Genomic DNA, 144,179 nt, shown 5'->3' on the forward strand with positions numbered 1-144,179 from the left:
ATATGGTAGGGGAATAAAGAACAAGGGTACATAACATAAAACTTGAATATATATAGTGAATATTACATGCATCACAATTGTATTGAAGCACACCAAAGTACAACTTGATCTAACTAGAAAACTTTAATATCATTGCACTTTCTGCAATGGTCATTCCGAAATGTTTGTAATGTTCTTTCAGATATTTTACAAATAAAGTATATTTTTGAAACAACAATAAAAATTCGAGCAGGCAATTCAGAAGTAAAATGGGAAACAAAACTGGAACTCTCTTATCCCCCCCCCCCCCCCTCAAAAAGCTTATTAGAGCTTTTGTGACAGGTTTAAATATCTTTTCTGTGGAGAGACAAAGAGAGTTAACAAGACATTAACTCCATAGCCGGATTTTCCTTGCCCTCTGTGGCGTGCTTCATGGTGGCAGGAGGTGGCGTGCTACTGACTGGTGGTGGGATCTTATGGTCCAGCTGTTGTCAATGGGGTTTTCCATTGAATGCACCCCTCGCTGCTGGAAAACCTGCGGCACTGATGCGCTCTCGGTGGGACCGTATGATCCTGCTGCATAAACGGCAGCAAGCACAGATGCTGCCAGGCCTGTTGAGTTTTTCTAGCATTTTCTATGTTTATTCCAAATTTCCAGCATTCACAATATTATGTTTTTATTTTTTTATTTTTTATCAGGTAACAGTTGAGGAAATAGATCAGCTAGGATTTAATTGAATGAGTCAGGCTCAGGGACTGAGTAGTAAACTCTGTTCCTAATTTTGGCCAAGAAAGTGTAAGAACTTCCTGTTCTTCTTCAAATAGCATTGTAGCATCTTTTATACTCATCCCAACACAGCTTTAATTTGATGCCACACCTGAAATACAACAATGCAACACTCACTCAAGTGCTACACTGAACTATTAGGTATATTTGCTTGAGTCTTGAACTGGGGCTTGAATCCATAATCTTCTGTCTGATAAAATGGGTATTATATGCATAACATATTTCCAACCCACCAGGTGAATTGACAGGACGAAATGAGAAAATGACCTCATATAGAATTTGCAGGGTGGCACGGTGGTTAGCACTGCTACCTCACAGCGTCAGGGACCCAGGTTTGATTCCTGGCTTGGGTCACTGTCGGTACGGAGTCTGCACATTCTCCCCATGTCTGCGTGGGTTTCCTCTGGGTGCTCCAGTTTCCTTCCACAGTCCGAAAGACATGCTAGTTAGGTGCATTGGCCATGCTAAATTCTGCCTCAGTGTACCCGAACAAATGCCAGTGTGGCGACTCGGGGATTTTCATAGTAACATCATTGCAGTGTTAATGTAAGCCTTACTTGTGATTAATAAATAAACTTTAAAACTTAAACTTTATTAATAATGAGGCTTCCTTTTTACAGTATACCTATATTACATGTTTTACTAATTAACTTATTTTGTATTTTAATTATGTAAAAACTAGTGTGTTAAATGGAGGATGTGAGGTTTAGTTGAAATAATTTAAGTGGATGATAATAATGCAGTTTTAGCACAACTTGTGGAAAAATAATTAAAGTATGCATCAAATTATTTTCCCCCATGTTCCTGCCTCTTGTTACCCAGTAACAGACTGAGTAGAGAACTCATAACAGCAGCACATGAACTATGGAAATACATGTCTTCTGGAATCTGAAGAGAGTTAATATAAGGAATAATGTGGAAAATGTTAATGGGCCATTGAATTCTCATTCACACAAATTTCCTATTTGTTTTCTCTAAGACTTTTCATACAAGTTAAGTAAAGAAGACAGCACTCAACCATCATTCCATAGAATCCAATGGCTGTCCCATCATAACATTAAGCTGCCCTTTGAATGATTGCTGAGTTTTTGGCTCCATTACCCTAGCCAGAGTCCATTCCAGATATTAGGCACTCTGTATGAATCTGATATCTAGCCTGAACATGCCTTTTACCAGTTGATACTAATGACCCCTTTTGCCACAGTCACTGTCCAACTTGGCAAAACATCCTCAAGATTCAATATTTTAATTCCATTCAGTATCACTTATCTCAGTCACCTTTATAGATGTTTCCAATAATAAAGGACTTTGATGCTTGCAATCAGTCTTGGTGTCATTAATTAGGAGAATGTTAAAATAGCTATGGACTCCTCCAACCTTCAGGTACCGTGCCCTAAAGGGGCATTGGCAACCATGAGCTTATATTGGATTGGCCCATGATTATGCTTGGTAAAGTACTGCAATGATTTTCTATTGCCTTCTGCAGTATGGCTGACCAGGAAGCTCTCCCACACTTACTGCCTGCCATATTGGAAAGATTACGGGCTGCTAATCAACCTATTTCAGCTTCTAAAAGAAGATAGGAAGAGTTTCTTTCAATATATAAAAGGTAAGAGAGGCAAAAATAGCCATCAGACCACTGGAAAATGAGGCTGGAGAAGTAATAATAGGAAACCAAGTAATGACAGAGGAACTGAATAGTTACTTTGCATCAGTCTTCATGGTGGAAGACACCAGTGGGATGCCAGAGCTCCAGGAGAGTCAGGGGGCACAAGTGAGTGTAGTGGTCATCACTAAGGAGAAGGTTCTGGGGAAACTGAAAGGTCTGAAGGTGGATAAATCACCTGGACCGGATGGACTACACCCCAGGGTTCTAAAAGAGATAGCTGAGGAAATTGTGGAGGCATTGGTAGTGATCTTTCAGCAATCACTGGAGGCAGGGAGGGTACCAGAGGACTTGAAAGTAGTGAATGTAACACCGCTGTTTAAGAAGGGAGAGAGGCAGCAGACGGGAAATTATAGGCCAGTTAGCCTGACTTTGGTCATTGGCAAGATTTTAGAGATGATGTGGAGATGCCGGCGTTGGACTGGGGTAAACACAGTAAGAAGTTTAACAACACCAGGTTAAAGTCCAACAGGTTTATTTGGTAGCAAAAGCCACACAAGCTTTCGGAGCTGCAAGCCCCTTCTTCAGGTGAGTGGGAATTCTGTTCACAAACAGAGCATATAAAGACACAAACTCAATTTACATGAATAATGGTTGGAATGCGAATACTTACAACTAATCAAGTCTTTAAGAAACAAAACAACGTGAGTGGAGAGAGCATCAAGACAGGCTAAAAAGATGTGTATTGTCTCCAGACAAGACAGCCAGTGAAACTCTGTGGGGGTTACAAATAGTGTGACATGAACCCAATATCCCGGTTGAGGCCGTCCTCGTGTGTGCGGAACTTGGCTATCAGTTTCTGCTCAGCGACTCTGCGCCGTCGTATGTCGCGAAGGCCGCCTTGGAGAACGCTTACCCGAATATCAGAGGCCGAATGCCCGTGACCGCTGAAGTGCAAGAAAAAAAAACGCTGCAAGAAAGGATGTCCCGAGGCATGGTACATTGGGGAAACTATGCAGACGCTGCGACAACGGATGAATGAACACCGCTCGACAATCACCAGGCAAGACTGTTCTCTTCCTGTTGGGGAGCACTTCAGCGGTCACGGGCATTCGGCCTCTGATATTCAGGTAAGCGTTCTCCAAGGCGGCCTTCGCGACACACGACGGCGCAGAGTCGCTGAGCAGAAACTGATAGCCAAGTTCCGCACACACGAGGACGGCCTCAACCGGGATATTGGGTTCATGTCACACTATTTGTAACCCCCACAGAGTTTCACTGGCTGTCTTGTCTGGAGACAATACACATCTTTTTAGCCTGTCTTGATGCTCTCTCCACTCACGTTGTTTTGTTTCTTAAAGACTTGATTAGTTGTAAGTATTCGCATTCCAACCATTATTCATGTAAATTGAGTTTGTGTCTTTATATGCTCTGTTTGTGAACAGAATTCCCACTCACCTGAAGAAGGGGCTTGCAGCTCCGAAAGCTTGTGTGGCTTTTGCTACCAAATAAACCTGTTGGACTTTAACCTGGTGTTGTTAAACTTCTTACAAGATTTTAGAGTCCATGATTAAAGATGAAATCGCAGAGTACTTGGAGACTGTTAAATAAGCTAAGTGCCCATGGTGTTAAGGGTAAGATCCTGGCATGGATAGAGGATTGATTGATTGGCAGAAGACAGAGAGTGGGTATAAAGGGGTCTTTTTCAGGATGGCAGCCGGTGACTAGTGGTGTGCTTCAGGGGTCAGTGCTGGGACCACAACTTTTCACAATATACATTAATGATTTGGAGGAAGGAACTGAAGGTACCATTGCTAAGTTTGCAGATGATACAAAGATATCATAGAATCATAGAAACCCTACAGTGCAGAAGGAGGCCATTCGGCCCATCGAGTCTGCACCGACCACAATCCCACCCAGGCCCTACCCCCACATATTTTACCCGCTAATCCCTCTAACCTACGCATCCCAGGACTCTAAGGGGCAATTTTTTAACCTGGCCAATCAACCTAACCCGCACATCTTTGGACTGTGGGAGGAAACCGGAGCACCCGGAGGAAACCCACGCAGACACGAGGAGAATGTGCAAACTCCACACAGACAGTGACCCGAGCCGGGAATCGAACCCGGGACCCTGGAGCTGTGAAGCAGCAGTGCTAACCACTGTGCTACCGTGCCGCCCTGTAGAGGGACAGGTGGTATTGAGGAAGCAGGGGGGTTGCAGAAGGACTTGGATAGGTTAGGAGCGTGGGCAAAGAAGTGGCAGATGGAATACAATGTGGAGAAGTGTGAGGTTATGCACCTTGGAAGGAGGAATGGAGGCATAGACTATTTTCTAAATGGGAAAATGCTTAGGAAATCAGAAACACAAAGGGACTTGGGAGTCATTGTTCAAGATTCTCTTAAGGGTAACGTGCAGGTTCAGTCGGCAGTTCAGAAGGCAAATGCAATGTTAGCATTCATGTCAAGAGGGCTAGAATACAAGAGCAGGGATGTACTTCTGGGGCTGTATAAGGCTCTGGTCAGACCCCATTTGGAGTATAGTGAGCAGTTTTGGACGCCATATCTAAGGAAGGATGTGCTGGCCTTGGAAAGGGTCCAGAGGAGATTCACAAGAATGATCCCTGGAATGAAGAGCCTGTCGTATGAGGAATGGTTGAGGACTCTGGGTCTATACTCATTGGAGTTTAGAAGGATGAAGGGGGATCTTATTGAAACTTACAGGATACTGCGAGGCCTGGATAGAGTGGATGTGGAGAGGATGTTTCCACTAGTAGGAAAAACTAGAACCAGAGGGCACAACCTCAGGCTAAAGGGACGATCCTTTAAAACAGTGACGAGGAGGAATGTCTTCAGCCAGAGAGTGGTGAATATGTGGAACTCTTTGTTGCAGAAGGCTGAAGAGGCCAGGTCATTGAGTGTCTTTAAGACGGAGACAGATAGGTTCTTGATTAATAAGAGGATCAGGAGTTATGGGGAAAAGGCAGGAGAATGGGGATGAGAAAAAAATCAGCCATGATTGATAGGTGGAGCAGACTCAATGGGCCGGGTGGCCTAATTCTCCTCCTATGAATTATGGTCTTATGATCTTTTGTTTTACAGGTTCAAATTTTTTAAAAGTCTAATTAGGAGAGTTTTATTTTTTTATTAGATGACCTCCCATTGCATTATACGCAGAGAACCAAAAGCAAGCGTAGTTCAGGTGAAGCATGGTTAGATGGCAGGCGATAATTGGATCTGTGTACAGACGTTAATTCAATCCTCATTTTATAGCCATACACTATGATCTTTTTCTCATATATCTTTTATAAGCCATAAATGATATATTTTTCACCGAGACTGTCAACATAAGTGTGTCATGTTACAATGACACATTGGTGGTGTTGTAATACCTCCAGTGGTAGGAGGGAGTAATTGCAGTATGACAAGTTTACATAGGCATAAGTATGGGCACTGGAACTTACTATGGAACAAAATAACATGAGGTGCATTCAGAAGAAGACTTCCAGTACAAAATAGACGAATGGGAAGTTCAAAAGTGATATGAATGGGGAAGAGTATTAGATTTTAAGTACAAAAATCCAGTTTGCGGACTTCATTACTGGGCTGTGAGCCGTCCTTGTGTGACTTTTGCTACCAAATAAACCTGTTGGACTTTAACCTGGTGTTGTTAAACTTCTTACTGTGTTTACCCCAGTCCAACGCCGGCATCTCCACATCATGAGCCGTCCTGAGATCAGGAATGGCGTTCTATAAATGCAAGTCTTTCTTTCTCTCATTCCACAGATTGGACAATATAAATACCAAAAAGAAATCCAAATTTTCCATCCAGATTTCCCCATGAGGAACAGTTACAAAATACCATACTGGTTTGTGCAAATGTGCAGCCCATTTATTAAATCATTAAAAACAAGCCAAGCAGTTTTATGCAGATTTTTCTATTATATCAATTTTTAAAATACCTTCCATCTTTGTCTGGTGTGTTCCTCAGATTGGTCAATGAAAACCACATGGAGTTGACAGTGGATGAAAGGACACAGGCTAGGGGTCTTTAATTTGGGGGCCTGTGCTTTATGTGAGATCACTACCCGCTGGCAGCACCCAATCACTGAGTCAGTTTTAAAATCTCCACTGTAACCCCCCCTAGTTCAGACGGATGCCTCCTAAACATTGTTTCCTTTACCGCTCTGACTGCGTTGCAGTTCTTCAAGACATGGGCAGCATGGTGGCACAGTGGTTAGCACTGCTGCCTCACAGTGCCAGAGACCCGGGTTCAATTCCCGACTTGGGTCTCTGTCTGTGCGGAGTCTGCACATTCGCCCGGTGTCTGCGTGGGTTTCCTCCAGGTATTCCGGTTTCCTCCCACAGTCCAAAGATGTGCAGGTTAGGTTGATTGGCCATGCTAAGTTGACCCTAGTGTCAGGGAGATTAGCAGGGTATATATGTGGGGTTACGGGGATAGGGCCTGGGTGGGATTGTGTCGGTGCAGACCCGATGGGCTGAATGGCCTCCTTCTTCACTGTAGAGATTCTATGATTCTACAAGTCGCTTGTGGTCACTGAGAACAGATGTGGAACATGTAGCGACTCAATGTCCGATTCAGACATATGAAGGAGGCAATACAGTGATACACTCCCCTGTTTCTGATGCTATCACCTGGCTTAATTACTTAATTGTTGAATTAAGCTTGTTGATCTACCTTTTTATCAGTTATAAAAAAGAGGGAGAAACAAGAAGGAGAAGGAAGCCAGAATGAAGTGGTGCTGGACAAGTCACTGCAGAGATTGACCAAGCTGAAATGGCCTAACTGCAAGCACCAGCCCAATATCGGCTTGGATTCGCAAGGTAACTCATGCCGAAAAACTTCTGCAGGCAAAACACAGCTGGACTGTTTGTTTGATCCTGTTTTAAAACATATCCATACACCTGTTAGCCGTGGATCAATGGGTGACATTCTTGCCTCTGAATCAGAAAGTTGTGAGTTTAAGTCCTACTCAAAATGCCTGAGCAAAATCCAAACTGGCCCCCCAGTGAAGTAGTAAGAGAGTATAGCATGATGGAGGTGTTCTGATACAAAGTGCATGCACATTTAAGGAGGCACATCTTAAACTACTGTCAATTATTACCACATTGACAGAGTATAGAACATAGAACATAGAACAGTACAGCACAGAACAGGCCCTTCGGCCCACGATGTTGTGCCGAGCTTTATCTGAAACCAAGATCAAGCTATCCCACTCCCTATCATCCTGGTGTGCTCCATGTGCCTATCCAATAACCGCTTAAATGTTCCTAAAGTGTCTGACTCCACTATCACTGCAGGCAGTCCATTCCACACCCCAACCACTCTCTGCGTAAAGAACCTACCTCTGATATCCTTCCTATATCTCCCACCACGAACCCTATAGTTATGCCCCCTTGTAATAGCTCCATCCACCCGAGGAAATAGCCTTTGAACGTTCACTCTATCTATCCCCTTCATCATTTTATAAACCTCTATTAAGTCTCCCCTCAGCCTCCTCCGCTCCAGAGAGAACAGCCCTAGCTCCCTCAACCTTTCCTCATAAGACCTACCCTCCAAACCAGGCAGCATCCTGGTAAATCTCCTCTGCACTCTTTCCAGCGCTTCCACATCCTTCTTATAGTGAGGTGACCAGAACTGCACACAATATTCCAAATGTGGTCTCACCAAGGTCCTGTACAGTTGCAGCATAATCCCACGGCTCTTAAACTCCAACCCCCTGTTAATAAAAGCTAACACACTATAGGCCTTCTTCACAGCTCTATCCACTTGAGTGGCAACCTTTAGAGAACTGTGGATATGGACCCCAAGATCTCTCTGTTCCTCCACAGTCTTCAGAACCCTACCTTTGACCCTGTAATCCACATTTAAATTAGTCCTACCAAAATGAATCACCTCACATTTATCAGGGTTAAACTCCATTTGCCATTTTTCAGCCCAGCTTTGCATCCTATCTATGTCTCTTTGCAGCCTACAAAAGCCCTCCACCTCATCCACTACTCCACCAATCTTGGTGTCATCAGCAAATTTACTGATCCACCCTTCAGCCCCCTCCTCTAAGTCATTAATAAAAATCACAAAGAGCAGAGGACCAAGCACTGATCCCTGTGGCACTCAGCTAGCAACCTGCCTCCAGTCCGAAAATTTTCCATCCACCACCACCCTCTGTCTTCGATCAGATAGCCAGTTACCTATCCAATCTGCCAACTTTCCCTCTATCCCACACCTCCTTACTTTCATCATAAGCCGACCATGGGGGACCTTATCAAACGCCTTACTAAAATCCATGTATATGACATCAACTGCCCTACCTTCATCAACACACTTAGTTACCTCCTCAAAAAATTCAATCAAATTTGTGAGGCACGACTTGCCCTTCACGAATCCGTGCTGACTATCCCAGATTAATCCGCATCTTTCTAAATGGTCGTAAATCCCATCCCTAAGGGCCTTTTCCATCAATTTACCAACCACCGAAGTAAGACTAACCGGTCTATAATTACCAGGGTAATTTCTATTCCCTTTCTTAAACAGAGATATATTATTCCTATCTCTTGTAAAGCAGTTGGCAGGCAGCAGGGTAGAGATCAAATTAACTATACTTAGCTCCCTTTACGTTCAAATAAAGAGCCACCTGGATTGCCAGAATCTTCGGAGCAGCACAAGAGATTGTCTCCAACAACAAATATTGGACTAAGGTGATGTGGGAAATGGGGAGTCAACCATACCACTTCATCACCACATTACCGCAAATCCAATGGAATGGCATTATTGATGGTTCAAACTGTAAAATCTGTAATTATGAAGTACCATCAAACAAGACATGATCTATATGTGGCTACGTTGCTTAGTGCAACAGTCCTCTTGTGCAGAATTGCTATTCAATAGATAAGTGCAGACAAACCTCCCCAGTCACCACTTACTGATACTCCCAGGAGTACGTAATGCTATACACAAAAAACAATGAAGATGAAAGATGCCCACAACTGGCATGTGGGTAACGAACGACCCAACCTGAACATTGGACAGATAGTTTGAGTGCAGCAGCCAACTGGTGGTACCTGGGATCCATATTCCCAGAATCAAGATTGTCTCAAATACAGACACCAAAGAAATAGGAAGAGGAGTTGGCTCTTTGGTCTATAAAGCCTACTCCGCCTTTCAACAAGATCATGTCTGATCTGATTGTGGCCTTAACTCTGTTTTCCTGCTGTCCCTCATAACACTTGAGGGACTATTGATCAAAAATCTGTTTAACTCAGCCTTGAATATATTCAATGACTCAACTACCACTGCTGTCTGTGGAAGTCAATTACAAAGACTGAGGGCTTTCTGAGAGTAGAAACTCTTAATTTTTGTCTTAAATGGGTGACTCCTTATTTTAAATTGTGCCCTCTAGTTCTAGATTCCTCCATGAGAGGAAATAATATAGTCATTAATATCAATTGTATGTAATTGAGGCCCCAGCACTTTGCCCTGAGGCACTGTGCTAGGTACAGATTGGGAACTCTTTGGGGGCAATTCTCCAATCCAGGAGAATCGCGTGTGGGCTGATTCATGGGATTCGTGCATGCGTTCCTGATATGCGCGCATCTCCGAGTGCCAGATATCCGGCGCGGTCGGGACCACGCTGGAAACCAGCGGGAACAACAGATAAGTTATTTTATTCTTATTTTAATGTTATTTAAATGTCATTATCGAAGTCTCTGAGCCTGATAGCATCTTCCACCCCGCCAGTACAATTTCATTTCAACAGGGTTCAGACTAGCTCCCCACTTCCGGAGAACTAGCGGAAGACCCCCCTGGAGTGAAGGGGGAGGCAATCGGGGGCCCTCCAGGGGGTCGGGTGGGAGGGGAGTGCCTGTTGGGCATGGGCACCCTGACAGTGCCAGCCTGTGCCCCCTGGCACTGCCCCAAGGGCAAAGTGCCCATGCCCAGGTGGCACCTTGGCACTGCCCACCAGGCATAAGCAGTACCAAGTAGGTGGGGACTAGGGTGGGACCTAGGGAGCGGGGCTTGAGACGATCGGTGGGGTGTGGGGTCCAGCTGCCACTCTTCCATTGGGATCGTTCGGGGATGGAGGGAGGCCAGCGATTGGGGGGGGAGGTGTCTGCCGAGGGGTGTCTACCTCCCGTGGGGGTTGGTTCTGCCAGGGTGGGGGGGGGGGGGGGTGGGGAATCATCACTGCTGGGGTGGGGGGCGGGCTGAAGATTGGGGCGCTCCTGGATGGGGGGTGGTGTCGGGGCTGGCGTGGGAATGCTTGTGGGGGCCACGATCGGGCTGTGGGGAGGGGCAGGACTGTGAGGATCCCGGGCTGGCCAGCGATCAAGCTGGCTAGCAAAGTGAGACTGACAGTTCGGGGCCACTGCGCATGTGCAGAGTTCCGGAACTGTCAGCCTCCAGCGTGAATAGGCCCCCCCCCCCAAGCTTTTAATGATATTCACGATTGTGACCTCTGCATTGCACAGAGTGTGGGAGATTCTTGTCTGAAGTTGCACTGAAAAATCAATCATGATTTACCCCAGTTTTCCCACGAATTCAGCACTTAGAACGTTTTTGGAAGAATCATCCCCTTTGTTTCCTGTTAGTTAGCCAGTCCTCCATCCATGCTGACCCCCAACACAGCGATATGACAACACAGACACCAAATCAGAACCATGCCACAACCAGAAATGCCAAGCAGTCCCATTTTGTCTAGAACATGGTCTAAGATGCAACACCTCCAAAGCATTCCTTTTTTAACAATGATGGTCATTGGTTTTCAAAATGAGCTAAGGAGCAGACAAACAAAGTTCAACACTAAACCACAGTCTCCATCCCCACCAAATACATAAGTAAACAAATATAAACTGTGCAAAACAGAAAAAAAAAACAATTTAAACTAACAACTGACAGTAATTAACTCTTTAAAGAAAGGGATAAAAGGCTGTCATCTACAATGGATCCTCTTATGGTACATGTAATCTTCTTCATATAAAGAAAAGACATTGGCCGCGATCGTGCCTCTTTACCTCGCTGGCCGATGGATAGGGCGAGTCAGTAAGATTGCGAAAGAGCCGAGAAATTGGGTTCGTACCCGATTTCCCACCTCGTGCGATCTTATCGGCACCAGATATCCGGCAAGATCAGCCTTAAAGCGTACAAGGCTGAGTGTAATATTTAAATTCTATTTAAAATAGATTTTAAATAATACAAGTGAGCCCGGGATGCAATCGTCCGGGCTCACTTGCCTCTGTGGCCTCTTCGGTGAAGGTCCTCACCAGTGAGGATCATGTATTGTTCCCATCAACTGGGACCAGATAGAATGGCCTCACTGGTAGGACTGGAGGCCATTGAGGACCCCAGGAGGATGGGGCAGAGGGGAGGGTTGCCACTTGGGCACTGCCAGCCTGGTCCACCAGACACCGGGCAGTGTCAAGGCAGCGGGGTCTGAGGGGGCAGGGCCACCTGGCTGGGGGGGCAGATCAGAGCATGCTGATCGGGGTGGGGGGGATCGCTGCTGCTCTGCAACCAGTGATCAGCTGGTCTGTGCGCAGGGCAGGTGGTTTCAGCCGCGGAGGCCCACTGCATCTTGGGGGGGTGGGGTGGGTGGGTGGGGGGGGGGGGGGGGGTGTGGGGTGGCGGGTGGTGAGGCGGCAATTGGCCGCAGAGCTGGCTCTTAGATCTCCGTGTTTACAGAACACAGAAATCTGCTATCTGCCGGCTTTCCGGCGAGCTAGGCCTTGCTCCACCCCCTCCCTCTGCTGGCCAGAAACAAGTTTGGCTTAATTTTTTTGATGTGGAGATGCCGGCGTTGGACTGGGGTAAACACAGTAAGAAGTTTAACAACACCTACCAAATAAACCTGTTGGACTTTAACCTGGTGTTGTTAAACTTCTTACTTAATTTTTTTAACAGAGTTAGGTAAGATTCGATTTTTATTTCACCCAAAAAAAGCATGATTCTCTCCCGTTTTCATGCTCGTTTGGCACTTAGAATGTTCTTGGTAAGATCGCCCCCATCAACACCAGGACAAAGCAGTGGGTGGCTTGAGGGACCTTCAGGTTAACAGAATCCGTCTGGGGACTATTAATGAAGTGAATGCAATGACTTCTGCCTTAATCTTTGTGAGACTAGCCAGTTCAGATGGAATTCCAAATATAGCTATCAAAGGACAAGGTTGTAAGACAAAGTCAAGAACTTTGGAGAGAGGGTCAAAGAAGGATAACCAAAAACCAGCCAGTTTCGAACATGACCTGAACATGTGAGTAAATCATAGAATAGAATCCATAGAATCTCTACAGTGCAGAAGGAGACCATTTGGCCCATTGAGTCTGCACTGACTCTCTGAAAGAACATCTTACCCAGGCCCACCAGGCAATGACTCCAATAATGTGTTTAGAGGTAGTTGAGGAAGGGATGAGCAATGAAAGCAAACAAAACTACAGGCTTGAAAATAATTGTAAAGACTAGATTGAGGCAAGTTAAAGATAAGCTTGCTGGAAGTGGCAAAAGTCCCATCAACAAACAGATCAGTAAACCATTCAAGTCCCCGCTCCCTTCACAAGGCAAACTTCAAGTGAAGCTTGATAGGCAGGAATAAGTGGTTGTTACAAATAGGGCCTAGTGAAGGAGAGGTAAGTTTAAAATGTTGACAAAAGTGCTTCCATATTTTTAAAGTAGAAATCACAACGGGGTTTGATGTGTATTTCGGAGATTAGGATATTGGGGCACAGATAAAGGCAGAAAGAGAGGATGAGCAGCAGGAATGCCCTTCCATAAGACAACAGTTTATTCTTGGATCGTGACATCATATTAAAATCTATTGAATGTTGGCTGCCCATTAATAGTTCAGTAGGATAGGTAGAGCTAGTCCACCATCCTACTTCCCTCTTTGAAGTATCACTCTACGGGCTCTAGGAGTCCTGCCTGCCTGATAAATGTTGATATCGGCTTGTTTATCGTGACACAAAATGATTTTGGTAAAAAGATAGGGAGACACTGAAAAAGAAACAAGAACCTGAGCAGAATGTTCATTTTTATAGATTGAATCCTTCCAGCTAAGGGAAGAGGCAACATATCCCAGCGCTGTAAATCCACTTTAATTTTGGTGACCAGGTTTGTAAAGTTTGTTTTGTGACGAGCCCCCCGGAGACTAGGTTATGTTCACACCCAAGTAGCGAAAATCAGCAATAGGTATACAAAACGGGAAAGCTTCTGGGGGAATCTGCTAGGTGTTGGGTTGATTGGAAACACTCACTTGTTGCTTTTCAATTTATATCAGAGAATGAGCCAAAGGTGCAGAAAATATACATTATGTTGTCAATTCCAGTAATAGGGTCAGTAATATATAATAGGTCATCAGCAGATAAGGATACATGGTGCTCCTCACTAGCTCAGTGAATATCCTTTAGCAGTATTGATGTCTTTAAGGCTATGGACGGGGATTCTATCTCCAGGGCAAAGGGGAGTGTGACAAAGGGCTTCCTGTCAGGTTCCTCTGGATGAAGGGAAGTTCCTTGAGTGTAGAGAGTTAGTGTGCACACTTGTGGTAAGGGATGTATAGGGAAGGCAAATCCACTGAATACATTTTGAACCAAACCCAAATTTACTCAACATTGTAAACAAATAATCCCAATTACCTGGTCAAAAGCCCTCTCCGCATCCAGAGAGCCAACAATTTCAGGCTCAGTTGAGGCAGTTGGAAAAGTATAATGTATAATGTTGTTGTGAGAAAAATCCACTAGTAGTCAGACTTCGAGATTCAGAAAATACGATTTATTTAACGGAGCTCCGTGGAGACAAGGCACATGTCTGTAGCAAACCTTCTCTCGGTAAAATGTCGGGAGCGGTCCATCTTTATACTTTTTACACAATGGATGGACCGGTGATTTGAACATTATCACATTGTTTTAGGCAGGTACAAACAGATATAGACATTTAACATAGTATTGTTCTTATGAATGGGTACATTTCCTTATGTCTGTATCTATCAGTGGTTGGTTTCGGCTCATACAGGTGTTAATTGGTTTCCTCGCATTCATATTTTCCGCTCTTCCTATGGCTAATCTATTCCCTTTGTTTCAGGTTTTCCTTATCTTAAAAGATATCTCGACCCTTGGCTTGGCTTCCTGAGGTGTTTGTTTACTATGAGTCACTGTCTGTGATTTAGAAATGGCTTGTCTGTTAGGTTTTGATTTAAAGTGATTTCTGATAAGTGGGAGCCGGTGTCTGCTTTTTTGGCTCCTTTCCCAGTTAACTCTTTATGTGCCAGGCAGCCATTTTGAAGTGTGCTTTCCTTATATTTTCCCCTTACAATGTTAAGAAGAAAATGAAGAATTGGCACCCCTTCACAAAGCCAGATTGATCATCAGATATTATACCAGGAAGACAAGGCTCCAAATGGCACGCCAATACCCTAGCCATAACTTTACATCAGTGTTTAACAGAGAGATAGGCCGATATGAGCCACATTCCACAGGGTCTCTGTCCTTTTTGAGTATAAGTGTGATGGAAGTCTGGGTCAGTGATGGGGCAGAGAACCTTGGGACAATGAGTCATTAAACATTTCTAATAATAAGGGAGCAGGTTGAGGAAGGAACCTTTTATAGAATTCAATAGGAAAGCCTGGGGTCTGGCCACTTTGCATTGACTCAACGCAGTTTGTTATCTCATCCAGACATAAATGATCATCCAAGCCTCTGTTCACAGGAGTATCCATGGATGGAATATCCAAATTATTTAGAAAGTCAGCCATTGCTATGCTATCCAATGGGGGTTCTGATTTATAAAGGTTACAGTAAAAAGAAGCGAAGGTCGAATTAATATCAGAGGGGTTTAAAAAAGGTTCCAAAAGAAATCCGGGAAATTATAGGCCAGTAAGTTTGACGTCGGTGGTGGGCAAGTTATTGGAAGGTGTGATAAGGGATAGGATCTACAAATATTTGGATAGACAGGGACTTATTAGGGAGAGTCAACATGGCTTTGTGCGTGGTAGGTCATGTTTGACCAATCTATTAGAGTTTTTCGAGGAGGTTACCAGGAAAGTGGATGAAGGGAAGGCGGTGGATGTGGTCTACCTGGATTTCAGCAAGGCCATTGACAAGGTCCCTCATGGGAGGTTAGTTAGGAAGGTTCAGTCGCTGGGTATACACGGGGAGGTAGTAAATTGGATTAGACACTGGCTCAATGGAAGAAGCCAGAGAGTGGTTGTGGAGGATTGCTTCTCTGAGTGGAGGCCTGTGACTAGTGGTGTGCCGCAGGGATCGGTGTTGGGTCCATTGTTGTTTGTCATCTATATCAATGATCTGGATGATAATGTGGTAAATTGGATCAGCAAATTTGCTGATGATACAAAGATTGGAGGTGTAGCGGACAGTGAGGAAGGTTTTCAAAGCTTGCAGAGGGATTTGGACCAACTAGAAAAATGGGCTGAAAAATGGCAAATGGAATTTAACGCAGACAAGTGTGAGATATTGCACTTTGGAAGGACAAACCAAAGTAGAACGTACAGGGTAAGTGGTGGGACTCTGAAGAGTGCAGTTGAACAGAGGGATCTGGGAATACAGGTACAGAATTCCCTAAAAGTGACGTCACAGGTGGATAGGGTCGTAAAGAGTGCCTTTGGTACCTTGGCCTTTATAAATCGGAGTATCGAGTATAAAAGTTGGAATGTTATGGTAAGGTTATATAAGACATTGGTAAGGCCGAATTTAGAGTATTGTGTACAGTTTTGGTCACCTAGTTACAGGAAGGATATAAATAAGATTGAAAGAGTGCAGAGAAGGTTCACAAGGATGTTGCCGGGACTTGAGAAGCTGAGTTACAGAGAGATTGAATAGGTTGGGACTTTATTCCCTGGAGCGTAGAAGATTGAGGGGAGATTTGATAGAGGTGTATAAGATTTTGATGGGTATAGATGGAGTGAATGCAAGCAGGCTTTTTCCACTGAGGCTAGGGGAGAAAAAAACCAGAGGGCATGGGTTAAGGGTGAAAGGAGAAAAGTTTAAAGGGAATTTTAGGGGGGGCTTCTTCATGCAGAGAGTGGTGGGAGTGTGGAATGAGCTGCCGGATAAAGTGGTAAATGTGGGGTCACTTTTAACATTTAAGAAAAACTTGGACGGGTTCATGGATGAGAGAGGTGTGGAGGGATACGGTCCAAGTGCAGGTCAGTGGGACTAGGCAAGGAATGGTTCGGCACAGACAAGAAGGGCCAAAGGGCCTGTTTCTGAGCTGTAATTTTCTATGGTTCTATGGGTCAATAGTAAGATTGTGGGAGGAGTCGTAAGCTTGGGAGATAAACCGAGAAGCAGACTGACGCCCAGGTGGGTGGGCCAGAGGCGGCCCTCTTTATCCCCATATTCATAAAACATCCCCCTGGACCATTGTATCAATGCTCAGCTTTATTTGTGGAAGGTAAGTCAAATTAAGTCTGAAGTTTTAGCCTGTCTGCAGATAACACAGGAATGGGGATGATGGAATATTGACAGTCTATTTATAAAATTGAGTCCACAAATTCTTGTTTTAATTTTCTTTGTTTGGTAATATATATATTGTATGAAATTATGTTCCCCCAGAGGACTGTATTGAGAATCCCATAAATGCAGGAAGGATGTTTCCAATGGTTGGAGTGTCCAGAACCAAGGGTCACAATCTGAGGATAGACTGATTTGGTGGTGTGATCAGATTTATTCATTTTAATAACAACATCTATACTGGTGGATATAGATTTACAAAAATCTTTGTCAGACAATAAGAACAAAGAACAAAGAAAATTACAGCATAGGAACAGGCCCTTCAAGCCTGCACCGACCATGCTGCCTGACTTAACTAAAACCCCCTACGCTTCCGGGGACCATATCCCTCTATTCCCATTTCATTCATGTACTTGTCAAGACACCCCTTAAAAGTCACTACCGTATCCTCTTCCACTACCTCCCCCGGCAACGAGTTCCAGACACCCACCACTCTCTGTGTAAAAAATCTGCCTCGTACATCTCTTTTAAAACTTGCCCCTCGCACCTTCAACCTATGCCCCCTAGTAATTGACTCTTCCACCCTGGGAAAAAGCTTCTGACTATCCACTCTGTCCATGCCTCTCATAATCTTGTAGACTTCTATCAGGTCTCCCCTCAACCTCCGTCGCTCCAGTGAGAAGAAACCAAGTTTCTCCAACCTCTCCTCATAGCTAATGCCCTCCATACCAGGCAACATCCTGGTAAATCTTTTCTGTACCCTCTCCAAAGCCTCCACATCCTTCTGGTAGTGTGGCGACCAGAATTGAACACTATATTCCAAGTGCAGCCTCACTAAGGTTCTATAAAGCGTCAACATGACTTGCCAATTTTTAAACTCAGTACTCCGGCCGATGAAGGCAAGCATGCCTTATGCCTTCTTGACTACCTTCTCCACCTGCATTGCCACTTTCAGTGACCTGTGTACCTGTACACCCAGATCCCTTTGCCTATCAATACTCCTAAGGGTTCTTTCATTTACTGTATATTTCCTATCTGTATTAGACCTTCCAAAATGCATTACCTCACATTTGTCCGGATTAAACTCCATCTGCCATCTCTCCGCCCACGTCTCCAACTGATCTATATCCTGCTGTATCCTCTGATGGTCCTCATCGCTATCCGCAAATCCACCAACCTTTGTGTCGTCCGCAAACTTACCAATCAATCCAGTTACATTTTCCTCCAAATCATTTATATATATTGCAAACAGCAAAGGTTCCAGCACTGATCCCTGAGGAACACTTGTCACATCCCTCCATTCAGAAACGCACCCTTCCACTGCTACCCTCTGTCTTCTTTGACCAAGCCAGTTTTGTATCCACCTTGCCAGCTCACCTCTGATCCCATGCGACTTCACCTTCTGCACCAATCTGCCATGAGGGACCTTGTCAAAGGCCTTACTGAAGTCCATGTAGACAACATCCACTGCCCTACCCTCATCAATCATCTTCGTCACTTCCTCGAAAAACTCGATCAAGTTCATGAGACATGACCTCCCCTTCACAAAACCATGTTGCCTGTCACTAATACGTCCACTTATTTCCAAGTGGGAATAAATCTTGTCTCGAAGAATCCTCTCCAATAATTTCCCTACCACTGATGTAAAGCTCATCGGCCTGTAATTACCTGGATTATTCTTGCTACCCTTCTTAAATAAAGGAACAACATTGGCTATTCTCCAATCCTCTGGGACCTCCCCTATAGCCAGTGAGGATACAAAGATTTCTCTCAAGGCCCCAGCAATTTCCTCTCTTGCCTCTCTCAGTATTCTGGAGTATATCCCATCAGGCCCTGGAGAATAAGGTTCTGTTAAATCTCCATGGTAATCCACCTTTAGCTTTGGGTAAAAGAGCCAGGTCGAGGGAGTGGGCCACATGGTCTGATATAACAATGGCAGAATACTCAGCTGTTTTAACTGTGTGGAGAAGAACTCTAAGAAAAAGCAATCAAAGCATGAGTAAGCATGGTGGACATGAGAAAGGTTGGAAACACCAAGAGTCAACATAGCCCATTTGAGTGATAAATGTGGAGAGAGCCTTGGGCACACCGGAAAGGGTGAGAGTCTTTGGATTTGAGCGGTCCAGTCCTGGATCTATGACACAGTTTAGATCCCCTCCAAATATATATTGAAACATAGAAATTGGACCAGGAGGAGGCCATTTAGCCCCTCAAGCCTGCTCCGCCAATCATAGAATATAGAACGGTACAGCACAGAACATGGCTGATCATCCATGCCTTCCCACATATCCTTTGACCCTCTCGCCTCAAGGGCTATATCTAACTGCTTCTTGATAACATACAATGTTTTGGCCCCAACTACTTTCTGTGGTACTGAATTCCATAGGTTGACTACTCTCTGGGTGAAGACATTTCTCCTCATCTCTGTTCTGAACAGTCCAGCCTGTATCCTCAGACTGTGACCCCTCATTCTGGACAATCCTACCATCGGAATATCCTTCTTGCATCTACCCTGTCTAGTCCTGTTGGAATTTTATAGGTTTCTATGAGATCTCCCCTCATTCTTATGAACTCCGGCGAATACAATCCTAACTGACTTAATCTCTCCTCATACGTCAGTCCCGCCATCCTAATCGAATAACCTTCCCCGCACTCCCTCTAGAGCAAGAACATCATTCCTCAGGTAAGGAGACCAAAACTGCACCCAATATTCTAGTTGTGGCCCCACCAGGCCCTATATAATTGAATCTCGACATCCCTGCTCCTGTACTCGAAACCTCTCACTATGAAGGGCAAAATAACATTTGCCTTTTTTACTGCCTGCTGGACCTGCATGTTCACCTTCATGAGGACACCCAGGTCTCATTGCACATTTCCCTCTCCTAATTTATGGCCATTCAGATAGTAATCTGCCTTCTTGTTTTTGCTACCGAAGTGGATCACCTCACATTTATCCAAATTGTACTACGTTAACATGAGCACAAAGGTGTGTCTCCTGAATGAATGCAGGACCAGTGTTACGGTTCCTGAGATGTGAAAATACTTTGGAAATTTTTACTGGGCCATTCAATCCCCTGACATTCCATATAACTGGAGAGCCCCATGCCACCCTGGCTGACTGAGTGTGTTATACTTGCAGGAAGAGTTTACAAATAGAACAATAAAATGAATGGAAAAGAAAACAAGGTCGAGAAGATCCGTTACACAATGAGAATGGCCAAGTACAAGAAAGTTCTTGGTTACTGTCACTAAAAAAAACCCTAACCCCCGCCACCCCACCCCAATCTCCAAACTAATCACCAAACTCCCAAACCACTAGAACAAAAACCAAACAGTGTGGTAAAAAACTTTTAACTAACTAAAACTGTAAATCAAATCCTAAACTTGCCATTATAAACAAGATGAGCAGCAGATATTTCCTCTTACACAGCACCCATTGATAGAACAATCTTGGTGGTGGGGCATGTCCCTGACATATAAATTACCATGTGTCATAGGCCACTGAAAAGTTGCATGGTAAAAGCTCTAATTCATTCAAACAATCCAACGTGACCTTAGTTTTGAACCTCTTAAGTGGCCAATACAGGCTTCCAAGCACGTAATAACCCAAAACACAACCCCAAAAACCTATCAACCTCATGGATAGCTCAGTAATTAACTAGGTTATGTCTAACATTTCAGCTTAATTCAGGGTAGCCAAATGTCTTGACCTCAACTGAAAGAATCAACCAAGATGTTCTCACAGGAACGGGGATACACAGCATTGAATTGCTATGAAAATATAAATCCTAAAAGTCCAATGCTGTCATTCCCCAGAGCCAGAGGATGGTCCGAGATGAGAAACTGGTCCACAGATCCACATTCAACAGGTCCATTTTTAGTGACCTCGAGTGTAAACAACAATGGCCAGGTAGTGAAAGGCATCATTTCCAGTCATTACTCCCATAAAACCTCCCGAGGTGTCAAACAGTTACCCAATCAGGAATGCATCGCTGTAGGAAAGATCCGTCTTGCCTGATGTGTCAAAGAAGTGCTCTTCTCCATTGAGTGTAATGCAGAGATGGGCAGGGTGAATCAGCTCCTTGTACAGCGTGGATTTGATGTTGTTAAATGCCACTCACCTCCTTGCCAGATCTGCACTGATTGGGTGGCTTTGGTAAGACATTGTGCTGTTCCTTTGCCACCTGTGATGATCATGTGCCATTGAGATATTTCATGTTTGGGGGAATGTTTAAAAGTTCTGCTTTATTCTGCAGGCAGCTAGTGTGACTGGAAAACATTTAGCACAAGAGTTGTAAAAGTAAGTTAATTACTCATTTAGCCAGGAGTTTATTACTTTGAGTAGAGTTAATGGACTTTTGTGAACATAAATTCCCCTAGTATTCCTGACTAGAGGGATTGTTAGGGTCATCTGATGATGTGGTTTTAACTGCAGAGCTGGGTCTGCAGAGAGAAAGAAGCTTTTGCAGTTTAGAATTACAGTTCTAGCTGGGAGTTTGCTGAAGACAGAGATCTACAAACTGCTCAAGGGCAGTCCCAACCAGTTGGATGAGAGTGGAGAGATGTTGGAGAAGATTGGTGTGGTCCAATCAAGTCAAAGGAGTGTAGACAGTTTGAGAAGGAGACAGAGGGATAAATTGCCATGGTCACAGTCACATAGGATTTCAATTGTGACTTGGATAAGGGCTATTTAAGTGCTGTGATAGAGCAGAAACCTGATTAGAGGAGCTTAAACCTAAGGAACTTGCTGGAAAGATGGGCGCAGATTTGAAAGGTGGCAGCATGTTCAAGGACTTTGGAGTGGGAAAGTAAATTTGGAAATGTGGCAGTAATTTGCAAGGACAGAGATACCAGTGTTTTTTTTGAAGAATAGGACGATGAAGGTAAATTTGAAAAGGACAGGGATAGTAACCAAGAGTGGAAACTGTTAACAATATGAGCTAACATGGGGACTGGGGAAGAAAGCTGGGAGAGAATAGGATCAATAAATATTTTTGTGCCATTTACAAAATGGAAAGCTTCTGTTTTGTTTTGAATATATTAAAAGTTACTGGGGCCACACTACCCAAATAATGGTGAGAGTTTTATTTTACTTCAGAGGTGACTAGTTGCTGTTTCCTTCTAACTTAAATTTGTTATGATCCCTGTAGAGACCAATAATTTTTAAAAGAAAGTAATCCCTAAGCCAAAAGGGAAAGAAACTGCTTAAAGTTTAACGTTAAGTTTGTTTATTAGTGTCACAAGTAAGCTTATATTAACACTGCAATGAAGTTAGTGAAAATCCACTAGTTGCCACACTCCGGCGCCTGTTCAGATACGCAGGGAGAATTTAGCATGGCTAATGCACCTAACCAATGTATGTCTTCGGACTGTGGGAGGAAACTGGAGCACCCAGAGGAAACCCACACAGGGAGAATGTGCAGACTCCACACAGACAGTTACCCGAGGACAGAATTGAACCCAGGTCCCTAATGCTGTGAGGCAGCAGTGCTAACCACTGTGCCACCATGCCGTTGCATGGTGGCACAGTGATGGATTGATGGACAAGACATCATTTTGAAAATCTTTTACTGTAACACACCACCTAAAACCAGCATAATTCAAACATTAATTAACAGGCAGAGGTTTTTTTAAGTAAATTTCACTTTTAATAGAACAGAGAAACACCTTACAAGCACTCACATTATTTTCCATGCAAGTGTGGCAGCACATGCAACCTTTCTAACTTGGCCTCCGCAATGGAGGATCTCTCACGTACCACCTAATCCAATATGGCCCTCGAGTAGCATTCACTAGCAACTGTATTCCATCTAAAGTCCCTGGATATGGTTAACACTGACAAGATATACATCTACGAACCCTATCTCACTCAGGTCACAACAGTGCTGATGGCACATAATCCCCAGTGACTCTTTTCTCTGAATCCTTTAAACAGTCTGTTGGGCTATGGCTCAGCAATAGGTCTTGTCCCATCCACAATCCCTTGCCTTTCCTGTTCTTATCTCTCTGCTCTTTCCAAATATATAGCACACCAACAACACAGTCTCTGTTCTATTCTCAGGGACCTGCTTCAACACCAAAGTATGTTTGAAAACTGTCAAACAGAACTCTGTTTCATTTGGAGAGAATCTTGTTTTTTTCCCTCACCAAACCTCTGTGTTCTGAAATGTCTCTTACAAAGACAGGCTGAAAAAATACCAGAACTGTTGCAATTAGCTTTCTATTTACCCTTTGCTTCTTGACTGTTCATCCTGATGGCAACCTCATGTCACGTGGTTGTTTCTTGGAACCTAATGATGCCATAATCAGGAAACCAATTAACCTTTTAGAAGACTCCCCAGCCCACTTTGATCTTAAAGTGACATGGCACAAAAGAAAATAAAGGTTTCCCCCCTCACATGAGTCATCATAAATTGGTCAGTTATTTAATTAATTGGTTAAGATTAAATGTTATATCTAACTATATTGGGTTATTTATTTCGCAGGTGTTTACAGGCAGGTCAAAGCCAGTCAATTTATAATTAGATAGTATTTTGTTTAATTTTGTCACTATGTGATATTAGATTCAAATGTCATCTTCTGGTTACATGTTAAAACTGGTTAAAGTGCATTAGTGAAATGGGCTTGGATTCTTTGTAGTGCTATTTCCTAGACTGGGAATGTCTTCAAAGTTCACTTGCTCTCCTTCCGCAAAGAAATTCAGCCGATATGAACTGGACAGTTCAGAGAGAAGGGGCTCAGGTTACCAGAGCTCTGAATCTAAGGAGTACAACTTGAGACAAAGTTCCATGATGCCTGGGCTCACAGCAAGACTGGATTTACAACATTCTTTGTTTTAACAGCAAGAGACAGTTGAAGAAGGGCTGGAGAGAATGCTGATGAACCTTGTGTTCAAAATCATAGTTGTGAGTCTAATTTTCTGTATTCTGTGACCTTATTGATTTTGTAAATAAACACAGTCTGCCCAATCTCTGTTCTGTGCGGTGATTTTTCCCATCTGTGCAAAAAATATGGAAGTGGTACACCTAACCCAGTAGCAGTGGTGTAATTGGATTAATTGTTAGCCTCTGCACGGAGAGGGACGCAATCTGTTCATTGAAAACATTACCAGGCTGCTGAACAAGAAAAAGAGTACAGAGCAAAACCTGGAACTGTTACTATTCACAATCTGCATCTTGATACATATGCAGGTGTGAGCCAGATACTAATTTATTCAAGTAGGCTTAGGTGATATTTGCAAGGATAACACTCAATTGGTGTATAAATATTAAATAATCTGCCATTATCTGTTAGTTTTACAGGAAACAGAGATAGGAGTTGGTCATTCAGCCTCTCCGGATTGTTCTACTGTTCCACTTTTTATAATTTATTCATGCAATGTATCACTGGCATGGCCAGCATTTATTGCCCATTTCTAATTGCCTTTGAAAGGTGGTGGTGAACAGCCTTCTTGAGCTAACTGTGAAAGTCCATGGTAGTCAGATCACTACCTCACCTTGATTTGTCTGTCATTGCCCCCTAACCCCGGTATCCTTTCTTAACAAAACACTATCACTGCTGCCTCACAGCGTCAGGGACCTGGGTTCGATTCCCGGCTTGGGTCACTGTGTGGAATTTGTACATTCTCCCTGCGCCTGCGTGGGTTTCCTCCCACACTCTGAAAGACGTGCTGGTCAGGTGCATTGACCTGAACAGGCACCAAACTGTGGCAACTAGGGGATTTTCACACTAACTTCATTGCAGTGTTAACGTAAGTCTTACTTGTGACACTAATAAATAAACCTTATCAATCTCAGTTTTGAAAATGTCAGTTAATCTAACATCTGAGAGTTTCGGATTCTTACTATTCTTTGTGAAAAAATGCTTTTACTCTTAACTGCGTTTAGTGTAATTTTAAAATTATGTTCCCTTGAGATTATGCCATCCTTCTAAGCTGCCTCAAACTCTTCTTTGATCTTTGTTTTCACCCTATCTAACTATATTCTGCACCCTCTCCTTTCCAACTCCCCTATGCACTCTATGAACGGTATGCTTTGTCAGTACAGCATGCAAGAAACAATACTTTTCACTGTTTCCCAATATATGTGACAAAAATAAATCAAATCACCCAACAAGATAATTTCTCTGCCGCTGAAACTACAGCTCAAAATACTTGCTGTGCAGCCCTCTGTTGTATCACAGTGTGTGGTCCCTTTAAATGATTGCCCCATTGCAGTACAATGATACTCTGAATAAGGCATTGCGCGTGCGCCAGGAAGCCCCGCCCCCAACTCCCGTTGCTCTCGCGAGAGCGGTGCGGCGCGTGGCCGGTTGTTCGTTCCTGACAGGAAAAGGGGGCGGGAGAGCAGGTTCGGGTCTGGGCCTCCGGGAGAGACACCCGCACCGCCGCCTGGGCCTCCGGGAGAGACACCCGCACCGCCGCCTGGGCCTCCGGGAGAGACACCCGCACCGCCGCCTGGGCCTCCGGGAGAGACACCCGCATCGCCGCCTGGGCCTCCGGGAGAGACACCCGCACCGCCGCCTGGGCCTCCGGGAGACACACTCGCACCGCCGCCTGGGCCTCTGGGACTGGGAGAGACACCGCCGCCAGCATGAGCATCCTGCAGAAAATCTCCGAGATTGAGGCTGAGGTGAGGCTGGCGAAGAGTCAGTGAGTGACGAGGCTGTCCGCGTGCGGCCTCGCCCGGGAACCACCGTCACGGCGGAGAGGGGCTGGAGGAGCCGATAGCTCGTCGCCGTCCCCCCATCCTCCCCCCCCCCCATCCCGATCAATCTTTGCTGACAGCTGTAATCTATCGGTTTAGAATCCTTTAAAATCCATCTTTTTTTTTTGCATCGTCTCCAGCGCTATTTGTAGATAGAGCAGCGTATTGGTAACCATAGAATATGGATTTAAGATAATTGGCTGAGTGGAGTGGAGGCATTTCTATATGCAGCAAATTAAGATCTGGAATGCACTATCTGAAAGGGCAGTTTATTCAATAAATCTTTCAAAAGGGAATTGGGTAATTACATTAATAGACAATTTTACATTCTTAGGGAATAGAGCAGAAGAATGGGATTAATGGATATCACTTTCTTGGAGCCGAAATGATGGGCTTCCTTTGGTGTTGCAGGATATTACAATAACCCCATGTTGGAAAATGAAATAATTGAAGTCTAAATTACAAATGTTAATATTTTGGATGTCATGAATTCTCAGTGTTCCTGGATGTTGGAACATTATTGTGATTTCAGATGTGGATGTGTTCTCCAGTGTCTCATCACAATGATCTCCACCAGCTCTCTTGATACAGACAAACAAATGTCAATTTTCTTTGTTGAAAATACCCTTCCGGTTTGAGTGGAGGACAGTTTAGGGTCAGCTGTATTTCCATTGAACCGGGCCATACCTCACCTATGGAAAATCTTGTCATGTCACATTGCTGGTCTCGGCAAACACTATTACTTGCAGCATTACTGATCTGAGTGGGGCGTTCTTTCCAAATTTAATTTAATGTTTTGATTTAATAGGGGATGTGGCAGAAAAGGCTTCACTAGAGAGGCTTGATTAAACTTGGCTAAATAATCCAACAAACAAGGCACCTCATAGGCTACTCTACTTCATAAGCCCGCCCGTTCTTCTGTTAGTGACACTTGTAAATAACACATTGGTTAAAATGGGCTGTTCTTTGCAAGAGCAAATAACAAGATACCTTGTGTGAACATTTTGGGTACAGTATGTTACAATCCTTGTAAAGTCTGATATCTTGAAATGGGATTTGAATTTCCAGTGATCAACTCAATGGATCATGCAATGTGATTTCATATTTTAAGACTTTTACTATAAAAAAACAAACAAAATAAACAGTGATTAAACTTAGTAGAAAATCACTAACCTCTTGAAAGCAAACAATGTTTTCGCCTCAACTGTTTTCTGTGGCAGTGAATTCCACAGGCACACCACTCTCCAGGTGAAGAAATATCTCCTCATCTCAGTCCTAAATGGTTAACCCTGTATCCTTACGTTGTGACCCCCTAATTCTGGACTCCTCCGACATTGAGCTCATCCTTCCTTCATTTACCCTGTCCAGTCCTGTTAGAATTTTATAGGTTTCTTTGAGATCCCCCATCATTCTTCTAAGCTCCAGCAAATATAATCCTAACCAACTCAATCTCTCCTTATACATCAGTCCTGCCATCCCAGGAATCAGTCTGGTAAACTTTTGCTGCACTCCCATTATAGCAAGAACATCCTTCCTCAGATAAGGAGACCAAACTGCACACGGTATTCCAGGTGTGGTCTCACCAAGGCCCTGTATAATTGCAGCAAGACATCCCTATTCCTGTACTCTAACCCTTTTGTTATGAAGGCCAACATACCACTTGCCACCTTTACTGTCTGCTGCACCTGCATGCTTACCTTCAGTAACTGGTGTATGAGGACACCCAGATCTCGTTGTACATTCCTCTCTCTCAATCTATAAACATCAAATAATTATCTGCCTTCCTATTTTTGCTATTATCCACATTATACAGCATCTGCCATGCATTTGCCCATTCACTGAACTTGTCCCAATCACACTTAAAAGTTAAAAGTTTATTTATTAGGCACAAGTAAGGCTTACATTAACACTGCAATTAAGTTACTGTGACATTCCCCTAGTCGCCACACTCCGGCGCCTGTTTGGGTCAATGCACCTAGCCAGCACATCTTTCAGACTGTGGGAGGAAACCGGAGCACCCGGAGGAAACCACGCAGACACGGGGAGAACATGCAGACTCCGCACAGACAGTGACCCAAGCTGGGAATCAAACCCGGGTCCCTGGCGTTGTGAGGCAGCAGTGCTAGCCACTGTGCCACCGTGCTGCCCTAAAGGATCTCTGCATCGTCCTCAGCTCACCCTTCCACCCAGCTTTGTGTCATCTACAAATTTGGAAGTATTACATTTAGTTCCCTTATCTAAATCATTAATATATAATGTGAACAGCTGGGGTTCTATCACTGATTCCTGCAGTACCCCACTAGTCACTGTCTGCCACTTGGAAAAAGACCCATTTATTCCTACTCTTTGTTTCCTGTCTGCCAACTAATTTTTATCCGTCTCAATACATTGCCCTCATTAATGCTTTAATTTTACATGCAAATCTCGTGTGGGACCTTGTTGAAAGCCTTCTGAAAGTTCAAATAAACCACATCCATTTGTTTCCCCCATTAGATCTACTGGTTACATCCTCAAAGAATTCTAGTAGATTTGTCTAGCATAGTTTCCCTTTCATAATCCATGCTGACTCTGTCCAACCCTGCCATTGTTTTCCAAATGTTCTGCTATTAAATCTTTTATCATGGACTCTAGCATTTTCCCCACATCAGGCTGACTGGTCTCTAATTCCCTGTTTTCTTTCTGCTTCCCTTTTTAAATCTCGGTATCCACCCTGTCAAGCCCCTTCAGGATCTTTATTTCAATGCAATCCCCTCATTTTTCTAAGCTCCAATGGGTACAGGTCCAAGCTGCTCAGCTTCTCATAAAATAACCATTCCAAGAATCAGCTGTGTGAACCTTCTGTGAACTGCTTTTAATGCAGTTATATCTTGAGACCAAAACTGTACACGGTATTCCAAATGTGGTCTCGCTAAGGTCTTGTACAGCTGTAGCAACACTTCCCCACTTTTGTACTTAATTTCCCTTGCAATGCGCCCAACATTCCTTCACTTGCTGTACCTGCATGCAAACTTGTTGTGATTCATGCACCAGAGTATTCAGGTCCCTCTATCATAGACTTCTGCAGTCTCTTCATTTACATAATATGCTGTTTTTCTATTCCTTCTGCCAAAGTGGACAAGTTCACATTTCCCCACCTTTTACTGCATCTGCCATTTTTTTATCTACTCGTTCAAACTGTCTTTATCTTTGTCCTCTTGACAACTTGCTTTCCTACTTATCTGGTTAACCCTATGCTGTTTGAAATTATAGAGCTTTAAATAAATTGCAGCTGTGTTCTCAACAGTTTGTAGAATTTTTATTCATTTATGGGATGAGAGTGTCAATGGCAAGGCCAGCCTTTACTGCCCATCCCTAATTGCCCCTTGAGAAGCTGGTGGTGAGCTGCCACTGAGTGTCTGTCTGGACTACTTCAAAGGCAGTTAAGACTCGGCCTCTTGACCTGGACCTCTTGTCCCATAGTAACTAGGTCATATCAGCTTATCGCTGGGTAGAACTAGCAGGAGGTCACATGCCCACCTTTTATCTTGAATTAAAAAAACATTTTAAAACATAATCAGCATGTGAAACCTCCTATTAATGTGTAGGTTAACCTTTCCAGTGTATTTTCAATAATTCTAACTGGAAACAATCTCTATATGGGATTTTAAAATGGAGTCCAACAAGCGTCTGTTGTAAGTGGGACAGCATTTACCTTCCTGAACTGTTTCCTCAGAATCAAATACCTCTCCAAGTGTGACCATTTGCATTGAACTTCTGAATCCAAGTCATGAATGTGAATTAGAAACTTTTATTTTGTCCCTCACACCTAACCTAAGTTCAGCCACACAAACCTGCTGACCACCACCCTTCTTCCTGCCAGCTTCTTATCCATCATCCTGCATCGCTGCCACTCGTAGCTTAATAGCTTAAATGTCTTTGACGTTAACTTTTAATGTCTTTATGTTTGGTACAGTATTTCATTGATCTCTTGAAAAAAATGTTTCCATAAACCAGTTGCTCCCATTGCACATAATTTTAAATTTGATTTTAAACGTTGTTTTGTGAGTTTGTATAGTTTCCAGCCTGTCATTAAATCTGCTGATTCTGGCTAACTTAAAAGGGGGCAAACTGTTTGCATGTTAACTTTCAGAGAATAAGCCAAGTATATCACAATTCATTAGAACTGGTGTGCTTTTGATTTAAATACATGGGAGTAATCACAGGAATATAACTGAAGGATTTAGGTGATATAACTGCTTCAACTTCACTTTCATAGTCTTGGAGCAGTTCCTGGACTTAAAATTCACTCAATCTCTTTCTTGGTCAGATGGCCCGGACTCAGAAGAACAAAGCAACGGCTCACCATTTGGGACTTCTGAAAGCCCGTCTGGCCAAACTACGGCGAGAACTTATCACCCCTAAGGGTGGAGGTGGAGGAGGACCTGGTGAAGGTACAGTGACTTGGTTTATGTGGAAAGGTTTGAGAAACAGTGGATTTACAAGGAGTGTTCTGATTTTCAGATTCTAGTGCATACACAAATATTTTAGATATTGATCTGAAATTTATGAAGATTAAACTTTAAAGCCATTCCGTTTAATCTGCTGTAACCCATTTTTGGAACAAAATTACTTGCATTTTGGTAGTTTAGAGGACTGAGGGAGAGAATGGTCAAAGAGAAAGCTATTTCCAAAAAAGGGGTGTGCTTTTGATTTTAATACATGGGAGCAATCACAGGAATATAACTGAAGGGTTTAGGTGACATAACTACTTCAACTTCAGTGAGAAGAAGGAGCCAGTGCAGTGCTAATTAAGGGGAATTCCAAATGTGAATGCTGTATTTGATTGAACTAGCACCAATAATTAAATGGAGGTTAAAAGGTGGAGAACATGGAATGGGGCTGGAGGGGTTTAAAAGCTAGGGTGAGGATCTTAAAATCCATTTGTCAAAGCATCAGGAGTGAGTGAAACTTGGCAAGGACAGAGAGAGGAGTGAGAGACTGCATGCCAGTCCTTTGGCGCGAATGTAGACGTTTGAGATTTGGTTTCTTTTAAGCAAGGCTGCGCATCAACAATGGAGATTTGATAGAGGTTGGTGATAGTGCTAGAGGCTAGAGATGGTTTGGTAATGTGTAGGCTGAGGTGAATGCTCTGGAAGTGGCCATGGGCAACCAGGATATAGGGTTCATTAATCTTTACTACGGGGGGTCAGATCCAGCTGTACCTACAGTTCTGGTTTTGGGTAATGTCGTGAAGGCACAGTGCCTGGAACTGACATGCTGGCACACAGTCTTGTAGACTTCAACTATCCCAATGAAACGTCCAGTTAAAATGTAGAGTGGCGCATCTTTAGATAAAAAAAAACCAAATCAATATGCTCACAAAAGATCCGTTGTCTGCAGACAAGGTTTTTAGGTGTGTCACATTTCTATTCTGTACTTACAAAAATAATCCAAAGAGAAAGAATTCAATTTGAAAATTGGGTGTTAATTCTTAAGTATTTGTAATAACTGGTGTTTCTGCTCGTGCAAGGCATTGTTTTATTGAAGTTTAAATACATTATTTATTGAAGTTTAGTTTAAGACCAGTTGTCCAATCTTGTTTTATTACAGTTTGCCCATTATCATGGAATATTATTGTGTAATTTGCAGCAATTCCCTTGAGGGATAAAAATCCCATGAGAGAAGCAGTCTGAATATGGCTAACAAGTGAAATTAAGCAGAGAAAGAGGCTTATAGTTTTGCCAAGAGAGAATAGGATGCCTGAGGGTTGAGAGGATTTTAGAATTTGGCAAAGCATAACAAAGAAATTAATAGAGAAATAGGGTAGAGGAATAGAGTAGCAATCGATATAAAAACAGATTGTAAAAGCTGCTGCAGGTGTGTAAAATGGAAGTACCTAGCCAAAGCTAACAAGCATCTCCTAGAGGCAAAGTGAGGAGAAATTTTATTGGAAAATAAGGAAATGGCCAAACTCCTTAAACAAAGGTTTTATATATTTCTGCATAGGACAAAACACAAAAAAAGTAAATAGCAGTGAACCAGAGGTCTCATGAGTGAGGAACTTGAATAAATTAGTATTGATAAAGATATAGTACTGGAGAAATTAATGGAGATTGAAAGTCACCAAATCCCCTTAACCTAATGGCCAACAATCCTGGGGTTTTAAGAGGAGGTGGCTAAAGAGATAGTGGATGCATTGGTTTTGATCTTCCACAGTTCCCTGAATTCTAAAATGGTGTCTCTTCGTTGGAAGATTGTAAATATAGCCCTATTATTCAAGAACAGAGAGAGACAGGGAACTATATGCCTAACGTCCAAATCTATTATTAGGGGTATGATAGTAGGGCACTTTGAAAATGGTGTTTGGTCAGGATCAATTTGGATTTAGCAAAAGGAAATTGTGTTTGACAAGTTTTTATTTGAGATTGCAAAGAGCAGGATAGAGAAGGGAGGACCAGTGTTTGGGTTTTCAAATGGTATTTAGTAAGGTGTCACACATTACATAATTAGAGCTTGTGGAAATTGGGGCTAATATATTAGCATGGATTGAGAATCCTTTTGCACTGCTGTCTCAAAGTGCCAGAGACCCGGGTTTGATTCCTGGTTTGGGTCACCGTATCTATGGAGTTTGCACATTCTCTCCCTGTCTGCATGGGTTTCCTCTGGGTGCTCTGGTTTCCTCCCACAGTCCCAAAGATATGCTGGGTTAGGCGCATTGGCCACGCAATATAAATTCTCCCTCAGTGTACCCGAACAGGCGACTAGGGGATTTTCACAATTTCATTGCAGTGTTGATGTAAGTCTACTTGTGACAATGACTAAACTAACAAAAAATAAAGCAGGAATAAATGGGTCATTTTCAAGTTGGTGAGATGCTGCAAGAATCCGTGCTTAGACCTCAGCTAATTCCAATTTATATCAATGAATCAAATTTGGGAACCAAGTGTCAGGTATTAAAGTTACTGACTACAAAGTTGGATAAGAAAGTAAGCTGTGAGGAGACTGCAAAGGAAAAGAGACAAGTCAAGTGGCTGAGCAAGAATGTGACTGATGGAACATAATGTGGAGAAATGTGAAGCTCTGCACTTTGTAGGAAAAACAGAAAAGTGGGTGCTTTTAAATGAAGAGGGGCTGGGAAATGTTATTCGTCTGAGGGACCTTGGTATCTTTGCACACTGGTCACAAAAGTTTAGCAAGCAATTATGAAAGTAAATTGTATGCTAGCCTTTATTACTCAGATATTGGAGTATAAGAGTATACATCTTGCAGCAATTATCTAAAGCTATGGTGAGACCGCAACTAGAGTATTGTGTATATAGTTCTAGTTTCTTTTAACCAGGGAAGATGCACTTGCTGGTGGCAACAAAGGTTTAGACAGGATAGGTTAATTTTGAAGAGCGATCGAGTATACTAGGCTATATTGCCTGGCGTTTAGAAGAATGAAGGGTGATCCCTTTGAGACATGCAAAATTTTTCAAGAACTTTACAGGGTAGAGAATGTTTCTTTGGCTGGGGAATCTAGAATTAGATTCTCACAATAAAGGCTCTGCCATTTAGCACGGAGGTTGAGAAGTGTTTCACTCACAGTTGAGAATCCTTTGAAATTCTGTACCCCAGAGAGCTTGAGAATTATTGAGTGTTTTCAGGACAGGTCAATAGATTTTTGGGAACTAAGGGAATTGAGGGATACAGGGATGGTGTGGGAAGTTTATCCTGGAAGTAGAAGATTGACGTGTTGGATGGCGGAGCAGGCTCGATGGGCTGAATGGCTTATTCCTCATAGAAATCATAGAAACCCTACAGTGCAGAAGGAGGCCATTCGGCCCATCGAGTCTGCACCGACCACAATCCCACCCAGGCCCCACCCCCACATATTTTACCCGCTAATCCACGCATCCCAGGACACTAAGGGCAATTTTTAACCTGGCCAATTAACCTAACCTGCACATCTTTGGACTGTGGGAGGAAACCGGAGCACCCGGAGGAAACCCACGCAGACACGAGGAGAATGTGCAAACTCCACACAGACAGTGACCCGAGCCGAGAATCGAACCCGAGCTGAGAATCGAACCCGGGACCCTGGAGCTGTGAAGCAGCAGTGCTAACCACTGTGCTACCGTGCCGCCCCTCTATTCCTATTGCTTTTTAACTAATGTTTGCAGAACCTTTGCAATTATGCAAATTTATTTTTTTCTTTTGTTACTAGGATTTGATGTTGCGAAGACTGGGGATGCCCGGATTGGGTTTGTGGGCTTCCCCTCTGTTGGAAAATCGACATTGCTGAGTAACCTGGCTGGAGTATATTCTGAGGTTGCAGCCTATGAGTTTACCACCTTGACCACAGTACCAGGAGTGATTCGCTATAAAGGAGCCAAAATACAGGTATGAGCTGAAAACATAGTCACTACAGAGTTAGGGTCAGACAAAAATATATCTTTTTCTTTCCAGACTTACTAACTCTACTCCATAGTATGAGCTTAACAATGAAAGCAAAGGAAGGGAATTAACTCACAATGTGCGAGAGTCTCCGTTCACTGTAACCAACAGCAAGTGTCAGAAAGAACCTGTTATTAGATTTACACCACTGACTTCAGTAAAGTGGCCTCCTGAGCCGTAGATTGTGGCTCTGTAAATACTGTAAAAAAGGGGGGGGGCATACTTCTCTCACTTAATGTGCTGATGAGCACATTTTGGAAAGATAAGGTTGGGCACAACAATAAACGGAATTTCAAAAAATGTTGGGGTTATAAGGGAAAAAATAATTGCTGAATAACTGAGCAATAAACTTGAATTAAAAAGAATAAGCAATAAAATTCACCAGAATGTTGGGTCAGTGTGTGAGTGTTGTACGTGTTGGTGTGTGGTGGTAAGAGTGAATGAGAAAACTGAGACTGGTTGTAAGACAAATTCACACCCACTCCCACACCATCATTCAGTCACCACCGACACACACACACACACACACACTCTCTCTCACCACGCACGCACGCTCTCTCTCTCTGAGGTGGAATTTGAAAGCTGTTTATTTTGTGTAATATTTAATTCATTTGTTTCACCACTTACTGTTGAAATGTTTGTGTTTCTTGTCCAGCTGCTAGATCTTCCTGGTATCATTGAGGGAGCCAAAGATGGTAAAGGCCGAGGGCGACAAGTTATTGCTGGTAAGTTTGCACTTCAACTAGTGTACAACTTAAAAATGAGAGAATTATTTTGAGTAAAGGACAGTACTGTATTTATCCCTGCGTGCTTGTACAGAACAAAGTACTAGTGTGATTCTGGGAGGAGGGGTGTAGATAAATATCTGCCTTTTAAAGAGAATCGGTTAACTTGACTGTATCATTGTTTCCCTTGTCTTTCAGTGGCTCGAACCTGTAACCTAATTCTGATTGTGTTAGATGTGCTGAAACCGCTGGCACACAAGAAGATAATTGAGAATGAGGTGGAAGGGTTTGGAATCCGACTTAACAAGCAGCCACCCAACATTGGGTTCAGAAAGAAGGACAAAGGAGGCATTAACCTGACATCAACAGTGAGTGAGAAGAATTTAAGTGGGAGAAGGTTGAAATCATATCAGAATTACACTAAGCTGTGAACTGGTTTGATTGGTGCTGATATTACCTCATTGGAAATCAACTGAAGCAGTTGCTTAGTGATTCTGTAGAGTTGGTGTTGGGTTGTGATGTATGATCTAAAAAGAAATTGGCCTTTAAATTATGTGGTGTGTGATTGGCAAATTTATAAAAGCAAAATATTGCGGATGCTGAAATCTGAAACAGAAAATCTTAGCAGGTCTGACAACATCTGTGGAGAGAGAATAGAGCCACAAATGCTGTCAGACCTGCTGGGATTTTCCAGCATTTTTTGTTTTTGTTTCATTCAAAGTCTATTTGCTCTTTCAAAACACATTAAATTGAAAATAGCATCTCGGAGGATTTTTACACAACCACTTGTAATGTGACTTAATGAAGAACCTGTGAATATTCAATTAAGGGCCAGTCCACAATCTAGCTGTAACCCCCTCTTACTGCAGATGCAGTAAATCTGACACAAAGAGAAACTGCTGGAAACACTCAGCAAGTCTGGCAGCATCTTCATTTCAGGTCACTGATCTTTCATCATGAAAGGGTGTTCTGACACAATGTTTCTTTCAATTGGCCAGATCAAAGTTTTTTATTTCAAGTATCTCAATGGATTACTTAATCTTTAAAATTTGAGTGAATACAAACCAAGTTTATTCAACCTGACCACATTACCTAGCCCTTTTTTGCATTAGTGAATCTTCCTAGCACCCCCTCCAAAGCCAAACCATCCTTCATGAGGTACAGTGTCCAAAACTGAGTGCAATACAGGATCTTCATAGTGAATGTGAGCAATTTCGTTAGGATATGGTTGACTCCCATAGACCCCTTGAGGAGCTTTTGGTATCTCTGCAGTGGGACCGACAACAAATTTACTACCCTAGCGCACAACCACACACCACGGCAGAGCTTGCTGCTGTCAATCTTAAGTTAGCAAAGGCTGTTAATTCCCACCTCCTTGGAAAACTGAATACAAGTAATGCACAGAAGACTAACTAAGGTGCAACTGAAGTGTAACATCCTTCCCTTGTAATCCAACCCTGTACTGAGATAAGTGCCAACGTTCCATTAGCCTTTTTTGGTTACATTATGTACCTGTGCTTTTAGTGATTTGGTGCCATTAGAACCAGTCCCCGGTCATGCCAGGCCATGTTCTTGTCTGGAACGTGCTGAAAATAGTCTGAAAGTGATACTGACAAAGTGGAGTTCTGTTTTGTGCTGTCCAAATACTTGAAGGACAATTTGTGCTAATAATCATAAACCGGGACTAAAATGGCAATACCAGTAGGATGCAGTGTCCCTGTGAATGTATAGGGCAATTCTGCTGCTTTGTACTGGTCATGCATACGGATTGAATGATCAATCGATTTAATTCGCACTTGGCAAAATTGCTGTGCTGAAGCTCCAATTGTGGTTAGAGTTGTGTGTATGTATAATTTGGAATGTTTTGAATTTCCTTCAATGCAATCTGTTTGATCTCTGTTCCTTCCCACCTTCCTTCCCTCTCGACAGTGTGTGCAGACTGAGTTGGACATGGACACTGTCAAAAGTATCCTTGCTGAATACAAAATCCACAATGCAGATATCACATTACGTAGCGATTCAACAGCAGATGACCTAATTGACGTGGTTGAGGGTAATCGGTGAGTGCTGTTTGGTGTCTGCATCAAATACTGCTCTGCAAATTACTCATCCTGATAATCTCATTAGGTACCTGTCTCTTTTTGGAAATTGATTATTAAAACAGTTTCTATTATGTGGACAAATGAATTTGTAATGGAAATAGCTCAGAGGAGGTGCGCATGAATGTAAGCATAATCTACATGTTCTACGTCTTTTGTGGGAAATCTATACGTGGACTCCCCAGTTCACTGCCCCTGTTGCCTCAAACCTCATACAATAATAGGAATGTTGATGCTTCTGGATGTTCATTTGGTGTCTCATTTTTATAAATCACTCTCCTCCGCACCACCCCCACTTTCCCCAAAAAGACTTTTCAGTGCAAACTGAAGTCAAGATCAAGTAGCAATAACCACTTAAGTGGTGTTTGTCAACTAGAATGAAGTGGAAAATGATCATTGACTAAAATTAGTGTACTTTTGTCAAGTAAGAATTCTTCTGAGAAGAGTTTAAAATTTGAGGCTAAGATGACTCTAAAACCAGCAAGGTTGCAATACTTTCCTGTACTTCTATTGACTGAGACATTGGGTGGGATCTTCTGGTTCCGCTGAAGGAGACCCCTTGCGGTGGGATCCCTGGTGGTGGGATGGGTACAGGCGAGTCACTATCTGTGTGGAGTTTGCATGTTCTTCCTGTGTCTGCGTGGGTTTCCACACACACTCCAAAGATGCACGGTTAGGTTGATTGGCCATGGTAAATTGTCCCTTAGTATCAAGACTAGGAGGGTAAATATGTGGGGTTACAGGGATAGGGTGAGATTGTTGTCGCTGCAGGCTTGAAGGGCCAAATGGCCTCCTTCTGCACGTAGATTCTCTGATTCTGTGAAAACGCTGTGTGTGGGAGGGGGGTGGTGCGAGGTTGTGTGTGTGGGGTGGATCGGAAAATCCGGCCTATTGTATTAAAGTTTAATTCAGCCTTTCACACTCGGTTCATTTGGGTAACGTATTTACTTGCTGTCTTGTTCTTTGTACAGGGTGTACATCCCCTGTATTTATGTTCTAAACAAAATTGACCAGATCTCATTGGAGGAGCTGGATGTTATTTACAAAATACCGCACTGTGTGCCAATCTCTGCACATCACCGCTGGAACTTCGATGATTTACTGGAAAGATTATGGGATTACTTACAACTTGTACGGATGTAGGTATTGGCTGAGTGTGGATGGTAACTCATCATTGCTTGCTTATTTTGTTGGGATTCTATGGCTAAATAGTCTGAACTTTTTGTTGCAGTTACACCAAACCCAAGGGACAATTACCTGACTACAGTTCTCCAGTTGTATTACCGCATCGAAAAACTACAGTCGAGGATTTCTGCATGAAAATTCACAAAAACCTAATTAAAGAGTTCAAATAGTAAGTTTTGTTCCTGGTTTTCTCTGTCATTTCCCTTGGTAAGTGTTTCCTGGTACCTAACCCTAAAGTGATAAATTGTGGATCAAAAAAAAGTAGATGCATTGAGTAACATCTGTATTTTCTGTTTCAGTGCTTTGGTGTGGGGTTCCTCTGTGAAATACAACCCACAGAAAGTTGGCAAGGACCATGTTCTGGAAGATGAGGATGTAATTCAGATAGTCAAGAAGTAAACTGGGACATTTCCATCCTTGGATTGAAGCTTTCTCTGGTTTCCCTGTTGATGCCAATCTCCATCATACCATGCATGATGATCTTCTAGTTACTGCAAGAGTTTGAATGAGAACTGCCTTCTGATTAAACTGCAGACATATTGTTTCATGCAAAAGGAAGTAGACATGAGAATCTTGTTTTAACTTGCAGTATAGTTTAGCTAATAAAATATCCTTGAGACATCCTGTTTGAACATTGTGCCATTATTGAAAGTAATTTAGCAGCAAAATGTGTGGTTTCATGTTGAAGGTTAATTAGTTCTGAATGTATCACTGGATCACAAACAGCTGTTTTGTAGACAAATCGGCCTGCTGAACATAGTTTCTTTTTGTTTCCCCTCCAGTAGTAGCAGGATGTCTAAACTGCAAATCCTGGCTACAATCCTATTTGTGGCCAATTGTTTGTTGGTCCAGTTTCCCGTTATGGCCCCATCTAAACTTAGCTTGGCTCTTAGGCTTCAGTTATCTTGCTCAGTTCTAATACCTGTGTAGTATTGGAGAAATCAAATTGAGTGTCTTTAATGTTTGTGCAGAAGTTATATCTTCCCCACTCCCTTGAGTGCTCATGTGGTTGGGAGTTTATATTTCCAATAGTAAATATGTCTAGCTTGGAGACTCAATCTAGGGAATTCTTATCCATCCACAAAAACATTGAGGAAGACACAACTCTTAATACAAGCATCTATGTGCCCTGCTTTTTCAACAGACCAGAGTCAAAATGTTTCTAGTACTTAAATAGAAATGAACAAGTGCTGAGGAAACAATCCAACCTATATAATGCTAAACCTGTAGAAATGGAACTCATCACATTTGGCAATAGTTTATAATGTGCTAATATTTGGAACTCTAGCATAAGTGCAGTCACTATCACATCTGCAGAGGCTGAGAACTACATGGATAGCATATGGAGTGGTCACATCAGATTGTGTAAAGCCAGCCCATCTATTTGGCCTCCTGCAATACCTGCCTAGTCCTGAGACCCTCTCTCTCAAACTGCTTTTCTATGCTGCTGAGTTGTTTGTCAGATAAATGCAGCCAGAGGCAAGGCTGTGGCACCCAAGGTGGCTCAGTTGCACAGGAGGGGAAGGTTGGAATGGAAGAGCAATAGTAAAGCAGGAACTATTTCTGCAGTTGATAGATATGACAGCAGGATGGTGTATTGCCTCACTCCTGCCAAGGATAGCACAGCCATTTTTATGGGGAAGGGTGAACAGCCCAGAGGACATGGTCCACATCAGAGATTAAAAGCAGGTCTTTCAAAGGCAATAATCTCAAGTACAGAAAGAGGATACAGCAAGTGAATGTGTGGCTAAAGATGGTGCCAGAGGGAAGGGTTTTAGATGTCTCAGGCACTGATTCTAGGGGAGGTGATTAAACCCCTTAATGCATGCAGCATTCACAAGGTAGATTTTTGACAGCACAAATAGAAGTAAACAGGTACAATCTTTCCAAGGGTGCTGTCAGACCTGCGATTTTTCAGCATTGTTTTTGTTTCAGATTCCAGCAACCAGTGATTTGCTTTTAGATCAGCTAGAAAACTGGCTATTTTAGATTTATTGTGTAGCAATGAAAATGGGCCAATTAATCTTGTGAAGTAATCTTTGGGAAGAGTGACCAGTTTAAGTGAACAAAGGAAACCAGTAGAAGCGAGGGACATGTTGACTGTGGTAGATTGGGAAACTACTTTAGAGGGTAGACTAGCAACAGCTAATGCATGGTTTACAACAAACATACATTCCTTTGAGGCACAAAAACTAATTCAACCACAGTTGAGGATTGCATGGATCAAAGGAAGAGGCTTACATAAAAAGTTGCCAGATAAAGTAGCAAGCCTGAGGATTAGGACAGCATTTTAGAATTGAGCAAAAAGGAGGAACAAGAAACTGAAAAGGAAAATAGAATGTGAAAGTAAACGGCAAAACATAAAAGTGGACCTCTTTATGTAAAAGATTAGCAAAGATAAATGTAGGCTCATTACAGGCACAGACAGGGGGATTAGGAAGTAGCAGAACAGTAAATAGTCTGTCCTCAGAGGAAGATAGAAAAAGCCTCCTAATAGTACTAGAGAATCAAGGGACTAGCAAGATTGCAGACCTGAAATGGTACTGGAGAAATTAATAGAACTGAAAATTTGTGAATCTTGATTTTATGATCTACAGAGTGTTGAATGAGTTGGTTGTAGAGATAGTGGATGCATTGGTGGCAATATAGATGGTTGACATGGTGCACTAAACTAGTCTAACTGCAGAGGAAAAAAAATAGCACTGAAGGCAAATTCAGTATGGAGTCAATAGGAATGGACAGGTGCTCAACATGGCCCAGCCATGGAGTTAAAAACCTTATTCAAAAAAGGTACTTCCACAAGAAGTGTTTGGAGAAATTTCTTCACTCAGTTGCAGAATTGACCAGAGAAACAAAGATGGTCTCGGGATAATTTGTGGCTCTGGGTTAGCTAATTTCATCCAAGATTGTCAAACAGGATGGGGCCAAAATGGTGGAAGCAATAAAAAAACAGTACCCCCCAAAACCAGATTCCCACTTCCATTTGGCCTCCAGTAATACTTACTAGGACACTTGGGTGTGGAAGTAAAGGAATGGGATTAACTGAGATGTCCTCTGAAGTTGACTAGTTATGTCCTTAAGTACCAGGGGATACTATTAACATAAGTATTTAGTCCTTTTAGGTACTAAGATTTAAAAAAGCAGTCTAGAGGGCAACAGGAGCACAGAAAATTGTGGACTCTTGTCCCATTCCAAAAACCAAGTGCAAAAATCAGAGCAACTCAATGTTGGAGGTGCTGTGAAAGAGGTCTGTCTGAATGCAAGAGCTCATGGCACTATTTGAAGAATGGGGGAGATCTCTCTCCCATGTCCTGGTTAATATTAATCTTCAGCCAACATCAAAGAGATTATCTGCTCACCATACTGCTGCTTGCTGGACCTTGTACAATTTGGCCGTTTCTGGAACACCACAAGCATTAAACACTGGTGTAGAGAGCTTTGGGATGTTGGTGTAAAACAAATTACAACTGCTTAGATAATCAGTGTATGGGGACTGTCAATTCCAAGTTCAATGGGAAGTGCAGCATTTCTGACAGGAATTACAGCAGTTTACTAGATTAAAAAAGAAACGTAACATTGAGATGTGAAATTTTATTCGCTTAATTTTTAAATCAATTTGTGCTTTTCCCTTCCCTAAAACAGCAATTTCCAGAAAAGTCACAGATCTCATTTCTGGACAATACAAAGCAGTGTTCTTCAGTGTAGTGAAGGGGCTGTACATTAAATTGGGTAGGGCGGGCAAGGGGAGACCGAGGAAAGAAAATGAAAGCATTTCAGCCACAGAACAGAAAAGGCACACAAAATAAAGTTATAGCACAAAAGGAGGCAATGCATTGTCCGTACTGGTGCTATGGGGCTAGCATCCTCTACTGGTAAGCAACTGTCAGATTCCAGAGCCCTCAGCCACCGGTTCCAAAAAGAAAGTTACTGAAATCAAGCCCCACACTGTCTGTGGACATAGAGTCAAGTAGCAGAATTGGGAAGGCTTCACGTTAAAGGCCTTCAGTTCCCAGCCCAGCCAACAGCGATAAACTTGATCTGGTCTCACCTAGATTTCCCAACAAAAAAAAAGTCTACATACAGGGTCTTTTTGCTTTTGCCTGCTCCCAGTATTAAAATGTATTTAGTATATACACAACACTCAAGTACAGCGATGCCTGCTTAGTCCCTACAAACCCAGGAACCATGTAGTGCACTGGAAATTAAAATTCCCTCAAAAACATATTCATGCTGCAAATTCCACAAAAGAAAAAAAACTTACAAAATATATTTCAGCAAAACTGGAGTACAATGTCATTGCATTTGTCCTTCCAGCAGCATTTTATATACAGTCACAGTCATTGTCAGCCACTGCAGATGCTTATGTACAGATGTAAGCAGTGTTATTTTACACATATTTCTGTACACAAGAGCCTATACAATTTTCATGGTGGCTTAGAACGTTCCTAAAATCCCCCAAAAAACCCTTTCTGGCTGCATTTTCAATGGAACATGAAGAACTCTGGATTCTTTTGAGAAGTATCCAATCTTTAATGCAGGCAATTTTCCCACAGACAGAACGACTTCACACCTCTGCCACCCTTCTGTTTAACTGGCACAGTTTAGTGACAATCCCAGGTGCTGGTGCTCTCGTAACTTTGTCCCCATGGTCAGTACAGAAGTCAAAAGAGGGGCCAAGAAACACTGGGATAACAAAAAAAAAATTCCATTTTCAGGGACACTCCCCTGTACTTGGATGCCTGCAGGTACCATATTAAAACTTTCTCCAATATCATGTTCTATATTGCCACACTGCTACTGATGGAGCTCAAGTTCATCCACACTGATCACTTTGCTGGGCATCGACGGCAGCGGCTGCTGAAGAACATCATTGCCAAACCACTTGGAGAGATTAACAGGCGATCCGCTTCTCTGATGAAGGGGCCGCAGGGTAGAATTCTGTTGGTTCAGATGCAAGTGGGCTCCAGATCCCTGGCCGGCTGCACTGGGGGACTGTAGCACTGAGAAAGGAAGCAAGAGTTAGACTTGCAAAAAAAAGTTTCACAACAGCAAGTTGGTCTTTTTGCATGTTTTAATTGATAGGAAACCCATTTTAGAAGTGGCCTAAATTACCACTTTTCTGCAAGAGAATATTCTGAAGTGCTTTTATAGCAGTGACAGGACACACATTCAGCATCAAGAGGCAAGGAGCAAGAGCCACTATCTCTGGTGATGAGGGGCAAATGTACACCACCCCTGTAGCAGGGAAGGCCTGGCAGCACAAGCAGATTATCTGAAGGGCACAAAGACAACTCCATAAAATATATCCAATCTTATTAATTTTCCCCAGCGTATAGGGGCTACGTCAATCCATAAATCTGATGGGATTCATTTTGAAGCTGCAAGTTGCTCCTTCACAACCTTGCCTGACCCAAGCATGTTGGTTTTCTAGAGTGAGGGGGTTCGGGTAGATCACTACATGCATCACTTGACTAGTACAAAATCACGAAGCTGCAGCAGCCTTTTGTCCTCCAGATCTCAAACTTGGGTAGTTTTGGTTGTGGGGGGTGTGAATGCACAGCAACAGGAAGACAATGTTGGAGAGGTACATCACAATGGAGAATGGATAGTAATGGATTAGCCCAAGATAGGTATAAAGCCACTGCCTTTGGTTCTTGCCACAAACCCACTTCTTAGCCAACTCCATCCCCATCTCAACCACTTTTGACCTCAAATGAAGTGGAGTCCATATCCTCTCCACCACATGCACTGCCTGCTGCTTACCTCCACCACTCACCAGTGATCATTGCAAAAATCCAATCACTAATGCCCTTTAGGGAAGGGAATCTGCCATTCTAACCTGGTACGCCTGGACACAAATCTAGGCCCACAGCAGTGTGCTGACTCCTAATTGCCCTATGAAGTGACCTAGCAAGCCACTCAGTCCAAGGGCAATAAATGCTGGCCTTGCCAGAAACACCCACATTCCATTAAATACAACCATCTTCACTCCTGCTTCAGCTGAAAACAAATTCCATGTTTTTTAACTAATTCTTTTGCAGTGTGTGGGCAATCTCAGCGCATGTGTGTGTATGGAAGCTCGGGCCCAACTTCTGCAAGGGAACTTTTGGGTTGCCACAAGGCTCAGGATACATTTTAGTCTCAAACAATTCAATGCTCTCATGACCATCTTGCAGAAACAGGAGCTCCTCAAACACTGCCTTATTTCAGTCACCCGTTTTGCTTCACCTACTTAGGCACCCAGTTCACCAATGGCTCAAATTTAATCCTCATTTTCAGAAACATCAATGGCTGCATCCCTCCCAGTCTCACACCAGCTCCACAGCCCTGAGTTACGCCAATGCTGGCTGTAAGGGGCAGTATTTCAGACTGAATTGTGGACAGTGGCAAGCAGCAACACTCACCCCAGAGACTGCTCACAAGATCAGCAATTTGTGGTGTGGCTTTTGCCTGTGTTACAGTAATGGTCGCCAGCAGGTAAGAAGCCAACCTCACATCAAACCAGAAACATGAAGCACTTTCAGCCTTCATTTCAAATTTAAATTTTCAGACAGTGAACCACAATTCAATCAAGATAGAAGCAATAAACTTCAAACATTTTAAAATGTGGATCGTGGAAAATATAGTTCAGGGCTTCAAATATCAGTAATTATGAATTTACCACCATCTAAAACAGTTATAACTCTTAACTTAGCTTTAACAGTGAGACTAAGTGTCCATGGAAGTTATCAATTCAACTGAAACAATTTGGCAGTCATTGGGACATTGCCAGAGCCCCAAGCTGTATTCTTTAAGCCTGGACAAGCCCCAGCTTTCCAGCAACTCATTCGATGGCAATTAAAAGTGGGAATCAGCAGTTTGTCATCTCCTCTTGCTCAAACATCTCTCAAGGCCAGCCTGAGCCCAACACTTGAGGCTGAACTGTTATATCCTTATTGCTATACCACCTATAATCCTCCCCCTGCAAACCACCTACCTGAACAAAGGCCCAGAACTGATACAAAAAAAACCAAGTCATTGCAAGCTTTAACATTGCTGGGCAAAGCTCTCATACAAACTCTGCAGATGTTCAAACAAATCATGTAAACATTACCTTGTCTGATCATGGCCAGGTGCTGCAAGGGTGTTGCAGGTGCCTGAATTTGTGTGGAGAGTGTTGCTCGAGGATTTAGGAGAGGAAGTCCACTTGTTGGAAGAGGGTAGAAAGTCTGCCCGAGGAGGGCTGGAGGGATACTCTGCAAATGAGACAGATCCACACCTGATGGAAACATACCTGCCAAGGTAGATTCAGGAGGCAAGTGGTTAAAAGTTTGATTTGCTAGTCACTGTTACATTCAACATGATCTATTGGAGACCTACAGCTATGTTCAATTTCTGTACCAAATCAGAATAGCAAGTTGCATTCAGATAGAGAACAAGTTGTCCACCCCAACATTAAATTCCAGGGCACCATTAAGCAGCTCTAACCCAGATTAAAGTTCAATACGCTGCTTGGAATAGCAGTTCGACTGACACTGCACTGACTGGTTTCTTCATCCAACCTACCGCTAACCACCAGTTAGCTCAAGGAAGCCAGGTGCTCTCTGGATTGTCAGTTTTGCCATAAATTACAGCATTTCCATAACTCACAGGAAATTGGCATCACTTCAGTAACCCTCACTGGTTACAATTACTTTCAGTCTCATGCTCAAAGCCTTATCCCCTCATTCCAACTTTGTTTAAAGTTTAATCAGACCTATAATTCCCCTCATTTCAGAGATTTCATTCCTTCTGCCTCTGCTCCCATCTATTCAAGGTGCAGGACTGTGTTTTCAGTTCGAGGAATAAAGAAATCTGTATTGCAAAGATGATAATAATACACGGTCATGTTATTATCCTGCTGATTTAATAATGAGTGTGTCGGATCCTATGGTGGAACCTGGCGGGCAGATATTGCAGAGTCAGGAGTCCAATGAGTTAACAAAGTAAAACATTGAACAAGAAAAAAAAATATATATGCTAATATTCCTTTCCAAGTCACCATGTACTTTACCTTCTATACATGCTGATACTCAGTGACAGAACATTGCTGCTCCTTACACCCATGGTAAGGAAGCACCAACCTTTGGCTGTCTCTTTGGATTTTCTGGTTTCAAGCCCATTTAGTCATGATTGTGCTCTCCTGCAGCTCACTCACCAATCTGGAGCCTTTGCCCCCATTTCCCCCCCGTCCCCATTCACTGCTTTCTGGGACCTTCTGTTCTTTTGGGAAATCTGCTTTTGGTAGTTCCCGCTCAGCTCCTCCTGGCACCAGCTTCCAACTGAACTCAAAAACATAGCTACCCAAAAGCTCTCAGGTGTGCAAAGATTTCACTGCCATGGCAAGCATGTCCAGCCTGGTTACAAGCCTGAATTCTTAGCCAAATATTGCATCTTGTGTAACACACAATGCCATTAACCTACAGACGCTAGTTCAGTGTTTAAAATGGCAATGTAAAGTGGATCTGAAAAAGGAAAACACTGCTCCTGAAGGACAGTCAAATGAATGAGAACCAATGCTGCCAATTTCATTCTTGGTATTTACACCACTTGGACATTGCATGAGCTATAGTAAAGGCTAAAGCATAGAGTAATAGAGGTTTCCATGCTGTAAACAGGCCCTTCGGCCCAACTTGTCCATGCCACCCTTTTTTTTTTAAAACCCCCAAGCTAATCCCAATTGCCCACATCCCTCTATACCTAGCTTACCCATATAATTATCTAATAATAATAGAATGGGCAGCATGGTAGCACAGTGGTTAGCACTGCTGCTTCACAGCTCCAGGGACCTGGGTTCGATTCCCGGCTTGGTCACTGTCTGTGTGGAGTTTGCACATTCTCCTCGTGTCTGCGTGGGTTTCCTCCGGGTGCTCCGGTTTCCTCCCACAGTCCAAAGATGTGCAGGTTAGGTCGATTGGCCATGCTAAAAATTGCCCTTGGTGTCCTGAGATGCGTAGGTTAGAAGGATTAGTGGGTAAATATGTAGGGATATGGGAGTAGGGCCTGGGTGGGATTGTGGTCGGTGCAGCCTCGATGGGCCGAATGGCCTCTCTCTGTACTGTAGGGTTTCTATGATTCTAAATGCTTTTTAAAAGACAAAATTGTACCCGCCTCTACTATCATCTCTGGCAGCTTGTTCCAGACACACCACCCTCTGGAAAAATTGCCCCTCTGGACACTTTTGTATCTCTCCCCTCCCACCTTAAACCTATGCCCTCTAGTTTTAGACTCCCCTACCTTTGGGAAAAGATATTGACTATCTACCTTGTCTATGCCCCTCATTATTTTATAGACCTCTATAAGGTCACCCCTCAGCCTCCTACGCTCCAGAGAAAAAAGTCCCAGTCTATTCAGCCTCTCCTTATAACTCAAACCATCAAATCCCAGTCACATCCTAGTAAATCTTTTCTGCACTCTTTCTAGTTTAATAATATCCTTTCTATAATAGGGTGACCAGAATTGCACACAGTATTCCAAGTGTGGCCTTTCCAATGTCTTGTACAACTTCAACAAGACGTCCCAACTCCTGTATTCAATGTTCTGACCGATGAAACCAAGCATGCCGAATGCCTTCTTCACCAGTCTGTCCACCCGAGACTCCACTTTCAAGGAGCTATGAACGTGTACCCCTAGATCTGTTCTGTAACTCCCCAACGCCCTACCATTAGCTGAGCAAGTCCTGCCCTGGTTCAATCTACCAAAATGCATCACCTCACATTTGTCTAAATTAAACTCCACCTGCCATTCATCAGCCCACTGGCCCAATTGATCAAGATCCCATTGCAATTAGAGATAACTTTCTTCACTGTCCACTATGCCACCAATCTTAGTGTCATCTGCAAACTTACTAACCATGCCCCCTATATTCTCATCCAAATCATTAACATAAATGACAAACAACAGTGGACCCAGCACTGATCCCTGAGGCACACTGCTGGTCACAGACCTCCAGTTTGAAAAACAACCCTCTGGCTTCTGTCAAGAAGCCAATTTTGTATCCATTTAGATACCTCACGCTGGATCCCGAGAGATTTAACCTTATGCAACAACCTACCATGCGGTCCCTTGTCAAAGGCCTTGCTAAAGTCCATGTAGACAACATCAACTGCACTGCCCTCATCTACTTTCTTGGTTACCCCTTCAAAAAAAAACTTAGCTTAGCAGATCAACATTTTCACAAAACGTCCTGCAGCCTAAACTGAAGTTACCGGTGTTAACCTTTTTCTAGTCTTGATCTACACTGAGCACATCTCACCCTTTGGCCCCAATAAGACCTACTCCAGCTCATGCAAGAAGAATTTTGCATCTCTAATGTTGACAGCTATTCTATACTTCATTGTTGTTAAACTCACTTCCCTCTTCACATTTAACCAGATTCTCACTTTAATTCATCTGACATATGTATGTCACTGTTTTGTTACAATCTTTAGCCCCCTTGTTAACCAAGAAGCCTGGTTTTTGGTTCCACGGTCTTCACTCTGGTTGGAGTGTACCTTGTACCCAGCCTGTACCTGAAGCACCTCTTCCTCAAATATGACCCAATGCTCCATTCTGGTCAGTCTTGGGTTCCATTTTATCCAGGCCAGATCTCAATCACATTGAAATTAGCTCTTCCAATTTAGATATAGATTTTTGTTCTTAAGCATTACTCATCTAATGAGTCAACGCTTACTTTTACCCAAATGTTCCCACACAGATACTTGGCCCACTTCATTTCTCAGCACCAGATCCAGCAATGTCTCCTTTGGCAATAGAACATTTACCATTAAAGAGGTCTTCAAGGGATGAGCGCGCTATTAATGCAAGTTTAGCAGCTCTGAACACAATAGGTTCTTCCCTTGGCCTTGCATCAGGATCAGGTTAGAGACAGATTTCTAGAAACATTTATTCAACTATCTTCCTTTGTGTACTGAGCATTACTTTAATGTATTGTATGAAATATTGGAGTCTGAAATACAAGTCATTTTATCATGACCAATGAGGACTTGGCATGAGAAAAGCCTTCCATTTCCCAACCAAAAAAACGTTTTACAGAAACAAAACTGGGTAGCTGTGATCAAAAATGAAAACAAATTTCTCACTTACCTGCATGGAGAAGTGCTGGATGTAGCTGCTGTGGTGACATGCCCTGTGCCAGCATCCTCTGAACTACCCCAGGTGACAGGTGAGGAGGAGACTGGCGGACAAGTGGTACATGTGACATGATGGGTACAGGACAAATAGGACGAGGAAAGGGAGATCCAGGAACTGGAGAGGCTCTGGTGGGAGTTTTCCTTCCTGTGGATCGGGGTCTATAGTCCTGGTCTTTGGTGAAACGCATCTGGTTTAACTGGGGAGTCGTACAAGCAGATCTGTGATAGGTTGGCCGTGTCCCTCCAATAGGAGATGCCCCTCTGTCTGTGTTTTCCATTGGAGAGCCAGGAGAGAGATGATCTGCAGGAGAAGCCAGGTATACAATAATGGAAAAGGTTGAGAAATGGTTCAAAATGTTCAAAAACATGTCCTATTGAAACAAAACCAAGATCCATCTATGGTTCAGGGCAAATTAGATTAAATGAGACTTATAGCTTTGGGAAGAGGGTTGGGAGGAGTCCTGGAAGCCAGCATATAAATAGTAAACAGGCAAGAGGAGATGGGATTGGGGCCCATTATGGGCCCAAGAATCAAAGGACAAAACTAGAACACAATCAGTTCTTGTATCCGTGTTTCAGAGGATGCTGCCAAATATCGCTCAAGGTAATAAATAAAAAGGGATGGATCAGAAAGGCTGTCAAAATGGATAAGTCACCTGGTCTGGGATGGCTTGCATCCCAGATTGCTGAAGTGGCAGTGAAACTAGAAGGGCTTGCTATAATCTTCACTAGATACCGGAGAGATGAGACGGGGATTGGAAAAGTTGACACCTTGTTCCAGAAATGATGCAATGACATTGCCAGCAATATCAGTTGATCAATTTCAGAGTTTTTTTGTCTCCCTCCCTTTTTTAATAAGGGTATTAGCAATTTACCAACCCTCTGGGAATTTCCCAGAATTGAAGAATTCTTGGAAGATTGATATCAGTGAATCCACTATCTCTGTAGGAACTTCCTTTACCATCCTAAGATGCAATCCATTAGGTCCAGAGGACTTGGCTATTAGCCCCATTAGTTTCCCCAATACAGTTTCTCTCGTGACAGTTATTTATTTCCTCCACCCCATTTGCCCCTGGATTATTTAGTATTTTTGAAATGCTATTAATGTATTTTACTGTGAAGACTGACGCAAGTATTTAACTCCTGTCATTTCCTGGTTCAACAGGTTTATTTGGTAGCAAAAGCCACAAGCTTTCAGAGTCTTAAACCCCTTCAGGTGACTCACCTGAAGGGGCTTAAGGCTCCGAAAGCTTGTGGCTTTTGCTACCAAATAAACCTGTTGGACTTTAACCTGTTGTTAAAACTTCTTACTGTGTTTACCCCAGTCCAATACCGGCATCTCCACATCATTTCCCGGTTCCCCATTATTATTTTCCCAGTCTCATTCTCGAAGGGACCAATGTTCACTTTGGCCTTTTTAAAAAATATTTAAAGTTCTTGCCGTCTATTTTTATATTGTTAGTTTACTCTTAGGTCATCTGTTGATTTTTAAAACTTTCCCAGTTCTCTGGCTTATCACCAATCTTTGCCACATTATGATTTTTCTTTCAGTTTAACACTATGGGTAACCACGCTTGATTTATCCACTTCCTAGATCCTTCTTCCTCAATGGGACATCTCTGATGTGATTCATTAACTATTTTCATAAATGTGGAGTTAAAATGCAAGCCCGACAGGCAGATTTTCTCCCCAAAGGACAGTTTTTTGATAACAGACTCACATTTTATTTCAAATGTAGTCTAATTTAAATTCCTGTTGTGGTGGGGTCTGAACTTTTGGATTTAGCCCAGTATCATGAAGCACCAACACCTTCATGAGAACAAGAAGCATCATTACCCCAGCTGGCAAGGTGTGCTGGAGCATGATTCTGGAGCAGTTAGTGAACCGACTATGTTTTAAATTGGACCACTACATTGGTGGTAGCAGCAATGAAGTGGCCAAGCAAAAATGGTATCTGGTCTGTACCAAGTTGACTGACGTGGGCCAAGCAGTGACTGACAAGGCATTAGACTTTGGGTGAAGGATCAGTTAGAGCCCACATACTTGCCAGTCTGCTCCTCAGTGGCAGTGGACATATCACTGGTAATAAATGAATGCATTGGTGCCATTGAATACCTTCTATTAGAATGTGTCCATCCTCTGCACACTCTTTCACAGGATGGTTCTCCTTCCCATCCTTTCCCTTGTCTTTGCTTTCAAACATCTTCCGGATTACTGAGGTAGGGGTGAATGATGGAGAAAGCTTAATTGGAAAGTGGGAGGAAAGACAAGAAAAAAGTGTGAATAAAATATTGAATTACAGCAATAGACAATTTGGCAATTAAGTGTGTTGTCTATCAGTAGTCCCATTCTTATATACTAATCTTATTCTAATTTCCCTTCCCAACTTATTGGTGAGGCATTTTCAAACTCGTTCCAGAGACTTTCATTCCAGAGACTTGATGCTTCAAGTTGCTCCTGTGGCTCTGATTTCTAGGTGTAATCTTGCATCTATAGCCTTTCATTTCAGACCCAATTATTGGAAAATAAAAGCAAAATACTACCGATGCTGGAATCTGAAACAAAAACAGAAAATGCTGGAAAAACTCAGCAGGTCTGACAGCATCTGTGGGGAGAGAAGAGCACCAAAACTGAGACTAGATGACCCTTTGTCAGAGCATTTATTTGCAAAAAGGCCAAGGAAACACGTCTCATTCTTTCAGAAGAGTGTCTAATTGAAAAGGGTGTGGTATAAATTCTTACCATGTTTGTAAATGAGGAGGCTTGTGATGGTGATGCTGCATTAAGTCGGTGCTGATTAGTTGGCCCAGGTGATCGGCTAATTCGTTGCTGCCTAGAACAAGGATAGAAGGCAAGATGATGACCCAATGCTGCCAAATTAATACAGTAGCCTGGATACAATTAAACCACTGTTTAAACGGCAGAAAGTGGAAGCAAGCAATACTTGGAAGGGCTCCAATCAGTGCCTTTCATAATTTCAGAACATCAAGGTGCTTTACAGCAAAATCAAGTCGCTGAAGTGTGGTCACTATTCATGCAAGAAACTTGGTAGCCAATTAACAGCTATGTTATACTCACCACAATTTCGGATCTGGCCAAGTGATCAATATTAACCAGAACACCAGGCCAACCCCTTTTCAAATTACTGGTGCCCTGGATCTTTATGGGCCACCCAAGGGCACAGGGCCTTTGTTTAACATCTTATCCAAAAGACACACCAACAGTTTAGCACTTGGTAATGCACTGAAGGGTCAGCATTGTGCTCAGGTCTGGAGTGCTGCTAGCTGCGCTGAAACCGACATGCACCTCAGGTACAAGACAAATCACTCGAACAGCACAAAGGATATTGACACATCTTGCCCAAGAGCTATGCAATTAATCATATGTTCCCATTAGCCCGTGCAAAATTTTTCCTTTTCATTCAATTCCCTTTGGAGAGCAATAAGTGGAACAGCTCCCATCAGGCAATACAACTCTGATCACAACTCACTAATTTGGAGTGCTTGAGAAAAACTATTTGTGCACAAATGAAGTTACCAGTTATCATTTAAATGAAAGTGATGACATCAAGCCATTTGAAGACCTCAAAATCCTATTAAGGAATTTGCAGGATCCTGAAGTCATCTATTTATGAATACCTCAGTTTTCAAATTACGCTGGTGAACAAAACAAATGTGCAATGAAAGGAGTGCAATTGATATTATCTTTAGGTTTAAAATACAGCTTTGTTCTAGAGGCAGTCGGTACGTTTGGAAGGAATGCAGCTCAGAATTTGGGAGAGCGGGATAATTTTAGCCAGTGTTTATTTAGGATCGAGCTAATGGATATTTATAGATGGCAATTCCTCCTGGGGTTTTTATTTAGATTGAATGGGTCATTAGCTGATGTGGTAATGGGAGGAGCTAGGTCTGTAGCAGGGAAAGACTAAGCAGTTGCAGGTCTGCTAAAGTCAGAGGCATGAGCAGGCTGTTCCTGACAATGCTCTCCACAAAGTCTCCAGAATACAATTCATAGTTAACAAACCCAGGGATACATGCTATTGAAAAGTGGTTTAAATCCATAAATGAATGGGGCTTATTTGGAACTGGAACAGACAGCCATAAGCTAGAAAGTAAAGCTGCTTCATTTGTTAGTTATGTTTTTAACTATTAAAAAGTTTGTTTTACTATAAAAGATAATATTTTGTCAGTGGAATCACTCTTGGAGAGAAATACCCTATCCTCATTTATGCCAAAAAGAAAATAATTGTTGGGGCCTAGTCTGGCTTAATGTAACTTGGGGTTCTGGTCCAGGACCCCAACAAATGCTCGTTTCAATAAGTCCTACGAAACAGATATTGGCTTTGGACAGAATTTATACATTAATGCCAACCCTCAAATATAGATTTAGACAATTAGATGGCGTAAAAGCTGACAAATCCCCAGGACCTGATGCTCTACATCCAAGGGCGTGGAAAGAAAGCTGCAGAGATGGTGGATGCACTGGTTGCGATATGGCCTCATGAAGTTAGGAGATGGAGGATAGATTAACAGATAGGAGTGTAGGGTTAAACAGGGCATTTTACATTTGGCAAGCTAGAACTATTGGTGTCCTGAAAGAATGGAGCCTCAGCTATTTATAATCCATCTTAATGACTTGAACAAAGGGACTGAGTAATGTATCCAAGTTTATTTAAAGCAAAGCTGGACAGATTTTTGACAGACAAAGGAGTCAAAAGGTTACAAGAAGCAGATGCAGAGTTGAGACCATAACCAGATCAGTCACGATCTTATTGAATGGCAGGGCAGAGCAGGCTCAAAGGGCAGAATGGCCTACTCCGGCTCTCAAGTCCTATGTAGAAAACATTACAGTATTATTCATGATTTTATACACAGCAATTAACCATTTTGAATTCCATACCTGACCCTGTAGCCATCCCTGCTGTGATCATGGTGCATCTTTCCATACCCAGGTTGGTAAACATCCCCCCCTGGCATGTGCAAATCCTGTGCAAAGGGAAGGCCTTCCATGGCCCCTTGTCGCATATCCAGTTGGGATGGAGTAACAGCCTAGAATGCATCAAGAATCTAGTTCAGTATTAAGTTGAAGATAAGGAAATCAATCTTGTCACAAATGAGAAGCAAGCCTACAGCATTTAGTAGCTAAGACCAAAACTGAAGAGCTGGATATCTGACAGTGCACACTGTATAATCTGTTGGATTACGGTGTATATTCATACAAGTTACAGACAACTCATTACTGCAAGTGGACCAAATAGTTACCTGAAGATTTCAGTTAAGGTTTACAATGTGTTAACGCAAGATAATCTAGTCACCATGATGTTAAGTGGGGAAAATACTTACTATGGGGTTTTCTAAATAGCTTAACCCACCGTTTCCAATGCATGGAAACTAATCATCTGTCAGATTGAATAAGGCGATTGAACATAAAGACATGACACATTTGGAGGAAATGAATTTTTGCATGAGTCAGTGCTTGAGCACCTTACTGGCAGTTCTGCATTGGAAGGAGAGCTTGCAGCACAAAGTTGGTCTCTTTCAAAAGAGGAAAAGTCAACCCATAGGCATGCAGGATATGGTCAGGGCCATCTCCTGACTGGTTGGCAAGATTATAGCAAAAGGTTACAAGAAGCAGATGCAGAGTTGAGACCATAACCAGATCAGTCACGATCTTATTGAATGGCAGGCAGAGCTATAATTAATTGCTATAATTAATCTGAAGACATGAGAAATAGATCGTGTTGAACTGAAGATGGAAAATTCCCGTGAAACTACAAACTCAGCAACATTCCATCAGGATAGACAAATGGCTGTTAAGACAATGAATTTAATTGGCTGGAAATTCAGATCCAATTATGTTCCAACATTTAAACAATTGACAACCAACCATAGTCATCTTCCTGGGACACAAGAGTCAGCTTTTCAAACAAATTGTGAATTCAGATCCTCATACCTGTGGAGCTGGAATAGGTGATACATTTTTGGGCAATGGCAATCCTTGGAAGTGATCACGAATGTGGGGAGCATTTTGAGCATAACCTACAAACAGGAGAGAGTAAAATTGGAAGGACAGTATCTGGTACCAGTGGCTGTTATAGTTTCAAACAAAATATCCCCTGTCCCAATAGGTTCACTTAGTGACATTTATGCTGCAGCTTTCCAAGCGCTCAATGCCTTGATCAGGCACTCTGCCCCATCCTTGTAGAGAAAGAGACACAAGACCATTCAACTCTTCTGTTTATCTCACTCCTTTCAGACATTTTTTAATTACAAGTAGTAAGCTTTAAAGTTTATTGGTGTCACAAGTAGGCTTACATTAACACCACAATAAAGTTAGTGTGAAAATCCCCTAGTTGCCACACTCCAGCGCCTGTTTGGGTACACAGAGGGAGAATTTAGCATGGCCAACACACCTAACCTGAACATCTTTGGACTGTGGGAGGAAACCCGAGCACCTGGAGGAAACCCATGCAGACACAGAACGTGCAGACTCCGCACAGTGACCCAAGGCAGTGATCAAACTCGGGTCCCAGGCAATGAGAGGCAGCAGTTGCAAAGCTTCATCCTATAGGTAAATTAATTTGTGAACCTCAGTATCAAGTAGCTAAGTTCATGAAATTTTGACCTGCTCTACAACTATTTTTGTGAAAAATTGCAATTTGCACATCTCAGGGTTTGAGATGGTGTCTAGTCATGCAGCTGATGTGATGGCAATTATGCTCACTAGAATGGAGCACAGGATTTTTTGTTCTTGCATGGGATGTGGGCCTCACTGGCAAGGCTAGCATTTGTTGCCCATCTCTCATTGCTCTTGAACAGAGTGGCTTGCTGGACCATTTCAGAGGGTGGTTGTAGGCCAGACTCTCTTCCCTAAAAAGGGAGGATATTAATGAACCAGATGGGTTTGCAGAAGTGTTATGCTCACCGTTAGAGACTGGTTTTATATTTCAGATTTATTCACCAAAATTTCCACTAGCTGCTAGAGTGGGTTCCGAATCCATGTTCCTACAGCATTAGTCTGAGCCTCAAGATTACTAGTGCACTGTTATCACCACATCATCTTTAAATTGCTCTGTAGTTTTACTCAGTGAACAGGAAGTGGGAAATTCATATTCCCCCCCCCGCCCCCAAAATCAGGGTTCAAATTAAACATTCCAAAAGGTCAAGATAATTAGCATCAGTCCTGTATACTGAAGCATTTAAAATCTCCACAAGCCTCAGGTTTACATGTCCAAGTACAGTTGGACAGCTACAATTACAGTACAAATATGTTCTTGAATACATCAAGATCAGCTTGTACTGCAGAACCAGTGGCAGTTAAAAAGACACAAACAGACACTGGGATTTTAGAACTCACCAATTGGTGACTTGACTCTGAAGAACTCGGATGGTGATGGCTGTTGGAATGTTGGTATTGGTGAGGTATGGCCTCGCTGATTTAGCAAAGCAGATGTATGATGATTCTGACTGCCAAGCAGGTCACCTAGAATATCTGGTGATGGAGGCCCCATTACATGGGGTGGTAGAATCTCCTGTACAAAAATGCAAAATTTGATCCAAGCAGATACACCACGTGGAATCTTTTAACCAGACAAGAATGGACCACAGACCATTTCCAATTGGAAAAGAGAAACAAGACTTCCAGATCAAAATGGAAGGTGACATTCCAAAATTCCCCATGCTTCCTTGCAGCCACAATAATGGGCAAGTTGAGCTTATCTGGACTTAAAATCCAGATAGTACAGAAGGAGGCCATTCAGCCCCATCAATCCTGCACCATCAATCCCACCAAGGCCCTATCCCCCAACCCCATGTATTTACCCTACTAATCCCCTGACACTAAGGGGCAAGGTATGGCCAATCCACCTAACTTGTACAAATTTAGACAGTGGAAGGAAACCAGAGCACCCAGAGGAAACCCATGCAGACATGGGCAGCATGTGCAGACACTGCACAGACAGTTATCCGAGGCTGGAATTGAACCTGGGTCCCTGGCACTGAGGCAGCAGTACCAATCACCCACATTGTGCAACTATCTGAATTGCATAATACAATTCAGCATTGACTGCCATTGTTAAAACCCCAAATTACTTAAATGGAGAGCAATTGCTGCTTAAGGAACCCTGAATGAGGAATAATTCTGCAAATTGAACAGCATCCATTTCAACAAAGCCAATTATATTTGGAATTTAGCGGCTAGTAATTTCCAAAAGTTAGCAATCTCCTTGGGGTTTTACCCTCTACAATTCTGTTATACTTCAAGGAAAATCAAAAGCAGAACAAGCTGTGGTCAAGTCATAATATGGATTCCATTTTAGTAAGAAGTTTAACAACACCAGGTTAAAGTCCAACAGGTTTATTTGGTAGCAAAAGCCACACAAGCTTTCGAGGCTCTGAGCCCCTTCTTCAGGTGAGTGGGAATTCTGTTCACAAACAGAACTTATAAGACACAGACTCAATTTACATGAATAATGGTTGGAATGCGAATACTTACAACTAATCCAGTCTTTAAGAAACAAAACAATGGGAGTGGAGAGAGCATCAAGACAGGCTAAAAAGATGTGTATTGTCTCCAGACAAGACAGCCAGTGAAACTCTGCAGGTCCACGCAACTGTGGGAGTTACAAATAGTGTGACAAATATTGGGTTTATGTCACACTATTTCACATAAATATTTCTGCTTTTTTCCTCCTGAGTCTTTATCATGCGATCCTAGAATCAGAATTTATGTCACACTATTTGTAACTCCCACAGTTGCGTGGACCTGCAGAGTTTCACTGGCTGTCTTGTCTGGAGACAATACACATCTTTTTAGCCTGTCTTGATGCTCTCTCCACTCCCATTGTTTTGTTTCTTAAAGACTGGATTAGTTGTAAGTATTCGCATTCCAACCATTATTCATGTAAATTGAGTCTGTGTCTTATAAGTTCTGTTTGTGAACAGAATTCCCACTCACCTGAAGAAGGGGCTCAGAGCCTCGAAAGCTTGTGTGGCTTTTGCTACCAAATAAACCTGTTGGACTTTAACCTGGTGTTGTTAAACTTCTTACTGTGTTTACCCCAGTCCAACGCCGGCATCTCCACATCATGACTTCCATTTTAGTAGCAGACATCAGTCAGTAGAAAGCAGAAAGTGTTGTCAAATAACCCCACAGCAGTTACGAGGTCAATTTACCACGATTGGATTCAATTCGATCTCCAATACAACAATAAACTCATTGTTTTCTCTGAACTAGCTGATGTTGACAATGTACCTTGTAGTTAGGGAAACTGAGTTACTACAGTTAGGAAACATTCTGAACAATCTCCAATAGAACGCCAAGATCACCTATTTGCATTAGGTCAAAAGCTACATAGCTGCTCTATTGCAAAAGTAACTGGCTTGCAACTATGCTGACATTTTAAAAAACAAAACATTTTTCAACCTATTCTAATCAAAACTGGCTTCAAGATGAATTTACATCACCCCAGGCTAAACAAACACTCCGTCTCCATATTACTTTGCTTTTCACTCCCGGAACTTGTAAAAAAAGTCATATTCAGATAGGTTTGATGACTTGGGTATGCCAACAACATTGAAAATAATATTAGGCATAACAGCTGTTCATTATCAAATAATCAAAAGCCACAAAAATGTTAAGGTAACAAGATTATCACATGCTTTTCTTTGATGCCAGGTTATTGAGCGTTAGACTCTAGTGATAGTCCAACCCTGGGTTGGGGTTTCAGTCAAAATTCAGATCAAGGTTGTGCTCAATTTGTAACATCTTGCCTGTTATGCCCATCACTACATATGAAATAGTCAAGTCACAATATAAAAGCATGATCAAGTCAGAGACTTGAATCTATAGTCAACCTTCTACTTACAGGGGGCTTTGGTTGTGAAGGCAGAGTCCCACTTGCCTTCATAGTGTTAACCAGTTTATTAAAAGCAGTCATGTCCATATCTCTCTGCTGTACTGGTTTGGGACCTGACGATGCAGTCAAAGTCTGTTCCAGATGTTCCACCATGAATGGGGTGGCAAGTTTCCTTTCTGGTTCCACCTTGAGACCCTTCAGTCCCGCTTCCACTTCCTCCACAGATAACACCACTCCAGTCTGTGCTGTAAAGCAGATGAAGGCAATTACACATCCTAGTTTACACTTGCAGCAATCAATTAGCAAGTGGGCACTCAGTTCATGCTTCAATGGGAACATGCAATTTTGTCTTCAGCTGGCATACATTCAAAGATATATACGCATCTTAAGTTTTATATTAATACAAGCTGTACAAAGGATAACTAAACTTCAGGCCATGCTCAAGTTCTTGAATATAAAAGCTTTTGACCGAGTCACAACCAACTTTAGGAGCACATTTACCAATTGCAATTGGAAGCCTGGAATTTTCTCCCAAGATTCACAGAATACAACACCACTCCCACATGCCATAACAGGCCTCAATTATGAGCTGCAAAAACAGATTCAGCATATATACATGATCACTGAAGCTGCCTGGACAATTTGTTGCTTTGATAAATGCACCAAAAATCTCAAACACAGCTAAGACATACTGATGCCATCTTGCATCAAAAGAAATGTAACAAGTCAGCCCAAAATGGGATCATTTAGGAAGATAGGTTGGCAACTCATTCAAAGCTTCTGACAATCCACTTGGTAAGTTTGAGATTGCACCTCAACTACAATCTCAGCTGAGAAAAATAGAAAAAGAGGCACGTACAACTCTCCTTTAGTTTCTCCTTGTTGGCAGTGAGATTGGACAGCAGTGGTTTCACATCCACATTTGCTTTTCGCAGTATCTCTAGAATATCAACCTTTTTATTAACTTCCTTATTATCTTCTCTCGATTGAATGGGAGCAAAGTAGTTACCGAGCTGTGAAACAGGTGTTGGGATCCTCTGCTCCAGACCTGTCCAAAGCAAAAATAATGCTTAGCAGAATGCAAACATACAGCACATTTGAGCAATTGCAAGATGGAGTTTGTGCAGGTAGCTAAACAGGAATTGGAACATTTGGGATAATTTTACATCAGCATTGTCCCAGCTTTGGCAGGAATGCTGAAAAAGTAGTCAGGGGAGGGGAGTGGAGAAGCACAGTCACCTGTTGAAGCCATTTCTTGCATCTGAGGCAGGCAAGTAGCTAGCCATAGTAATTTACTCAGTTAACCGATATCAGACATCCTTTTCCTGGCTGCAAGCTGGCAGTGTGCAGGAGACCACAGCAATGCAACGTTTTAAATTCATTTATACTGGCTGTTCCCTGGAATTGTCAGCCAATAAACAGCAGTCATTCACTCCTATGCCAAGAAATGCACCACCCAATAATATTTTTGTAGCACAAGTTCTGTTTGAACCTGACCACCTACCTAAAAATCAGCTACATGAAATGTATTTTGTTCAATTGTGGAATTACAAAGTAGGTAAAATATTTTAGGCCTGTCAAGCTTTCCACATTTGTAACAAAGTAACATGCAATGCGTTATTTCAGTACGTCACAAAAGTTAAAGGAAAATCCTTCAGAGTCGTCATTTGGACAAATATGACTGAACTGACAATAAAGCCCCAGAATGAAAGATACGCTCGACCCCATGGTTAAAGTGAGGCTTGACCCCATGGTTAAAGTGAGGCTTGACCCCATGGTTAGAGGAAGTGATGCTGACTCAAACAGTGGATGGACTCCATGAGCCTACTCAAATAGTCCAACGTGATTTTAAATTTCTGAAAATATATCAGTTCAATGTCGTGCGCAAAAGGTGGTATCTTGGTCAATGCAGCCTTCATTAAAATGGTTGCAAAAATAGTTATAGCTCATGGAATAAAAGGGACATTAGCAACATGGATGCAAAAGTGGCTGAATAATAAGCAGAAGAGTAATGGTCAATGGAGTTTTGGGCTGGAGGAAGGTTTATAATAGTGTTCTTCAGGGGCTGGTAAGGACCTTGGATGTCTATGATCCGGATCTTGTGTGCAGGGGATAATTTCAAAGTGTGCAGAAGTATTGTTAATTGTGAAGAGAATGGTGTGGAACTTCAAAAGAACATAGACAAGTTGGAGTGGGCAGATAGGTGGCAGGTGAAGTTCAATGCAGAAGTGTGAGGTGATACATTTGGTAGGAAGAACATTGAGACAATAAAATGAGGGGTAAAATTCTTAAAGGGGTGCAGGAGCGGAGGGACCTGGGTAGATATTTGCATAGATAATTGAAAGTGGCAGGACAGGTGGAGAGAGCAGTTAATAAAGCAGTGTTCTGTGCTCATGTGGAAAGCTGCTGTACAAGGGAGGGGATGTTGGCGGAATCAACCAAGGCATCATGGAGGAAAAGTCGCTTCTGAACACGTGAAGGGGATGAGGGGGTTTGATGGTGGCAGCATGCTGGAGATGGCAGATGAGCTACTGAATATGGAGGCTGGTGTGATGGAAGGGGAGGACGAAGAGAAACCTATGATGGTCATGTGAGGGAGGGGAAGGGGAGGAGGTTGAGAACTGAAGTGCAAAACAAAAATGGACAGTCAAGAGGAATCCTTGCTTTGAGTGGGGTGGGGGAAAGAGAAACTGCACCAAAAAACAGATTTGACACAAGTTGGAAGAATTGAATCCCCAACAAGAAGCAGGTCGAGTATGGACAGGGTAGATCATGGAGATGCAGAAGTCAAGAAAGAATCCGAGGCCACACGAAGGAGAGAGAGAAGAATGGAAATTGGAAGTAAAGTTGATGAAATTTTCCACTTCAGGCTAACAGCAGGAATCTGCAATAGTGAAGCATTAATTCCACTGGGGAAAAGGGATTGGATCCAGAGCAGTATTGAAGGAATGTTCCATACATCCTATAAATGCAGGCATTTATTTGAATGAAACAAGTGCATTAAGTTCCATTCAAACTGGAGGAACAGCAACTAATATCAAATAGTAGATTGTTCAGCACTTTGACCCTGCTGCACTATGCAATAAGACCATAAATGATCCAATTGTGGCTTTACCTCTAATTTTCTGCACCCTTCCCAGTCCACAACCCTAGACTCCCTTGCCATTCTATCAAATTCAGCTTTGTATGTAACCAATGACCCAGGCGCTGGTCTTTGGGAAGAGAATTCCAAAGTTAACCACTGAAGGAGGAAATTCCTCATCCAGGTCTTAAATGGGAGCCCCCTTATTTAAAAAAAAAACACTAGTTCTAGATTCCCCCAAGGAGAGGAAACATCCTCAGCATCTATGCTGTCAAGTCCCCTCCGGGTCTTCTGCTTCTATAAGGTCACCTCTCATCCTAAACTTGAATATGGATCTAATCAACCATTTCATCCCAGAAATCAGCCCAGTGAACCCCCTCAAAACTGCTTCCAATGCAAGTATGTCAATCCTCGAGACCAAAACTGTAAACAGGTATTGTTTCAAAGTTTTGTAAGTCAGAGCAAGATCTCTCTACTTTTGCATTCCATCCCAACATTCCATTTGTCTTCCTAATCACTTCCTGTATGTGTATGCTAACATGATTCATGTACAAGGACATGCAGATCCCTCTGTACTGCAGCCTCATCCATTTAATGTTCTGCTTTTTCTACCAAAACAGGAATCTCATTTTCCCCACAGTACACTCCATCAAATTTCACCCACTTACTGGCACTTGTTTTCCTACTCATCTTTGTAGCAGCAAATTATACACTTGGACCCTTCATCCAAGTCACTGACAGATTGTAAACAGTTGAACAGTTGAGGGTGCAGCACTAATCTGTGGAACTGCACGAGTCACTTTACGAAAATAAAAATATTTATCCCAACTGCTTCCTGTTAGCCAATCATTTATCATGCCAACATATCAACCCCCACTTCATGAGTTATCTTTTGTAATAACCTTGTGAACTGCGTTTTAGAAATTAATTTACACATCTACTATTCCCCTTTATCCACTGTTTAAGCCCTCAACTCAAATTTGTCAAACATTGTTTCACTTTCACATATCAACTCTGCCTTATTTTCCAAATGTTTTGCTGCTACCTCAATAGCATTTTCCCCAACAGATGCTAGGCTAACTGGCCCATTGTTTCCTGCTTTGACTCCCTCCTTTCTTGAATAGAGGAGCACATCATTTTCTAATCCATTGAGACCTTGCCAAAAATCTAGGGAATTTTACAAAATTACAACCCAATTCATCCATTATCTTAAGACCAGAGAGTCACATCAGATCCAGCTATTCTGTGCTTCAAGTTCTCAATAATATTCTATATTTATGCTCCACATAACTCTCCTCCCATCTCTCTGATCTAACCCCATAGGCATAACCTACTCTCTCATTTGCTTAGAGATTCCCTTTAAATGCAGGTATGCTATTTGTCCCACATTTTCATGTTCCACATTTTAACCACTCCTGAGTGAAGAAGTTTCTCTACAAGTCCTCATTAATTTGTGACTAGCTTAGTTATAGCCCTGAACTGCAGTCTCTTCACAAGTGAAAATGTGCTCTTCACATCGGAGATTTGGTAATGCAGCTATCAAAAATGATAGCGTTTAAGGACTAAGCTTCAAATCAAGTACAGAAGGTCACCAAATCAATGACAAGTAGATTCTGTTAGTCTAAGATCACCTGCAACATCTAGGGAACACATGCATTGCATTAACCAAAAGTCTTTTTTAAAATTCAGAATAATTATTCACCAACCCTAGTTACCCAAAGGCAGTTGAGAGTCAACCACATTGCTGTGGCTCTGGAGTCAGTTGGGCCAGACGAGGTAAGGACAGCAGATTTCCTTCCCTAAAGGACATTAGTGAACTAGGCATTCAACTGATTTTCCAACACTGCTTCCATTTCAGAGGCAGAACTGGGCTATTTCCCCTACAGTAAGTCAACAGAAAGCATATTAAAACAAATGACTTGTCCAAATGGAAATTTATATTTCCTGAGCACAATGAATTTTGTATGAGCTGGCAGGGTTGAGGACAGGGGTGGAAAGAAAAATAGACATTAGGGTTAGGGGAGAATGCCAATTTCAGTGTGAATTCCAGGAACTATTAAAATAGGTGTAGTGACATGAGACAGCAGATGAAGTCTCTTTCAAAAGGTGGTAGCACTGGTAAGGGCAATTTTCTCTCCATTAGTGATTCACTGGCCAACCAGCACATCTGTAACAATCCACTTCTCTTTTGAAATTAGAAGTCTTAACTTTAAAAAGTAATGGTTCACCATGAAGGAGCCAACTTAATTGTGGGTTTGGCAAGAACTTCTGGAAATTAAACCAGATTTTTAAACTTAGAAAGCAAGCCAAGATCCACAGTGTAGAACACAAACATTTAACAGGTGCACAAGTTTAATTGAGGAATCAAGATTCAAATGATCTAATCTAACTAAAATGGTTAGTTTCTTTGTAGCTTAAATTGCTCTAGAACAGAATCGACTAACCCGTACTTCTGCAGCCACATGCTGCTCAATAAGGATTCATGCTACACAACCTCAATTAGCATCAAGATAGATTTGATACTAATGTGAATGATACTTTCTCTAACATTTGTAAAACCCAAATCTTGAAATGTGCCTGTGTTTTTCATTATCGGCATCATTTGAGCAACAGCATTGCAGCTCTAATTGCATCAGACAGAATTAAAATGCACTGTTAACAAAGTTGCTGACCTCAGTTCAAGGAGCTCGGCGCACAAAAGAAGGTGCCATTTCTTACTTGTGAAAGCACCGGCTGAATTTGCAGAACAGCAATGAAAACACTGCAAGATAATCTGTTTGCTTATGTTGTCAGCAACTTAAAGTCCTAATTCAAACAAACCACTACATGAAAGTCTTTTTCAACCTTGGGGTGCATCAGTTCTCCATTACATCATCTTTGACTCCTAACATTTTACACCCGTCAACTTCCATTTTGAGCACAATGGTGCATTATTCCAACAGATATTTAAGAATTTTACAAGTCTATTTGCCCCAAGTCACTGTCCACAGTTCACATATCCCCTGCAGGTATATTCTTCAGTATAAATTTATTTGCCTACTTGATCCAAATGTTGCCTGCAAATCTTAGATGCAATTTGATCATTTCAATTAAAACCATCAGGTTCAAACACCTCATTTTTCATGGTGATTTATCTAGTCATATGAATAAAGGCCAACATATTATTGGCCTTGGTAATTTGTTTACATATTAACTTGGTAATTCATGTATAAAGAAACCCAGTCCCTCCAAATACCAACACTTTCCACTGTCACTATTCAAAATGTATCCTTTCCTCACAAAGGGAATTACTTCACACACTTGTATTCCATCTGAGTTAACAAGTACATGGCAATCTGTCTATATGCCTCTGATGTGGAGATGGCGTCGTTATGTTCTCTGCACATCATCTTCGCAGCTTAATGTCCACAAACCTTGCACACATTAAACTAGGTCCCGTCATCTATTGGAACAGCTGAGCGCCAAGCAATGATCTTAGTATCCAGCTAGTTGCAGTCTGCCAAACTGAAAAAGACCTGTTTATTCCTATTCTGTCCATTGATTAATCTATGCTAATATATTACACCCAATCCATACACCAATTTTTTCTACCAACTTGCATACCTTGTGAAACACTGAAAATCTAATGTACAAGAAACAATGGTTCCCTTGCCTACCATGGCAGCGACAAAGATTTGTTATTTCATGAATCCATATCAACTCTGCCCAGATTCACACCAATAGTGGATTCCAGCTGTCTGTCAGGCCAATAGCTCCACCTCCTTTCTTGAACAGAGTCACATTTACCTTCCAATTCATGGGGACTGATGAAACATCTAGCTAATTGCAAAATATCAGCCACAACATCATTACCACTGTAGCTACCTCAAAACTTATGTAGTCTAACAGGTCCAAATATTTGCCAACTTTAGACCTATTAATTTCTCCAGCACTTAATTTGGTTTATTTCAAGTTCCTCAGGTTTTGCACTGCTTCACGATAGATCTAGTAGAGTGCTCAAAATGAAGCCATCACAATACCAGGACTCCACATTTCTTCAGTGCTGCAAGTACTGTTTAATATTCAATGCCTTATTTAACTGCTTGTTTTGTTCACAGCTGCAGGTTGGGAAAAGGAGTAGTTTTCTTTAAAACCTGTCCAATTTGATATGGCCCAAATGCTGGGATTTCCATTACACAGCTTGTCACTCAAAAGGCCCAGGAACAAACTAGCTTGAAAGCCTGAAAAGTTAAGCATTGTATTTCTTTGCATTCAAAAACGTCTTACCAGCAAGTCTTTCAAGTTCTTCATGTGGAGTAGATCGCAAGCTACTGGATCGACTACCTGGTCTACTCAAGTTACTCGAGAACCACTGGCTGAAGCGGCTGGATGACACTGATCCTTCACCCAGCACCTCTTCAATCATCTAAATCAATAAAAAAAAGATTAATGTCAGAATTAAGTCAAATTCAATGAGCAAACTACATAGAAGAGCTTTGAACTTACATCATACAGCGACTTGGCGCTAAATGTGGAAGATGGGTTTGAACTCCATTTCCCAACACGACGGATGGGGCAGCTGACTGCATCTCCAAATCGTTGGCTGGCTGCTCAATTAGTGCAACAGAGATCACCCCCTCCCAAAAAAATCATAACACCATTTAATTTTAGTTACACATCTATTCATAGTTAGTGATGGGCATAACAATAGACATTCAATTGAGCTTTTATTGGCGTCCTTAAATATCACTATCTTGGTTTAAGAGTGCTAGTACATCAAACCAACTGAAGGCGTCTAAATATTCAAAGTTATTTTTTGAGTCAAATGTGGCCTTGTTAGCCCTGTACCAAACAATAGCAAGGGGTGTAATGATATGCAAGTAGAAACAGGAGTAGACTATACAACCAAATTCTGTTTTTCTATTCAATATCATAGCTGATAATTTGCCTCAGCTCCATACATGAACAACCAAAAATTTGTCTCAGTATAAAATATATTCCAAGAATGAAACATCTGCAAGTTGAGAATTTCTTCGAATTCTCATCTTATTCCGATACGATGGACCCCATATTCTAAGACCGCGTCCCCTTTTATCTAGATTCCCCAGCCAAGGGAAACAACTTGTGTCCACCTTGTCAAGCCACTTCAGAATCTTGTTCCAACAAGATTGATTCATTCTCCTCAATTCCAGAATGTATAGGCTCAATATAGTCTCATCATAAAACAACCCTCTAATTCCTGGGACCAATCTAATGAATCTTCACTGTACTTCCTCCAATGCAGATACATCCTTGCTTAAATATGGAGACCAAAATAGAAACATAGAAACATAGAAACCCTACAGTGCAGAAGGAGGCCATTCGGCCCATCGAGTCTGCACCGACCACAATCCCACCCAGGCCCTCACCCCACATATTTTACCCGCTAATCCCTCTAACCTACGCATCCCAGGACTCTAAGGGACAATTTTTAACCTGGCCAATCAACCTAACCCGCACATCTTTGGACTGTGGGAGGAAACCGGAGCACCCGGAGGAAACCCACGCAGACACGAGGAGAATGTGCAAACTCCACACAGACAGTGACCCGAGCCGGGAATCGAACCCGGGACCCTGGAGCTGTGAAGCAACAGTGCTAACCACTGTGCTACCATACTGCATCAGATTCCAGTTATGGTCTCACCAAAGCCCTGCAACTATTGGTCCAGACACCTATATCCTTGTACTCCAATCACCTTCAAAATAGGCCAAAAGTTAGTGTCCTAGAGAATAAGTTGGACAGTTGAAATGTACATTAAAAACATTTACATCAAGATTCAGTCCCTTGAAAGGCATGTTTGGTTAAATTCATTTGAAGGTTTACAGGTCAAATGAAGAACCTCTAGTTATCGCCATGCAATAATGCTAAGCAAAGGTGCCAGGCTCCTTTACAGTCTGTACCTTAGGAAGTTAGTCAGACTTAGACAGTCGAAGGGTCACTGACTATTGAACATTTACCTAGAGTTTGAAAATTTTCCTTCCAATTTAATGGCTGTAAATGTTAGCTGTGCAACTGCTTTATGTACAAAAATTAGAAGACAGACCATCAGATTGTAATTAAGTGCAGTGCATAGCACCACTGGTCAATGCTCACCACAGCATTGGAATTTACCACAATGTTTGACATGTCAACATCCTGCATCTAGCAAATTTCTCTCTTCCATAAACCCAGCCAGCTGCTCATGCACCCACTGGAGTTCTGGACTCCAGTTATACTCCTTGATCTCATGCTCAGCAATCAGCCACTTCCAAGGCTTCATCACCACTCAATTCACAATGGGTCTATTTTCTTCAACCATTACCCATGACAGATCATTCACTCAAGATCCTTGATGGAATCCCCAACTCATCGATGCACTCAAGAACATAACACTACTCTGATCTGTATCACTGACTCACCATCTCTCCTAGTCCTCAATATCGTAGAAGAACAATTACCACTCCAGTCAGTGCTCATAAAGTTCCATTTCTATTTGCCCCAACATCTCAGCAAATGTTATTCTGCCCTCTGCTTCATCCTTTGCAATTGCTAGTTTCCCTGTCTCACTCCTGAATGACCATCTGCTTCAAGAGAGATCGGATAATTTGCTTTTTTCTTGCAGTCCGCAGCAGCTGGCTGGACTAACATTCCTAGCTGCTCACTACCCACATTATAGTCATTGCTATAGCGGAGCTTTCTAAAACCCCAGGAGACACAGAATTTGGACGAAACATCACATTGCACACGGATGGTTGAAAGTTTTGAAGTTGCAAACCATACAAATGACAAGAGACCAATATTGGGCCTTGCAAAGCAACAAGTCACAGCAGCCCCAGCAAACAGATCCTAAAAAGAAATCCCTCCGAATAATGCACACCATTGCCCTTCCGCCCACTCATTTCACCCCAGCATTGGGGATAGTCTTGTCCTCTGGAATAGCTGCCTAATTCACATTCCCATGGTCAGCTCAAAACAAAGTGAGGGCACTTCTGCAGGACGAGCAAGTGTATATAAACAAATGCCAACTGTAAGTAGTTCAAGCAATCGGAGTATTGAGGTGAGAATGGAGGAGCAGTTGTTAATTCAAGGTAATAAAATGTGCTTAAATGATTGAGACTAAAAGCAAGCCCAATCAATCCTACAGTAATATTGAATCCATGTTCAGAGCTCATTTTTATCCCTCTTTCATCTTTCCACCCCATCATCTTTCTTCAGCCAGGGCAGTACTAACAGCAGGCATATGGTCTGTGGCCCAAGCTCTTTCCCATCCATCCCCAGAACTCCAGTCAAATCACCATCACCCCAAAAAAGTATACCTGTATTTATTATAGAAACTCACCAAGTGATTCAATCAAGCTGATACTTGTAACAAATTACCAATGTTTGCAGTTTTAAAATCTCCAGATTTTAGCCATTTTACAAACCAGCTAGAATTTAGAATTTAAGTCGAGCAACAATATTTGATAGCTCCAATACTCTTATTACAAATAGCAGCATTGGTTAAAGTGTTGTATGCTGTGAATACCCACCACCTTAAATGCACCAGCATATTTAGTGATCAATCCAATATACTCACCTGTACCCACATTCAACAGTAGGGCTTTTAAAATATTTTTTTTTTTTAAGGAAGCCCTGTAGACCTTTTAGACAAGTCCAATTAACATTTATAAAGACATTGTGCAAACTCCTCAACGTGACATTGATGGCAATTGTGGCGAATATCTGCCCAGAATACCAGAAATAACCAAATTCCATTGCAATGATAAATAAATCCTCCAAATCAAGGCTGAAACATTCATGGGCTAAGCAGGGAAAAACAGCAATAAGTGCTGACAATGGGAAAGATGGCAGGGATGAAATGAAGCATGCCTCAAACATTAGAGCCTAGGAAGTATTTAAACAGGTGCTATGTTGTTACAAATTTTGGAATCCAGTATGACCTTATATTGAGTAATAATTTAAATAAGGTCCGGTCAAATTAGTGTGCCAGTAGAGATGAATTGGAAGGGTTTTTAGAATGTCAATATGAATCAGCATTTGCCATCTTGAAATGGTACAATCACAATGTACAAGATGGTGTACTGCCGTACCAATATAACTGAATATGGGTCGATGGATTCTCCCTCAAATCTGTTACCCAACCCGTGATTAGCTACTGGTGGATTAAAATATCATTGCATTCCCTTCCTCAACACCAGATGTGTCCTCTTACCGATGCCAGTCCAGGGACACTCCTCTCCATGTTAAAGAACTCATTGAAGTCAAAATCCCCTGGTGTTGATTCAGGTAGAACTGCTTCCTGAGGAACTTCTTGGTCAGCTTCTGTTGCAGGAACTGCAGATGTATCTGCCTCTTGAGCACTACTGCCATTACATTCCACACCTAGAAAGACAATGACATTTTTCTAAGCACAATTACAATTGTTTTAGGTAATCCAAGTCAGAACTTGTGAAAAGAATGCAAGACTGAGCCTTGAGGCTGCATTTTATCAATGTTGTGGAAGAAAAGCAGCACGACTTTCAGGAACAAATCAGATCCAGTTTTGTCACTTGCTTGATTTTTTGGGGGGGTGGGGGACAATCCCACAACTAACAAATCAGATCCAAGCTCTGCAGACCTACCTCTAACTGGACAGATATATTTATGACGACTATTCACACCATGGCTTCTACTTTCCTGTATATCCCCACATCCTTTGATTCTTTGGTCAATCAAGAACCTAATTCAACCATCAAAATATTCCATGACATTGCCTGAACTGCCCTCACGAGGGGAGAATTCCACAGAGTAACAAACAGGAAAAACTCATCTCCAGCCTATATAGGAGATCCATAATTTTTAAACGGTGCACCCGAGTACTAGTTTCTTCTACAAGGAGAAACATCCTCCCAGTATCCACTCTGTCACCCTCTGGACTTTGTTTCAATAAAGGTCACTCATTCTTCAACTCCAATGGACACGGGCCCAACCTCTCCTGATAAAAGGCCATCTTTCTCTACACCCTAGCTATGACTGTAACACTACATTCTGCACTCTCCCTTTTCCTTCTCTTCTCTATGTACAGTATGCTTTGTCTGTATAGTGCACATCAATGCTTGTCACATTAGTATATAGTGACAATCAAAAACAATCCCTTCATCCCAGGAATAAATCGAGAACCTTCTCTGAACTGTACAACTGTAGCAAAGCATCCCCACTTTCCTCAGAAAGTATGACATTTAACTGGCCTTCATAATCGCTTGAACCTGCATGCCAATGTAGTGATTTATGAACCAGAACATGCAGGCTCATGTCCTCTTTACAACCTAGTCTGTCAGCGAAAACCATACATTCGGAACCTACATTCGGAACCTTCATCCAAGTCATTTGATAGATTTAAATAGGTAAGGCCCCAACTGGAAGAGGCAGCTCCACAAATATCCTCATCCTCAAATGATGGGGGTGGGGGCCACTACATCAGTGCAATAGACAAGGCTGAAGTATTTGCAACCATCTTCAGCCAGAAATGCTGTGTGGATATGTATCACAGCCTCCTCCCGTTCAGCCAATTCAATTCATTCCATGGGATATCAAGAAACAGCTGAAGGCAATGTATACTGCAAAGGTTATGGGTCCTGACAACATTCAGTAATAGTAAAGAAATGGACTCAAACTAACTGCAGCCAAGCTTTTCCAGTGCAGCTACAATACTCTAATGTGGAAAATTGTCCAGGTATGGCCTGTCCACAATGCAGGACAACTCCAATCCGTAATTACCATCCAGTCTACTCGATGATGGAAGGTGTCTTCAACTGCCTTTTCAGACAGCACCTGCTTAGCAATAACTTGCTCACTGACATTCAGTTTGGGTTCAGCCAGGGCCACTTGACTCCTGAACTCATTATAGCCTTAGTTCAAACATGGAGAAAAGAGTTGAATTCAAGGAAGTAGGAGAGCGGCTGCCCTTGGCATCAAGGAGCCCAAACAAAAATAGAACTGAAGCGAACCAGGATGAAAACACTACTGGTCAGAGTCACGTCTATCACAAAGGAAGGTTTTTTGAAGTTAATCATCTCAGTTTGAGATGCAAGAGCTCCTCACCCTGTCTTAGATCCAACATGTTTCAATTAGCTTCCTTCTACAAGGTCAGAAGTGAGGATGCTCAGGACTCATGGCTCTTCCGACACTGAAGTCCATGCCAGTGTGCAGCAAGAGCTGGATAACATTCAGGCTTGGGCTGAAGTGGCAGGTCAGTGGTCAGATGGACCCTGAAGCAGCCACATTTATCCTACAGCTACTTCCTCGTTCCACAGCGCTTGCCAAACTTCTGGCCCAGGCGACTAGCTTACTTATTTTATTTAGAAGGATCCTTAACCTCAAAGTCCTGCCTCATGTGATACTTTCACATGGACTGCAGTTCAGGGTGGCAGCCCACCACCACATTCAAGGGTGTAACTAATGCTTTGCCAGCCAATGATACCCATATTCCTTGAAAAGAATAAAAATGCATCTATGCCACTTGCCACACTGTTGGAGTCAAGAGGTTTCTCCCGAATTCCTTATTGGGTTTTTTGGTGACAATGTAAGGTTGAAGGAGAAGCAATTAATTGTAACAGAGGGATGAATGAAAAAAGGAATTGAGCAGGCAGTTAAAGGATAAGAGGCAAGGGACACGAGGCAAAGCTGCCGAGTGCCATATTTGCTCTGTCACCAATCACTGATGGCACCTTCCTCTACTGCTTCTGAACTGAAATGAAAATTCAAACTGGTGCAAGATAGACAGTTCCATCCTGAAAAGACAAGTGTACCCTCAAAACCATCTTCACATCAGAGGCATTGCAACGTATCGCTTGACTGACCCAATGCTATTTGCTCAAACCAGCAAGTTGTGGTCAGATAGATGGTGCGAGAAGTCATATTTAATCCATCTCCCTGTTTTACACTGCTTGACAAGCTTCTCAGAAATTACTATTTCACCATCTCCTCAAAAATCCTGCCTCACTCAAGTACCAGTACCTCCCACCCCAAAATCTAAGAGTCTGGGGAAGGAAAAGTGAGGAGAGTGACCAATTCCTTTATGGCTCTCCCAAGCCAATTTGTAAATGTTTATCCTTGCAGAAGGAATTAGAGCAGTGACTTGAGGATGAAGAATGTTCAAGAATCACCACGTTCAACAAGATTGATGTATACTCTGTGCCAACTTCAACGAACAACGAAACATGCCTTCTTTAAGAGTTTCTGATCGCTTCCTCCACCGCTTTGGCCGCCTTGGATCCTCCATTAGTACTTTATCATCAAAGCCTGTCAGTTCAATTGTTTCTGACTGACTGGTGGGGCCAGCAGAGAACCATTCTGGTTCCTCTTCAGTGTATGAATCACATCGTCTCCGCTCACCGAAAATGCGTTTCCCATCACCATATTCTCTCTGCAAAAACAAGACGACAAACATTTGTTGGCACAAGTTAATTTCCTTTGGGAGGAGGCAATGATGCAAACCACTTAAATTATGAATACTTAAACAGACTGCAAGCACTGAAAAACCAGTGGAGCATTTCAATGTCATGTTTATAATTGCTACATGTGAACATCTCAGTTTGAGCCTTTGGGGACCAAAGTTCGATAGGTTACCATCCTGCACAACAAATCATAAAATCCCTGCAGCACAGAGGCCTTTGAGTTCATTGAGTCTGTCGGAGAAAACCGACGCAGACACAGGAAGGCCGTGCAAACGCCACACAATCACCCAAGGCCAAAATCAAACCCTGGTCCCTAGCGCCACTGTGCCACCATGCTGCCCATAGGCATGAAGGCAATTTAATGCAACAGCAGGTGCATCATAGAGGGGCGGGTCAATGGCTGCAAGTATTCAATTCACATTGCTTACCCTTCAATAACTAAAGGGACTGAAGAAGTGACAATTTAATACTCAAGTAATCAGCTTCATGCAAAGTCTTGCCAATTCACTACAAGTGAAACAAGAAAAAGAATGCTCAAAAAAAATGGTGAGCTACCAGTTCAATGTCGCCATAGTCCAAATGGATGCTGAAACGTTAGATCCGTGATCCCATAAAGAGGCTGTCTAAGGCCTCTTCTTCAATACACTCAAATAATCAATTTCCAAATGAGCTTCCAGTCCAGGCCTCAAATGGACATCTACTGCTACCTTTTGCAGCTACCTCATCTTAAACCTGCCCAGACGCCAGGTCCCATTCCTCCCTCCAATACTGCCCAGAGAAATGAATTTCAGTTTTGAACTTGACAAGTGGTTTGATGTCACTTACATAATGTAGAAGGTGGCATACAAAAGTCAAGTGAAATCTAGTAACACAACTAACCCGGAAGCGTTTTTCCTTGTAATCGCGATCTCTCCCCTCTCGCACATCTCTGTCACGCAGGTCTTTGTCACGGCCATCTCGATCAAAGGTCCTTGATGTAATTATCCGTCCACTGCCAATTCTCCGCTGGCCCCCCAATCCACGGATATTTTCATTTTCTTTATTTTCCAATGGGCTTCCAGATCTACGGGAGTTAGGAGTATTGATCACATGACAGCCTCCACCAAAGCTCCGGCGCTGTGGACTGAGCACAACATCAATATCTTCTTCCTTGATTCTCTCTCGTGGATCTAGAGAGAAGAGACAACTGATCAGAAATGTACCATGGGTCTGAAAATATCTTGCTCAATCAGAAGCTCTATTTTGGCTAGTTTTCCCAGTGAGGGGCAACATAGGTTACTGCTACAGCACGAGCAACCCTTTGATGTCTCTATCAGAAATGGGCTGCTGCAAGCACACAATTTGAAGAGCTTGGAAGCACTTGTATTCCTGCAACTGAAATAATCAGAAGCATATTACAGAACAGCAATCAGATCTGGGAGCTTAAGGGTCTCTTAGTTTACCATCAGCAACTTTAGGAAGGAAAATTCAATTCCTGAACTCTTCCAGTGAACTAGCATTTTCTAATTCAACAAAGGTCAGAAAGATAAAATAGTCTGTAACAATGTTTCACAACCATTTAGCTAAAAGAGAAGTACGGGTTAACCAATGACCTCCACAGATTTATTAAAGGCAAGCTTTATTTTATTTGAATTCAATGAACAAAGAACACAGCACAGGAACAGGCCCTTCGGCCCTCCAAGCCTGCACCAATCATGTGTTCCTAACTAGATCATCCGTTTGAATCCCTCTATTCCCAGTCTGTTCATGTGGCTATCTAGATAAGTCTTAAATGATCCTAGCATGTCTGCCTCAATCACCTTGCTTGGTAGTGCATTCCAGGCCCCCACCACCCTCTGTGTATGTCCCCCGCATATCTGTATTGAACCTTGCCGCCCCCCCTTTATCTTGAACTTGTGACCCCTTGTGTTTGTCATTTCTGACCTGGGAAAAGCTTCCAACTGTTCACCCTATCTATGCCCTTCATAATTTTATAAACTTCTATTAGGTCACCCCTCAACCTCCATCTTTCCAGGGAGAACAACCCTAGTTTACTCAATCTCACCTCATAGCTAATACCCTCCATACCAGACAACATCCTGGTAAACCTTTTCTGCACTCTCCAAAACCTCAATGTCCTTCTGGTAGTGTGGCGACCAGAACTGGACACAGTACTCCAAATTTGGCCTAACCAATGTTCTATATAACTGCAATATCATATGCCAATTTTTATACTCTATGCCCTGTCCAATAAAGGCAAGCATGCCATATGCCTTCTTCACCACCTTTTCCACCCGTGCTGCCACCTTTAAGGATCTGTGGACTTGCACATCCAGATCCCTGTGTGTCTATACTCCTGATGGTTCTGTCATTTATTGTATAGCTCCCCCCTGCATTAGATCTACCAAAATGCATCACTTCGCATTTATCTGGATTAAATTCCATCTGCCATTTCTCCACCCAATTTTCCAGCCTATCTATATCCTGCTGTATTCTCTGACAATGTTCATCACTATCCGCAACTCCAGCAATCTGTCGTCCGCAAACTTACTAATCAGACCAGCTACATCTTCTTCCAAATCATTTATGTATATCGCAAACAGCAGAGGTCCCAGTACAGAGCCCTGCGGAACACCACTAGTCACAGACCTCCAATCAGAAAAAGACCCCTCCACTGCTACCCCCTGTCTTCTATGGCCAATCATGATGGCCAAGCCAGTTCTGTACCCATCTAGCTAGTTCACCTTTGATCCCGTGAGATTTAACCTTTTGCACCAGCCTGCCTTGAGGGACCTGGTCAAATGCTTCACTAAAATCCATGTAGATGACATCCACGGCCCTTCCCTCGTCAATCATTTTTGTCACCTCCTCAAAATACTCAACCAAATTTGTGAGGCATGACCTCCCTCGTACGAAACCATGTTGTCTATCGCTGAGACTATTCAGTTCTAAATGTGTATAGATCCTATCTCTCAGAATCTTCAACAATTTCCCTACCACGGACGTCAAGCTCACTGGCCTATAATTACCCAGGTTATCCTTGCTACCCTTCTTAAATAACAGGACCACATTTGCCATCCTCCAATCCTTTGGGACCTCACCTGTGTCCAATGAAGAAACAAAGATTCCTGTTAGAGGCCCAGCAATTTCATCTAGTCTCTCTCAGTAATCTAGGACAGATGCCATCTGGCCCTGGGGATTGGTCTACCTTAATGCTTCCTAAAACACCTAACACTTCCTCCCTTGTAATTGCGATTTGTTCTAACGGGTCTACATATCCCCCTGAGACACTACAATCAACGTGTCCCTCTCCTTTGTGAATACTGATACAAAGTATTCATTTAGGATCTCACCTACTTCCTCGGGTTCTAAGCATAATTTCCCTCCTTTGTTCTGGAGCGGTCTGACTGACAACCTCCTTGTTCCTAACGCATGTATAAAATGCCTTGGGATTCTCCTTAGTCCTGTCTGCCAAGGACATTTCGTGACCCCTTTTTGCCCTTCTAACTCCGTTTGCATTCTTTTCTACTTTTTGTATTCCTCCAGTGCTTCATCTGTTTTTAGCTGCCTGGACCTCATGCATGCCTCTTTTTTCTTTTTGATTAGACTCAATTTCTCTGGTTATCCACGGCTCTCAAATCCTACCTTTCCTGTCCTTCCTTTTTACAGGCACATGCCTGTCCTGCACTCCTATCAACTGCTCCTTAAAAGACTCCCACATGCCAGATGTGGATTTACTCTCGAACAGCCTCTCCCAATCAACAGCCACCAAATCCTGCCTAATCTGGCTGTAGTTAGCCTTCCCCCAGTTCAGCACCTTACTCATCTTTTTCCATTACTATCCGAAAGTTTACAGAATTGTGGTCACTGTTTGCCACATGTTCCCCCACTGAAACTTTGATGACCTGACGGGGCTCATTCCCCACTACTAGGTCCAGTATAGCCTCCTCTCTAGTTGGACTGTCAACATATTGTTCCAAAGAACCTTCCGGGACACATTTTACAAATTCCTCCCCGTCCGGACCCCTAGCCCCAAGGGATTTCCAGTCTATATGAGGGAAATTAAAGTCTCCCACTACAACAACCCTATTTTTTTACATCTATCCAGAATCTCCTTGCATATCCATTCCTCAACTTCTCGTGGGCTGTTGGGAGGCCTGTAGTATACCCCCAGCATAGTGACTGCACCCTTCCTGTTTGAGCTCTACCCACAGTGTCTCGTTACATGATCCTTCCAAATTGTCCACCCTCTGTACCGCTGTAATATGCTCCCCCACCTCTTCTAGCCCCTCCTCTGTCTTGCCTAAAACACTTATACCCTGGAATATTCAGCTGCCAGTCCTGTCCTTCTTTTAACCAAGTCTCTGTCATTGCAACCACATCCAAGTTCCACGCATGCATTAAGGCTCTAAGTTCATCGGTTTTGCCCGTTACGCTCCTCACATAATTGAAGCAGATACACTCCAGACCTCCAGGCCCACTGAGTTCATCCTCCCCCAGATTGTTCTTCCTCTTAGGTAGCCTTGTCTTAGCCCCATGCTCGCCCCCAGTCTCTACGCTTGCTGACCTATTGTTCTGATCCCCACCTTAATGGGATTAAGGAATGCAGTAGATACAACTATAATGCAATCTCTTATGGTTTAAGAAACTACAGTCACAAAAAGATAGCATTTATACAAAACTGGGGGTAGGGCCTGGGTGGGATTGTGGTCGGTGCAGACTCGATGGGCCGAATGGCCTCCTTCTGCACTGTAGGGTTTCTATGAACATATAACTGATGTTCCTTAGTTATAGGAGTTGAAAGGGATTCATTTCAATGTCAGTCCCATGTTGTTTTCAGGTTTTTGGCATGTTAAGGACAATGAGAATTGCAGCACAAATGTGAACAGCAAAGCCAGGATAAATATTTTTTTTAAATTAAGCCTAGATATAGATAGTAAACTGGCAAACAGAATTTGCAAGGAATCATATTTTGGAGCGAAAGAGAAGGATATGGAGACCACCCAAGTTCCAATGCATCAACTGTCTGCAAGTGAAGTTCAGGTAGTTAGACATTCAAAGGCTTAAAGTACAGGAATAACATACTGGTTGCAGTTTAGAGCATTTCATTGCTACAAGAAATTAGGATCACAGATGGAATCAGGGATTGAAGTTGTAAGGATAGAGCAATGATAATAGGAAAGGCAACAATGGAACATTTGAAGTGGTCATTTTTAAAGACATCAAAATTCTGTTGCAAATATGGTAAGACTTTTTTTTTTTATTCATTTGTGGGACATGGGCTTCGCTGGCTGGGCGAGCATTTATTGCCCTTATTCAGGGGGACAGTGGAGTCAACCACATTGCTGTGGCTCTGGAGTCACATGTAGGCCAGACCAGGTAAGGACGGCAGATTTCCTTCCCTAAAAAAGACATTAGTGAACCAGATGGGTTTTTACAACAATTGACAATGGTTTCATGGTCACCAGTAGATTCTTAATTCCAGATATTTTATTTTTACGAATTTGAATTCCATCTGTCATGACGAGTTTCAAACCTGGGTCCTCAGAACATTAGCTGAGTTTTTGGATTAATAGTCCAGCGATAATACCACCAGGCCATCACCTCCCTTTAAATTAGTACTTTCCTTATTGATGCCCCAACTATTCAGTCAGGGAATCAATAAGAAAGGCACTAATTTAAGTTAACCAAGTGAGGAGTTAGAAAACACTTTGCACAAAGGATTATTGGAACAAAGAATACATAAGAGTTTATGCATAGGAGGCAGCCATTCATGTCTATGCTGGCTCTTTGCAAGTGCCAATCCCACTCCTCTAGTCCTGTGTAGTAATTCAGCCAAATGTCAGTTCCCATCACCAGCACCCTTTATTGTACACCAAAGGGCGATGCCTGCTGCTTACAGGCAAGTCCTACAGTGAAGACTACCTACAACTCTGGTCTGGGTAAAGTAACAGGTTTAAAACCCCTACTCACCACTTGGCATCGAGTAAGCCTCTGTGCACTCAGTAAGGCAACTTATGAAGCCCATAGAGAGATCTATTAATGATTCCCTCATGGCTTTTGTGACCACCATTACATTGAAAATTCTCTCCAATTCCCTTTTGCAAGGTATACTTGAACCTGCCCCATCATGTTCAAACAGTGTATTCCAAATCAGAGGCAGTTGCTTTGTAAAATGCAGCATTGTTTGGATGCTGCCATGGAGTGGGCAATGCAAAAACCACTAGATCCTTCACATTAGGAGGCATACAGTCAAGGGAGGAGCAGAGTGACGTGTACTTTTGATTACTCTGCAGAGTCAGCACAGATATAGGATCAAATGGACACCTATAACTGCCATCACATGCTCAGGACATGTCAAGCACTTGAAGGCAATGAGTTCAATTTTGAAAAGCAATTCTTTCTGTAGAAAAATGCAATACCCAATGTGTATAACAAACTGAGAAACAGCAATTCTGCTGACTACATACTCAAAATTAACTAGTCAAGGACAAAATGTTGCCAAACCAGAACTGCCTCAAAGCATTTTCTGAAAGACGACACTGCTAAATATGCAGCCACCCCTAGAGCAAGAATCAATGCCATTACCCTTCTGACTTGGCAAAGATCAGGTCACTCTGATCTGAACTAAATCTGGGATCAGACCATTGCTTCTGTCAGCCACCTGGTATGGTCAGTGTGAAAACATTTGGACTCATACAATTTCTGACATCTCTACTGTATCCATATCCATTAAGGATCCCGACCTGGTAGGCACCTTGGCAAACTCCTCTCTCTTTCCCCCCCCGCCCTCCCATGTATAGTTACATCAGCGATATTACACTTTCTAAAGGTTACTAGCTTTGATTCAAGTTGCATTGGAAACATTAACCTCTGCTTTACTGCGTTTCTGAATGACAACTAAACAATTCTGGCCATCTGGTGAACTTAAGCATGTTGGGCAATTTGACATTTCTAGCAATCCTTTGATACCATTTTAGATACTGCCAACTGGTTAGATCTGCAATGAGTGGCCAAAAATAAATTTCTACTGGAAAAAATGTAGCAGAAATTCAATGCACATCTGAAATCATGGTGGCAAATTTAATAAGCAGCGTACCAATTTGGAGTGGTGGTTGTCAAACTCCCCTAGTGTTGTGGCAAATGAACACCTGCTCTGCAGTTTAGCTTGGATAAGGAGAAAAGGGCAGAAGGGAAACACGTGAATTGTATAGAGGACAAATGGCACATCTTGCTGTTAACTAAACTTCAAGTTTGCACTGCCCTGTTGCATTTTATACCATGTCAGACATTCAATTCTGGATCATCCATCTGGCTTTATATTCTTTGACTGGTCTGATAAGATATGGAACAGTTATCTAATATCCCAGCTGCCGAGGCATGCGAGTGAGTTTGGGGTCAGAGGCAAAGTAAACTTCATGAATCCCTTGGACGTTCTAGGGATGCACGCCAACTAGTGTGTTGAAAAGCTGGCAGCACAGACACTGCTGGCTGGTTTTGTCAATTCTAAACCCTACACCTACATAAGTTCACTTACACCCATCAGCCTATAAGCGATCAACTACATTACACTATTTCTCGACAGCACAGCGAATAACTTGAAATATGTAGGATCCAAGCCCATGCAGCAGTGTGAATTGGAAGCCACTGAATTGTTAAAAAAATTGTTCCTGGTATGTGAAAGTCACTGGCAAGATGAGCATTAATTGCTCCTTAATTACATGATCTGAGTTGCTTGCTAGGCCATTTCAGAAGGCTACTGTTTGCTGTGGATCAGGAGAACAGGTTCTCGCTAATGGAGATTAGTGAGCCAGCTGGGTTTATGTTTGGACAGTCTAGTAGTTCCATGATTTAGCAAGAATACCATTTAACTCCCCAATTAAAATTTCCTTAGATGCCAAGGTGAGATTGGAACTAGTGTCCCCAGAATAGGCACCAGGAACCATATGCCAATTTAATGGCAAAGTTCTCAGAACTGCCAGTTCAAGAACAGATTTGCCCATGATTCATACACTAATCCCATTACACAACCACCTACAAAACTTACAGGAGAGAAACATGAGAATTTAAAATTGGTATCAGTTTCCCCAAAAGGTGAGGCTTCAGCCATGAAAAGATACAAACTTGACTCTGCCAAGCATCATTATTATGTCTTACACCACTCACCTGCAATTCTGCGTTTGAGAACTGCCCTGTCCAGATCTGAAGCATAATCCTTCTTAGTTCCATCCGATGGTGAACTCCTACCCGAACTGGGATACAAAGATGCATGCCACTTCTCAGGGTCCCAGATCCCTTCACTACGGAAACCAGAATCACCAGGTAGAAATTCATTAACCTAAAAATTGACTTCTTAGCGTTGTCAAATATAAATGAAGGGTTTCACTGCTTGGTGTTTGACACAGCAGCGTGAAGCTAGGGGACTAGCTTAACGTTTTGCATTTCAAAATCTAAAATTATAGATTAACTTTTGTAAGCATTTTCAATCCTATGGAGTTTGAATACAGCAAAGATGGCCATTTGGTTCATCACACTTGTTCTTTCAGAGAGCAATTCAATGAGTCATACTTTTCTCTACTCTTCCCCCACAGGTAGATATGTTCTGAAGTATCAATTTCTTTTTCAAGAAGCTATTGAATCTACTTCCATCTCCCTTTCAGGCAGGGTGTGCCAGATCACAGCAACTTGAAGTTTTCATGTCACCCATGGTTCTTTCAATTGTCTTAATTATGTATCAAATGGCTGCCAATGCTTCTGCCACTGAAAAGTATTTCCTTACTCAAAAAACCCCCCCACAATTTTCAATACTGTTAACAAATCTCCCTGTAACATTGTTAGACTCCAGGAAAACCACCCCATTTTCAAATCCCTGCACAATACAAATACATAATGTTGGTATTTTCCTCTGCCTCCTCTCAAAGACCTAACATTCTATCTGAAGTGTGGTGCCTAGAATTTGAAGTGATACTATAGCTAGGGCCTAAACAGTGAAAGAAAAATTGCAGGATTCACAGCAAACTCCCTGTATCAATTCCTCAACTAGCTCATACAGACATGACTAGGTGGCCTATTTCTCAAAATTGAGAAACCATATGAGTACTGGGCATTAATGATAAAACTTCCTTCAGTGTTGGTCTTGGCCTTCTTCCCAAGAGAGTCAAGAGCCCAAGACAAAACTGGTAAAAATGACTTGGACAGAAGACATCATAATTATTATTCTTCACTATAATGCAAGCATACCATACTGCTAAACACTGTACACACTGTAGACTACCATTTGTACAGCTGATGGCCAATGGAGGACATCTAACTTAACAAATGAATATGAAAATATTGCAGTCTTGATTCTACTACCCCCGCCATAAACAGACATCACAAGTAAATGATCTTTGAAAAATCAGGTTTAGGCATTAGGTACTCAGCACTTGGAGCAAACTTCTGAAATGAAACTATTTGAAAACAAATGCTGCTCTGAAGGTGCTGGCACATCTGTTTTATGAATATGCACTGGGCATGTTGAAACCAAATTGTAATTGCCACTGAAGTGTAACTATTGTCAAAGTAACTTAACTAGCAGCCATGTTTACTACACTAGCAATTATTTCAAACTGACTGAAATCTCATCTGTTTCATGAATTAATAGTTTGGAATTCACTCATTGCCAAGCAAAAAATTCACTGAAATGTTAATTTGATGTTTACCTGTCATATTTTTCCAAAAGGCATGCTGGTCTCTGTTTGGCATATGGGTACTCTTTGATTTCTAGTAGTTTTTCCTGCACAAAGGAAAAGGTTATAACTACTTTAGAAAACATACAATGTGGAGCTATTACTGAGCACATTACATATTTCAGAATAGCTACAATAACACTGCCATATTATGGTTAAGATGAAGCTTCTGCAGTTTAAAAGATGGAGTACCTCCTCACTCCCCCAAGAACAAATCATGAACACCACTCCCGCTGCCACAAGTACGGAACTAGGTTTTTTTCCCACAACAGCTATGGACCAGAATATGCAGATTCATCCACCAGATCATGTAGATGTTGATCCATTACAAACACTTTGACAGCAGACTAGGAGATCCCTAAACCGGTTCTCTTCCCACTACTCTACTACTTGTGATGGAGCCCATGAACTGCTAGCAAGCAGTCTTATCACCTGGAAGCTTATATCAGCCAGAGGTTCTCACCTTTTGTGTGAAATTGAAGCTTAGTATTTTTAAGGCCAATTTCAGGCTCGCTGCCCACACCCCATGCAAATTCCTACCTCCTCTTACTGCTCCATGTACCAAGCAACCCAACACTACAAGCTTTGCAAGAGAATTTCTCAATCTGCAGCAGAATTCAATCACATTTGGTGCCAGAATTGAAAATTGACAGGGGGTGGGGAAGACAAAAAACCTTGGGAGGAGCCTTCAGCCATATTGCAGACGACTAGGGAGTTGTACAGTAGTCCCAAGTTTGCAGGAGGCACCTGGATTGTGGAAACGTGTCAGAATTTGGGAAGCACGATTCAACCCAGCTACCTTCCATTGTACCCTGCTCAGTAAAATGATCTGGGGATGTTGGACCAACTCCAACACGTGTGGCTAAATTCCTGGACAACTGAAAACCAAACATGACAGCTCGGAGGATGCAATGCTCAAAAAGACAATTTTGGAACCCTGCAAAGGCCAACATAGTGTTAAGGATGCTTCAGCCTGTAGAGCTTTATAGCTTTGAATAAGCCAGAATATTAAACTTTACTTGAAGATGAGAAATTTAATGCCCTGGCAAGACGAGATAAAGCATCCCAATTCCCTCAGGGTGCCCATTATGGAGCTTAGATTTTTGATGCTGAAGTTAGCACTGCTGCCTCACAGCACCAGGGTCCCAAGTTCAAGTCATGTCTTGGGTGACTGTCCATGTGTTTTGCACATTCTTCCATGGATGGAAGGCATGGATTTCCTCCCGCAGGGTGTGCAGCTAAATTACCCATTAGTGTCCAGGATGTGGGACTTGGATGGATTAACCATTGTAAATGCACAAGGTTAAGGGATAGGTCGAAGGGATGGACCTAGGCAAGCTGCTCTTTCGGAGAGTTGGTACAAACTCAAATGGCCTCCTTCTGCACTGTAGGATTTCTAGGTAGTGAGCAGCAGCATCTGGGCCAAGTCACTAGCTTAAAAGGGGGAACACCCATTTAAAACCCATGACTGGGATAGTGGTGCCAACAGAAACCGGCTCTGCTTGTGAGCTTTCCCATACCAATTCTGGTCTACTCCTGCAGCACTCTGGATTTAAAGTGAAGCCTGCCTCCTCCCAATTGGTCCAGGCTCCCACTGCCCATCTGAAAATTTGAAGTATTTGATTGCGGGGTATTCAGAGAAGGTACAGGGATACAGGTAGTAACTAGGTGAATCATACCACAACTTGCAAGTGACTTAGTCACTGTGATCCAAACAGGAAATGCTTAGTTAAGCCCCAAACACAGCCCAAAACAGAAACTTATTCTGAACTAGATATAGGAAAGATACCATTAGGGAGGACAAAAAAATTGCCATTTACAGGCAACATGGGAAAGAGAATCACCATTGCTTTGGTGAAGGTAAAACAACATCCAAAGTTTAATTTCCACAATTAAATAATGGAGAGGGAGTTGATAATGCTAGTACAGAGGGTGGCATGTATAGACTGAAGATATTTAATAAAATTCCATGAAGTAGACTTGACAAAAGGAATACAGAAGTAGCAAGACGAATATGGAATTGAAGACGACAAAGTACATAACATTGACGAACAGTTGTTAGACTGCAGGGAAGCATATTGCGGCATTCTCCCTGCAGGGTCAGTATTAGGAATACTTCTTTAAATATATTCATGACCTGGACTTGGGTACTGTCAGAGGTTTACAGCGTGAAAACAGGCCCTTCGGCCCGACATGCCCATACCACTTTTTTTTTGAAAAGCAGTAAGCTAGTCCCAATTGCCTGAGTTTGGCCCATATCCCTCTATACCAATCTTACCCATGTAACTGTCTAAACGCTTTTTAAAAGACAGAATTGTACCCACCTCTGGCAGCTTGTTCCAGACACTCACCACCCCGAGAGAGAAATAACTGCCCCTCTGGACCCTTTTGTATCTCTCCCCTTAAACTTATGCCTTCTAGTTTTAGAGTCCCCTACCTTTGTGAAAAGATATGACTAACTGATCTATGACCCTCAGTATTTTATAGAAACCATCAAGTACCCAGTAGCATCCTAGTAAATCTCTTCTATACTCTTTCTAGTTTAATAATATCCTTTCTATAATAGTGACCAGAACTGTACACAGTATTTCAAGTATGGCCTTACCAATGTCTTGTACAACTTCAACAAGACATCCCAACTCCTGTATTCAATGTTCTGACCAATGAAACCAAGCATGCCGAATGCCTTCTTCACCACTCTGTCCACCTGTGACTCCACTTTCAAGGAGCTATGAACCTGTACCCCTAGATCTCTGTTCTATAACTCTCCCCAATACCCTACCATTAGCCGAGTATAATTTCATGTAGTGAATAGTGAAACGAGCAGATATGTGGCAGTTGGCATTTAAGGTGGAGGGGCTACATAAACTAAAAGCAAAACTTTAAAAATGGAGGGTGCTGGAACCAAGACCAGAAGTTCCACATTCACCAATCTTTGAAGATGGCAGGACAAGTTGATAATAAAGATGCTAAGAGAACAAAAACATAAATTGAAATTTTGATGAAGTCACATATCCAATTCTAGGCTACAATTTTATTAATACAGCACCAAGGTTGAGACATTTCAGCTACAGGTAGAGATTAAAGCAGCTGTGAATGTTCTCCTCATGCCACAGAAGGTGATAGGCTTAATGCATTCAAAATTATGTGGGGTTAGTGGAGCAGATAGAAGTAATAGGCTCCACTGGCAGGAGGGTATGGGCCACAGACTTCAGAACCAGAAGGTAGAATGGAGGATTTTTTCTTCCTATTAACAGCAGCCATGTTATGATCTGTAAAGCAGAACCTGGAAGGACAATGGAAGCAGCTAGTTACGATCAAAAGGGAACTGAATATTTAAAAGAAAGTTTGCAGACCTATGGAACCAAGCAGGAAAATGGGACAAATTGCATAACCAAGGCAATGGCCTATATAGTCTTTCACTATTACAGTTTCATGGATCAAGTGGCGTAGCATATATTGGAACAAATGCAAATTATTTCAATAGTAATGCAGCAAACCCCTCACTAAATGTGTCGGGAGCTTGCAGTAGTGCAGACACTAACTGGTTTTTAGCAAACATGGACAAGAGGGACCATGAACAAGATTCACTCCTATATTAGTAATGATACCTCCGGAAGGTGACCATATGGTGCTGTCAGGTCAGGCTCAGTTGCCTAAGCCTAGCTCATATGCAAGCAATGAGCAAGTATAGGGGACAATTCCAACTGAACCTGCACACAGGTGTCTTTGGTTTGTTCATATTGATGCACCAATGTCCAACAGTCCACAAATTCCAATCTGTACAAGAATTATTCATACTCCAACAAGCTATTACTTCCAAGTTCAAATGCCAAGTTCGACAATCTTTTAAAATAGAATCAAAATTTTAAATAAACTCAAAGAACCAGCAATTATACCAAATCCCATTAGACTACTAGCCTGCCTACAAATTATAAACATTCCCAATCAAAAGCAGTTGTACAATTCAAATCTCTTCTGTTAAAAGCTCTCTGGACCATCTACATTCAAGGGGTGTTCAACAAATTTGTTCTGCATATGGCCATGGCACACTTGACTAGAAAGTATCCAGAATAAAACATTTTCCCATATTGCCATCTTCTGCCTTAACACGAGATTCTAGGCTAACAAACAAAAATCTGAAGATGTTACATGTTCCATACAGTCAGTTGTAGCAGGACACTCAACCTGAACATGCACTTTAGGACAATACAAACTGGTTCCACGTTGAAGACCTACAGCTGCGAATAGTCACAATAGCTGCTGATATTGCATTTTACCTGCTGGGTGAAAATCTAAGAACTTTCACCCTAACAGCACTTGGGTGCATCTACACCACAGACAACTGCAGCAGTTCAAGGTGGTAACTTGCAGCCACTTGACAAAGGCAATTACAGATGGGAAACATGAGCAATACTCATTTGTTGTCTGTATGTCAAGGATTGATATTTACATCCAAGATTAAAAGATTCTCTTTGTACCATCCCTTTGACAGCTTACTGCAGAACAGAGACCCTGGCATCAGATCATACCATAACAGCTCCCTCAAGTCAACTGTTCAGATGACTTTGAGCTATTAAACCAACTCAATACAGCCAAGTGGAAACAATTAAGCAGATACTAATTACACTTGGCTTGGCTAGACCCAGCAGGGCCACCAGGACACACTTTCAAAAATAGTTCTCGACTGGTAGAACAAGTTCTCTCAACCTGAGCATTATGACTCATTATTGCTGAAGCAGAGAATTAATGCTTGCAGGCTCGAATATCATCTGGAAAGACAGCAGCCATGTCAGTTCCTTGTTACAAATGTTTTATAAGGCTTGTCACAAAAAATGTATTCGCTGCCATATCATACTTACCTTGGAATATCTATATGTTTTTTTCCTACCACACATTCTCTGTGGGTCAATTAATGGCTCTCCATTTTCTTCAATCCATTCTTTTTTATCCATGGCTGCTGTAAAGGATTAGGAGCATAGACCTTTAATCAAAACATAACTTTAAATGCAAGGAAATCAACTGGAGTAAAATTTAAAAGCTCCTGCTCTTTATCTTGGCATCACTGAATACAAGATAAGTGATCAACTGAAGTTACAAGTTCAAACGAACTAAAAAGCCACCCAATAGCGATATTACATGATGGTAGAGGCGTTACTAAAATTAACTGTACAGGAAACAGGTTGTCACTTCACCCAATCTGTGAAAGCAACCAGTCATTCTTCCATCAACGAATAAATCAATCTAGCCCAAACAAAAAGGCAAGATTAAGCACATATTTATGATGCTGGAACGGCCAAGGTAGAATAGGGACAGTTTAGGACAACTATTGAATTTCTCAGTCGATAAAGCAATGGATGGGAGAATAAAAAGCAGCTGGAATTACAGAAACTACCGCCTCTTGTCACAACAGCCAGCCCAGGATGTACCTACCTGCGGGGAGGACACACACAGACTCACTGTCCCGGACCAGGCCTCTGGGAGAGGGGGTGAAGTGGGACGGTGCCCACCCCCCCTCTCCCCGAGTCAGAGGGATGTGGGTGGGGGGGGTGTTGGTTAGAGCTGCCCTGGCCTGCCGGGGATAGGGAGAGAGAGAGGCTGAGCAGCGGCCCGGCTCCCCGGGACACAGACAGGGGGGGAGGGGGGGGGGGGGGAGGTGGTGGTGGCGGCGGTACAGGTAACGGTCGGCGAGTGCTGACTGACAGGCCGCAGGCTCTCCGCGCCCCGGGTTTGCCTTGCCCAGCTCAGCCGGCCCGGCTGCTCCGCTCCGCAAACAGCCGCCTCTCCGACAAGAAGCCGCCGCTCACACACCCGGATGTACAGGCCTACCGCCTGCCTGAACTTCCCTCAAACACACAAAGACCCCACCCAGACCCGCTCTTCCCAACACCCCCTCTCTCTATTTTTATTTCAAACAATCGCAATCGTACTCTTTAATATTTTTTTTTCTCTATCTTCCCCCTCCTCCCAAATAATAAAGGCGAAGGACCCTCAGGCCAATGTGATTGACGACTATATCGTATCCCGCTCAGCCAATCAGAGCCAAGGGGTGGGCGGGGACAGCTTACGTCATCAGACCCCTCCCATTCAGTATTTGTCTTATTAAAGGAGCTGGGGAAGATCTACCCAGAGACATCCACTGACAAACATGTCTTTTGGGTCGACGGGATTTTCACAATAACTTCATTGCAGTGTTAATATAAGCCTACTTGTGACACTAATAAATAAACTTATTCAGACATGCAACCAACTCCTTTGAATTGAATCCAATTAAATTAACCTAAATAAACTGAGGGACTAAGAAAGAAGGGTAGCCCCTTAAAGGGGAACCTCCCAAAACAAATCACAAATTAAACTTAGAACATTAAAGAATGTAACCCAATCCATCACGCAAACCTACCTCCCATCCATTGACTCTGTCTACACTTGCGGTTGCCTCGGCAAAGCAGCCAGCATAATCAAGGACCCCACACACCTCGAACATACTCTCTTCCACCTTCTTCCATCGGGAAAAATATACAAAAGTTTGAGATCACATGCCAACTGACTCAAGAACAGCTTCTTCCCTGCTGCCATCATACTTTTGATTTATTATTGTTACATGTATTAACATACAGTGAAAAGTATTGTTTCTTGCACGCTATACAGACAAAGCATGCTGTTCATAGAGAAGGAAATGAGAGTGCATTACAGTCATAGCTAGGGTGTAGAGAAAGATCAACTTAATGCAAGGTAAGTCCATTCAAAAGTCTGACAGCAGCAGGAAATAAGTTGTTCTTGAGTCGGTTGGTATGTGACTTCAGACTTTTGTATCTTTTTCCCGACGGAAGAAGGTGGAAGAGAGAATGTCCGGGGTGTGTGGGGTCCTTAATTATGCTGGCTGCTTTGTCAAGGCAGCGGGGAGTGTAGACAGAGTCTACACTTTGAATGGACCTACCTTATGTTAAGTTGATCTTTCTTCACACCCTAGCTATGAATGTAACACTACATTCTGCACCCTCTTCTTTCCTTCTCCCCGATGTACTCTGCAAACGGTATGCTTTATCTGCAAGAAACAATACTTTTCATTGTATCCCAAAATATGTGACAATAATAAATCAAAACCGAAAAGCGATTCATAGAAATCATAGAAGAAATCATAGAAACCCTACAGTGTAGAAGGAGGCCATTCGGCCCATCGAGTCTGCACCGACCACAATCCCACCCAGGCCCTACACCCACATATTTTACCCGCTAATCCCTCTAACGTACACATCCCAGGACTCTAAGGGGCAATTTTTTAACCTGGCCAATCAACCTAACCCGCACATCTTTGGACTGTGGGAGGAAACCGGAGCACCCGGAGGAAACCCACACAGACACGAGGAGAATGTGCAAACTCCACACAGACAGTGACCCGAGCCGGGAATCGAACCCAGGACCCTGGAGCTGTGAAGCAGCAGTGCTAACCACTGAGCTACCGTGCCGCCCAATTAAACTGGTCAATAACACACCCCAGTCCCTGCGGTGTCCAACGGGCACAGAAGCCCTCAATTGTGCCCATGGACGCCACATGCCTCTTCTTCCGGGACAACCGTCCATGAATATAGCTGCAGTAGAGAGGCAGACACTCAAGTTGGATGACCCCCTCTGGTCACCTGCTGCTTGGGCCAGTTGAGGACATGTTTGACCAGCTCTTCCTTCTTCCCCCCCGCCCCGCCAACAACAGATGCGCGCACACACACACACCAGGTGCCCATAGATCTGAGACATGCAACCAAATAGGACAGTTAATGGAATCATATCATCATTGTTGATCAAGTTTAATTAATGTCATATGATAGCCCATGTGAGTTGATATTGTTACTGGTTCACGCTCCCCAGGTAGCCAGCGTCACCCATCATACAAATCATGAGGAGGCAAACTCTTAAAGATTAAGAGGTTTGGCACAGAAATCATTAGTTGCTGTTGATTTATTTAATCTGAACAAAAACTTTTGTTACTATCCTGTTTGATACCTAAGCCCTGTGCACTATATACTGCTGATACACATGCAAGAGATATAGGGTGAATTAGCATGTGGTGCCAACCTAAATGTCTAATATCAGGCACCAATGTTTCTCCCCAGGAATGCCTGAAGAACATCTGCAATTGAGTCAGGCCATTATTCAGGCATCCAGAAAGCTAAAATAGACTTTTTGCCCTAGTATTGAGGATCTAATGAGTATTGAGGAGCCTAATGACTGATTTAGGATCCTTTGGAAAAACCAATATGCCTATTTATTTGGCCAGCAATGTCTCCTTTCAATGGGTTGCGAGAGGGGGGGTCGGGGGCGATGGTTTATGAGTCTCTATTTCCCAATTCTAGCCTCAGGAAAGGGCACATGGATTTCCCTGGCTCTCTATGTGAACTAATCCAAGAGTCTGAGTCCTTTATCCTCCTCAGGGTCTCTTGCTTGCTCCGTGTGGTACATCCAAATTTCCAAATCTACTGATAAGTGTTTTCTCTCCAGTTTAAACACAAAACTTGGGACCACAACGTATGTCGCTGCATAATTCTTGTGTATATATCAACACATAGCACATAATTTCATGCTCCAGACTCAAAGCAATGTGTTTTGGCATGCTCCACTCCTGGTTTCCTCTCCAATCTAGGCATGTCATGTGTGCATGTGCAGAAGGACTATTAAAAATGTTACATTTTCAGTCCTCTTGCAAGGCTGTGAGTAAGACTGAAAAATTGCATCTTCAGCAATTAATCCACTAGGGGAGGCAATGGCCTAGTTGCATTATCGCTAGACTATTAATCCAGAAATTTAGCGAATGTTCTGGGGAACCAGATTCGAATCCTGCCATGGCAGATGGTGGAATTTGAATTCAATATACACTATCTGGAATTAAGAATCTACTGATGACCATGGAATCATTGCCCATAGTTGGAAAAGGCCATCTGGTTCACTGATGTCCTTTAGGGAAGGAAATCTGCTGTCCTTACCTGGTCTAGCCTACATGTGACTCCAGAACCACAGCAATGTGGCTGACTCTTAACTGCTCTCTGAAATGGCCTAGCAAGCCACTCAGTTCAAGGGTAACTAGGGATAGGCAATAAATGCTGGCCAGCCAGCAACGCCCATGTCCCATGAATGAGTAAAAAAAGTTAGCATGTCTGAGGTTCTGTCCCTATCACAGTACCAACACAACTCTTATCAAAGTCACAAGTGACATTCTGTATGACTGCGTCCAGGGTAAATGATTCCTTCCTGCCTTTGAAAACTATCTGCAGCCTTTGACATGGTTGACCACACCATCCAATACTCTCCGCCATTGTGCAGTTGGGTGGGGCAGCACTCGCATGGTCTCTCTCGCTTTTATCTATCCAGTTGTAGTCAGACAATTACCTGCAATGAATTCTCTTCCCACTCTGGGAACATTGCCTCTGGTGTACCTCAAGGTCAATCCTAGTCCGATCCTATTCCTCATTAACATGCTTCCCCTCAGTGGCATCACTAAAAACACACCATCGGATTCCATGCTATGCTGACTCCAAGCTGATTTTATGATTGATAAGTCAGATCCCAGGTTGGAACCGTCTGATAGATCTTAACTTCTACTTTATTCAGAAATGTGGAAGGCAACTACTGAACAGAGTCACAGGAATCAACTGATGAACTTTTAACCAAAGAATAAAACATTTATTAAACAAGAAACGATAAACTATAATACACTACTCCATCCCACAACAATACATTTACAGATGTATACAGATTCGTAAGGATAACACAAGTTGCAAAAAACTGTCTTATACTCTAATGTTCACAGTAACAACACAGTCCATGTAAAGTAACAGGTAACCTGTGGCCAAACACACCAGTCTCTTAAACCAAGTGACAGATGCCAACCCAAAGAAACTTCTACGGATCTCTTCTCAACTCCCTCAGATGCTTATCACACTGTGAACAATGGAACTCTGTCTTTCTCTGGAGGGTTTCCAATCTCAACGCTAGAAGAACTCACTTTGAATTCTTCTCGCAAATGATGCTTTCTCTTGGACGTTTTCAAAAAATATCCACTTCCAGGTTTCAATCTCTCCTTCTGATGTTCTTTTCCTCTGGATCATCACATGCATTCAATCTTAGCCTTCCACACACTCTCAGATACTCAGCTGTGCCAAAAGAACACCAGTGCTTCAGTGGCCTGTAGTAAGGAGTCACCCATCTTTGCTGCCTCCTTGGATCTTCTAACTTTCTGCAAGCCCACTTTACATCGATTCTGCTCTCCTCAACTTTCTCTCTTTAATATGGAACCTTTTCCTCTGCTCCTTACTTTAACTTCACTGAAAAATATCTTATTCCGACTCCTGACCTTGTTCCTTGACTTACGTGTCTTCTCGGGACTTTCCTTTTTGTTTCACTCCCTGGTTTCTGGGATTTTCTCCTGTTCTTTTGGGAAATCTGCTTTTTGCCATCCCATTACCTGCGTCCACCTCCTCCTGACAATTTCTTCCAACTGAACTAAAACCGCTTTCTATTTCTACTTCTCCCTGTGTCTGTGTAGGCAACAGCCCAGATTGTTTCCATTTTGTTTTAACTTCCCTAAGACACTGGCCCTCTTGATAACACAGCTCTCCATTGCAAGAGTCATAAAACCTCATTAAAATGCAGGTACACAAACAAATGCCCCAGACTTACAGGCAGATTTCAAAAGCGAAACCAAAACTCAGGTTCCATCTTTCTTAGCACACATTTTTTTTGTTCATTCATGGGATTTGGGCATCGCCAACTGGGCCAGCATTTGTTGCCCATCCCAAAGGCCATTTAAGAACCAACCACATTGCTGTGGCTCTGGAGTCACATATAGGTCAAACCAGATAAGGAAGGCAGATTTCCTTCCCTAAAGGTCATTAGTGAATCAGATGGGTTTTTATGACAATCGACAATGGTTTCATGGTCATTAGTCTACTTTTAATTGCAGAAATACAGAAACATAAATTAAATTTAAAGCTTTGTTCCTAATAGTCACAAAACCAGGAAAACTTACTTACAACTATCTCTATTTCTTAACACTGGCCAATAATGGGCAGTAGTACCCTGCGTTTTGCTGATGTTGATTGTCACAGTGTGATGCCACTGGTATAATAAATGTTCTTGGATAACTCCCTGACCTTCACTAAGTTTATACAGCCCAGTATTGTGAACTTTTCATGTTGGACATCAGGTATTAATTTACACTCCTGCATTCTCCAGTTGCAATCTGTTTATATTGCACCTTTTACAACTTCAGAATGTCCCAAAGGGCTTTAGAGCACCACTGTAATGTAGGAAATATCATAGTGAAATTGTACAAAACAAGCTCCCATGAATGGCAATTAAATAAATTACTTGATAATAGTTTTTTCTGGAAATGTTGATTGAGGGATTAACATTGACCAGGACACCCAGAGAAATCTCCATTTTATTTCCAAATCATGGAATTATTTTATGTCCACGCAGGAGTGCAAACAGTTCCTGAATTTACTGTCTCATCGAAAAGACAACACCTTCTTTAGCACTCCACTTCAGTATTAGGTCAGTGCTCAAGTCTCTGGAGTGGGACTTGAACCGCTCATTTTCTGACTCAGAAGCAACAGTACTATCATTGAGCCACGGCTGTAACATCAGAGAGGGAGTATATCCTGGAGTAGTACAATACAGAATCTATTTGGGTAGCATTAAGAAACAAGAGAGGTTCAACACGATTGGGTATACCCATAGGCCACCAACTAGTAGGGAAAAAAAGAGCAGCAAATTCGCAGAGAAATTACAGAGAATTACACGAACCATAATGATAATGGGGTTTTTACTTATAAGTTCATAAGATATAGGAGAGGAATTAGGCCATTCAGCCCATTGAGTCTGCTCCACCATTCGATCATGACTGATATGCTCCTCATCCCCATTTTCCTGCCTTCTCCCCATAACCCTTCAACCTATTACCAATTAAAAATCTGTCTAACTCCTCCTTAAATTTACTCACTGTCCCAGCATCCACCACACTTTGGGTTTGCAAGTTCCACAGATTCACAACCCTTTGGGAGAAGTAGTTTATCCTAATATAGAGTGGGATAGTAATAATGTAATGGGCAGCAAGGGAGAAGAGTTTCTGTGGTATTCAGGAGAATTTTCTTGATCAGTGCATTTCTGGAAGGAGGCTTTGGCGGAACTGGTTCTGGGAATGAGGTGGATCAAGTTGATCGAGTGTTAGTCGGGGAACATCTGGGGAACAGTGATCATGGCGTCATAAGGTTTAGATTAGCTTTGGAAAAAGATGAGGAACAATCTAGAGTAAAAATATTTAATTAGAGGACGGCCAATTTAAGTGGGGTGCGAATGTACCTGTCCTGTAAATGGAGATAATTTGGGTACAGCTGGAATATATCTTCACGTGGGAAAAGATAGGGCAATCAAAGCCGGAGTTTATAATGAGGCTAGGATGAGCTGGAAAGCTATCTGTAGATTGTATTAGAAACATAGAAACCCTACAGTGCAGAAGGAGGCCATTCGGCCCATCGAGTCTGCACCGACCACAATCCCACCCAGGCCCACACATTTTACCCGCTAATCCCTCTAACCTACGCATCCCAGGACTCTAAGGGACAATTTTTAACCTGGCCAATCAACCTAACCCGCACATCTTTGGACTGTGGGAGGAAACCGGAGCACCCGGAGGAAACCCACGCAGACACGAGGAGAATGTGCAAACTCCACACAGACAGTGACCCGAGCCAGGAATCGAACCCGGGACCCTAGAGCTGTGAAGCAGCAGTGCTAACCACTGTGCTACCGTGCCGCCCCATTGTATGGGATCAATTAAATTAAACATTGTTGCACAGACAATAAAGTAATCATTTGGAGGAGTATCCAAGCTAAAGATGAACCTCTGTGTATCTAATGGGGTAAACACATACACACACTCACACTGATACATCCCAAAAACACCTATTAGGTTTGTGCAGGTAGTGAGATGTGATCTTAATTTTCTGTTAACCTAAGTCAACATACTGATACATAAGTGAGGGGTATAAAGAGGTGGACAAGGAAGACTCCCGGGCATAGGATTCTTGAGTTTTGTCATTGGTGAACATCTTTTCAATGGATGTACAATTCAGTTCCTTAAAATGCTGAGAGATAATGTTGATAAAACGGTTGGTTGTGAGTGCAGAAACAGAGATGGTGCAGGCATGAGAGAGTAATAAGAAAATGAATGAGTCGCAAATTAATATGCAGATAAAGAGAATGTGTTTCCCCCATGAAGAATTCAACATGCTCAAGGTATTCCTTATAATTTTGAATGAATGTTAATTAATTGGTTTTAAAGAGCTGATGAACCATTGAGTTGGGATTGCAATTGTGGGTTTTAGGGATAATAATAGGCAAAATGATTAAATACTTAACAAAAGTGGATAGTTCCAATAATTGCTGGAAGAAGAGAGTATCAATAATAACAAATTGCCGGACCAGAATATTGCAAGTGTAAATGTTCAGTGATGGTGTTAGATTACCTTTGTATTGAGGGAAATGCTTTGGAAAAATATAGATCAGAAAAGTGGATTAAATCCACAAATGGCATATGAAGGGCTTGTCTGGTTACAGAAAATAATGTTTTAATACAGCACGCTTAAAGGAAAGATCGACTTGCATTGGAATCACACCCTTTCAACTATCTCAGAATATCCTAAAGTGCAGTCCAGCCAGTAAAGTGCTTTTGAATTGTATTCACTGTTTTAGTGCAGGAAATGCAGCAACTAATTTGCATACTGCCAGCTCCCACAAGCAGCATTGTGATAAAGACCCAGACCATTTGTTTTCAGTGAGGTTGGTTGAGGGATAAATATTGTCAAGAGACAAGGGATAACCTCCCTGCTCAGCTTAATGTCTCATCTGAAAAATGGCAGTGCAGCACTCCCTAAGTACTGCACTAGAATATCAGCCCAGATTTTATGCCCTAGCCTCGGCAATGGTGCTTGAAGCAACAAATCTCTGACTTAGAAGTCAGTGTGCTACCAAATGATTCTAATTTAAAATTATATGAACTTCACTCTCAATAGCAATGAATGGTGGCTACAATAGTAAAAGGAGAAAATTCTGGAAATAAACAGCATGTCCGTCAGAATTAATAAAATCCCTACAGTGCAGAATGAGACCATTCAGCCCATTAAGTCTGCATTGACTCTCCAAAAGAGCATCTTTATAGAATCCTTACAGTACAGAAGGAGGCCATTCGGCCCATCGAGCCTGCACCGCCAACGAATCCCACTTTATCCCCATTACCCCACATGTTTACCCTGCTAATCCCCCCGAAACTAGGGTCAATTTAGCATGGCCAATCAATCTAACTCACACATCTTTGGACTGTGGGAGGAAACCGGAGCACCTGGAGGAAACCCATGCAGACACGGGGAGAACGTGCAAACTGCACACAGACAGTGACCCAAGCCGAGAATCGAGCCTGGGTCCCTGGCGCTGTGAGGCTGCAGTGCTAACCACTGTGCCACCATGCCGCCCATATTGCAGATTTCCCTCACCCCAAATGCGAAACTTTTAATAATGTCTCCGTGCAGTTTTCGAACTTGGGACCTTCTGCGTGTAAAGCAAACATGATAACCACTACACTACAGAAACAACTAAACTTAGAATCATAGAATCCTACAGTGCAGAAGGAGGCCATATGGCCCATCGAGTCTGCACCGACCCAGGCCCTATCCCCATAACCCCATGCGTTTACCCTAGCTAGTTCCCCTGACACTAAGGAGCAATTTAGCATGGCCAATCCCACTAACCCGCACATCTTTCGATGGTTGGAGGAAACCAGAGCACCCGGAGGAAACCCACGCAGACACGGGGAGAACGTGCAAACTCCACACAGACAGTGACCCAGGCCGGGAATCGAACCTGGATCCCTGGCACTGTGAGGCAACAGTGCTAACCACTGTGCCACTGTGCCGCCCACTGGATCTTTTCCAGGCCCACCCCATCACTGTAACATCACGCACTTACCATGGCTAATCCACCTAACCCACACATCTTTGGACACTAAGGGGTAGTTTACCATGGCTAATTCACCTAACCTACACATCTTTGGACATTAAGTGGCAACTTAGCATGGCCAATCAACCTAACCTGCACATCTTTGGACTGTGGGAGGAAACCAGAGCACCCAGAGGAAACCCACTCAGACACGGGGAGAACATGGAAAGTCCACACAGTCTCCCAAGGCTGGAATCAAACCAAAGTCCCTGGTTCTGTGAGGCAGCAGTGCTAACCACTGTGCCACCATGCCACCCCTTCTTTGTAAAGAGAAAAGACAAATGCATGTTTTGAGCGCACAATATATTGGCGAAATCATCATAGAAACCCTACAGTACAGAAAGAGACCATTCGGCCCATCGAGTCTGCACCGACCACAATCCCACCCAGGCCCTACCCCCATATCCCTACATATTTTACCCGCTAATTCCTCTAATCTACACATCCCAGGACACTAAGGGGCAATTTTAGCATGGCCAATCAACCTAACCCGCACATCTTTGGATGGTGGGAGGAAACCAGAGCACCCGGAGGAAACCCACGCAGACACGGGGAGAACGTGCAAATTGGGTAATGTATCTGTACCTCAACTCCATTTACTCATGTATTGTTGAGGAACAACAACAGCAATCATTCTGGTGAATCTGCACAGTACCCCCTCCCCATTCCTCTCTCTGCCTCAAGGAACAATATATATGGGGAGGCGCTGGCCTTGTGGAATTATCGCTAGACTATTAATCCAGGAACTCAGCTAATGTTCCGGGGGCCCGGGTTCAAATCCTGCCATGGCAGATGGTGGAATTTGAATTCAATAAAAAATATCTGGAATTAAGGATCTACTGATGGCCATGAAACCATTGTCGATTGTCGGAAAAACCCATCTGGTTCACTGATGTCCTTTTGGGAAGGAAATCTACCGTCCTTACATGGCCTACACGTGACGCCACAGCAATGTGGTTGACTCTCAATTGCCCTCTAAGGGGAACTAGGGATGGGCAATAAATGCTGGCCAGCCAGCAATACTACAAATGAAAAGAAAATCCCTCAGATGCAATGCCCAAAACTGAATCCAACTTCTTTCAGAAGTATCTTACAGGAAAATACATTGAAACAAAACATTGTATGGTTTTACTGGGATGAGGAAAAAGCTATTTAACCCATGTATAACCCTACTAGTTGAACATCCAACTGCATTTTAAATACCCTTAATGTTTTTGTTTCTATCTTGCCTGGAAGATTATTACAAATGTCTGTCAACCTGTGAATAAATAATTTTTCCAGTATCTCGTTCTCGTTATTTGATCTATTATCATAGAAACATGGAAAATAGAAGTAGGAGGAGGCCATTCAGCCCTTCGAGCCTGCTCTGCCATTCATCATGGCTGATCATCCAACTCAATAACCTGATCCCGCCTTCCTCCCATGTCCTTTGATCCACTTCGCCCCAAGTGCTATGTCTAACTGCTTCTTGAAAACATACAATGTTTTGGCCTCAACTGCTTTCTGTGATCGCAAATTCCACAGGCTTACTACTCTCTGGATGAAGAAATTTCTCCTCATCCCAGTCCTAAATGGTCTGCACTGTATCCTCAGACTGTGACCCCTAGTTCTGGACACCTCCCCATTGGGAACATCCTTCCTGTATCTACCCTGTCTAGTCCTGTTAGAATTTTATATGTTGCTATGAAATCCCCCCTCATTCTTCTGAACTCCAGCAAATATAATCCTAACTCTCAATCTCTCAATCTCGACTCAATCTCTCCTCACACTTCAGTCCTGCCATTCCAGGAATCAGTCTGGTAAACCTTCTCTGCACTCCTTCTATAGTAAGAACATCTTTCTTCAGATAAGGAGACCAAAACTGCACACACTACTCCAGGTGTGGCCTCCCCAGGCCCTGTATAATTGCAGCAAAACATCCCTGCTCCTGCACTTGAATTCTCTCTCTATGAAGACCAACATGCCATTTGCGCTTTTTACTGCCTGCTGCACCTACCTTCAGTGACTGGTGTACGAGGACACTCAGGTGATCTCCTGCACTGAAGACATTGCTTTCAGACCCACTTCAAACTCTGTACCCTAGCGATTGACTCCATTCCTCTTCCTGGCAACAATCTGAAATTAAGCCAGTCTGTTCACAATCGTAGTGTCATATCTGATTCCAAGATGAGCTTTCGACCTCATATTCGTCCATCTCTGTAACATTGTTCAACATTACAACTGTTTCGATATCCTCCTCCAATCCTCTGACATCTCTGCACTGCTCTAATTCTGGCCTCTTGTTCATTCCCAATTGCAATGGCTCTGCAATTTGTGACTATGCCATCAGTTGCCTATAGGCCCAAAGCTCTGGAATTCCTGCCACACATCTATCCCACTTGCTTTCAGACACTTATTCAAATCTACATTTTAAAAAAACACTGAGTCGTCTCAAGTCACTAGTGCCTGCAAGAGAAATGACAGATCAATTAGGATCCATGGGCCCTTTCAATGAAGAAAATGAATCATGGAGTTCCTATGCAAAGCATTTTGAGTACTTTGTACAAGTGAATAAAATTGCAGACAAGTTGCTCATATCAGTTTTTCTCAGTACAATTGGAAGTAAAACCTTCAATTTGCTCCAGAACATGGTCCATCCAGCAAAACCAGGAACCAAAACTTAACATTGACTTCACAAAGATCCTTGAAAAGCATTACCCTCCAAAGCCACTGATCATCGTGAAATGTTTCAGGTTCCACTGAAGGAATCAAGTGGAAGGCGAAAGCATTGGTCAGTTTGTGGCAACCTTAAAAAAGCTGTAACAACTTTGTGAGTTTAACGAGTTATTAAAAGGTACTCTTTGAGATCATCTAGTTTGTGGTCTCCAAAATGAGGCTATCCAAAGAAGATTGTTGCAGAGCATGCTTTGACTTTAAAGACAGCAGTAGAAATCACAGTGTTGATGGAATTGGCTGAAACAGAATCTTCACAATTTGGTGCAGGAATGAAGATCCATAAGTTGGGAGCTACCCACAAGAAGTCAAAACAGCAACCAGCATGTCACAGATGTGCCAAAATGGACCATTTAGTGAGTGAATAAAGACATTCATAGAACATAGAACAGTACAGCACAGAACAGGCCCTTCGGCCCACGATGTTGTGCCGAGCTTTATCTGAAACCAAGATCAAGCTATCCCACTCCCTATCATCCTGGTGTGCTCCATGTGCCTATCCAATAACCGCTTAAATGTTCCTAAAGTGTCTGTCTCCACTATCATTGCAGGCAGTCCATTCCACACCCCAAACACTCTCTGCGTAAAGAACCTACCTCTGATATCCTTCCTATATCTCCCACCACGAACTTGTAATAGCTCCATCCACCCGAGGAAATAGTCTTTGAACGTTCACTCTATCTATCCCCTTCATCATTTTATAAACCTCTATTAAGTCTCCCCTCAGCCTCCTCCGCTCCAGAGAGAACAGCCCTAGCTCCCTCAACCTTTCCTCATAAGACCTACCCTCCAAACCAGGCAGCATCCTGGTAAATCTCCTCTGCACTCTTTCCAGCGCTCCCACACCCTTCTTATAGTGAGGTGACCAGAACTGCACACAATATTCCAAATGTGGTCTCACCAAGGTCCTGTACAGTTGCAGCATAACCCCACGGCTCTTAAATTCCAACCCCCTGTTAATAAAAGCTAACACACTATAGGCCTGCTTCACAGCTCTATCCACTTGAGTGGCAACCTTTAGAGATCTGTGGATATGGACCCCAAGATCTCTCTGTTCCTCCACAGTCTTCAGAACCCTACCTGTAATCCACATTTAAATTAGTCCTACCAAAATGAATCACCTCACATTTCTCAGGGTTAAACTCCATTTGCCATTTTTCAGCCCAGCTTTGCATCCTATCTATGTCTCTTTGCAGCCTACAACAGCCCTCCACCTCATCCACTACTCTACCAATCTTGGTGTCATCAGCAAATTTACTGATCCACCCTTCAGCCCCCTCCTCTAAGTCATTAATAAAAATCACAAAGAGCAGAGGACCAAGCACTGATCCCTGTGGCACTCCGCTAGCAACCTGCCTCCAGTCCGAAAATTTTCCATCCACCACCACCCTCTGTCTTCGATCAGATCGCCAGTTACCTATCCAATCTGCCAACTTTCCCTCTATTCCACACCTCCTTACTTTCATCATAAGCCGACCATGGGGGACCTTATCAAACGCCTTACTAAAATCCATGTATATGACATCAACTGCCCTACCTTCATCAACACACTTAGTTACCTCCTCAAAAAATTCAATCAAATTTGTGAGGCATGACTTGCCCTTCACAAATCCGTGCTGACTATCCCAGATTAATCCGCATCTTTCTAAATGGTCGTAAATCCCATCCCTAAAGACCTTTTCCATCAATTTACCAACCACCGAAGTAAGACTAACCGGTCTATAATTACCAGGGTCATTTCTATTCCCTTTCTTAAACAGAGGAACAACATTCGCCACTCTCCAGTCCTCTGGCACCATCCCCGTGGACAGTGAGGACCCAAAGATCAAAGCCAAAGGCTCTGCAATCTCATCCCTTGCCTCCCAAAGAATCCTAGGATATATTTCATCAGGCCCAGGGGACTTATCGACCTTCAGTTTATTCAAAACTGCCAGGACATCCTCCCTCCGAACAACTATTTCCTCCAGCCTATTAGCCTGTAACACCTTCTCTTCCTCAAAAACATGGCCCCTCTCCTTGGTGAACACTGAAGAAAAGTATTCATTCATCACCTCGCCTATCTCTACTGACTCCATACACAAGTTCCCACTACTGTCCTTGACCGGCCCTAACCTCACCCTGGTCATTCTTTTATTCCTCACATAAGAGTAAAAAGCCTTGGGGTTTTCCTTGATCCGACCCACCAAGGACTTCTCATGTCCCCTCCTAGCTCTCCTAAGCCCCTTTTTCAGCTCATTCCTTGCTAACTTGTAACCCTCAATCAAGCCATCTGAACCTTGTTTCCTCATCCCTACATAAGCTTGCCACAATTCAATGCAAGAATTGTGGCAAAATGGGTCACATTGCAAAATTGTTGGACTAGACAAGTTTCCTATGAGCAGAATATTCAGAAGAAGAAAATGGGTATCTTCAAGAAGAAGCACAAGTTGCATTCTACAAAAAGAATTTACAACATGGAAGAAAAGAATTACAACTGTGAAGAAGAGAATGTCCAGAAATTTGATGAAGAGCACCAACTGAACGTCTTATCTATACAGGGTGGACAGCATATTAGGATGGAGGTTGATACTGGTGCTGTTGTATCTTTAATTCCCGAGACTACATAACAGCAAAAGCTGAAGCATCTTTCTTTAAAACCAGCTGATGTGATTTTAAATACATACACAAACAATCGTTAAAAAGTTACATCATGGTCAACGTAGAGTTGAGTGAACAAACAACGGAGTTGCCTATCCAGCTGGTCCGTCGTAATTTTCCAGCTTTATTTGGGAGATCATGTTTGGAGAAGATAAAGCTTAACTGGAGTAATGTCAACAAATTGGTTGATGTCAAAACAGACATACAGCATCTTCTAGATAAATACAAGTATATTTGAAAAGATACTTGGCTCAATGAAGGGAGTTGAAGTGAAACTCAAGATAAAGCCTAATAGTCAACCAAAAGTCTCAAAGCAAGAGCGGTGCCATATTGTCCCCAGGTCGAAGAAAAATTAATATGATTTGTTGACATTGGTGTTTTGGAGCTGGTTACAATGAGTGACTGAGCTACCCCCATTATACCTGTCATGAAACCAGATGGTTCAGTTCGTATTTGTGATGATTTTAAAACAATCATAAATCCAGTGTTGTGTGCTGATCAACATCCACTTCCTTTAACTGAAGATGTGTTTGTTGGGTTATCAGGTGGGCAGAAATTCAGCAAGGTTGATCTTTCACAAACATATTTACTGATTAATGTAGATGCTGAATTCCAACCATTGCTTACCATCGTTATTCATAAAGGTCATTTTTCTTATAAAATATTGCCTTTTGGAATAACATCTACATCAGTCCTGTTCCAAAGATCAATGGATCAGATTTTAAGTGGTCTCTCTGGTGTACAATGTTACCTGGATGATATCCTAATTACAAAATCCAGTGAACAAGAGCACTTGAATAATTTAGAAGCAAAGTTTGGAAGCACATGGTCTGCATATCAAGAAAGAAAAGTGACTTTTTCCGCATGTCAGTTCGGTATTTGGATCATGTTATTAATATCTATATAAAGCACCTAAAAAGATTAACACTATTTTAGAAGCACCATGGCTGAAGAATGTGATACAATTGAGGTCCATTCTAGGATTAATAAATCATTGTGAAAAATTTGTTCCTAACTTAGCTCCTTATTGAAGCCATTTCATAATTTACTACGTGTGAAACAGTCTGGACAACAGAATGTGAGAAAGCATACAAGAATGTCAAAGATTGTTTGAGGAAGTCTGAAGTATTTGTTCATTTTAATCCAAAGCTACCATTACTGCTTGCTTGCAACACTTCACCTTATGGACTGGGCAGAACTTTCATAAATTATGACTTTGGGAGAAGAATGACCAATAGCTTTTACTTTGCACACTCTGACTAGGACTGAATATAACTATGCTTAGCTAGAAAAAGAAGCATTAAGTATAATTTTTGGCGTACTACTATTTTTGGGTCATATAAAGGCATATCTTCATTAGCTGCTAGTCAGTTGCAAATATGGTCAATGATCTTAGCTGCACACTCTTGTGATATAAAGTATTATCAGTCAGAGTGCTATGCTAATGCTGATGCATTATCACACTTACCTTTATCTACTGAGCAGAAGCTACCAACTAATTTTGCTAATATTGTTTATTTTGCACTAGTAGATCATTTACCTGTGACAGCTTCTCGAGTTCAGGCACACCAGAAATGATACCATGATGGGCAAGGTAATGGATATGGTGTTGAAAGGAACAATAGTTGGGATGCATCATTCATATCCTGACTTGAAACCATATGTGTCAAAAAAGCTTGAGTTGACCATTCAAAGCGGGTGTCTATTATGGGACATCCGAGTGATCATTCCTCCCAGTTGGCCAGGAAGAGTTCTTGAAAACTGCATGAAGGACATCCAGGTATAGTCCGGATGATGGAATTAACACATAACTATTTTTTGTGGCCGGGTCTGGATTCTCAGACTGAAAAAAAAGTGGCATTGTGTCAATCCTGTGCACAAATAAGAAATACACCACTGTTGACTCCTTTATACCCTTGGCAATGGCCTAGATGCCAGGGCAATGATTACATGTTGATTTTGCTGGTCCATTTGAGGGTTACATGTTCTTAGTCATAATTGATGCACACTCAAAATGGCCAGATATTGTTATCTACATCTGAACAAATTGAAAAACTTGACTAAATGTTTGTGTGACTTGGTAAACTGGAACAGATTGTTAGCGATAATGGTTCAGTTTACTTCACAAAAGTTTGAGGATTATCTCAAAGTAAATGATATTTAGCATATAAAATCTGCACTTTATAATCCATCAACCAATGGATTAGCTCAAAGATTTGCACAATCCTTGAAACATTCTTTAAAAGCTTCAAAAGTGCAAGGTTCATTATCATATCGTGTGAATAGCTTTTTGTCATCTTACAGAAACGCTACTCATGCAATTACCCAAAGTTTATCTACATTACTACTATTAAAGAGAAAGTGGAAAACTAAGTTTGATTTGTTATTACCTCCAAAAACTGATTTTTGATGCATAGTATTGTGTCTAGAGTATTTTTGTTCCTATGTGTAACATTGTAGCAATTTGTTGTCATGACCACAGAATTAGAGGGGAAGGGGTGCTTTATATATTTTAAAGGGTTGCAGGTTGCTTTAAGAGCTGATCACATGATTTGTTGGTGATGCCATTAGGGTGTTTGCAGAGGCTGCTGGCTTACTTTCAGTTTTACTTTCTGAGCAGGCAAGAAGTCCGACAATAAACCTGCTGTGTGTTATTTTGAATCTATGTGTGCAAACCATGTTCTTTTCTTTTTGTTAAAACCCATGACCCTGAACATAGTTCAGACATTAGTGTCATACTTTGTTTTGTAAAGCTCACGTGAATTGCTTCACATATATATAAGTTCTGATTGTTGGTCCAATAGGCCTGCTTTACTCTGAAGTAGTATTCTGTACTTACCTTTCTAAAATGTACTTGAAAACCCTCTTTAACAACTTCTCCTTCAGCAGAAGAACTGGTGCTTTTCAAATATTTTCTCGCAGCCCATCCTTTGCACACTTGGGATCTTGCTTGTTCTTCCCAGCACCCATCTCACTGTGAATCAACGCTTTAATTTAAAGCGATGACAAAAGGTAACACAGTCAACCAAATGAGAAGCAACGTGTGCATTTTAAAGTTTTAGCAAGGCTTCCTGTCCTGATTTGGCTATGTATCATTCGCACTAACAGAAGTGATCATTGATGATGAAGTGCCAGATTCCAATATCTCCAATTTATTTTGAGAGTTAGACATGTGCATAGTTGGCAGAGTGCCTGAAATTAAAAGCCAAGGGCTTTTAGCACTCAGTCTATACACAGGGTTTGAAAGGGCAGTTACCACACACCAAGTCAATAGACAGAGTTTTATGGGCAGTTAGCACTCAGTCTATAGACAGGGTTTGAAGGGCAGTTACACTCAGTCTATAGACAGGGTCTGAAAGGGAAGTTAGCACTCAGTCTATGGACAGGGTCTGAAGTGCAGTTACACTCAGCCGAAAGACAGGGTTTGAAGGGCAGTTAGCACTCAGTCTATAGATAGGGTTTGAAGTGCAGTTACACTCAGTCTACAGAGAGGGTTTGAAGTACAGTTACACTCAGCCTATAGACAGGGTTTGAAGGGCAGTTAGCACTCAGTTGAAAGACAGGGTTTGAAGGGGCAGTTACCACTCAGTCTATAGACAGGGTTTGAAGGGCAGTTAGCACTCAGTCTATAGACAGGGTTTGAAGGGCAGTTACACTCAGTCTATAGACAGGGTCTGAAAGGGAAGTTAGCACTCAGTCTATGGACAGGGTCTGAAGTGCAGTTACACTCAGCCTATAGACAGGGTTTGAAGGGCAGTTAGCACTCAGTCTATAGATAGGGTTTGAAGTGCAGTTACACTCAGTCTACAGAGAGGGTTTGAAGTACAGTTACACTCAGCCTATAGACAGGGTTTGAAGGGCAGTTAGCACTCAGTTGAAAGACAGGGTTTGAAGGGGCAGTTACCACTCAGTCTATAGACAGGGTTTGAAGGGCAGTTAGCACTCAGTCTATAGACAGGGTTTGAAGGGCAGTTAGCACTCAGTCTATAGACAGGGTTTGAAAGGGCAGTTAGCACTCAGTCTATAGACAAGGTTTGAAGGGGAGGTGGCACTCAGTCTATAGACAGGATTTGAAGGGCAGTTAGCACTCAGTCTATAGACAGGGTTGGAAGGGCAGTTAGCACTCAGTCTATTGACAGGGTTGGAAGGGCAGTTAGTGATGCGCGATATAACTCACGAGGCCAGAGATGCTCGAGGAAATAAAGGCTTTTATTGACTACTACAATAGAGCTACCATATATAATACACGATCCCAGACTGAAGGGTCTCAGACAGAGCAGTGACCTTTACACCTCTCCCAGGAGGCGGAGCCCGACTGGGATGTACCATAATAACTATATTACAGGTAGAACAGCCCAACCCTAACCCCAACAGTAACATGTAGAACAACCCAACCCTAACCCCAACAGTAACATATATACAGACTCATAGTACTTGCCAGACCCTGGCTCAGTACTACCTGGTGGGAACCAACGATGGTTCACCACATTCACCCCTCCTTTGAAGACAAAGGCCGGCGGGGTACAAAAAAACACAGAACAATTGGTCATCAGTCTATAAGTTCAGACGGTCAGGGGGACCGCACCGTCGTTGTGACCTCCTCTACACCGGCGATGACACCGGAGTAGGCACTCGCGGTGGCGTTCCCCCCAAGGCGGTGTCCAACGGCTCCTCCAATGTCTCACGGGCCGGTTGACCCCGAGGTGGTGACAATCCGCTGAACTCGGACACGCCTTGAAGTGGCGACCATCTCCTGGACTCAGGCAAGCTGTACATGGGAGTAAAAGGGTTAAATGATAGTCCCGATGCTGCCCACACCGTGTCAGGAGGGGAAACAATAGTTGGGGGGTCTCTAACAGGAGGTATGGGAGCGACAGGGGTTTCCAAGCCCCCTGCTGGCGCCAGGTCTCAAATCGAGACCGTGTCCTCCGCCCGTCAGGGTATGCCACATAGGCATACTGAGGGTTGGCGTGGAGGAGATGGACCTGTTCAACCAAAGGGTCGGACTTGCGGGTCCTAACATGTCGCCGCAGGAGGACAGGTCCTGTGTACGTCAACCAAGACGGTAATGAGGTCCCAGAGGAAGACTTCCGAGGGAATGAAAACAGTCTCTCATGGGGAGTAGCGTTGATTGCCGTACACAGGAGTGAGCGTATGGAGTGGAGCGCATCAGGGAGCACCTCTTGCCAACGGGAGACTGGAAGGCCTTTTGACTTCAACGCCAGTAAGACAGCCTTCCAGACTGTAGCATTCTCACGTTACACCTGTCCGTTACCCCTAGGGTTGTAGCTCGTGGTTCTACTAGAGGCAATCCCGTATGAGAGCAGGTATTGCCTCAAGTCATCGCTCATGAACGACGAGCCCCTATCGCTGTGGATATAACAGGGGTACCCGAACAGGGTGGAAAGATCACGAAATGCCTTGATAACCGTGGCAGCGGTCGTATCAGAACAAGGAATGACAAAAGGGAATCGTGAGTACTCATCAATGATATTGAGGAAGTACACATTCCGGTCTGTCGAGGGAAGGGGGCCCTTAAAATCCACACTCAGTCTTTCAAAGGGACGAGTGGCCTTAACGAGTTGTGCCCTGTCAGGTCGGTAAAAGGTCGGTTTGCATTCCGCGCATACCCGGCAGCTTCTAGTTATGGACCTGACATCCTCCACCGAGTAGGGTAGATTCCGGGCTTTTACGAAGTGGTAGAGCCGAGTGACCCCTGGATGGCAGAGGTCATTGTGGAGAGCCTGCAAACGATTCTCCTGCATACTGGCGCATGTTCCACGCGACAGGGCATCCGAGGGCTCGTTGAGTTTCCCTGGACGATACATGATGTCGTAATTATAGGTGGAGAGTTCGATTCTCCACCTCAAGGTCTTATCGTTCTTGATCTTGCCCCGTAACGTGTTATTGAACATGAACGCCACGGACCGCTGGTCCGTGAGCAGGGTGAACCGTTTTCCCGCCAAGTAATGGCGCCAATGCCGGACGGCCTCCACAATGGCCTGGGCCTCCTTTTCCACCGCTGAATGTCGAATTTCGGTGCCTTGGAGGGTGCGAGAGAAAAAGGCGACGGGCCTGCCCGCCTGGTTAAGCGTGGCGGCCAGGGCGAAATCAGATGCATCGCTCTCCACCTGGAAGGGGATGGACTCATCGATAGCATGCATCGTGGCTTTCGCGATGTCGGCTTTTAGTTTTTCAAAGGCCAAACGAGCCTCTAGTGCTAGGGAAAAAGAGGTAGACTTGATGAGCGGACAGGCTTTGTCCGCGTAATTGGGAACCCACTGTGCGTAGTAAGAGAAGAAGCCTAAGCATCTTCTCAGTGCTTTTACGCTAGTGGGCAGGGGAAGTTCGAGGAGGGGACGCATACGGTCTGGATCAGGGCCAATGACCCCGTTTTCCACCACGTATCCGAGGATAGCGATGCGGCACGTGCGAAATACACACTTCTCCCTGTTGTAGGTCAGATTCAGGCGAGATGCAGTGCGTAGGAATCTAAGAAGGTTGGTATCGTGGTCCTGCTGGTCAAGGCCGCAGATGGTGACGTTATCCAAATACGGGAAGGTAGCCCGCAGTCCGTTATGGTCCACCATTCGGTCCATAGCACGCTGGAAGACCGAGACCCCATTGGTGACACCAAAAGGAACCCTTAGAAAATGGTACAAGCGACCATCCGCCTCAAAAGCCGTGTATTGTCGGTCCTCTGGGCGAATGGGGAGCTGGTGGTAGGCAGACTTTAGGTCGATGGTGGAGAACACCCGGTACTGCGCAATCTGGTTGACCATGTCAGAAATGCGCGGGAGGGGATACGCATCCAGCTGCGTGTATCTGTTAATGGTCTGACTATAGTCAATGACCATCCGGGGTTTGTTCCACCACGACCTGCGCTCTCCAAGGACTAGCGCTAGGTTGTATGATCCCTTCCTTGAGGAGCCGCTGAACCTCAGATCGAATGAAGATCCGATCCTCAGCGCTGTAACGCCTACTCTTAGTCACGATGGGCTTGCAGCCTGGCACGAGATTCTGGAATAAGGAGGGTGTGGTAATCTTAAGTGTCGAGAGGCTACAGGTGGAACGCGTTGGGCAATTTGGAGGCTGCTGTTCTCCCACTGAAAGCGGAGGGAGTGGCCCACCGTACTGTAGGGTTACACTCTTCAAGTGGACCATGAAATTTAGTCCGAGGAGTATTGGCGCGCAAAGGTGCGGTAACACCAGGAGCTTGAAGCTCTCGTAAACCGTGCCCTGCACCGTTAGATTTACCACGCAACTCCCTAGCACGGTGACAGACCGGGACCTTGACGCCATTGAAATTGTCTGCTTGACAGGCTGGATCTGGAGGCCACACCGCTTCACGGCGTCTGGGTGAATAAAGCTCTCCGTGCTCCCGCTGTCAAACAGACAATAAATCGTGCGTTTGTTTACCTGTATGTCCATCATGGACTTGTCGAGTCTGTGAGGCTTTGCCTGGTCCAGGATGATCGACGCCACCGTTGGTTCGTGAGCGCCACTGCAGGCAGCTGAGATGGATGATGGCGACCCCTGCTGGTCATTCGCCGTCGGTGCCGACCAAAATGGCTGCTCCCATAGGTCGCACGTGGGCGGTGGCGCCAAAATCAGCGACCCCTAGTGGTCGTGCGTCTCTTGCGACTCCGTCGTCAAGAATGGCGACGTCCTGGCCTCGCACGTGGAAGAAACCCTTGACGATGCCGACGACGAGGAACCCGGCTCCGGGGAGTCACACGCCGCACTGCTGTTCCTGGATGTAAGTTTGGATCGACATACCTTCGAATAATGCCCCTTCTTGCCACAGGCGGAGCACAATACCACTTTAGCGGGACATCGCAGCCGAGTGTGCTTCACTCCCCCACAGAAGTAACACCGCGGGCCGCCTGGAGCTGCTGCCGTCGTCATGCCCGAGGGTGGGCACGCCATCACGCAGCTTTTCGGACCCGCTGGACGAAGTGGGGTCTGTGACTGCTCCTGCCATGCTGTCTCCACGTGGTCTTCGGGATACATCGCCAGGCTTTTGGAGGCCGTTTCTAGCGTATCCGCTAGCTCTATAGACTTAGTGAGATCGAGATTACCTTGCTCCAACAGTCGAAGTCGGATATAAGACGATCCGATTCCCGCCACAAACGCATCTCGAGCGAGGTCGTTCATGTTCTGGTCCGCCGACACTGCTTTGCAGTTACAGCCCCTGGCTAGCTGTAGGAGCTCGCACGCATACTGTTCCGTCGTTTCACCGGGCTGCCGTCGTCGAGTGGCTAAGAGATATCGAGCATACATCTCATTTGGCGGTTTAATGTAGCGCTTCTTAAGAAGCTCGAGGGCCCCTTTGTAGTCGGTGGCCGCACGGATCGCTAAATATACAGTGTCGCTTACCCTCGCGTGGAGGACCCGGAGTCAGTCGTCGTCCGTGGTGACCGCTGCGGAGGCTTCGAGGTAATCCTGAAAACATTTCAACCAGTGGTCGAAGGTGTTGGAGGCGCCCGCCGCACGTGGATCCAGCGTAAGACGTTCGGGTTTAAGCATTTGCTCCATGCTCTCTGTATCGTTTTCTTTTTTTTTCAACGACGAGAGTTCAATTAGTAGTCAATAAAATTGATGCGCGATATAACTCACGAGGCTAGAGATGCTCGAGGAAATAAAGGCTTTTATTGACTACTACAATAGAGCTACCATATATAATACACGATCCCAGACTGAAGGGTCCCAGACAGAGCAGTGACCTTTACACCTCTCCCAGGAGGCGGAGCCTGACTGTGATGTACCATAATAACTATATTACAGGTAGAACAGCCCAACCCTAACCCCAACAGTAACATGTAGAACAGCCCAACCCTAACCCCAACAGTAACATGTAGAACAGCCCAACCCTAACCCCAACAGTAACATATATACAGACTCATAGTACTGGCCAGACCCTGGCTCAGTACTACCTGGTGGGAACCAACGATGGTTCACCACAGTTAGCACTCAGTCTATAGACAGGGTTTGAAAGGGCAGTTAGCACTCAGTCTATAGACAAGGTTTGAAAGGGCAGTTAGCACTCAGTCTATAGACAGGGTTTGAAGGGGAGGTGGCACTCAGTCTATAGACAGGATTTGAAGGGCAGTTAGCACTCAGTCTATAGACAGGGTCTGAAAGGGCAGTTAGCACTCAGTCTATAGATAGGGGTTGAAGGGCAGTTAGCACTCAGTCTATAGACAGGGTTTGAAAGGGAGTTAGCACTCAGTCTATAGACAGGGTTTGAAAGACAGTTAGCACTCTGTGTATAGACAGAATTTGAAGGGGCAGTTAGCACTCAGTCTATAGATAGGGGTTGAAGGGCAGTTAGCACTCAGTCTATAGACAGGGTTTGAAGGGGAGTTAGCACTCAGTCTATAGACAGGGTTTGAAAGGGCAGTTAGCATTCAGTCTATAGACACAGTAAAAAGTCCCACAACATCAGGTTAAAGACCTGGTGTTGTGAGACTTCTGACTGTGCCCACCCCAGTCCAACTGGCATCTCCACATCAAGTCTATAGATAGGGTTTGAAGAACAAAGAACAAAGAACAATACAGCACAGGAACAGGCCCTTCGGCCCTCCAAGCCCGCGCCGCTCCCTGGTCCAAACTAGACCATTCTTTTGTATCCCTCCATTCCCACTCCGTTCATGTGGCTATCTAGATAAGTCTTAAACGTTCCCAGTGTGGCCGCCTCCACCACCTTGCCCAGCAGCGCATTCCAGGCCCCCACCACCCTCTGCGTAAAATACGTCCTTCTGATACCCCTGTTAAACCTCCCCCCCTCACCTTGAACCTATGACCCCTTGTGAACGTCACCGCCGACCTGGGAAAAAGCTTCCCACCGTTCACCCTATCTATGCCTTTCATAATTTTATACACCTCTATTAGGTCACCCCTCATCCTCCGTCTTTCCAGTGAGAACAACCCCAGTTTATCCAATCTCTCCTCATAACTAAGCCCTTCCATACCAGGCAACATCCTGGTAAACCTCCTCTGCACTCTCTCTAAAGCCTCCACGTCCTTCTGGTAGTGTGGCGACCAGAACTGGGCGCAGTATTCCAAATGCGGCCGAACCAACGTTCTATACAACTGCAACATCAGACCCCAACTTTTATACTCTATGCCCCGTCCTATAAAGGCAAGCATGCCATATGCCTTCTTCACTACCTTCTCACTACCTTCTCCACCTGAGTTAGCACTCAGCCTATAGACAGGATTTGAAGAGCAGTTAGCACTCAGTCTATAGACAGGGTTTGAAGGGCAGTTAGCACTCAGTCTATAGACAGGGTTTGAAGGGCAGTCAGTGTGGTGGACTTCAGTTGTGCCTTTGTCCTGCTTGGACCACCGTTGTGTGTTTGTCATGCCTGGACACATCCCCTGCCGGCTCCTCCCCTTGTCACCTAGTATAAAGGTGGCTGTTCCCTCCCCCTTGTTCAGTTCGGGTCGGTTATCTGTTGGGATGTGCTCCTGGTTCTGTAATGAATAAAAGCCGACAGTTGTATTGGCACACAAGTAGTCTTTTGCCTAATTAATAGCGCATCAGTCAGCACTCAGTCTATAGACAGGGTTTGAAAGGACATCATAGAAATCATAGAATCATAGAAACCCTACAGTACAGAAAGAGGCCATTCGGCCCATCGAGTCTGCACCGACCACAATCCCACCCAGGCCCTACTCCCATATCCCTACATATTTTACCTACTAATCCCTCTAACCTATGCATCTCAGGACACTAAGGGCAATTTTTAGCATGGCCAATCAACCTAACCCGCACATCTTTGGACTGTGGGAGGAAACCGGAGCACCCGGAGGAAACCCACGCAGACACGAGGAGAATGTGCAAACTCCACACAGACAGTGACCCAAGCCAGGAATCGAACCCAGGTCCCTGGAGCTGTGAAGCAGCAGTGCTAACCACTGTGCTACCGTGCCGCAGTCAGTCTATAGGCGGGGTTTGAAAGGGCAGTTAGCACTCAGTCTATAGTCAGGGTCTGAAGGGCAGTTAGCACTCAGTCTATAGACAGGGTTTGAAAGGGCAGTTAGCACTCTGTCTATAGACACAGTAAAAAGTCTCATAACATCAGATTAAAGACCTGGTGTTGTGAGACTTCTTACTGTGCCCACCCCAGTCCAACTGGCACCTCCTCATCAAGTCTATAGACAGGGCTTGAAGGGCAGTTAGCACTCAGTCTATTGACAGGGTTTGAAAGGGAAGTTACTCGGTCTATAGATGGGGTTTGAAGGGGCAGTTAGCTCTCAGTCTATAGACAGGGTTTGAAGGGCAGTTACTCAGTCTATAGACGGGGTTTGAAAGGGCAGTTAGCTCTCAGTCTATAGACTGGGATTGAAGGGAAGTTACACTCAGTCTATAGACAGGGTTTGAAGGGCAGTTAGCACTCAGTCTATTGACAGGGTTTGAAAGAGCAGTTACTCAGTCTATAGATGGGGTTTGAAGGGGCAGTTAGCTCTCAGTCTATAGACAGGATTTGAAGGGCAGTTAGCACTCAGTCTATAAACAGGGTTTGAAGGGCAGTTAGCTCTCAGGTTTTGACCTGATAAAAATTAATTTTCTTAAAAATATCCTTTTACCATCAACATTTTGACCCAAGTGGTGGCAAATAATCTGATACTTTGGCAACTGTATATTTTGACTTTTCAATTGATCTGTTGTCCATATTCTCACACCACTGTTCCTTTAATTTTAACTGTCATAGACGTGAAGAAATGTCATATATTAATGTATTGTGCATTGTTATGGAACAGGGTTTGAAAGGCCAGATCAAGTCCATGGACAGGGTTTGAAGGGCAGTTAGCACTCAGTCTATAGACAGGGTTTGAAAGGGCAGTTAGCACTCAGTCTATAGATAGGGTTTGAAAGGGCAGTTAGCACTTAGTCTATAGACAGTGTTTGAAAGAGCAGTTAGCACTCAGTCTGTAGACAGGGTTTGAGAGGGCAGTTAGCATTCAGTTTATAGACAGGGTTTGAAGGGAAGTTAGCACTCAGTCTATACACAGGGTCTGAAAGGGTAGTTAGCACTCAGTCTATAGACAGGATTTGAAGGGCAGTTAGCACTCAGTCTATCGACAGGGTTTGAAGGGCAGTTATACTCAGTCTATTGACACAGTAAAAATTCCCACAACATCAGGTTAAAGACCTGGTGTTGTGAGACTTCTGACTGTGCCCAACCCAGTCCAAATGGCAGCTCCACATCAAGTCTATAGACAGGGTTTGAAGGGCAGTTAGTACTCAGTCTATAGACAGGGTTTGAAGGGGAGTTAGCTCTCAGTCTATAGACAGAGTTTGAAGGGCAGTTAGTACTCAGTCTATAGACAGGGTTTGATGGGCAGTTAACAGTTAGTCTTTAGACAGAGTTTGAAAGGCAGTTCGTACTCAGTCTATTGACAGAGTTTGAAAGGCAGTTCGCAGCCAGTCTATAGACAGGGTTTGAAAGGCAGTTAGTACTCAGTCTATAGACAGAGTTTGAAAGGGCAGTTAGTACTCAGTCTATAGACAGAGTTTGAAAGGGCAGTTAGTACTCAGTCTATAGACAGAGTTTGAAAGGGCAGTTAGTACTCAGTCTATAGACAGGGTTTGAAGGGGAGTTAGCTCTCAGTCTATAGACAGGGTTTGAATAGGCAGTTAGCACTCAGTCTATAGACAGGGTTTGAATGGGCAGTTAGCACTCAGTCTATAGACAGAGTTTGAAAGGGCAGTTAGTACTTTGTCTATAGACAGGGTTTGAATGGGCAGTTACACTCAATCTATAGACAAGGTTTGAAAGGGCAGTTAGCACTCAGTCTATAGACAGGGTTTGAAAGGGCAGTTAGCACTCAGTCTATAGACAGGGTTTGAAAGGGCTGTTAGCACTCAGTCTATAGACAGGGTTTGAAAGGGCAGTTAGCAGTTAGTCTTTAGACAGGGTTTGAAGGGCAGGTGCTCGGTCTTTGACAGTTTGAAAGAGCAGTTAGCACTCAGTCTACAGACAGGGTTTGAAAGGGCAGTTAGCACTTAGTCTATAGACAGTGTTTGAAAGGGCAGTTAGCAGTCAGTCTATAGACAGGGTTCATAAAAAATCACAGAAACCCTACAGTGCAGAAAGAGGCAATTTTCCCCATCGAGTCTGCACCGACCACAATCCCACCCAGGCCCTATCCCCATATCCCCACATATTTACCTGCTAATCCCTCTAACCTATGCATCCCGGGACACTAAGGGGCAATTTAGTGTGGCCAATTAATCTAACCTGCACATCTTTGGACTGTGGGAGGAAACCAGAGCACCCGGAGGAAACCCACGCAGACACAGGAAGAATGTGCAAACTCCACACAGACAGTGACCCAAGCCAAGAATTGAACCCAGGTCCCTGGAGCTGTGAAGCAACAGTGCTAACCACTGTGCTACTGTGCCACCCCGTGATCGGCAGTTAGCAGTGAATCTATAGACAGGGTTTGAAAGGGCAGTTAGCACTCAGTCTATAGACAGGGTTTGAAAGGGCAGTTAGTATTCAGTCTGTAGACAGAGTTTGAAAGGGCAGTTAGTACTCAGTCTATAGACAGGGTTTGAAAGGGCAGTTAGCACTCAGTCTGTAGACAGGGTTTGAAAGGGCAGTTAGCACTCAGTCTATAGACAGGGTTTGAAAGGGCAGTTAGCACTCAGTCTATAGACAGAGTTTGAAAGGGCAGTTAGTACTCAGTCTATAGACAGGGTTTGAAAGGGCAGTTAGCACTCAGTCTGTAGACAGGGTTTGAAAGGGCAGTTAGCACTCAGTCTATAGACAGAGTTTGAAAGGGCAGTTAGTACTCAGTCTATAGACAGGGTTTGAAAGGGCAGTTAGCACTCAGTCTATAGACAGGGTTTGAAAGGGCAGTTAGCACTCAGTCTATAGACAGGGTTTGAGAGGGCAGTTAGCACTCAGTCTATAGACAGGGTTTGAAAGGGCAGTTAGTACTCAGTCTATAGACAGGGTTTGAAAGGGCAGTTAGCACCCAGTCTATAGACAGGGTTGGAAGGGCAGTTAGATCTCGGTCAGTCTGACTCTGGCTGGTCTCCCGCTTCCGGAGTCACCGTTACCATGGTGAGGTGGAGCGTTGCCTGCTGGGAGCGGGAAAAATGGCGGCCTGCAGAGCAGAGAGAGAGAAACAGTGAGTGAGTGAGAGAGAGGGAGGGGGGAGAGAGAGAGGGAGGGGGGAGAGAGAGAGGGAGGGGGGAGAGAGAGAGAGGGGAGTGGGGAGTGAGTGAGAGAGAGAGAGAGAGAGGGGAGTGGGGAGTGGGGAGTGAGGAGTGAGTGAGAGAGGGGAGGGGGGTGCCAAGACGGAGGGGAGAGTGAGATGAGAGTGTGTGATGGAGACAGGGGATGGGATGAGTGAGTGGGGAAGGTGGGCGGGAGGGGATGTGGCTCCCACGCAGATCTCAGAGAACAGTCTGATTCATTGGTCATTGTTGTTTTGCCTCGTCCGAGCCGCACCCCACCCCCCCCCCCCCTTCCCCCCCTTGCTGCCCAATGACCCCCGTTCCCTATTCCTCCACCCCACTGCTGTGGGTCAATGTTATCATAGTAACGAAATAAACATGTGGTGGGGTGATGTCTTTTATCAAAATTCACAAGACAGTACCTTTGTCTTTGTAACTGGCGGTTTGCAAATGTTCTTTTCCTCTGAAGATGATGCACCTTTACCAATGTTATGTGCATTTACGAGTTATGACCGGGAAATCAAGGATTCGTGAAAAATATTTGTTTGAATAATTGCCCCGAGAGCTTTGATTGGGAATTCAGTAACCTGATGGTCACAACAGTAAGGAAATAAAGTTACCCAGCTGAGTTCTCTGAAACAATGTACATTGTTATATCCCTCCAAACACTGGTAAAGCTGACAACTTTTTCCTGTGATTCTAATGACAAATCAGATTCTTTGAGAAAACACTGTCATAGTCAGTCACAATTATTTTTATGGGTAAACATTTGAGTATGTTGCCAAAGCTAGAAGCTTTTGTTGAAGAATTGACAGCTAACTGAACGTGCATTGCTTGAATGAAACACAGGTGATCTTATCCCAGGAGGGTTGATGCTTCAAGTTGGTATTGATTCCCTCACATGTGGAGTCACATCGATCAAAAATCAAATACAATGACTTCAAGTTCTGCAAAGAATCCAATCAGAAAGGATTTGCAAATGAAAAAAGATCATCAAAGGTAAATTTTAGAAAAACATATTTTAATGACCGATAGGGATGATAAAATTATAGAATGCATACAGCACAGCAGCACGCTTGTTTCTACAATTTATATGTGTTACTTGGGTGAAGGGGCTGAAGGTATGATTGGCATGTCTGTCCACAGATCTCTGAAAGCGGAAGGGCATGTTAGTGGGGTGGTGAAAAAGGCATATGTGACATTTGCCTTTATCAATCGAAGCATAGATTACAAAAGCAGGGAAGTCATATTGGAGTTGTATAGAACTTTGGTGAGGCCACAGCTAGAGTATTGTGTGCCATTCTGGTCACCACATTATCGGAAGGATGTGATTGCACTGGAGGGGTGCAGAAGAGATTTATCAGGATGCTGCTGGGATGGAACATTTAAGTTATGAAGAGAGATTGGGTAGGTTTGGGTTGTTTTCGTTGGAGCAGAGAAGAATGAGGGGTGACCTGATCGAGGTGGACAAGATTATAAGAGGCATGGACAAAGTGGATAAGGAGCAACTATTCCCCTTAGTTGAAGGGTCAGTCACAAGGGGACATAGGTTCAAGGTGAGGGGCGGGAGGTTTAGGGCGGATGTGAGGAAAAACCTTTTTACCCAGAGGATGGTGAGGGTCTGGAATGCACTGCCTGGAAGGGGGGGAGGCAGATTACCTCACATCCTTTAAAAAGTATCTGGATGAGAACTTGGCACATCATAACATTCAGGGCTATGGGCCAAGTGCTGGCAGGTGGGATTAGGTGGGAGTTCAGGTGTTTCTAATGTGTCGGTGTGGACTCGATGGGCCAAAGGGCCTCTTCTGCACTGTATGATTCTATAATTGCCGAATTTGCTGATGACATAAAGGTAGGAAAGAAAACTGAAGAGGACATAAGGAGGCTATAAATGAGCATAGGTTAAGTGAGTGGGCAAAGATCTGGCAAATGGAATGTAAATGGATAAATGTGTAATTCTCCATTGTACAATCATCAGTGAACATTCCCATTTCTGATCTTGTGATGAAAACAAGGTCATAGATAAAGCAGTTGAAGATGGGGCCTTTTCCTCCTCAGTTCTCCCAGGAAATTGTGTTATCTTGACGGTATGGGAGGATGCACAGGTGAGATGGATCAGTTGATTTTTCTTTTCCAGACATTTTTGTGTGATCTATTGTCTCAATTGGTGTGGAGTTTGGCTATCAGTGTTGGGGTTGCAGTGGTAGGTTGGTGACAGTGATTCGCGTGCAATCTAAGGGGTGGCACAGTGGTTAGCACTGCTGCCTCACAGCGCCGGGGACCCGGATTGAATTCCCGGTTTGGGTCACTGTCTGTGTGGAGTTTGCATGCTCTCCCCATGTCTGTGTGGGTTTCCTCCGGTGCTCCGGTTTCCTGCCACAGTCTGAAAGATGTGCTGGTTAGGTGCATTGACCATGCAAAATTCTCCCTCAGAGTACCCGAACAGGCGCCACAGTGTGGCGACTAAAGGATTTTCACAGTGACTTCATTGCAGTGTTAATGTAAATCAACTAATAAATTAACTTTAAACTTTTTAAATAGAGTTTAAGATATGGATCAGACATCCTGTGAGTAAATGACAGAATGGGATTGATAGGTCGAATGCCCTAATCTGCTCTAATGTTTCCTTAGACACAATCAAGAAGATTTTCAGGCAGTTAAACTTAGATTTTGTTCAGAGGAAAAGGACAGTGTCTAATTGGCAACACCACCCAACCCCGCCCCTGAATTTGTGCCCTTGTATAGGTGTGAACCAGCACAGGCCTCATGGCCTAGTGGCAATGTCACAGGACTCGTAATCGAGAGGTCCAGTCTAATGCCTTGGGAACGCTATTTCAAATCTCACCATGGCAGCTGGTAGTATTTAGATGCAATAAATTCAATTAATAAATATCTTGAAGGCTTGTCTCAGTACTGATGCCGATCATTGATTGTTGTAAAAACCCATCTGGTTCGCTAATATCTGTTAGGGAAGTCCTTGTCTGGCCTACATGTGACTCCAGACCCACAGCTTTGTGGCTGACTCTTAACTGACCTCTGCAATGGCCTAGCAAGCCGCTTATTTGTATCAATGGCTATGGGGACTCATGTGGTTCAGGAAGGTGGTTACCTTAGGGATGGGTAACAAATATGAGCCTTGTCAGCGATGGCCACATCCCATGAAATAATTTTAAAAAGTGTGTGACCTGAGGCAATGCACCCTGTTGGTAAACATTTTTGACAGAAACTTGAGGCAGTTCATTGCTTGTAGGTGATCCTGGCTGAGAAATAACTAAAGATGGTTCGTTCAGTTTCTTAAACCAAAAGAGAAAACGCTGGAAAATCTCAGCAGGTCTGGCAGCATCTGTAAGGAGAGAAAAGAGCTGATGTTTCGAGTCCAGATGACCCTTTATCAAAACCCAGTTCAAAGTTCAGTTTCTTGTTGACCGTTGTGGTTCTGAAGATTAGTTGTGGAGTCACTTGCTATGTCGACATTACTCTGTCCTTTGTTCCCCCAGTGCGGGGAGGGTGGGCCCTCCAGTGAACACCCAGCTTCCCAAAGTTACATTCCAGGAACATTCCAGAAAGCAAGGTGGGACTAATGTACATCGTGTCAAAAAGAACTTGCTTCCTTACAGAGTGAATTATACCTGGAACAGGGGTGGACGATTGAAAGAACTTCGCATCAGGTAATGTTTGCAGTTAGCGAATACAGAAAGACTGCTATAATAAAGGCAAATTACTGTGGATGCTGGAATCTAATGGCAAACATTATTTAGACTACTTTACAGCCTGATGGCACAGTGGTTAGCACTGCTGCCTCACAGCGCCGGGAACCCAGGTTCAATTCTGGCCTTGTATGATTGTCTGTATGGAGTCTGCATATCCTCCCCGTGTCTCTGTGGGTTTCCCTAGGGCGCTCCGATTTCCTCCCACAGTCCAAAGGACGTACTGGTTAGGTATATTGGCCAGGCTAAATTCTCCCTCAGTGTACCCGAACAGGCGCCAGAGTGTGGCGACTAGGGGATTTTCACAGTAACTTCATTGCAGTGTTAATGTAAGCCTACTTGTGACACTAATAAATAAACTTTAAACTTTGAAGTTATTCAAAAGACCATTCTTTTGCCTTTGGCCCCTTGGTAGATTATTGCAAACATTTATCAATAAGTGTAAAGAATTTGTTCCTGATATTTCTGTTTTAAATTTGCTTCTATTATTTATTGCACCAACTCTGGCATTCTGAACCTGTTTCAAGGAATTTGGTGCACTTTGAGCCTATTCTATTTCATCTTCATCTATGGATGAATTCCAGTCTTTAAAGGTGCATGAAATGCAATCTGAAGTAGCTCTTTATACCAACCAGGTGAAATTGTTTTTCAAACTTGGTCACATTTTCACCTAAGGTGGATCTAAATTAACTCCTGGAAGAGAGTTTTGCTCTCAAACTAGGAGCAGGAGTAGGCCATTCGGCCCGTCGACCTGCTCTGCCATTCAATATGGCCGTGGCTGATTCTCTATTTCAACGCTATACTCCTGCTAACTCCCCATACTCCTCGCCACCTCTTGGGCTGGAATTTTACTGGCATGTCCCCCTCCCTAAATTGGAATTCTCCATTGGCCTCAGGCGGGATTTTACGAGCCTCATCTGAGTGAGGTTGTAAAAATCCAGGCCTTCGAGTCCAGAGTCATAGAGGTTTACAGCATGGACACAGGCCCTTCGGCCCAACTTGTCCATGCCGCCCATTTTTAAAAAACCCCTAAGCTAATCCCAATTGCCCGCATTTGGCCCATATCCTTCTATACCCATCGTACCCATGTAACTAAATGCTTTTTAAAAGACAAAATTGTACCCGCCTCTACTACTATCTCTGGCAGCTTGTTCCAGACACTCACCACCCTCTGTGTGAAAAAATTGCCCCTCTGAACACTTTTATATCTCTCCGCTCTCACCTTAAACCTATGCCCTCTGGTTTTAGACTCCCCTATCTTTGGGAAAAGATATTGACTATCTAGCTGATCTGTGCCCCTCATTATTTTATAGGCCTCTATAAGATCACCCCTCAGCCTCCTACGCTCCAGAGAAAAAGGTCCCAGTCTATCCAGCCTCCTTATAACTCAATCCATCAAGTCCCGGTAGCATCCTAGTAAATCTTTTCTGCACTCTTTCTAGTTTAATATCCTTTCTATAATAGGGTGACCAGAATTGCACACAGTATTCCAAGTGTGGCCTTACCAATGTCTTGTACAACTTCAACAAGACATTCCAACTCCTGTATTTAATGTTCTGACCAATGAAACCAAGCATGCCAAATGCCTTCTTCACCACTCTGTCTGCCTGTGACTCTACTTTCAAGGAGCTATGAACATGTACCCCTAGATCTCTTTGTTCTGTAACTCTCCCCAATGCCCTACCATTAACTGAGTAAGTCCTGCCCTGGTTCAATCTACCAAAATGCATCACCTTGCATTTGTCTAAGTTAAACTCCATCTGCCATTCATCAGCCCACTGGCCCAATTGATCAAGATCCCGTTGCAATTGGAGATAACTTTCTTCACTGTCCACTATGCCACCAATCTTAGTGTCGTCTGCAAACTTACTAACCATGCCCCCTATATTCTCATCCAAATCGTTAATATAAATGACAAATAACAGTGGACCCAGCACTGATCCCTGAGGCACACCGCAAGTCACAAGCCTCCAGTTTGATAAACAACTCTCTACAACCACCCTCTGAAGCCAATTTTGTATCAATTTAGATACCTCACCCTGGATCCTGTGAGATTTAACCTTATGCAACAATCTGCCATGCGGATTTGCCAAGGCCTTGTCAAAGGCCTTGCTAAAGTCCATGTAGACAACATCAACTGCACTGCCCTCATCTACCTTCTTGGTTACCTCTTCAAAAAACTCAATCAAATTTGTGAGACATGATTTTCCACTCACAAAGCCATGCTGACTGTCCCTAATCAGTACTTGCGTCTCTAAATGCCTGTAGATCCTGTCCCTCAAAATACCTTCCAACAATTTATCTACCACAGATGTGAGGCTCACTGGCCTGTAGTTCCCAAGCTTTTCCCTGCAGCCCTTTTTAAACAAAGGCACAACATTTGCCACTCTCCAATCTTCAGGCACCTCACCCGTGACTATTGATTATTCAAATATCTCGGCTAGGGGACCCGCAATTTCCTCCCTAGCCTCCCACAATGTCCTGGGATACACTTCATCAGGTCCTGGGGATTTATCTACCTTGATACGCTTTAAGACTTCCAGCACCTCCTTCTCTGTAACATGTACACTCCTCAAGACATCACTATTTATTTCTCCAAGTTCCCTAACATCCATGCTTTTCTCAACAGTAAATACTGATGAGAAATATTCATTTAGGATCTCACCCATCTCTTGTGGATCCGCACATAAATGACCTTGTTGATCCTTAAGAGGGCCTACTCTCTCCCTTGTTACTCTTTTGCCCTTTATGTATTTGTAGAAGCTCTTTGGATTCTCCTTTGCCTTATCTGCTAAAACAATCTCGTGTCCCCTTTTTGCCCTCCTGATTTGTCTCTTAACTCTACTCCTACACCCCTTATACTCTTCCAGGGATTCACTTGATCCCAGCTGCCTATGCATGTCATGTGCCTCTTTCTTCTTCTTGAAGTCTGGAGAAATACTTCCAATAGTAATGGAGAACTTCCAGAAAACAGTATTCTTTACATTTTCTCTCCCTGCACTATCACAGTTGTATTGAAGACTCAATGCAAAAGTTCCCACTTGTTCTTTCCTGGGGCTTCAGAATTGTTGAACTTCTTATCCTTCTCTATTTTCCTTTCCCTCTAAAGCCTACAGGATTTTAACATTTGTTTCACCTGACAATCTTTAAGTCCCCTGATTTCTTATTCGCTGATGTCCCACGTTCTTGGCCCTTCACCTAGTTTTCTCAATTATATGAAGGGAGAGATTTTCTATTTTGCCTGCTATATCCGTTGCTGATCATATGATACCAAAGCAGCAGATTTTCCTGCAGTCTGTGTACTGAAATTATAAATGGGTTTGTGATTCTGTTATACATTGTGCAGAGAAAATCTATCACTCCAATCCCAATGTCAAGTGGATACAAATGAGTCAGGTCATATTTAAAGTACTTGCATTCCATTATGAAAGCATGTTTGGGTCACCTGTCAACATTCATTGAATTACCAGGGACAGAAAGAGGTTCCAGGAAGTTTGAAAGGTAAATGATGCAGTATTATTTCCATTAGTTGATTAAATTAGTAACAAAGAGACATGAAATTGTTTTGATGTGGAGAGTTATGAGTGTCCAGAGTACATTATTACACGTAGCTACTGCTATTTCTGAGGGATTAGATAAACACTTGAAGAAAGGACTTGGTTGGAAGAGGAAAGAGATGAGAATAGAACCAAGTGGGGCTATATGTCAGAGCCATAGCTGAATGATCTTGTTCTGCGATGTAAGCTTTGTTTATCTCCGCAATAATCAGAATTTGAATTTTAACCATAACCAGTGTATAAATTTCACGGGGGAAAGAAACAGAAACAGGATTCCTGATCGGTAAGGGAATTAGGGGTTATGGGGATCAGGCGGGTAAGTGGAACTGATCCACTTCAGATCAGCCATGATCTTATTGAATGGCGGGGCAGGCTCGAGGGGCGAGATGGCCTCCTCCTGCTCCTATTTCTTATGTTCTTATGTTCTTATGAATGAGTTGAGTAGCCAGTACTTGAGGAAGATGTGTTGGCCTGGTTCCTATTTGGCATTGTAGTCGACTAGATTCTACACAAACCTCTCTCGTTTACAAACCGGATACCGTTGAACTGGCTGCAATGAATTAGACCATAAGACCATCAGACGTGGGAGCAGAATTAGGCCACTCCACCCATCGAGTCTGTTCCGCCATTTAATCATAGCTGATTTTTTTTCTCATCCCCATTCTCCTGCCTTTTCCCCATAACCCCTGATTCCCTTATTAATCAAGAACCTATCTATCTCTGTCTTAAAGACCCTCAATGACCTGACCTCCACAGCCTTCTGCGGCAAAGAGTTCCACAAATTCACCACACTCTGGCTGAAGAAATTGCTCCTCATCTCTGTTTTAAAGGATTGTCCCTTTAGCCTGAGGTTGTGCCCTCTGGTTCTAGTTTTTCCTACTAGTGGAAACATCCTCTCCATGTCCACTATATCCAGGCCTTGCAGTATCCTGTAAGTTTCAATAAGATCCACCCTCATCCTTCTAAATTCCAACGAATACAGACCCAGAATCCTCAACCGTTCCTCAAACGACAAGCCCTTCATTCCAGGGATCCTATCTTTCTAAATTCTGGTTGTGTAGGACTTTAAATAAAAGGGCCTACCATCTGGTTACACCAAGCCAGATTTTATGACGTGTGAATTGAAGAACAGAGAATCAGTTCTTACATTTAATAGATCCGTGTTAAAATACTATAAATAGCCCCTGTGATTTGCTTTGTTGTATGATGCCCATCCTATGCAATACAATACATCAGTCTTGCACAATTCAGCAGAGTTAGAATTTTGGCAAACCACCTTGAATGGTCAAATGTTAGGTTATAAATGTCTTCTAATTTCTCAAATGGTGGGAGGATAGGTAGAATGCTCTTTCGGAGGAGAGTCGGTGCAACACTGATGGGCTGAATGGCCTCCTTTTGCACTATAGGGATTCTGAAGTTATAGCTTAACTTTACAGTATATATTGTAGGGTTGCAAAACATTTAGTTGTTTTTCAGTCAGCATCCTCAATTATCATATCACCCATGATTGATGTGGGGCATGGTTAATGGGATTTGCTCCCACTTTTTGTAAACAGCTGATGGATGACAAGAACATGATAGGAGTCGACCATATAAAAGTAGGACAAGAGTAGTCCAAAGGTGTGCGGGTTAGATAGATTGTGAAAATTGCCCCTTGGTGTCAGGGGGACTAGCTAAGGTAAATGCATGGGATTATGGGGATAGGCCTGGGTGGGATTGTGGTCAGTGCAGACTCAATGGGCCGAATGGCCTCTTTCTGTACTGTAGGATTCTATGATGTGGCCGGTAGAGTTTGCCCCATCATTCAATGATCATGGCTGACCGTTAACTTCAACTCTACTTTCTTGTTTGGTCCCTACCTCCCTTGATTCCTCGAGAGACCAAAAATCTGCCTCAGCCATAAATATATTAAAGGAGACGGTAGAGAATTCACAATCCTTTGAGTGAAGAAATTTCACCTAATCTCAGTCGTAAATGCTTAAACTCTTCTTCCAAAACTGGGCCCCGGTGTTTTCAACTCCCCAGCCAGTTAAAACACCCTCTGTTACTTGTGTCAAGCACTTTCAGAATCTTGCATGTTTCAATGAGATTATCTCTCATTCTCCCAAAGGGTAGAAGCCCAATTTACTCAGTCTCTCACAGGACAAACCTTTCATCCCATCATCATACGAAACAACTTTAGTGAATCTTTGTGGTGCTGCCTCCAGTGCTTGCTTACCATTCTTTAAATATGGAGACCAAATTTGCACTACTCCAGATGTGGTCTCACCAAAGCCCTGTGCAATTGTAACAAGGCCTGTTTGTTTTTGTATGCTAATCCCCTTGCAGTAAAGACCAACATGCCATTTGCATTCCTAACTGTTTGCTGTACTTGCACGCTGACTGTGTTCCTTGTGTGAACACACACCCAAATCTCCGAGCATCAACTCCTCACACCTATAAAAACATTCTGCCTTTCTATTCTTAGGATTAAAATGAATATCCTCACACTTCCCCGCATAATGCTCCATTTGCCATCTTGTTGCCCACTTCTTTAACCGTCTTTATCTCTTTGCAGCCTTTCTGTGTCTTCCTTGCACCTTACATTTCCACGTAGCTTTGTATCATCAGCAAACTTAATTTCTTGGAGACTGTGACAAGCTTGTCTCAAACTGGCGGAACATTGTTGTCTTCTAAGAGTGACACAATAGAAATGTGCCCAGGGATTTGAGTTTCACTGGATAAAAGCAAACTATTGCAGATGCTGGAATCTGAAACCAGAAGAGAAAACGCTGGAAAATCTCAGCAGGTCTGGCAGCATCTGTAAGGAGAGAAAAGTGCTGATCTTTTGAGTCCAGATGACCCTTTGTCAAAGCTTTGACCTGCTGAGATTTTCCAGAATATTCTCTTTCGATTTGAGTTTCACTCCCTTCCAAAAAATTGCAATCCTTTCTGTGAGGGTGAAACCTCACCAATTGGTATCCCAGCATCACGTACAGATTTTTAGCCAATGCTTCAAGGTATTGTTTCAAGATATATCAACACAGATCAATATTTTGTTCAAATCTTTATGCTTGAATTTAATGTTCCTGACCTTGTGAGGAAACAACATCGATTGGTAACAATGTCTTCTTAACACAGGCACCTTGCGAGAAAGTTTCTGCATTTGTGGATACGGAAGACATTTGGGAGAATCCTTCCATCCAAAGCTAGGTGAGGTACCATTTAATTTTCCTCCATGAGTTTTGAAGAAGGGTGCAGAATGTTAGGTTGTGTGCAGAGGTCCTAATTCTGAATCAATGCTGTATTAATGATTGCATCTTAATGATGAGAGACAAAAATAGTGTGTAAGTAAGTAGCGGCATTTCAGATTGGCATTGTGATGGAAACAGCATTGTCATGTCTCAATCCGAAACTTCTTTGCACCTTCTTTGAAGGTGACGTCACAGGTGGAGAAGGTGGTGAAGAAGGCATATGGCATGCTTGCCTTTATAGGACGGGGCATAGAGTATAAAAGTTGGGGTCTGATGTTGCAGATGTATAGAACGTTGGTTCGGCCGCATTTGGAATACTGCATCCAGTTCTGGTCGCCACACTACCAGAAGGACGTGGAGGCTTTGGAGAGAGTACAGAGGAGGTTTACCAGGATGTTGCCTGGTATGGAGGGGCTTGGTTATGAGGAGAGATTGGGGAAACTGGGGTTGTTCTCCTTGGAAAGACGGAGGATGAGGGGAGACTTAATAGAGGTGTATAAAATTATGAAAGGCATAGATAGGGTGAACGGTGGGAAGCTTTTCCCCGGGTCGGTGGTGACGTTCACGAGGGGTCATAGGTTCAAGGTGAAGGGGGGGAGGTTTAACACAGATATCAGAAGGACATATTTTACACAGAGGGTCGTGGGGGCCTGGAATGTGTTGCCGGGCAAGGTGGTGGAGGCGGACACACTGGGAATGTTTAAGACTTATCTAGACAGCTATATGAACGGAGTGGGAATGGAGGGATACAAAAGAGTGGTCTAGTTTGGACCAGGGAGCGGCGCGGGCTAATTGTTCTTTGTTTCTCGTTTCAAGGCTTCATTCTATGATCATCTTGCTGGTGCCAGTACAGAGCGAGACTGCGGATAGTTGGGAACCTGTCTCGGGGGCAGGGAATTCAGATGGTGTTCGTAAAGCAGAAGTGGAAATGAATAGGGTTGGGAAGCATTTTCTGATCAGGGCCAGTGTGATCTCCTGGACTCGTTTCGATCGCCACAGGGGGTCGGAGAGGAATTTCCCAGATTTTTTTTTCCCCATATTGGCCCTGGGGTTTTCACTCTGGGTTTTCGCCTCTCCCTGGAGATCACATGGTCTGGAATGGGGGGGTGGGGGTGAGTTAATAGGTTGTGATGAACAAAGCATCGTAGCTGTGAGGGACAGCTCGGTGGATAGGATATTAGGATGTAGATAGGCTGGAAAATTGGGCGGGGATCCTGGATTCAGGATTCAATCCTGGACCGGGGAGCGGCGCGGGCTTGGAGGGCCGAAGGGCCTGTTCCTGTGCTGTATTGTTCTTTGTTCTTTGTTCTTTGTATACTAATTTCGAAGCTAAATGGAATAATAAGGATTTTAAAATCTGATTTCAGTTAGCTGTGGCTGAGGTGTTAGGGTAGAAAAGCAACATCTAAAGACTGTAGAAATATTACCAAGGCCGGCATTGAAATTATCCATAAGGTAATTGTGACAGAAACTACTTCTCTTCTTTGGAATGTCCTGTTCGTTTGCACTGAATGAAATTTCAAAGGGAGGCAGGTTTGGCATTCAGATCATTTCCAACAATTGCTGTACACTTTCCACATCTCCTGTTTTAATCTGGGGATACAAGTTCTATGCATTAAATGTCTCCCTCTCTTACAGGAGACAGTCTCTGCATGTGCAAAGACTTCTTTGCACATTTCTCTAACATTTGGCCCACCAACCCTGCACCGACAACAATCCCACCCTGGCTCTATCCATGTAACCCCACATATTTGCCCCGCTAATCCCCCTGATACTAAGGGGCAATTTAGTATGACCAATCCATCTAACCTGCATAGCTTTGGACTGAGAGAGGAAACCAGAGCACCCGGAGGAAACCCACGCAGACACGGGGAGAACGTGCCAACTCCACTCAGATAGTTACCCGAGGCCTGAATTGAACCCAGGTCCCTGGCGCTGTGAGGCAGCGGTGCTAGCCACTGTGCCACCATGGTCTATGGTTATGCTTGACAACATACTACAGTGGTTTGACGTTGCCTTCTGCTGACCAGGAAACTTTCCTGCTCTTGCTGTCTGCCAACAGGCTTATTGAAAAAATTTACAGGTTAATAATCAAATGGCCACTTTACAAACCCACCTTCCATGACCATTAATTGAGATGGACACCATCCTTTGCTCTTATACCATACGATGATGCATATTCATTCTCTATGCAAAATGATTGTTAGTAATCAGCATTGTAACTGTTGCTGGAGCCACTCCCTTGTCCAGGGTAGGGCCCTGCTGTCATTTATCTGCTACTGTCTGAGCAAATCAACAAACTCAAAATAGATCTGAGATTAAACCCCGGATTAGTGTGGCTTAGTTTCGCGATGGACAGTGTAGTAACCAACCAAGTCACTGGAATATTCATGACGTTTTGAAATATTTTTTTTCCTTTTCACAGCCATTAAGGCAAACGAGCTGCTTCCAGGCTGACATTATTCTGCTTTGAAACTTGCTGCAAGCAAGAAGCGTGGTGACTGCATCCAATGATGTCCCCTTCCACCATTACTCCACTTTGTACCCGTGGCAGAATGGTCCACCTTGTCACAGATGTGGGACTTGAGCCAATGTGCCACCAACACCAGTGTTTTTAAATTAAAATTGTTTTGCTTAAGAATCAGGCCAAATGGAATGCTGTTTGGAAATTCATTGCTTGGCTGGATGTTGGTATGGTGTCACAACATTTAGACTGGGAGTTTTGTAGGTCTCCATGTCCTCTCTGCAAATCCAGAATTGGCTTTGCATAGGTGTTAATCAGCTGTTTACTATCTTGCTGGTTGGATGAAGTACAGGCTCAGTATTATCACTCGAAGCGCAGATAAAGTTAATTTGTTTCCACAGTGCTATTTGGTGATAGAATCATGTGGCTAATGAGACAACAAGAAACTGAAAATACTGAAGAATAGTCAACACAGATTTGATGCATTTTAATTATGTCTGCGTGGGTTTCCTCTGGGAGCTTTGGTTTCCTCCCACACTCGAATGATGTGTGGGTTAGGTGGATTGGCCATGCTACATTGCCCCTTAATGTCAGGGGGATTAGCAGGGTAAATAAGTGAGGTTACAGGGATAGGACCTGGGTGGGATTGTTGTCGGTGCAGGCTCGATGGGCCAAATTGCCTCCTTCTGCACTGTAGGGACTCTATGATTCTATGAATTGGAGAATTGAGTAAGCCACATAATTTTGAAAAATATTGGGGTAAAGGAGCAAAGAGATCTGTAGGTGCATTCACAAATCATTAGGAGCAATGCAAGTTAACAAAACCATAAAGATGCAAATAAAAGATGGGTTAGTTTCCAGAGTGAAGTGGTTGTGAAAAGCCATTAGGAAGGCAAATGGTATGTCAACGTTTTTTTGTCAGGGAGTTCACAAACAAGAGTCAGGAAGTTTTGTTACCATTATCCAGTGCTTTGCTAAGGCCACTTAACTTCTAATAAACAATTTTGGAATGAAACTTCAATCAGGCATTAAGAGAATACAAAATGCATGGTTTTCCTTTTGCCAGATCCCACTACTGTCATGCAATGCTGAGTAAAGCATTTGATGAATGGAAAGAGCAATGGTGGAGTGTGCGGATAGAATGGAAACTGATGGTTCGAGCGGATTGTCACTACAGGTAGCTGTTTTTATTCTCTACCTCCACCCTGGCTAGGATACTGTCTCGCAAGTGCCAAGCATTCCTTTGATAGCTCCCTCCCTGTGGGGGGAAACCGGAGCACCTGGAGGAAACCCACGCAGACACGGGGAGAACGTGCAAACTCCACACAGACAGTGACCCAAGGGCTAGAATTGAACCCAGGACCCTGGCGCTAGACGATTAATCCAGAAACTCAGCTAATGTTCTGGGACCCACTGATGGGTAAGATGGATAAAGAGGGAATGCGGGCAATTGGAACTAGCTTAATGTTAAAAACTGGGTGGCATGGAAAAGTTGGGCCGAAGGGCCTGTTTCCATGCCGTAAACCTCTAAGACTCTATGACCAGGGTTCGAATCCCGCCATGGCAGATGGCGGAATTTGAATTCAATAAAAAATATCTGGAATGAAGAATCTACTGATGACCATGAAACCATTGTCGATAGTTGTAAAACCCATCTGGTTCACTAATGCCCTTTAGGGAAGGAAATCTGCTGTCATTACCTGGTCTGGCCTACATGTGACTCCAGAGCCGCAGCAATGTGGTTGACTCTCAGTTGCCCTCCAAAGGCAACTAGGGATGGGCAATAAATGCTGGCCAGCCAGCGACGCCATGTCCCACAAATGAATTTTAAAAAACTGTGCCGCTGTGAGGGAACTTTGCGTGTTTTTCAGCAAGTGCTTGTGGATTTTGGAAAAATATAGAATTTGTCTTTAGTTTGGATGTCTCCCTCCTCCACTAGATCCATGTTCATTATGGATATTGACCTTGCAAGGTAGCAAAATACAGTCACTACCTGGAACTGTATTGCAGAGTGAATTAGGAACTTGTATTTCGATGAGAATTGAGAATGGTCACGAGAGTTTGATGTGAAATGAATCAGACTGAAAGTCTATTAATTTCTGTAATGTCACATTCTTGCCTGTAACAGGTATCAGAAATATAATCAAATATGGAGAGCCTGGCAGACGTACATCGTTCAACAACAGAGGAAGAAAGCAAAATACAAGAGGGCGTTTTCACATGGTATGAGATGGCGATGCTGGCTTCTTCTGATCTGAACCTGATCAGCATTCCAATCTACAATCCTTGATCGACCAACCTTTGGAGATTTTGGGCTGTATTTACTTGTAGCAACTAGTGAGTGACCAGTAGAACAGTTTCAGCACTGCTCTGAGCTAGCAATGACTATTGGGCCAGGATTTGCTGTGAAAATAACGTTGGGTTAGTGACACTTGCCTTTACTTGTGCTCAAATAATCCAGCAACTTCAGGTGAGAAGCGCAGTTAGATACAAATATCTAAAAGTTGCTGTCTCAGTTGTGCCACTCTGCGATTAACAAATATGCTCTCTTGCTGCTCGCCTCATCCTGGAAATGCATTCAATAATGTAGTTGCTGTCTTAGCTTGGTAGACACGAAATAAACCCACTGCAGGAAGTTAAGTCTTGGCCATTTCACTCCAAGCATCCTGTTACCGATATGACTAGAATCATAGAATCCTGCAGAGCAGAAAGAGGCCATTCAGCCCATTGAGTCTGCACCGACCACAATCCCATCCAGGCCCTATCCCTACAACCCCATGCATTTACCCTAGCTAGCCCCCTGACACTAAGGGGCAATTTAGCATGGCCAATCCATCTAACCCTAATTAGGGTTAATTACCCTAATTAGGGTTAATTGCATGCGGGAATATGAATTAGGAGTAGGTCACTCAGCCCCTCAAGCCTACCCCCCCCCCCCCCCCCGTTGATCAAGAATCTATCTAGTTCTGCCTTACAAATATTCAAAGACTCTGCTTCCACTGCCTTTTGAGGAAGAGTTCCAGAATCTCATGACCCTCTGAGAGAAAATAATTCTCATCTCTGTCTTAAATGGATGACCCCCTTACTTTGACACCTAGTTCTATATTCTTCCACAAGAAGAAACATCTTCTCCACATCCACCTTGTCAATAACCCTCAGGATCCTAAAGGTTTCAATAAAGTCACCTCTTATTCTTCTAAATTCCAGTGGATAGCCTAGCCTAGTCTGTCCAACTTTTCCTCATATGACAACCTGCCCATTTCTGGTATTAGTCTAGTTAACCTTCCCTGAACTGCTTCTAACGCATTTACATATTTCCTAAAAATAAGATGACCAATACTGTACACAATATTGCAGATGTTGTCTCAATAGTGCTCTGTACAGCTGAAACATAACCTCCCTACTTTTGTAAACAATTCCCCTCACAATAAACCATAACATGCTATTGGCTTTCCTAATTATTTGCTGTACCTGCATACTCGCCTTTTGTGATTCATGCACTAGGACACCCAGGTCCCTCTGAATCTCAGAGCTTTGCAATCTCTCACTATTTAGATAATTTTTTATTCTTCCTGCCAAAGTGGGCAATTTCACACTTACCCACTTTATACTCCATTTGCAAGATCTTTTCTCACTCACCTAATCTACCCATGTCCCTTTGCAGCCCCTTTATGTTCTTTTCACAATTTACTTTCCTACCTATCTTTGTGTTGTCAGCAAATTTCAGAACCATACCTTCAGTCCCTTCATCCAAGTCATTTATATAAATAGTAAAATGTTGAAGTCCCAGCACTGATCCCTGTCACGCACCACTCATCACATCCTGCCAACCAGAAAAAGACCCGTTTATGCCAACTCTTTGTTTGTTGTTAGCCCATTCCAACGCCGGCATCTCCACGTCATGTTGTTAGTTAGCCAATCCTCTATCCATGCTAATATGTTACTCCCTACATATGAGCTTTTTATTTTCCCCAATAATCTTTGATGCAGCACCTTACCAAAGACCTTCTGGAAATCTAAGTACAGTACATCTACTGGTACCCCTTTATCCAAACCCCATGTGACTCCTTTAGAGGACTCCAATAAATTTGTTAAGCACAATTTTTGGATGAAGTCCACCCAGACGCAGGTATTTGTAAGCCTTCAGCTCTAACAATTTGCTCAATACCACTTAGTGACTATAATTTTTCTGAGCTTCTCCCTCCATTCCATTTCCTGATTTACAGCTACTTCTGGGATGTTGCTTGTAACCTCTGTAGTGCAGACCAATGCAAAATACCTGTTTAATTCATCTGAAATCTCCCTACTTTCCATTATCAATTCCCCAAATGCACTTTCAATAGGACCAACGCTCACTTTATGAACTCTTTTCTGATTAAAATATCTATAGAAACTCTTACTGCCTGTCTTTATATTTCTAGCTACCTTTCTCTCATACTCTAAATGTTTCCTTCCTTATTAATCTTTTAATCATTCTTTGCTGTTCTTTATATTCAGTCCTGTCTCCTGACATTCCATCAATGACCATTTAAAGCAAGTAGGATTCTTCTGTGTATGTGAGAAAGAAACTGTCCCTGTGTGAACAGTAACAAACATTGTAAATAAGGTGTTCTCTTTGCTGCTCTATGTTGTGGGAAACTATGACCTCCAATGTTTGAGATCACCATTGATCTGGAATCACTCTTGCATGAGTATTCGGAGACATGTTTGACAGATAATATAGCATTTGTTATAAATATTTGATCATGTGCAGCGTTTATAAAAAGGAAAGATTTTTTAATATTTGGCAAATGTGGCAGACTTCACCCAAAGTATATTTTCCTTTTACAAATGCTAACAGGACATTCTGTGCACTTCTAACTTTTACAATTTCTTATAGATTGGAAACTGTTTATAAGGTGCTCTGGTGACATCTAGTGGGTGGTTTTTTGGTGAGATACAGATTGTTATAGTGAGAATAGAGCATTCATTTAAACATTATTGGGATCAACAGTTTAAATGTTTTAACTTACAAGAATATTGTGTGCAGTTTTGGTCTCCTTTTCTGAGGAAGGATGTTCTTGCTCTCGAGGGAGCGCAGCAAAGGTTTACCAGGCTGATTCCGGGGATGGCGGGACTGATGTGTGAGGAGAGATTGACGAGGTTAGGATTGTTTTCTCTGGAGTTCAGATGAATGAGGGGGGATCTCATAGAGACTTATAAAATTCTAACAGGATTAGACATGGTAGATGCAAGGAGGATGTTCCCAATGGTGGGGGTGTCCAGAACTGGGGTCACAGTCTGAGGATTCAAGGTAGATTCAAGGTAGACTATTTAGGATGGAGTAGAGGAGACATTTCTTCACCCAAAGGGTGGTGAGCCTGTGGAATTCATTACCACAGGAAGTAGTTGATGCCAAAACATTGAATGTATTCAAGAGAGGGGGCTAGATATAGCACTTGGGGCGAATGGGATCAAAGGTAATGGGGAAAAAGCAGGATTAGGCTATTGAGTTGGACGATCAGCCATGATTGTAATGAATGGTGGAGCAGGGCTGAATGGCCTCCTCCTGCTCCAATCTTCTATGTTTTGATATAAGGTCCAATCTACATTTTTGTACCTTTTTCTTTTACCATGTATGAAATGTTAAAATACATAGACCATTGCTTTGTGAAGTGCATTCTGGAGAATCTAAATACCTTTACCTACGTTCTTTAATTTGAGCTTTTGATTGGGGAGTAAACTTTATTTGCATTCTGAACAGTGATTTGTCAGTTTGGGGGGAAAATGGTTGACGGTGGGAGAAAATGTATCAATTGCAATTTTGCTGTGGCTTGTTCTGTGTTCCTGTATGGAAGCTTTGAATGAAGCACGCATTCTCAGACTTAGCACATATTTGGCTTCATTGATCAAAGTAAGTCTGACATTCTTGTCAAGTCAAAATCTTGCAGTCTGACTTGTGTGTGAAGTCACTCGCAGTGCAGGCCAAGGGTGTGCGATGACCTCCAATACCAAACGCTGGGCACTGAGAATCCCAGAGCACAGAAGGAGGGCATTTGACCCATTATGCCTGTGCTAGCTCCTTGAAAGTGCCATTTAATTCTTTCCACCACCCTCCTCTTGCCCTGAATTTCTGCAAATCTTTCCATTTCAAATATATGGCCAAATACTTTTCCAATTTCTTTTTGCTAGTTGCTATTGAATCTGCATCCACCACATGTTTAGGCTAGTATTTTAATGACATCATAATTTGCTATGTGAAAAAAATGCTCATCTGCCCTTTGGTTTTTTTTGGGCCCTCTTGGCATCAATTTTCCTCTCAGTGGAAGAACAGTTTCCCCTTATTTAGTCAAGGTTCAGTCCCAATTTGTAGGAAAATGTAGTGGTGGGGCAGTACGGTGGCACGGTGGTTAGCACTGCTGCCTCAACTCAGGGACCCGGTTTGATTCCGGCCTTGGGTCACCATCTGTGTGTAGTTTGCACATTCTCCCCATGTCTGCGTGGGTTTCTTTCGGGTGCTCTGATTTCCTCCCACAGTCCAAAGATGTGTAGATTAGATGAATTAGCCATGTTAAGCGTGTTAGGGTTACAGGGATAGGTAAAATAATCTGTCAGAGAGACGGTGCAGACTCGATGGGCTGAATGGCCGCTGCACTGTGGATGTTCTATGATTCCATGAAATATTAAGTAAAGAATTTTCAAATTAAGTTGTTTTAATTCCCTCTACAGCTTCTCCCTTCCTGAACTTTATAATCTCATCCAGCCACACAACCTTTAAGATCTCCGTGCCCCTCTAATTGTGGGTCTTGAACACCTCCAGTTTTAATTGTTTTAACCATCGGTGGCCGTGTCTTCAGGTTCTGGAATTCCCTCCCTAGACCTCTCCACCTCGCTACTTCTCGTTCCTCCTTAAAATCTGTCTCTTTTGACTCTGCCTTGATATCTCCTTATATGGTTTGATATCCAAGTTTGCTTTAAGTCCACTTTTCCAGAGTTCTAGTCCTACACCAGACCTTCTTGTGACCTCTGTGTCAGTGAGTTTGTACTGACTTGTGTTCCTTCGCCAAAGAACTGTTTAAATTGTGGCCACCTGCCCCATCTGTTGCCATCAGAAGTCATCGGAAACGTGTACCACTGGCTCTTTGTAAATAACAATTGCAGAGCTCTGAGTTGTAGAGGGATCTGGATGTCCTAGTACATGAATCACAAAAGGTTCCAGGTACAGCAAGTTAATTAGGAAAGCAAGTAGAATGTTATTGTATATTGTAAGGGAAATTGATCACAAAAGTAGGGATGTTATGCTTCAGTTATACAAGGCATTGATGAGACCAGTATTGGCCTCTGTATTTAAGGAAAAATGTAAATGCATTAGAAACCATTCAGAGGTTAGTCATCTAACCATTAGAGGTTAACAGCATGGAAACAGGCCTTTCGGTCCAACTTGTCCATGCCGCCTCGTTTTTACCACTAAGCTGGTCCCAATTGCCTGCGTTTGACCCATACCCCTCTATACCCATCCTACCCATGTAACTGTCTAAATATTTTTTAAAGGACAAAATTGTACCCGCCTCTATTACTATCTCTGGCAGCTCGTTCCAGACACTCACCATCCACTGTGTGAAAAAATTGCCCCTCTGGGCCCTTTGTATCTCTCCCCTCTCACCTTAAACCTATGCCCTCTAGTTTTAGACTCCCCTACCATTGGGAAAAGATGTTGACTATCTACCTTATATTTGCCCCTCATTGTTTTATAGATCTCTATAAGATCACCCCTAAGCCTCCTACGCTCCAGGGAAATAAGTCCCAGTCTACCCAGCCTCTCCTTATAACTCAAACCAGACTAATTCCAGGAATGAGCGGGTTGTCTAATGAGGAAAGGTTGGAGAGGTTAGGTTTGTATCCACTTGAGTTAAGAGTAAGAGATAACTTGATTTAAACCTTTAAGTTCCTGAGGGGTCTTGACAGGGTGAATGTGGAGAGGATGTTTCCTCTTGTTGGAGAATCTAGAACTAGGGGTCACTGTTTAAAAATCCAGGATTGCTCATTTAAGATGGAGATGGGAGAATTTCTTTTTACTGAGGGTCATGAGTCTCTGGAACGCTCAACCTGAAAGGCAGAGGAAGCAGAGTCTTTGAATATTTTTAAGGCAGAGAAAGATTACAAGTGGGGGGTGGTGAAAGATTATCAGGAGTAGGCAGGAAAATGGGGTTAAAGTTACGAACAGATCAGCCATGATCTCCTTGGTGGAACAGGCTCGAGGGGCCGAGTGGCCTACTCCTGCTTCTAATTTGTATGTTTGTGTGTAATAAACATAGCTTCAGTGCCAGCAGTCTGCAACCACCCTGGTTAAATTTGAGCTTATTCAATGATGTTTCTTTCTGTTTCCTTCAGCTCATTCACGGATGATGCGGAAGATCTGGATTCACTGGTCCTTGTATATAGACATACAGAAAACCAAGCGTATGATGCAGGCTGAGGCAAATGAGTTCCATGTCAAAGCTACTCTCAAGTAAGTGCAAACCCATGACTGTTAATTATTTCAATTAAATTTTGGGTTGAATTAATTGGGGGATGTCAGTCGTGAAAAATAGAAGAATTTACTTTGATTACTTAGTGTCAGCATCACTGAAACCAGGCCAGCTATCCCAAGAGTGAAATATGTCAGTGTACGCCGGTGCCAGGTCAGGCACATCAAGGGTTGGATTCATCAGTACACAATAAGAAGTCTCACAACACCAGGTTAAAGTCCAACAAGTTTATTTGGTAACAAATACCATAAGCTTTCGGAGCGCTGCTCCTTCGTCAGATGGAGTGGAAATGTGATCTCAAACAGTGCACAGAGACACGTGTCTCTGTGCACTGTTTGAGAGCACATTTCCACTCCATGTGACGAAGGAGCAGCGCTCCGAAAGCTTATGGTATTTGCTACCAAATAAACCTGTTGGACTTTAACCTGGTGTTGTGAGACTTCTTACTGTGTTCACCCCAGTCCAACGCCGGCATCTCCACATCATGTTCATCAGTACATGCAGGAGGCACATTGCATGCATAGGCAGCTGGGATCAAGTGAATCCCTTGAAGATTTTTAGGGGGTGTAGGAGTAGAGTTAAGAGAGAAATCAGGAGGGCAAAAAGGGGACACGAGATTGTTTTGGCAGATAAGGCAAAGGAGAATCCAAAGGGCTTCTACAAGTACATAAAGGCCAAAAGAGTAACTAGGGAGAGAGTAGGGTGTCCTAAGGATCAACAAGGTCATCTATGTGTGGATTCCCACAAGAGGTGGGTGAGATCCTGAAAGAATATTTCTCATCAGTATTTACTGTTGAGAAAAGTATGGATGTTAGGGAACTTGGGGAAATAAATAGTGATGTCTTGAGGAGTATACATATTACAGAGGAGGTGGTGCTGGAAGTCTTAAAGCGCTTCAAGGTAAATAAATTCCCAGGACCTGATGAAGTGTATCCCAGGAGGCTAGGGAGGAAATTGGGAGTCCCCTAGCAGAGATATTTGAATAATCGATAGTCACAGGTGAGGTGCCTGAAGATTGGAGAGTGGCACATGTTGTGAATTTGTTTAAAAAGGGCTGCAGGGAAAAGCCTGGGAACTACAGGCCAGTGAGTCTCACACCTGTGGTCGGTAAGTTGTTGGAAGTTATTTTGAGAGACAGGATCTACGGGCATTTAGAGACGCAAGTACTGATTAGGGACAGTCAGCATGGCTTTGTGAGTGGAAAATCATGTCTCACAAATTTGATTGAGCTTTTTGAGGGGGTAACCAAGAAGGTAGATGAGGGCAGTACAGTTGATGTTGTCTACATGGACTTTAGCAAGGCCTTTGACAAGGTACCGCATGATAGGTTGTTGCATGAGGTTAAATCTCATGGGATCCAGGGTGAGGTAACTAAATGGATACAAAATTGGCTTCTTGACAGAACCCAGAGGGTGGTGGTAGAGGGTTGTTTTTCAAACTGGAGACGGGTGACCAGCGGTGTGCCTCAGGGATCGGTGCTGGGTCCACTGTTATTTGTCATTTATATTAATGATTTGGATGAGAATATAAGGGGCATGGTTAATAAGTTTACAGATGACACCACGATTGGTGGCATAGTGGACAGTGAAGAAGGTTATCTCGGACTGCAACGGGATCTTGATCAATTGAGCCAGTGGGCTGACGAATGGCAGATGGAGTTTAATTTAGATAAATGCAAGGTGATGCATTTTGGTAGATTGAACCAGGGCAGGACTTACTCAGTTAATGATAGGGCATTGGGGCGAGTTACAGAGCAAAGAGAACTAGGGTACAGGTTTATAGCTCCTTAAAGTGGAGTCACAGATGGACAGAGTGGTGAAGAAGGCATTCAGCATGCTTGGTTTCATTGGTCAGAATATTGAATATAGGAGTTGGGACGTCTTGTTGAAGTTGTACATGACATTTGTAAGGCCACACTTGGAATACTGTGTACAGTTCTGGTCACCCTATTATAGAAAGGATATTATTAAACTGGAAAGAGTGCAGAAGAATAGGATGCTTCCGGGACTTGATGGTTTGAGTTATAAGGAGAGGCTGGATAGACTGGGACCTTTTTCTCTGGAGCGTAGGAGGCTGAGGGGTGATCTTATAGAGGTCTAAAAAATAATGAGGGGCATAGATCAGCTAATCAATATCTTTTCTCAAAGGTAGGGGAGTCTAAAACTAGAGGGCATAGGTTTAAGGTGAGAGGGGAGAGATACAAAAGTGTCCAGAGGGGCTATTTTTTCACACAGAGGGTGGTGAGTGACTGGAACAAGCTGCCAGAGGTAGTAGTAGAGGTGGGTACAATTTTGTCATTTAAAAAGCATTTAGACAGTTACATGGGTAAAATGGGTATAGAGGGATATGGGCCAAATGCGGGCAATTGGGACTAGCTTAGGGGTTTTAAAAAAAAAAGGGCGGTAGGGACAAGTTGGGCCCAAGGGCCTGTTTCCATGCTGTAAACCTCTATGACTCAATGTTTCAGATCCAAATTTGAACTCGCATTCAGCACATCTGCACTTGGCAGAAGGCTCTGTATGTAACCAGCATCATAGTTTAAATATTGCCAGTGTTTCTGCCCAATTAATTAAAAGTTAGTTCCTTCCCATCTTTGCAGATTTGCACTTTTTCAGTGCAGCAGCTTTGTTTTTGATATAGTTTTTTTTGTCATTCCTGACTGCATCCTTAATTCTGTTAGGTTCATTGGCTCCTAAATGTCCTCAATAACAACTTGTATTTCTACAGCAACTTGAACATCATAACACAGCCCGAGGTGCTTCGCTAAAGAGTAATGAGACACAAGAGTGAGATCGTAGGACAGCAGACTAATGTTTGGTCCAAAGAAATTAATTTTAAGGAGCTTGTTATAAGGGAGTGGGTTGGAGAGATTTAGGAGGGTGAATTTGAGGAATGCAGAATTATCAGACTGTTATCAGTTTGGAGGAGAGTTTAAAAAAAAAATTCTTTCATGAGATGCCAGCATTACCATGGCAGAATGGTTAACACTGCTGCCTCAGGGTGCCAGGGACCCGGGTTCAATTCCAGCCTTGGGTGACTGTGTGGAATTTGCACATTATCCCCGTGTCTGCGTGGGTTTCCTCCGGGTGCTCCGGTTTCCTCCCACAGTCTAAAGATGTTTAGGTTGGATGGATTGGCCATCATCAGTGCGTGGGGTCACAGGGATAGGGCGGGGGTTTGGGCCTAGATAAAGTGCTCTCCGGAGAGTTGGTGCAGATTTGATGGGCTGAATGGCCTCCTCCTGCACTGTAGGGATTCTATGAACAAAGAACAATACAGCACAGGAACAGGCCCTTCGGCCCTCCAAGCCCGCGCCGCTCCCTGGTCCAAACTAGACCATTCTTTTGTATCCCTACATTCCCACTCCGTTCATATGGCTGTCTAGATAAGTCATAAACGTTCCCAGTGTGTCCGCCTCCACCACCTTGCCTGGCAGCGCATTCCAGGCCCCCACCACCCTCTGTGTAAAATATGTCCTTCTGATATCTGTGTTAAACCTCCCCCCCTTCACCTTGAACCTATGACCCCTCGTGAACGTCACCACCGACCTGGGGAAAAGCTTCCCACCGTTCACCCTATCTATGCCTTTCATAATTTTATACACCTCTATTAAGTCTCCCCTCATCCTCCGTCTTTCCAGGGAGAACAACCCCAGTTTACCCAATCTCTCCTCATAACTAAGCCCCTCCATACCAGGCAACATCCTGGTAAACCTCCTCTGTACTCTCTCCAAAGCCTCCACGTCCTTCTGGTAGTGTGGCGACCAGAACTGGACGCAGTATTCCAAATGCGGCCGAACCAACGTTCTATACATCTGCAACATCAGACCCCAACTTTTATACTCTATGCCCTGTCCTATAAAGGCAAGCATGCCATATGCCTTCTTCACCACCTTCTCCACCTGTGACGTCACCTTCAAGGATCTGTGGACTTGCACACCCAGGTCCCTCTGTGTATCTACACCCTTTATGGTTCTGCCATTTATCGTATAGCCCCTCCCTACATTATTTCTACCAAAATGCATCACTTCGCATTTATCAGGATTGAACTCCATCTGCCATTTCTTTGCCCAAATTTCCAGCCTATCTATATCCTTCTGTAGCTTCTGACAATGCTCCTCACTATCTGCAAGTCCTGCCAATTTTGTGTCGTCCGCAAACTTACTGATCACCCCAGTTACACCTTCTTCCAGATCATTTATATAAATCACAAACAGCAGAGGTCCCAATACAGAGCCCTGCGGAACACCACTAGTCACAGGCCTCCAGCCGGAAAAAGACCCTTCCACTACCACCCTCTGTCTTCTGTGACCAAGCCAGTTCTCCACCCATCTAGCCACCTTTATCCCATGAGATCCAACCTTTTTCACCAGCCTACCATGAGGGACTTTGTCAAACGCTTTACTAAAGTCGATATAGACGACATCCACGGCCCTTCCCTCGTCAACCATTCTGGTCACTTCTTCAAAAAACTCCACCAGGTTAGTGAGGCATGACCTCCCTCTCACAAAACCATGCTGACTATCGTTAATGAGTTTATTCCTTTCTAAATGCGCATACATCCTATCTCTAAGAATCTTCTCCAACAACTTCCCCACCACGGACGTCAAGCTCACCGGCCTATAATTACCTGGGTTATCCTTCCTACCCTTCTTAAATAACGGGACCACATTAGCTATCCTCCAATCCTCTGGGACCTCACCTGCGTCCAGTGACGAGACAAAGATTTGCGTCAGAGGCCCAGCGATTTCATCTCTCGTCTCCCTGAGCAGCCTTGGATAGATTCCATCAGGCCCTGGGGATTTGTCAGTCTTTATATTCTCTAACAAACCTAACACTTCCTCCTTTGTAATGGAAATTTTCTCCAACGGTTCAACACTCCCCTCCGAGACACTCCCAGTCAACACATCCCTCTCCTTT

At 43.2% G+C, this 144,179-nt stretch overlaps 3 protein-coding genes across 10 annotated transcripts in view; 2 read left to right on the plus strand and 1 right to left on the minus strand.

The window, feature by feature from the left end:
* Positions 1-25,111: 25,111 nt before the first annotated feature.
* Positions 25,112-38,595, plus strand: drg1 (developmentally regulated GTP binding protein 1). Of its 2 annotated transcripts, none has more exons than XM_078226814.1 (9): positions 25,112-25,477; positions 29,859-29,982; positions 33,738-33,913; positions 34,623-34,692; positions 34,891-35,060; positions 36,622-36,752; positions 37,763-37,930; positions 38,023-38,145; positions 38,276-38,595. In XM_078226814.1, exons 1-9 carry the CDS (start codon positions 25,439-25,441, stop codon positions 38,373-38,375), a joined length of 1,101 nt encoding a protein of 366 aa, XP_078082940.1. In that variant the 5' UTR covers positions 25,112-25,438; the 3' UTR covers positions 38,376-38,595. The 2 variants fall into 2 exon arrangements, with proteins under 2 accessions (XP_078082940.1, XP_078082941.1); XM_078226815.1 differs by having other exon boundaries at positions 37,806-37,930.
* Positions 38,596-41,552: 2,957 nt separating this feature from the next.
* On the minus strand, positions 41,553-89,242 carry eif4enif1 (eukaryotic translation initiation factor 4E nuclear import factor 1). Of its 7 annotated transcripts, none has more exons than XM_078226806.1 (18): positions 89,135-89,242; positions 88,067-88,164; positions 83,178-83,251; positions 81,643-81,776; positions 74,377-74,666; positions 73,265-73,466; positions 70,275-70,444; positions 66,331-66,469; positions 59,842-60,030; positions 58,992-59,227; positions 56,483-56,657; positions 55,079-55,164; positions 54,026-54,174; positions 51,869-51,959; positions 51,242-51,368; positions 49,080-49,427; positions 45,070-45,249; positions 41,553-42,976 (listed from the first exon to the last, which is right to left on the minus strand). In XM_078226806.1, the coding sequence occupies exons 2-18, from the start codon at positions 88,157-88,159 to the stop codon at positions 42,771-42,773; spliced, it is 2,889 nt and encodes a 962-aa protein (XP_078082932.1). In that variant the 5' UTR covers positions 88,160-88,164; positions 89,135-89,242; the 3' UTR covers positions 41,553-42,770. The 7 variants fall into 7 exon arrangements, with proteins under 7 accessions (XP_078082932.1, XP_078082931.1, XP_078082934.1 ...); XM_078226805.1 differs by lacking the exon at positions 89,135-89,242 and adding an exon at positions 88,638-89,042; XM_078226808.1 differs by lacking the exon at positions 59,842-60,030 and having other exon boundaries at positions 89,135-89,234.
* Positions 89,243-121,422: 32,180 nt separating this feature from the next.
* sfi1 (SFI1 centrin binding protein) overlaps positions 121,423-144,179 on the plus strand; it is a 164,081-nt gene continuing 141,324 nt past the window's right edge. Inside the window, exons 1-5 of the mRNA XM_078226823.1 lie at positions 121,423-121,460; positions 128,177-128,248; positions 131,820-131,930; positions 132,882-132,976; positions 139,124-139,241. Of these exons, the coding sequence (XP_078082949.1) occupies positions 131,839-131,930; positions 132,882-132,976; positions 139,124-139,241 (305 nt within the window). The 5' untranslated portion in view covers positions 121,423-121,460; positions 128,177-128,248; positions 131,820-131,838. The remainder of the gene's footprint in view (positions 121,461-128,176; positions 128,249-131,819; positions 131,931-132,881; positions 132,977-139,123; positions 139,242-144,179) is intronic.

The sequence above is a fragment of the Mustelus asterias genome, chromosome 13 (genome assembly GCF_964213995.1).
Source record: "Mustelus asterias chromosome 13, sMusAst1.hap1.1, whole genome shotgun sequence".
In the NCBI taxonomy this organism is placed as follows: domain Eukaryota; kingdom Metazoa; phylum Chordata; class Chondrichthyes; order Carcharhiniformes; family Triakidae; genus Mustelus; species Mustelus asterias.

What these genes read in the sequence shown, in the direction of transcription:
- eif4enif1 (XM_078226806.1), bottom strand. Translation starts at nt 88,159, where the DNA reads ATGGATAAAAAAGAATGGATTGAAGAAAATGGAGAGCCATTAATTGAC. An exon ending in AGAACTTGAAAGACTTGCTG is followed by an intron (nt 60,031 to 66,330) that starts GTAAGACGTTTT and finishes TGCTTTGGACAG; the next exon opens with GTCTGGAGCAGAGGATCCCA. An exon ending in GGAGAAACTAAAGGAGAGTT is followed by an intron (nt 59,228 to 59,841) that starts GTACGTGCCTCT and finishes TCTGCTTTACAG; the next exon opens with CACAGACTGGAGTGGTGTTA.
- drg1 (XM_078226814.1), top strand. Translation starts at nt 25,439, where the DNA reads ATGAGCATCCTGCAGAAAATCTCCGAGATTGAGGCTGAG. An exon ending in TCTCCGAGATTGAGGCTGAG is followed by an intron (nt 25,478 to 29,858) that starts GTGAGGCTGGCG and finishes TTTCTTGGTCAG; the next exon opens with ATGGCCCGGACTCAGAAGAA. An exon ending in GACGTGGTTGAGGGTAATCG is followed by an intron (nt 36,753 to 37,762) that starts GTGAGTGCTGTT and finishes TTCTTTGTACAG; the next exon opens with GGTGTACATCCCCTGTATTT.